At 43.1% G+C, this 144179-nt stretch overlaps 1 protein-coding gene across 1 annotated transcript; it reads left to right on the forward strand.

Moving 5' to 3' along the window:
• The first annotated feature begins 27686 nt into the window (after nt 1-27686).
• TBKBP1 (TBK1 binding protein 1) lies at nt 27687-110446 on the forward strand. Its single transcript, XM_073683478.1, has 9 exons — nt 27687-28456; nt 43259-43354; nt 50214-50318; nt 53642-53792; nt 55217-55413; nt 59311-59372; nt 96074-96183; nt 98746-99374; nt 99901-110446. The coding sequence occupies exons 1-9, from the start codon at nt 28220-28222 to the stop codon at nt 100027-100029; spliced, it is 1716 nt and encodes a 571-aa protein (XP_073539579.1). The 5' UTR covers nt 27687-28219; the 3' UTR covers nt 100030-110446.
• Nucleotides 110447-144179: the final 33733 nt, after the last annotated feature.

Here is a 144179-nt window from a genome sequence, read left to right on the forward strand (position 1 = left end):
TGAAGATTCAGCGTAGGGGAGGGGGAGATTTAATGTGGGGGGGAGAGATAGTCTAATGGGGAAGATTTGAGGACACAAGTTTGGGGCGCAAGAGCAGAACAGGTGCAGACTCAGCATGGTGAATGGGGGGGGGATGTATGAGGGGGATGGGTACGAACGCAATATGGGGAGCGAAGTGGGGTAATATATGGTGGATGGGTGCGGATACAATATAAGTAGCGAGAGGAAAAATGTATGTGGACACAGTATGGGGAGCGAGGGTGATGGGATGTGTGCAGACACAGTATGGAGAGTCGGGATGTGTGAGGAGGCAGTATGGAGAGCGAGGGGATAAATATGTGAGGAGACAGTATGGTTAGCAGGGGAGATGTGAGAGGAGACAGCATGAGGAGGGAAGGGGAATAGTGTGAGGAGACAGTGTAGGGGGATAAAAGTACGAGTGGGAACAGAATAAAGACTGAATAGTGGGAGGGGTAGCATGGGGTGACGGTATAAGGGCACAGCCAGGAAGGGACAGTATGCCAAGGAGGGGGGAGTGTGATGAGGGGGCATAGTATAGAGACTGGGCCCTATAGAGGGGACACATTGTGAGAGAGCAGTGTGGAGAGCATTTACCATAAGAGGATGAGTTTGGAGTCATATTTTGTGCTGATAATATAGTGAGGGGCAATTATTTATTCAGGGACTCAGCATAGGGGCAGATATTTTTATTCGGGAGCATTATAATGACACTGATACCTTTCAGGGCATCGTGTGGGGATGTGCTGCAGAAGACCGGAGAAGATAGAAGTCTGCAGAGACGAGCTGTGGATGTGAGAAGTCATCATGGTGTCTGGACAAGAGGAAGAAAAGAAAGAGGGCGACTCCAGAGACATCGTCATCTATAAGGTACATAATGGATGTTAATGTTTTTTGTGATACTAATTCTCATATTTTTATTTGTTAGGAGCATTAAAGGTGTCCAAGTTTGTGATGAGTCTGCAATCATTCTATGTGACTGCCGACTTCTGAATTCTCACAATGCGCACTGCACGCTGTCAGGATTCTCTGGTGCCAGCGATTTGCATACATGCGATCATGAGCCGACTAGATATGCGTGGACTCACTCAATGAAAATGAAGTGAGTGAGGCCGTACACGTCTAGTCAGAATGTGGCCAGAAGTATACAAATCACATAGTTGTGCAAGGGAGAATCCTAAAAGCGTGCAGTGCATGCGCTGTGAGAATTCAGAAGCCTGAAGACACATTGAGTGACTGCAGACTTTCATCTCAAACCTGGACAAGCCCTTTAATTATAAAATGAAGCCCTGTAGCCAATCCTCACTGTCAGGATTCAGCTCTGTGTGCAGGTTCCATCAATCATCACATGGCCACTTCACTCATATGAGATTTTCATACTTACGGTCATGTGACAACGAGCTGCTCTTCCAGCTTCTCTGTTTTTCACTGAACATTGAGAGAATTAGGGACAGCAGCTCATCGGCATGTGACCAAGTGTGCAAATCACATATGTGCTGGGGAGGGGGCGCCAAACTGAATTTTTTCCCCGGATGCCGGCAAACCTAGATACACCACTGGATGGGGTCACAATTCTTTGTTGTGGGGAATGAGAGAAAAATGGGTATAGTAGCGTCATCATACTGTACGTGTGGAGGCTACTGTGGAAGAATTCACTGTGGGGGTGTCTTACTGTGTTTGGGGGCACTTTTATTTGCATCATACTTTATTAACGGTATAATTCAAGGTTTTTTATCCTTTTATTATCACATGTTTAAATTAGGCCATTGGGCAATATTCTTTTTACTGCTCTTATATAACATAGGATAAAATATTGGAATAATATAAGATCTATTAATTAAAATGTACTTTTTGTGAGAAAACCCCTTTAAGTTTGTTTCCATATGAAAAAGTTAATCGTTATATTTGATAAAGAAAAACTTTCTCAATATTAGACATTTTTTTAATAAATATCAAGGTTGGCCCATGACTTTGTTCAAGCTTTTAATTTTGGCCCCAGTGTATTTGAGTTTGACATCCTTGCTCCAGAGGCAAATTCTCAGAGATCTGTGTCTGGGACATAGATCTTAACAGCCAATTTACATATTAAAAAAAACGTGGATTTCTCTGAACTAAGATATCAAGGTATCATTTTATTCAACTTTCTATGACTATGACCTACATGCCCATATAGACTGTTTAAGGAGGGTTGATCCTACTGACAGATTCCCTTTTAAATAGAAGCTCTTTTTTGTTGGGCTACCTTGTTTGAGAAGACCTTAGCAACTGAGGATCCAATATTCTGATGATATGAGATTGGGCATCAGTTCACTACAGCAAGCAAACAGATATTTTTCCCTGTGGATTTGGGGATTGGTGGTATAATCTAAATTTACCTTCTTGCTGCCTAGTCTTTTGTTCTCCTTCTTTATTCCTTTTACGCTATCCACTTGCACATTGTGAATGGGGTCGCCGCGCGTGCACCGTGAATTGTGGCTCCTGCGCATGCTCTCAATCAGTGAAGCTGTGAGCGCAACACAGCTTCACTGCGCATGCGCAAGAGCTGCAATTCACGGCGCATGCGCGGGGAGCCCGTTCACAATGTGCAAGCGCATTACACATAACCTGCGCTTGCGCAATGAGGGACAAAAAAAAGCTGGTAAATACATTGAAACTGCGCAAGCGTGGAATAAACATTCAAATTCAATGGGCAGGGATCAGGCTGACTAAATATAGAAAGGAATACCCCTATGACTGAATGAGCAGGTAAGATTATAAGTATATAAAGTAATTTTAGAAGTCACTATAGCAGTGATTTGCATGGGAAAAGCATGTTAGTGATGCACTAATTGTGACCTGGGGACACTAAGTTATAGAAGTGACATGACGGGTTCCCTTTAAGTATGCTGACATCCCCTATATACAGTATAAGGGTCTACAAACAGTATTAGCTTACACATATTCCCCCTATATACAGTATCAGCCCCCATATAGCCTCCTAGATACAGCATGAGGCCGCACGTAGGCTCCTAGATAATAATAATTTTTATTTATATAGCGCCAACATATTCCGTAGCACTTTACAATCAAGTAGGAACATATACAGACAATATAAACAATACAATGAATCATATTTCAACAGTTACAGGAGGATTGAGGGTTCTGCTCGCAAGCTTACAATCTATATGAAAATGGGGGAGACACCATAGGGAGAACATGGTCATCAGCCAGTATCTGTCTAAGGGCAGTTAACGTGTGGTATTTGGTGCATGGAGGATGTGGTGACAGATGAATAGGTAGGGGCAGATTAAGATTAACATTTAGGAGGGAACAGGGGAGAGTTAGGTTGGTGAGTTGAGGTGATAGGCTTGTCTAAACAAATGTGTTTTTAAACCACGTTTGAAGACATGGGGGCTAGATATTAGTCGGATCGTTTGAGGCAGTGGATTCCAGAAAAGTGGTGCAGCACGAGAGAAGTCTTGGAGCCGGAGGTATGAGATTTGGATTAAGGAGGATGTCAGTCTTAGATCAGTTGCAGAACAGAGGGCACAAGGGGGGGGGGGGGGGGGGCGATAGACAGAAATGAGGGATGAGATGTAGGGTGGTGCAGAACTGTGGAGAGCTTTGTGGGTGAGAGAGATGAGTTTGTGGTGTTTTCTGTGGTGAATGGGTAACAAGTGCAATGACTGGCATGGGGAAGAGGCGTCGGTGAAGCGGGCTGATAGAAATACGACCCTGGCTGCTGCATTCAGAATGGATTGGAGAGGAGAGAGTTTGTTTAGAGGGAGACCGATTAGAAGAGAGTTGCAGTAGTCCAGAAGAGAGTAAGAGTTAAGAATAAGGGTGACAGTAAGAGTTTTTGCTGTATCAAAGGTGAGAAAAGGTCGGATTCTGTGTTTTTAAGGTGCAGGTGACACGAGCGAGCGAGTGATTGAATATGGGGAATAAAGGAAAGTTGTGTGTCAAGTATGACTCCAAGACAGCGAGCTTGCTGCTTGGGAGTTATGGTGGCACCACCCAAGGAAATTGAAAAGTCAGGTATAGGTAGGTTAGTAGAGGGAGGAAAAATAAGGAGCTCCGTTTTGGAGAGATTCAGTTTCAGATAGAGGGAGGACATGATGTTAGAGACTGTAGAAAGACAAGCACTGGTATTTTGTATGAGAGTGGGGGTGATGTCAGGTGAAGAGGTGTATAGTTGGATGTCATCAGCATAGAGATGATATTGGAAACCAAATCTGCTGATGGTTGTCCAGTAGGGGCAGTATAAAAGGAGAAGAGGAGGGGACCTAGGACTGATCCCTGTGGAACCCCAATAGTAAGGGGAAGATTAGAGGAAGAGCCGGTAAAAGATACAGTGAAGGAGCGGTCAGAGAGATAGGAGGAGAACCAAGAGAGAGAGGTGTCCTTGAGGCCTATAGAGCGGTGCATAGTGAGGAGGAGCTGGTGATCCACAGTGTCAAATGCTGCAGAGAGATCGAGGAGAAACAGCAGGGAGTAGTGACCATTAGATTTAGCTGTTAGTAGATCATTAGAAACTTTAGTGAGGGCAGTTTCAGTAGAGTGTGAGGAGCGGAAACCGGATTGTAAAGGGTCAAGAAGAGAGTTGTCTGAGAGATAGCGGATTAGATGGGAGTGGACCAGGAATTCCAGGAGTTTAGAGATGAAAGGAAGGTTAGAGACAGGTCTGTAGTTAGCAGTGCAGTTCTTGTCCAGGCATGGCTTTTTAAATAAAGGGTTGTTTGAATGAAGAGGGAAAGATAGGCTCCCCAGATACGGCAGGAGGCCGCACACAGTCAGACACGTATACACATGCAGACTTGCAGGTATACTTGTTGCAGAAATGTGCACACACACACAAACATAGATACACGCATAGACATATTTTAAACACAAAAATACATATAAACAGATATATCACACATACATAGATAACACAATATCTGCGCACACACACACACACACACACATTGGCTTTTATCCTAAGTCATGTGATAAGGCTCGTTAAAGGGTCACTATTGACTTTTAGGATTGCTACTTCCTGTAGGTGGCACTAGAGTTCTAGTCCTCTTCCTCTCTGAAGAGACAATTTACACACACACACACACACACACGTATGTATATGTGTAAATTGTCTCTTCAGAGAGGAAGAGGACTAGAACTGTATATATAGATGTGTATATGTATATATATATGTATCCAAATACACCAAAAATGCCATCTATGTTTACAAGAAAGGTGGATAGCCACCTGTATTACAGATGCCTGTCCACATGCATGCTGAAACAGCATAAACGAAGGAGAAGAACTCAGCATATAATGCAGAAAATATTTATTCAATAGTGCACAATAAAAACAGATAAGAATTCAGACAATGAGGTAGTCAGATGATAAGGTGCTAGCAGGTCAGGTAAATGTTATGATATATTTGTATAAATCCATGGATTAGCATAATTGCACATTGCCCACAATAAAAATTGAGATTATAAATAATAGGTTTAAACAGTTGAGCTAGAATAGGAGTCACAGGATTAACATATACATCATAATCCCACTGGCTGCTAAATAGACAGGGATAGGGGTGAAACAATGTTCTTAGTATAAGGCTCTATGCCAAACTCCAAACACCAAAGTCATGTTAAACCAGCGGGATAATTACCTGACAAGGAAGCACAGTTCAAACGGAGGAGAACAAAAGGTTGTAATGAGGGTGAGAAGCCCAAAGTACGTTTTGCGGCGTCCCAGGCCGCTTTATCAAGGGCAAGAAGTTCTGAGTTGCACCCTTTCATCAATTTTTCAATGTCCAGGAAGATTAGCTACAGTGCCATGGGTTGTAAACTTCTTGATTATGTTGCTCACTGTGGACAAAGGAACATCAAGATCTCTGGAGATGGTCTTGTAACCTTGAGATTGTTGATATTTTTCAACAATTTTGGTTCTCAAATCCTCAGACAGGTGTCTTCTCCTCTTTCTGTTCTCCATGCTTAGTGTTGTACACACAGACACACAGTACAAAGACTGAGTCAACTTCTCCCCTTTTTTCTGGTTTCAGCTGTGATTTTCATATTGCCCTCACCTGTTGCTTGCCATAGGTGAGTTTGAATGTTTCAAGCATGTGATGCTCAAAGTTGTTTACTCACAATTTTGGAAAAGTGCCAATAATTTTGTCTAGCCCATTTTTGGGGTTTTGTGTGAAATTATGTCCAATTTGCCTTTTTTTTTTTTTCTTTTTTTTTTTATGTGGTGTTCAAATACACACAAAGGAAATAAACTTGTGTGTAACAAAACATGTGTTCCTCATGTTTTAATTGACCTAATAGTCGCATTTGAGGGCCTTGGACTTTTTATTTTTCTTGCTGCTTTAATAATGTTTTTTTCTTTTTGGCTGCACTCTGTCGCTGACTAATTTGTTGTTTATTATGCCTTCAGGCCTTATGTTCTCATTGAATTTGCTTCTCTACGTTCTATTGTATTATGGTTCAATAAACACTTTAAAATATAAAAGGGCAGTTCCTTTTCAACAAACTTTAGCTGCTGAGCTCAGTGATTTGGCTGCAATGTGGGCGATGTGATGTCACTGTTGCAGTCAAACAAAAGATTGGGCAGCAGCATAGACAGCACTGGACCATGGGAGGGAAAGTAAAGCTCAGATTTGTTTTTCTTTTCACACAAAACTGAGTCTATGGGCTAAAGTTTGTTGAAGGGGGGATAACTCCTTTAAAGAACCACTCCTATCAAAGTTTTTACCTTATTATATTGCCAGCATCATATTGTATAGCTCTGTGTACTTACAATTGCTCATTTTGCCTTTCTACCCAGCTAATTCTTCTCTTTTCTCTGCTCTATATAGAAACAGGCAATCTCTTGTCCCTCTGTATCTATCATCCTCCTCTTCAACTCCTGATCCAGATGCTCCCTCCTCTCCCCTGCCAGGGACTTTTGAAGTGACTTATGACTCATACAGTGAAAACTGACCCCCTGTTTCTACATAGAGCTTAGAAGGATTCAGCTAGTCAGTTTGTAATCATGTGATGTCATTGACCTAATGGAAAAGAGAAGAATTAGCTGGGTATAATGGAAAAATGAGCAATTGTAAGTACACAGTGCTATATAATATAATGATTGCAATAAAAATTTTGATGGGAGTGCTTCTTTAAGCAAATAGATCTCATTGTCACCAGGTTCAGTGTCAAAGTGGAGATATTTCTTACTCTTTATTAGAAGTAAAATGTCCTGGCAGTGGATGACCTGTCTATGTGAATTGACTTGTATGTGTCCTTGAGACCAAGCCCTAATGCAGGACCTTGTGTCCTAGAACACTCAATTATGCCACAACCGGCAGAGATTCAACCTGTCAGCTGGAAAGTTTACCATCTTTTGCAAAAGGGCATTCAGAAACAATGGTAAACACCCTGGCCCTGATTCATCATTTTAGTGTCTTTTTAAGTCACTTTTTGTTTTGTAAAAAAAGCATTTCTTTTTGTCTTTAACCTTTTTGCAACTTTAGGTGCACATCGAAAACAGGCAAAAAAAAAAAGACAAAATCGAAATGGTGCAAATGCAATAATGAATCTAGCTCCTAGTCTGTTTCAGAAATTACTAAGAAGGTTTATGCTAGGATAAAGCACATTTCTAGCCTGGAGTTTACTAAAGACAATGATGAATGCAACCCTTCCATCAACACAATTTTACAGTTTCTGCAGAATTTAAAGAGTAGCAGTCTTTTAATTTTTATTTCATAAATCAATTGTACACATTAAAATACAAAACTTTCTATCCTCCCCTCTACATAGAATATTATCAGTAACCACTGCCATTTTCTGTATCCGTAACGGGAAAGTCTGTGTTAACTGAATACAGATTTTGAGAATTTTGAAAATGAATGATCAATCCTGGGGGAGAATCAAATTTCTCTGATAAAAAAACTAAGTTTTACAAAGTTTCTTATTTTCATGTGTACTATTGATTTATGACATAAAACTTAAAATGACTGTTACGCTTTAAAGAATGGATTAAGCAAATCTACATTTAGAATTTAGGTGCCAGCCATATCAGCCTTTCTAGATAGGTTTATTTTCTAAGACCGTCTTACATAAAGATCCTCAAAGCGTTTCACTAGATAGAAACTTTGTGTCTTAATACCTATAATATTGTGGGATTTGGCTTTGGTTTTAAAGAGATTATGCCTTCCACATTTGAACTCCTGGAAGTTGATTATAGGTACATGTGCATGAAAATCTCCTTTCTGTTGACGATCACTTCTATATTGATAATTTTTATCTCACTAGATGGTTCTCTTTTATTATTATCTATTCACATGTTCCCAAATGTCCCTTTATATAATGCAACCTAAGTCACTCACTTCTGGTCCTCTGCCCAGACCCTTCCTCTGGGGAAGAATCTAGTGTCCACGTTCTAGATGGCTATCACTGCCTAAAGATCTAAAGATCAGTTTGTATAGTAGTGAGACACTCGGGTATCCTGAGCTTCTTTCTGGAGAAAAAAAACAGGGTCTCAAGGCTAATAAAATCCACCACTGTAAAGTGGATTAAGAAGACCTTCAGAGTTTAGGATGAGTTCCCTGGTTCTGAACCTCCCGAGTTTGCAACGCCTTGGCATGTTATCAATGAGGTTATTAATAGTTGTCTGAGCTGTCAGCTCGCTTTCCAATTGACGTCCCAGATAATGCTTGTTGGGAGACAAGTCTGGAGACGCAGCAGGCAGGGCCGGCGTTAGCACTGGGCAAGTGCCGGGGCCCTGAGCAGGCGGGGGGCCCACTCGCCGTCAGGCACCCCGCCGCGCTATGAGACCCATGAGCGGAGGAGAGCGGTGTCGGCGCCCGCTCCCCTCCCGCTTTCTCCCGCTTTCTCAGGGCCCTGGCAGCCGGCGAAGCAATACCTCTCCCCATGCCTCCGCACCAGCTCCGGTCTCTTCCGCGTCCTCTGACTGCGACGTTTCAGGTCAGAGGGCGCGGTGACGTCTTTACACCGCGCTCTCTCCTGAGCCGTCACAGGCAGCGCAGAGTGGGAAGACGCCGGCGACGCTGGAGTCCGGAGCAGCAGGTGAGGAGTGAGGTGAGTATTTGATTTTTTTTTTTAATGTATGAAGGCATGGGGCAGTATAAAGAGAAGGGGGGGGGGTGTGACATCCTGCATGGGGCATTATAAGGGAGGGGGGGTGTGACATCCTACATGGAGCATTATAAGGGAGGGGGGGTGTGACATCCTGCATGGGGCATTATAAGGGAGGGGGGTGTGACATCCTGCATGGAGCATTATAAGGGGGGGGGGGTGTGACATCCTGCATGGGGCATTATAAGGGAGGGGGGGTGTGTGACATCCTGCATGGGGCATTATAAGGGAGGGGGGGTGTGACATCCTGCATGGGGCATTATAAGGGAGGGGGGTGTGACATCCTGCATGGGGCATTATAAGGGAGGGGGGGTGTGACATCCTGCATGGGGCATTATAAGGGAGGGGGGGTGTGACATCCTGCATGGGGCATTATAAGGGAGGGGGGGTGTGACATCCTGCATGGGGCATTATAAGGGAGGGGGGGTGTGACATCCTGCATGGGGCATTATAAGGGAGGGGGGGTGTGACATCCTGCATGGAGCATTATAAGGGAGGGGGGGTGTGACATCCTGCATGGAGCATTATAAGGGAGGGGGGGTGTGACATCCTGCATGGAGCATTTATAAGGGAGGGGGGGTGTGACATCCTGCATGGAGCATTATAAGGGAGGGGGGGTGTGACATCCTGCATGGAGCATTATAAGGGAGGGGGGGGTGACATCCTGCATGGGGCATTATAAGGGAGGGGGGGTGTGACATCCTGCCTGGGGCATTATAAGGGAGAGGGTGTGTGTGACATCCTGCATGGGGAATGATAAGGGAGGGGGTTGTGACATCCTGCATGGGGCATTATAAGGGAGGGGGGGGGGGGAGTGTGACATCCTGCATGGGGCATTATAAGGGAGGGGGGGGGGGGGAGTGTGACATCCTGCATGGGGCATTATAAGGGGGAGTGACATCCTGCATGGGGCATTAAAAGGGGGGGAGTGACATCCTGCATGGGGCATTAAAAGGGGGGGAGTGACATCCTGCATGGGGCATTAAATTAAAAGGGGGGGAGTGACATACTGCATGGGGCATTAAAAGGGGGGGGGAGTGACATCCTGCATGGGGCATTAAAATGGGGGGGGGGGGGAGTGACATCCTGCATGGGGCATTAAAATGGGGGGGGGGGAGTGACATCCTGCATGGGGCATTAAAATGGGGGGGGGGAGTGACATCCTGCATGGGGCATTAAAATGGGGGGGGGGAGTGACATCCTGCATGGGGCATTAAAATGGGGGGGGGGGGAGTGACATCCTGCATGGGGCATTAAAATGGGGGGGGGGGGAGTGACATCCTGCATGGGGCATTAAAATGGGGGGGGGGGGAGTGACATCCTGCATGGGGCATTAAAATGGGGGGGGAGTGACATCCTGCATGGGGCATTAAAATGGGGGGGGGGGAGTGACATCCTGCATGGGGCATTAAAATGGGGGGGGGGGAGTGACATCCTGCATGGGGCATTAAAATGGGGGGGGGGAGTGACATCCTGCATGGGGCATTAAAATGGGGGGGGGGGGGAGTGACATCCTGCATGGGGCATTAAAATGGGGGGGGGGAGTGACATCCTGCATGGGGCATTAAAATGGGGGGGGGGGGGAGTGACATCCTGCATGGGGCATTAAAATGGGGGGGGGGGGAGTGACATCCTGCATGGGGCATTAAAATGGGGGGGGGGAGTGACATCCTGCATGGGGCATTAAAATGGGGGGGGGGGAGTGACATCCTGCATGGGGCATTAAAATGGGGGGGGGGGAGTGACATCCTGCATGGGGCATTAAAATGGGGGGGGGAGTGACATCCTGCATGGGGCATTAAAATGGGGGGGGGGAGTGACATCCTGCATGGGGCATTAAAATGGGGGGGGGGGAGTGACATCCAGCATGGGGCATTAAAATGGGGGGGGGGAGTGACATCCAGCATGGGGCATTAAAATGGGGGGGGGGGGAGTGACATCCTGCATGGGGCATTAAAATGGGGGGGGGGGGGGAGTGACATCCTGCATGGGGCATTATATGGAGGGACCAGCCTGCATGGGGTATTATGTGGGGGAAACAGCCTGCATGGAGCATTATGTGGGGGCACAGCCTGCATGGAGCGTTTTATGGGGGCCAGTATTCTGTATGGAGCGTTATATGGGGCCCATAATACTGTAAGGAGGACTATACTGTCCGGTCTGCACTGTGTGCTGCGAGGAGTCGCCGGTTTCTGAGCTATTGTGGAATTTACAATAGATATCGGTCATGTAATGTAAGAAGCGAAATCTTTGGCATTGTATTATATATAATATATATATTTCTCTGCAGTATGTGTGCATCATGAATCGTGGTATGTGTTAAAGGGGCCCCCTGAGACTCTTTCGCCCAGGGCCCACAAAAACCTGGAGCCGGCCCGGGCAGCAGGCCATGGTAGCACGTTTAGGCCACGTTCACTGATCATATTTTGGAGAAATGGCGGTACCACTGGTTCCATGACCAAATCAATGTAACGCCGAGCTGTTAGTGCACCTGCAATGAAGTGATCCAGCTACTGTACATTAAGCCACCACACACTATAATCCTGGGTAGGACCAGTCTGACATTCCCTTGTAAAAGGCCTCTTCATGGTGTTGCCTATGTGGTCTCTAAACCAATCTCCAGCTATCATTCAGTGTGGCAGAGCATTCCTCAGACAACCATTAATAACCTAATTTATAACCTGTTAAGCCGTGTAAGTGTGTGTATTTCTGTGCACGTTGCGCTCATACTTGATACTGAATAAATCAAAATGTTTTGAAACTTTTGTTTCCATTTTTACATCATTTGCAGATCATTAACATGTCTAATGATCCAGTTATTTCCATAATTCCACCACTTTTCCTTCTTGGAGTTGGAATTTCAATGTTGAGTAGAGTACTATATGTTGGACTCTTGAATTTCAGAAGTGATGATCTTTGGGAGGTGTTTTATGAATTCTGTCCACCAGGAGGACTGTCTCTATGGTTTACTTTTTGTTAAATAGACATTATTGTGCTGCTGGTAGGATGTAAAATTATTTTCCCTTAATCCTAACAGCAGCACAAGCGTCCTGTCCTTGTTAGTTCTCCTTTATAATAACTAGTAGGGTCAGGGCTAGGTCAGCCATTATAGTGAATGGGGTGGTGGGTTTACATATTTAAAAATGTAAATACATTTGTTATCTCTCCTACCAGTCCACAGGAGCAGAAAACCCCTTTAATCATTGTTAAAGATCATCACTATTAGAGATGATGGAATCTGCAGAGATTCAAATTTGCGAAGTTATGCAAATTTATCAGGTAAATTTGATATGCATCAAAGTTATTCGATGTGAATTGAATGTCCCTTATTATTCTTTGGAGGTATCAACAGAAGAAAAAAATAATACCTATCTCATCATTCACCTTTACTGCAGCTCGTTGTCTGATCTTCTGCACCTCTTTTTGTTTTCTCCCATGCATAGTGCATCCTTTTCGGCCTGCTTCCCATTGGACCTTGGTTTCCGGCGAGACAAGGCCTGTGATATCACTATGTGCCATTGCGGCGCACATCGTGATGTTACCATGTGTGCTCCAGGCCTAGTCAGTGCCTCTGGGGACTCATGTCGTGACATTATGACGAGCAGCACGATGGCACGCTGCCTAGAGGCGTCAAACACTTAGTTGAACCAGAAGATATGACCCAGAGTGAAGCAGGCTGAAGAAGATGCATGTCACGAAAAGAAAAGGAGCAAAGGACTGTATGGAGGGGGTGGCGGTGGCTGGTTGTTTTTTAAATTGTAGGTTTTTAGTGAAGATTTTGAATACATGGCAAGAACAATAGAGGTGAGTATCCAGCAACAGGTCTGAGAGAGCGTAATTAAAAAACAATTTATTTTTATTATGAATTCATTAAAAGGCAAAAAAAAAAAAATAAAAATAAAAATTGGGACTGTATCCTGTTACTCCAGTAGATCTGACGCGTTCCGAACTAGGTAGTTCTTATTCATAGCCTGTTACAAGTAAATGCCTTAAATAGTTAAAAAAAAAAAAAAGGGGGGGGGGAATTACATACCAAGCTTGGAGGGAAAAAAAGGGGAGAGAGATGGAAAGAAAGAAGAAAATGCAAAATATTCAATAAACCCTAGTGTATATACATGAGGTCTAATTTAATATTCATACTCTTTGGTATTTTAGAGTCTAGCTTAAAAAGCAAGAACAGTATACAACAAATTGTAGTAGTACAAACAATTAAGTGGGAACTAAAATGGAGGAACAGTCAAGGAAGCTGTCACATGATTAGGTAGGGTAAGAGGAAGTGGGGGGGATGAAACCCGAGGGGGAGACCAGATAAATCTCTTAAATAAGAATGTCTCATGGGGAGTCGCGGGTAGTGGAGATGTCAACAGGGGTATGGTTGGTATATTCCAGGATGACCAAATTTTCTCAAATCTATGTGCCAGATATTTCATTTGATTTACCCCTTCTCTCCTTTGCAAGTAAACTATACATACATCATATTTTCTTCGCTCTCCCTTTATTAGTATTCCTGAGAACACGGGCAGCAGGATACTAGAACTCTTGTTACACTTCTATTGATTTTAAACAAAGCAATGACAGCAAAAATGATTTATGGAGCAGTACAGTGGCTCAGTTGTTAAATCTGTTGCCTTGCAGCACTGAGTAATGGTGTCTAAGCTAAACAGGGCAACATGTGTATAGACTTTTCCTGGTCTCCCCATTTTCTTATCATGTCAGTTTCATCTCACATTCCAAAAGTACACACAAGTCAAAGGGAACGTGTCATCAGAAAATGACCTGTTGTTTATATCTGATTTTTATGTTACATTTTTTCGACTATTTATTTATTCTTTTTATTTTCCATATCTACTATATAATCGGCTTATCCCGTCTGTCTGTCCGTCCAGGAAATCCCGCATTGCTGATTGGTCCGGCCGCGGCCAATCAGTCAGTCAGCAGGGCTGACTCCGCCCATGTGGTCATGTGACTCACTAACTGCCCATGACGTACTGAGCATGTTTTGTCAGTCACAGTGTGTGATGTACTTCTGTCACGTTTAATGAATACTTTCTGTCACAGTGCGACATAGTTCAGTCACGTTTACTAAACACGGTCAGTCAGAGTGTGACGTACTTCTGTCACATTTACTGAACATATTCTGTCAGTCACAGTGTGACGTACTTCTGTCACGTTTACTGAACACGTTCTGTCAGTCAGTGCGACGTACTTCTGTCACGTTTACTGAACACGTTCTGTCAGTCAGTGCGACGTACTTCTGTCACGTTTACTGAACACGTTCTGTCAGTCAGTGCGACGTACTTCTGTCACGTTTACTGAACACGTTCTGTCAGTCAGTGCGACGTACTTCTGTCACGTTTACTGAACACGTTCTGTCAGTCAGAGTGTGACGTACTTCTGTCACATTTACTGAACATATTCTGTCAGTCACAGTGTGACGTACTTCTGTCACATTTACTGAACACGTTCTGTCAGTCAGTGCGCCGTACTTCTGTCACGTTTACTGAACACGTTCTGTCAGTCACAGTGTGACGTACTTCTGTCACGTTTACTGAACACGTTCTGTCAGTCACAGTGTGACGTACTTCTGTCACGTTTACTGAACACGTTCTGTCAGTCACAGTGTGACGTACTTCTGTCACATTTACTGAACACGTTCTGCCAGTCACAGCGCGCTGAACAGATACTTCTTTACTGCACGTTATCACGATTTACGCTTCCTGTCTTCCAATGGGTCGTAAGCGAAAATACGCCACTAAGGATGACCGAAAAGCAGCAAGGAAACGACAACGTCGAGAGCAACAGACACCACAACAAACTGCTGCCACACAAGCCCAGAATGCGGAATCTCAAAGAAAACGTCGGTAACAGGAGACACCACAACACACTGCCGTACAAAACCAGGATGAGGGGGCCGTACAAGCCAAGATAAGGGGGCCATACAAACCAGGATTAGGGGAATGACGGAGCCTTACAAACCACAATTAGGGGATGAGGGAGCCATACATACCAGGATATGGAAATTTAACAGTAGCTGCTGCATTTCCCACCCTAGGCTTATACTCATGTCAATAAATTTTCCCAGTTTTTTGTTGTAAAATTAGGGGTCTCGGCTTATACTCGGGTCACCGCGCACAGGCAGCATGTGACCCCCGGCTGCAGCTGGCTCTTGCTTCCGCTTATGTCACGACTATTTGCGGCTGCAGCCAAGGGGTCTCCTGTTTCATGGTGAGTGATGGGCTGTGGGCGGGGTTATCCCCATCCCGTCACACCCGGCATCCACCGCACGCGCATTCATTGACAGAGCGCGCGGTGGATGCTGGGTGTGACACAATGGGGGATAATCCCGCCCACAGCCCGTCATTCACCGTTGTACGCGGAACAGGAGACCCCTGGCTACAGCCGCAAATAGTCGTGATGTAAGCGGAAGCAAGAGCCGGCTGCAGCCGGGGGAATTACATGCTGGCTGTGGGTGGTCAGCGATGTTGTCACAAGCTGTATTGACAACATGACGTAATTACAAAATTCATTAGGGGCCCGGGGTGGATACATTGGGGGTTAATTTAAAGTAGTGCACAACCCATTTAAACACTGCTTCGCTGATTAGTCGTGCCCGGTCGACCACATACATATTCTAGAATACCTGATGCGTTAGAATTGGGCCACCATCTAGTCACAATTTAAAAGTGTTAGTCCCACAATGACAATACTTTTTTACAAAGGACAATATCTGCATGACCATTATTATTATACACTACAAGCCCAACATACATTTTCTTTCTTGTACCTGTATTTTTTCATCCCCTTCTGGGCAGTCCATTTTCTTATGTGCTTAACTACATTTCCCAGCAGCACCCTTCTTCTTCTCAGTGCCTAAGTCCCCTACCTCTGCTCTCCTGTGCGCTTCCAGATAAGATAGATAGATTTCTACATGAGGAATTATTATTTATATGGATGAGGTGACAACTGATAATTTTTAATCCAGTCACCGTGACGCACTATGTGATCCTGCACTGCTATACATTATAACTGCAATCAGACATAGTGGGACTAAGTGAAAAAAAAAGTAGTAAACATATATTTTTTAAAAATAAAAAACTGTCCCACTAGTTAACCCCTTTAGTGAACACCATAAAAAAAAAGAAATAAAAAAACGAAGCAAAAAACGGTGCTTTATCAGCATACCGCCGAACACTAAGTGGAATAAAATGCAATCAAAAAGATGAATGTAAATAAAAATGGTATTGCTGAAAATTTCATCTTGTCCCGCAAAAAACAGTTCTCAGAATAAAGTGATGCAAAAAAAATTCTACTTTCTATCAAATAGTTTTTATTTGTGTAACAGCGCCAAAACATAAAGATATAAATGTAGTATTGCTGTAAAAGTACTGACCCAAAGAATAAAGCTGCCTTGTAAATTTTACCACACTCGGATCGGCATAAAAAAACAAAAAAAAAAAACAATTCCTGAATTGTTGGTTTTTGTTTATTCTACCTCCCAAAAATCGGAACAGAAAGCGATCAAAAAATGTCACGTGCCCAAAAATGGTACCAATAAAAACGTCAACTTGTCACGCAACAACAAGCCCTTACATGACTCTGTTGGCCAAAATATGAAAAAATTATAGCTCTCAAAATATGGCGATGCAAAAACTAGTCTTTGGGGAAAAAAAAAGCGTTTTTTAGTGTGTGACAGCAGCCAAACATAAAAATCCCGATTATAAATCTGGTACCGCTGTAATCGCACCGACCCGAAGAATAAAGTCGTCTAATCACTTACACCGCACGAGGAACAGCGTAAAAAATAAATAAAACCAATTCTTCATCGGCTGCTGATTTGTTCATTTTGCCTCACAAAGATCTAAGGCTCGGCTCACATCTATCTTGCTCTTTGCGCTGAGTGCTTACACTGGGGTTTCCGTGTAAATCTCTGAAATACGTGATTCAGATGGAAACCCCAGCGGAAGATTCCCTGTAATGAGGCAGATGGAGGCACCGTGGACGCCATCTGGCCTGTGATCCCACGGTGTCCATCTTTTTATTAGGCGTGCATAAAAGTGCCGTCAGCCACAGTTTTGTGAACCTCTGAAAAAAAGGACACCGCTAAACAGAGGCCAGATGGAGTCCAGAGTAACTCTGCTACTTCATTGTAGTGAATGGATCCCTCGGGATAGGGTTAGGGTTGTGTTAGGATTAGGGTTGTGTTACGGTTGTGTTAAGGTTGGGGTTAGGGTTGTGTTCGGGTTAGGGTAAAGAAAAAAAATGATAACAATATGGCGACTAGCGTTGAGCGCAAGTGCTCGCTATTTGAGTTTGCATCAGGTGCTCGAGTATGCACCGAGTATCGCGGGTGCTCGAGTGACATGCTCAAGTCCCCGCTCTGCATGTTTTGCGGCTCTTATACAGCCATAAAAACCACGCGGAGATTGCCTGCCATACACGAGCAATCCCGGCATGTTTTTTTTTTGAGTGTCTAACAACTGTGAAACATACGGGGCGGGAACTCGAGCACCCGCGATACTTGGAGTACCCGATGCAAATTCAAGTAGCGAACACATGCGCTCAAGACTCATGACAACATATTCAATATGATGACCAAATTCTGTGTCGTACTTCTGAGTTCAAAATGTTGATAAAATCCTTGAGGGTGTAGTTTCCAAAATGAGGTCACTTGTGGGGGGTTTCTATTGTTTAGGCGCATCAGGGGCTCTCCAAATGCCTATTTTGCGTTCAAAAAGTCACACAGTGCTCTTTCCCTTCTGAACCCTGCGGTGCTCCAAAACAGTGTTTTTGACCCACATATGGGGTATCGGCGTACTCTGACAAATTGTACAACAATTTTTGGGGTTAATTTTCTCCTCTTAGCCTTGTGAAAATAAAATATTTGGGGCTAAAAGATCATTTTTGTGGAAAAAGTTAGATTTTTTTTAATTTTCACGGCTCTGTTATAAACTTCTGTGAAGCACCTGGATGTTCAAGGTGCTCACCATACATCTAGGTAAGTTCCCTGAAGGGTCTAGTTTCCAAAATGGTGTCACTTGTGGGGGGTTTCCACTGTTTAGGCACATCAGGGGCTCCACAAACGCAACATGGCGTCCACTAATTATTCAAGCAAATTTTACATTCAAAAAGTCAAATGGCGCTCCTTCCTTTCCGAGCCCTGCCGTGTGCCCAAACAGAGGTTTTCCCCCACATATAGGGTATCAGTATGCCCAGGAGAAATTGCACAACAAACTTTGGGGTCCATTTTTGCCTGTTACCCTTGCAAAAATAAAAAAAAATTGCGTCTAAAGTAACATTTTTGTGAAAAAAAGTAAAATGTTCATTGTTTTCTACCACATTCCAAAACTTTCTGTGAAGCACCTGAAGGGTTAATAAACTTCTTGAATGTGGTTTTGAGCACCTTGAGGGGTGCAGTTTTTAGAATGGTGTCACTTTTGGGAATTTTCTGTCATAAAGGCCCCTCAAAGTCACTTCAAATGTGATGTCATCCCTAAAAAAATGGTTTTGTAAATTTTGTTGGTAAAATAAGAAATCGCTAGTCAACTTTTAACCCTTATAACTTCCTAACAAAGAAAAAATTTTGGTTCCAAAATTGTGCTGATATAAAGTCGACATGTGGGAAATGTTATTTATTAACTATTTTGTGTGACATATCTCTGATTTAAGGGCATGAAAATTCAAAGTTTGAAAATTGTGAAATAAATAAATTTTACCACTATCATGAAGTACAATATGTCACGAAAAAACAATCTCAGAATCAGGGGGATCCGCTAAAGCGTTCCAGAGTAATTACCTCATAAAGTGACAGTGGTCAGAATTGTAAAAATTGGCCTGGTCATTAACGTGCAAACAACCTTTGGGGGTACAGGGGTTAATGAGCAGTGTAAAAACTACAATTTTTTTCTGTTGTTTTTTTTTAGAAAGTGATATATGAAAAATGAAAAACCAACATCTAAAAATAAAAACATTGCATATAAAATAAATCTACATAAAAAGGAGGGCGACACGCAAATACATTACTTGACTTCATCCAGTATTCTAGTCCAGAGCTGCATTAACTATTCTATAGGCTTCAGCAGTGAAATCTCCAAGCATTCTCTGCCAGCTCATGGCCTGCACAGAACTTGCTCAAATGATTTGCTCTCCAGGAAGTCTAGTCCTCACATCAGACACTATAGGAAGAATGACTTCCAGGTAGGACTCAACTAATCTGTGAGTTACTTAGAGCCTGGTAGACTGGTTCCAATCAGTGGCGTACAATGGCAGCAGTCCACACCAATGCTATGGGGCCTGTGAGCCAGGGGGTCTGGTGTCAGCGTTTGCATCGGGCCTCCCCTCCGCCTGTAAGCACCGGCACCGCCAGTCTGGCATGCACACAGAATGATGGTTGTGGAAGCTGACACTTCCTCCACCATCATCATCATTGCGCGAGCTGATCACTGAGGGGAGCTCGGCTGTCAGCGCAAGCGATGATGATGGAGGAGCGAGCGTCAGCAGACGCTTCCATTCCCATCATCCTTCCTCGGCGTCTGATGTGTCAGAGCAGCGGGCGCGTTGACGTCATTACTGGGCGTACGCTGCTCTGAGATGTGCGGTGCTTCTCAACACAGGCTCAGGAGACCGGAGCATCGGGTGGACCCAGGAGAGGTGAGTACTGTATTTATTTATTTAAATCAGTGACTGGTGACCATAATAGAGGATGGGGGAGCATTATATTGTATGCAGGACCATGGGAGGGAGCATTATACTGTATACAGGACCATGGGGTGAGCATTATACTGTTCACAGGACCATGGGGTGAGCATTATACTGTATACAGGACCATGAGGGGAGCATTAAACTGTATACAGGACCATGGGGAGTGCATTATACTATATACAGGACCAAGGAGGGAGCATTATACTGTATAAAGGACCAAGGGGGAGCATTATACTGTATACAGGACCATGGGGGGAGCATTATACTGTATACAGGACCATGGGGAGTGCATTATACAATATACAGGACCAAGGAGGGAGCATTATACTATATAAAGGACCAAGGGGGAGCATTGTACTGTATGCAGGACCATGGGGGGAGCATTGTACTGTATACAGAACCATGGGAGGTGTATTTTACTGTATACAGAACCATGGGGGGAGCATTATACTGTATACAGGACCATGGGGGGAGCATTAAACTATATACAGGACCATGGGAGGGAGCATTATACTGTATACAGGACCATGGGGAGTGCATTATACTATATACAGGACCAAGGAGGGAGCATTATACTGTATAAAGGACCAAGAAGGGAGCATTATACTGTATACAGGACCATGGGAGGGAGCATTATACTGTATACAGGACCATGGGGAGTGCATTATACTATATACAGGACCAAGGAGGGAGCATTATACTGTATAAAGGACTAAGGGGGGGAGCATTATACTGTATACAGGACCATGGGGGGAGCATTATACTGTATACAAGACCATGGGGGAGCACTGTACTGTATGCAGGACCATGGGGGGGAGCATTATACTGTATGCAGGACCATGGGAGTGTATTATACTGTATACAGAACCATGGGAGGTGCATTATACTGTATACAGGACCATGGGGGGGGGGAGCATTATACTGCATACAGGACCATGGGGGGGGGGGCACATTATATTGTATGGAAGACCATGGAGGGGTGATTTATACTGTATGCAAGCAATTATACAGTGTGAAGGTTTGTGTGGGGTCCATCATACTGTCTGGAGGGCTATTTTGTGCTACTATACAGTGTGGGGCTATTATACCGCATGGAGGGCTGTGTGTTGGGGTCAGCATACTTTGCCTTGGGAGTTGAGGTGGGGTACAGTATGGTCACTATACTGTGCATGTGGAGGAATTCACCATGGGGATATCATACTGTGTTTGGGGGGCAATTTGGTTGGCATCATACCTTATGGGGGCAATGAAAGAGGAATCTAGGACTTCAGTGGGAGGAAAATTACTAAGTAAAGGCTGGAAAGTTGTGAGATCTGCTCTTCTGTGACCTCGACATTTTTTTTTTTTTTCGGGGGGAGGGGGCACTTAGAACTTTTGTTATGGGGCACCATGATATCTATGTACACCCCTGGTTCCAATAATAACCAAGTGCATTGTAATGTCAGAACAATACAAACATTAGTCAACTTTTTACATAGTTCACATGTGTCAATATCTTTTATTTTCCCAAATTGTGTTTGATTGTGTGTCTTAAGTGCATGCCCTGTACAATATAGATCATGTGGGTGTAACACAACTTTCTAAACATATCAGTATACAAGTGTATCTCAAATTACATTATTAATTCATTCTGGGACGATCATGGTTTGCTGAAAATATTGTTGAGAGTTTAAAAAGATTTCTTTTTGCAGTAAAGTTGTGTAAAAACAAACTCACCTTTCCTGGGTCCAGTGTTGTGTCTCTAGGTGTCAGGGTGTAAAAGCAACGAGCCGCTGAACTCACCGGCTGCAGCACTGTCGACGTGACATCAGCGCTGCACACAACAACAGAAACCAGGAGCAGCAGTGGAGACTCAGTGCTGGACCTGGGGAGGGTGAGTTAAAAACTGTTTTTTGTTGTTTTTTTTTTTCATATCAAACTGCAGCAGGGGACACAACATTCCTGAAAGTCAAAAACTTAGTAGTTGGTTCCAAAATTGTAAAATGTCATCCTAAAGCAGAAAACTATGTAGATTAAAAATAGACAAGCAGATAAGTAATGCTGATAAAGCAGGTTCTTACATTTTACAGAGAGAGCTTTTGTGGTCCTGTATAGCGCACACCGTGCACCATAATAACTAAAACTGAGCTCTCATCACCTGGTTTATAAAGGAGCAACTCCTCATCACACAGATAGCAGTGCACAACATGTAGTAACGTGCTGTACTGTAGAGAGGCGCTACTAGATAGCCAATCAGTGCATGCCCTGCAGTAATACAGGTGTGATACAATTCTCAATATCGCTCCGATTTTCAGCCCCGAGAGTTGTCTGAGTGAAATCCGTTTTTTTATTGCATATGTAATGTGAGTGAAATAGTATGCGATTTTTTTCCTCACATGCATGGCGTATGCAATGCATTTTTAACATGATCTTTTACATACTGTAAATACTGTATATGAAATTATTCTATTTATCCAAAAAATTAAAGCAATCTTATATAAAGATCTAGATATAAAGGTGATAGAATGATTGATAGATATCCTGTAGATATATAATATACTGTAATAACGTTTTTCTGTGTGTGTCTTTTTATTTTTAAACACTGTGTTTAGTAATGGGGGGTGTCTGATAGACCCCTCTCCACTACTAACCCCAGGGCTTGATAGCAGCTGTGATTTTTGAAAAATCACAGCTGTGATCAACCCCAACTACCATTACCCCGATTGCCACTGCACCAGGGCAATTGGGAAGAGCTGGGCCAAGCGCCAAAATTGGTGCATCTCATGTGACGTGCCACTTTTGGGGCGACTGCAGGCTAGAATTTTTAGGCTGGGAAGAGCCCAATTACTAGGGACCTTCCCAGCCTGATAATATAGGCGCATAGCTGTCTGCTTTACGTTGGAAAGTTATCAAAAATAGGGGGGTCCCACATTGTTTTTTTTTTTTTTAATTATTTATTTAGTAGGTTAAATAAGGCTAAACAATCTTCATTGACACATGAAAGGCACTAAAGCGTGCTAGTTTATTATATTAGAGGACTTGTGACATTAAATATCTACAGGACATCTATCTATCCTATGTATCAGGGGCGGACACAGACTGTAGTGGGCCCCTGTGCAAGAAATTTTTGGGGGCCCCCCCCTGCGCTTCATAAGGCAACAAAGTTATGTAAACATAACCCCCCCATGTGCAGCTCTCATCCCCCCCATGTGCAGCTCACCCCCCCGATGCATCTCTCACCCCCCCGTGCATCTCTCACCCCCCCCGTGCATCTCTCATCCCCCCCGTGCATCTCTCACCCCCCCATGTGCATCTCTCACCCCCCCATGTGCATCTCTCACCCCCCCATGTGCATCTCTCATCCCCCCCATGTGCATCTCTCATCCCCCCCATGTGCATCTCTCATCCCCCCCATGTGCATCTCTCATCCCCCCCATGTGCATCTCTCATCCCCCCCATGTGCATCTCTCATCCCCCCCATGTGCATCTCTCATCCCCCCCATGTGCATCTCTCACCCCCCCCATGTGCATCTCTCATCCCCCCCATGTGCATCTCTCATCCCCCCCACTCCTAGTTAATTAATTGTATTTAAGAAAAATAAAACTTGTTATACTTACCCCCATGCGATCCCTGCAGAATCCTGGCGCTCGTCCACGTCGCTGCCACCAGGCTCTCCTGACGTTCGGCCATGTGACGGTGCCACATACATAGCCAACAGCTTTTGTTTTGGCCAAAAGATTTTTAAAGCCGCCACCACGATAAGGTAGACTCTTCTGGCCGGGCCCTACTCTAACCTATTAAAATTTTCTTAAAATATCCAATACTCTTTTTAGATATATTTTTATTTAGTTTTCTTTAAGGGAATGTGTCATATACATTTTTTTTTAAAATGACCAATAATACCACATACAGGGAATACCGCCACACCATCACCAGACCACATATTACCACAACATAGTGACCGAATAATACCACACAGAAGGGAGAAAAACTGCCACACCATGACCAGACCACATATTACCACCACATTACTAATATTACCACCACATTACTAATATTACCATAAGTGTCATTATACACGGGAGCTCTATACATGGTATGTATAATGTAAGTGTCCAGGTAATCTAGTGATCACCAGTGACATTATACACAGGAGCTCTGTATATAGTGTCAGTGTACAGGTAATACAGTGATCACCAGTGACATTATACACAGGAGCTCTGTATATAGTGTACAGGTAATACAGGGATCACCAGTGACATTATACACAGGAGCTCTGTATATAGTGTACAGGTAATACAGGGATCACCAGTGACATTATACACAGGAGCTCTGTATATATTGTCAGTGTACAGGTAATACAGTGATCACCAGTGACATTATACACAGGAGCTCTGTATATAGTGTCAGTGTACAGGTAATACAGTGATCACCAGTGACATTATACACAGGAGCTCTGTATATAGTGTACAGGTAATACAGGGATCACCAGTGACATTATACACAGGAGCTCTGTATATAGTGTACAGGTAATACAGGGATCACCAGTGACATTATACACAGGAGCTCTGTATATATTGTCAGTGTACAGGTAATACAGTGATCACCAGTGACATTATACACAGGAGCTCTGTATATAGTGTCAGTGTACAGGTAATACAGTGATCACCAGTGACATTATACACAGGAGCTCTGTATATAGTGTACAGGTAATAGTAATCACCAGTGACATTATACACAGGAGCCCGGTACATAGTATATAGTGTAAGTGTACATGTAATGCACTGACTCACTGGTGACGTCTCTAGGTGAAGTCCTTCAGCTACGCTTTTCTCCTCCATCCAGCACAGACCGCCATCACGTCTTCCAGCCAGGACTCGTCTCTGCATAAAATAACACAGTTATCTAGAGCACATTCCCCAACTTCTACATTACGCAGCTGAATACAGAAGTGCATCCACCATCAATATATGGTTAGTTATTATGCAACCTACCATTCCAAATATAAATTGTAATCCACCACGGTGCCCCCATTAACTGTAAATAGGCACTTAATATATAATTTAATTAGAACCTCTACTCTATACTTCCTGCTCCCCGCATTCATTATTTACATGCACCCCCTGCCCCAATTCATTATATCAAGTCCGTGCTCTCCCCACCCCATCGTCATTTATCATTTACTCTCCCCCACCCCACATTCATTATGTGCAGCTCATTATCCCCCTACTCCTAATTCCCCCATGTGCAGCTCATTTTCTCCCAATTCCCCCATGTGCAGCTCTCACCCCCCCATGAGCAGCTCTCACCACCCCCCCATGTGCACATCTCTCATCCCCCTCCCCCACATGTGCCCCTCTCTCATCCCCCTCCCCCACATGTGCCCCTCTCTCATCCCCCCCATGTGCAGCTCTCACCACCCCCCATGTGCCCCTCTCTCATCCCCCTCCCCCACATGTGCCCCTCTCTCATCCCCCTCCCCCACATGTGCCCCTCTCTCATCCCCCACATGTGCCCCTCTCTCATCCCCCTCCCCCACATGTGCCCCTCTCTCATCCCCCTCCCCCACATGTGCCCCTCTCTCATCCCCCTCCCCCACATGTGCCCCTCTCTCATCCCCCCCATGTGCATCTCTCATCCCCCCCACATGTGCACCTCTCTCATCCCCCCACATGTGCACCTCTCTCATCCCGCCCATGTGCATCTCTTATCTCCCCCCCATGTGCATCTCTTATCCCCCTCCCCCATGTGCATCTCTTATCCCCCTCCCCCATGTGCATCTCTTATCTCCCCCCCCATGTGCATCTCTTATCTCCCCCCCCATGTGCATCTCTTATCTCCCCCCCATGTGCATCTCTTATCCCCCACCACATGTGCACCTCTCTCATCCCCCCCACCCCATGTGCATCTTTTATCATCTCCCCCCCCACGTGCACCTCTCTCATCCCCCTCCCCCCACATGTGCCCCTCTCTCATCCCCCCATGTGCATCTCTCAACCCCCCCACATGTACACCTCTCTCATCCCCCCATGTGCATCTCTTATCTCCCCCCCATGTGCATCTCTTATCCCCCTCCCCCATGTGCATCTCTTATCTCCCCCCCATGTGCATCTCTTATCCCCCCCCCCACGTGCACCTCTCTCATCCCCCTCCCCCCACGTGCACCTCTCTCATCCCCCTCCCCCCACATGTGCACCTCTCTCATCCCCCCCACCCCATGTGCATCTTTTATCATCTCCCCCCCCCCATGTGCATCTCTTATCACACACACACACACACACACACACACACACACACACACACACACACACACACACACACACACCTCCCATTCCCCCCACTCCTAGTAAATTGTATTTTGAAAAAAACAAAACTTGTTATACTTACCCACATGCGATCCCTGCAGAATCCTGGCGCTCGTCCAAATCGCTGACACCAGGTTCTCCTGACTTCCGGCCATGTGACGGCGCCGTCACATGACCGGAAATCAGGGGAATCATGAAGGCGCTGCCGCAGGAGCGCAGCGCAGCGCTGAGATGTCCCGGACCCGGCGCTTAGCATGGGGCCGGGGGCCCCATGAGGAGAGAGACTCACAAGAGGGGGCCCCCAACGGGGCTCCAAGGGGGCCCCTACCGGCTGGGCCCCACACTGGAGTCAGGGCAGACATGCCCTGATGGCGGCCCTGCTGGAGGCAGGAGGGGCCCCCTCTCCCTCGGGGCCCCCGTTCAATGAACCGGCTGCACGGGCGGTAGTTCCGCCCCTGCTATGTATTCTATATATCTATTCTATTTGATTCTGACGGTTCGGGCTGTGAATTTCTTGTACTTGGTTGATGAAATGTAGGGTTTCCTTTGAGATGTCTGCGTAAAAATTGGGAGGCACACACACATATGGGCCGTGTGCCATCTGATTTTTTTTCTTGCACCCATTGACTTGCATTGGCGAGTGCGATCCGCTTCTCGCATCCAGTCGCAGCATGCTACGATTTTTTTCTCAGTCCGATTAGAGCCGAGGAAACACTCGCAGATGAGCACTGCCTCATTTACTAACATTGGTCAGAGAGCAATGTGATGTTTTCTCGCACTGCACTCGTCCGATTTATATGCTCGTGTGAGCGAACCCTTACATGAACGCTGGACAGGAACCTACCTGCAGGCATCTCCTGCTCCTCTTCTGATTAGCCGGCCTGACACGACACACACACGACATTGCATCAGGCTAGCTAATCACAAGAAGAGCAGGAGATGCCGGCAGGTAGGAGTCGGTTCGCAGGACTCTCATCCAGCTGTCATGGAATTCTGACATGGCTCCTGCAAATGTATTCACTTATCTCTAATTAAATTCAGTTTCATGGACAGGAAAGGCCATTGTATGTTGAAAATCATGTAACCCGAAGCCATTTTAACCTCTCTATAGACATGCCCTGTAGTTTATATTAGACATTGTAACTATACAGTACACTGGGTTGCACTAAAATCACGTCCCATACATTATCTTTTGCATTTACATTAATAAATACGTGAAGCCCAGGGGCGGCCAAACCAGTGCTGCAATCCATGCAGCCATACAGGGGCCCAAGAGCTAAGGGGCCCACTTCCACTTCCAAAGCAGCACATGAAGGGGCACATTATGATGAGCTATTGGACTGCAGAGGGCCCATATTCTGTTCTTGCACAGGAGCCCTCTTCTGTCTGGTGAATCTCTAGAAATATGCTGTGCAGTGCTATGTATCTGCTTTGGTGGCACTGATCGATGCTGAACGTGCACAGACGTAGCACTAGCTGGGGTGCAGCATCTCTGTACAGGCAGCTGTGGGATGCAAGGAGGCACTTTGTCTTTCAGGATCCCTGAGCCTGTGATTCAGAGGAACTGATGTCATTGTGTCACGGGGTATGCAGACTGAATGGAGAGGAAAAGAGGTGGTCTCTGGGAAGAGGAGGAGGGAGCATGGTGATACAGCAGGACAATACCAGCCAGACCTTATCATAACAAGCGAGGTAGACCAGCAAGGCGAGACAGGACCGCTTCCTGGGTGCTGATGAGAGTGGAGAATGTATGCTATGCAGCCTATGGGACATCATCGGCTCTCCATCCTTCCTTGTCTGTATTCCAGACTACATCAGGCCCCCAGCTTTTCCATGTGCAATAAGGCACCATAGAGGAGTTGACCCCTTGGCTATTTGGCTGCCAAGCTCAAGCTTTGTAGAGTCCATTGTGCTGCCCAATGCACGCACAGAAGTTGCCGTGAGGACTCTCTATCTGCTGTGCCCAAGAGCCTGGACGGCGGCGTCCATAACTTCCTGCGACAGTGGACGCCCTGTGTGTGTGGGACACGTCCAGAGTAACACTGCCGTCCTCACAGGGCGCCGAGGGCAGAGGGATCCACGCCACTTGGCTTCTCCCACTGCACCTGGACATGGACTCAGTGTTCGGTGATGACATCAGCATCATTGCCCAGGAGACATTGGCGCAAGAGGATGAGGAGGAGGAGGATGACTGGGTGGACAGTCCCAACACTGACCAGTCAGGGGACATGTGCTCCGCTTCACATTTTGCTTTGATAACTGCATATGGTGACATCAAGGAGCGGCTTAGTGCCCTGGAGAGAGAGAATGCAACACTGCGCAGGAAGCTCAAAGTCTATGAGATCCAGGTGGGCACATACAGCTTTCCACTTTCTGCTGCCATGTCGTAGAGGGTAAAAAAGGCACCAGGTTTGTTCAGGAAGGTAAAAAGCTCATCCAAAAATTCACAGGGTAAACCTAGTGTAGAGGTCATGAGAATAATCCGTATTGATATAGTGCTGACATATTCCGCAGCACCTTACAATTCATGCACATGATGGTTTAATAGCTCATGCAAAGAAAGCTCATACTATAGTACATACACGACAGATTTATACGTGGAAGAACCATGGAATAAGACAAATATGAGTGAGAGACACTAAGTTCTTCTATCAATTAAGGAACGTGCAACGTATCAGAGACGTAGCCTAGATGACAAGTCACAGAATATAACTTTCTTGTGTGCATCATTCATCCTACATGGCTCCTTATCTCTTATATATAAATATCACATCCTATTACATATCTATTTATCTAGTGGCCTTGTGTGTATCACTAATACATGTGTAAGCCTTCATCTTCTAAGTGTTTGGGATACATCACATTTATAACATGATTCATCCCGTCTCCATGTTGTATAACATACAAATATACAAGGAAATTGTAGGTAAGGTTAAATAATAGATGTATTATGTTACATACTGACGGAAAAGATGCAAAAAATAAAGTTACTTTTTGAGAAAAAAATCACCAGGGGCCAACCCCAATGATTTATCATCATCTTACTATCTTTCTTATGTGTCTAATGTGTTACATGATCCTGAGGCACACATAAAACATCAGTTGACATGTAATGTTGTATGCCAGGGATTCGCAATCACCAGATATAATAATAATAATCTTTTTTTTTTATATATTGCTAACATATTCTGCAGCGCTTTACATACATTATTGTTGCTGTCCCCATTGGGGCTCACAATCTAGATTCCCTATCAGTATGTCTTTGGAGTGTGGGAGGAAACCAGAGAACCCAGAGGAAACCCACACAAACATGGGAAGAACATACAAACTCCTTGCAGATGTTGTCCTTGGTGGGATTTGAGCCCAGGACCCCAGTGCTGCAAGGCTGCAGTGCTAACCACTGCGCCACTGTGCCGCCGTATATATTTTTACATGACTGTATTATCACATAGCTGATAAATAATGAGGGTGATGTCATATATCAATGATGTCCACAAGCCACTTAGAAGATGTGGGGTAATGTAGCCTGTAAATTATAGACCACACTTTCCATTATGGGGCAATGGCTAATACATTAGAGACAGGTACAAGACAACATACAAGTTCAGAGCAAAATCTTCTTGTTATGTTGATAGAGAGGAAGTAAGAAAGTGAGGATATTGAGCATGTAACTTTCTTGTATTTATTACATTGTCATCGGTAATGTATTACATGATCGCCCACGACTTCTGATATATGGCGAGAAATATCTTTCACTGATGTACACAAGATACTGTAAAGTACAATGTAATATATTATGATGCTTGCAGGAGCAGACACAGACAGAAGAGGGCCCCTGTGCATTCCAATTATTCATGAAAGTGTCCAATTTCACCTGCTTTGGAGCTGGAAGTGGCCCCCCTTTCCACTTGGGCCCCTGTGCGGCTGCGCTGGTTGCACCAATGGCATATGGGCCACTGGACTCTTTTACATGGGCTTATAATTAGCCCCTGTAAACACTGCAACGATCTGCATCTTTTAGCAGCCTAACCAAGCCTATCATTGTTGTCAGGACATCTCCCCATGTAAAGCCTCGGTCAATGATTTTTCTTGTACGCAAAAAAATAATCATTAAAAAACAGACTGATTTTCATCTTTTTTTATCTGATTTTCATCAGTGTGTCCATGTTTATCATTTATTCATTATGCTTTGCTTATATAGCACTATCATATTCTGCAGCACTTTACAGATGTTATTATCACTGTCCCCATTGGGACTCACAATCTACATTCCCTATCAGTATGTCTTTGGAGTGTGGGAGGAAACCAGAGTAAACCCAGGGAGAACATATAAACTCCTTGCAAATGTTGTCCTTGGTGGGATTTGAACCCAGGATTCCAGCAGTGCAAAGCAACAGTGCTAACCACTGAGCCACCGTGCTGCCGTGCTGCCCATCATTAGGGTAAACCATAAGTGACTCATCATTAATTTTCTCATATGCTACAAAAAAAATACATTACAAAGCTTCTCCTATTTATTATAATGTTTAAAACGGACAGCACACCTATGCCATCCCATAAACTGGTATGGGTAATTTTGATCCATGACTCAGATCAAAAAAGGACATGTGAGCTGCCACGTTGACTATAATACGTGTTCTATTCATGGAAAACACAGAGAGAACATGTATGTGCAAAATGGTTGTGTGAATTAGGCCTAAACAGGATGTGCTGATGACAATGCGCAAACTGTCTGGGGACCAAATGATTGTTCTAATGATCGCCAGTTCCCCAACAGGTTGCATTAGCCTGTGTAAAAATGACTTAGAACAACCCCAAATCTGATTGTTATGCAGTCGATCGGCGCCCATTAAGGGAAGAAATCTGCCCATGTAAAAGGACCCTTAGACATGAGCACATAAACCCGTTCAAACAACCTAACGTAACTGTCAGGTGCCAGCTGTGTTACAAAGCAGGCATCTGCCTGTAATAGCAGCAAGCGGAGCTAGCTCTGATCACTTCTGTTTAACCATTTACATGTCTCTGTCAATCACTGACAGTGGCATTTAAATTGCCTAGCCATCAGCACACCCGTGATGTGATCACAAAATACTGATGTGTTATGATGGCAGCCAGGCACCTCCTGCTGCTATGTTGTTCCTCCTATGAAACCCATCAATTTAACTATATAATGCAATATTCAAGTATCAGCGATCAAATTATTGAAGGTTCAAGTCTCCTAGGGGACAAAAAAAAGAGTTTAAATCAGCTCCCTTTTCCCAGTTTAAAAATACAGAAATAAAAAACGAAAAAAAAGCATACGGTATTTAGTATCCTCGAGTCTGTAATCGTCCGATCTATCAAAATAAAATATTATATTACAAGATTATTACAAGATATGTTAAACATGGAAAAAAAAAAAATGGAAACCCCAGGAGTTGCGTTTTGGTGTCACTGTACCTCCTCCAAAAATGCAATAAATAAAAATCACTGTCTTATTTACCCTAAAATGAAATCAATAAAAACATCAGTCCAAAGCTAAAAAACCCCAGAGAAATAAAACCTCTATATATGTATATGTGTGTGTACAGTGCCTACAAGTAGTATTCAACCCCCTGCAGATTTAGCTGGTTTGATAACATGCAAATAAGTTAGAGCCTTCAAACTGCAAACGAGAGTAGGTTTTATGAACAGAAGCATAAATCTTACAAACCAAAAAGTTATGTTGCTCAGTTGAATTTTATTAAATTTTAAACATAAAAGTGTGGGTCAATTATTATACAGCCCCTATGTTTAATATTTTGTGGAATAACCCTTGTTTGCAATTACAGCTAATAATCGTCTTTTATAAGACCTGATCAGGCCGGCACAGGTCTGTGGAGTTATCTTGGCCCACTCCTCCATGCAGATCTTCTCCAAGTTATCTAGGTTCTTTGGGTGTCTCATGTGGACTTTATTCTTGAGCTCCTTCCACAAGTTTTCAATTGGGTTAAGGTCAGGAGACTGACTAGGCCACTCCAACACCTTGACTTTTTCCCTCTTGAACCAGGCCTTGGTTTTCTTGGCTGTGTGCTTTGGGTCGTTGTCTTGTTGGAAGATGAAATTACGACCCATCTTAAGATCCTTGATGGAGGAGCGGAGGTTCTTGGCCAAAATCTCCAGGTAGGCCGTGCTATCCATCTTCCCATGGATGCGGACCAGATGGCCAGGCCCCTTGGCTGAGAAACAGCCCCACAGCATGATGCTGCCACCACCATGCTTGACTGTAGGGATGGTATTCTTGGGGTCGTATGCAGTGCCATCCAGTCTCCAAACGTCACGTGTGTGGTTGGCACCAAAGATCTCGATCTTGGTCTCATCAGACCATAGAACCTTGAACCAGTCGGTCTCAGAGTCCTCCAAGTGATCATGAGCAAACTGTAGACGAGCCTTGACATGACGCTTTGAAAGTAAAGGTACCATACAGGCTCGTCTGGAACGGAGACCATTGCGGTGGAGTACGTTACTTATGGTATTGACTGAAACCAATGTCCCCACTGCCATGAGATCTTCCTGGAGCTCCTTCCTTGTTGTCCTTGGGTTAGCCTTGACTCTTCGGACAAGCCTGGCCTCGGCACGGGAGGACAATTTCAAAGGCTGTCCAGGCCGTGGAAGGCTAACAGTAGTTCCATAAGCCTTCCACTTACGGATGATGCTCCCAACAGTGGAGACAGGTAGGCCCAACTCCTTGGAAAGGGTTTTGTACCCCTTGCCAGCCTTGTGACCCTCCACGATCTTGTCTCTGATGGCCTTGGAATGCTCCTTTGTCTTTCCCATGTTGACCATGTCTGAGTGCTGTTCACAAGTTTGGAGAGGGTCTTAAATAGTCAGAAAAGGCTGGCAAAAGAGATCTTTAATCCACACATGTGAAGCTCATTATTCTTGGTGCCTGAACTACTTCTTAACACTTTAGGGGGACCAAACAGAATTCTTGTGGTTTGAGGGGTTGAATAATAAATGACACTCTGAATTAACTTTTAACGTTTTTAAAAAAAAAAAAAAAAAAATAAATAAAATTTGCTGCAGTGCATTTCCCACTTCCAGGCTGATCTACAGTACAAATGTCACAATGCCAAGTTAATTCCGCATGTGTCAACCAGCTAAATCTGCAGGGGGTTGAATACTACTTGTAGGCACTGTATATGTATGTATGTATATTTGTAACACTAGGAATTTGGTGTCACGGCCATTGTGCGTACCTGAATACTCATATTGTCAAATCATTTTTATTGCACAATGAATGCATAAAAACAAAAACACAATGGCAGAGTTGAGAGGTTTTTTTTTTCTCAGTTTCAACCCACATGAAATTTCAATCACATTTTCAGAACATTATATGGTAAAATCAATAATGTCATTTAATACTAGAACTTTTCCCACAAACAAAACAAGAGCTCATGTCAACTGAAAAATTCAAAAGTTAAGGCTCCAGGAAGAAGGGGAAGAAAAAATAAATGTGCAAAAACAAAAAATTGGCCTGTCATGCAGGGTTTTCTTTATGTTTCAATTGACGGCACTGTGTGAGGGTTTTTTTTTTTATATATATTTAACCATTAAAATTGAGAACAATTCATAATCTTGACTTTCAAGCCTTCATTTTTTGAAGGTCTCAATTGCATATGTTGCGTTAAAAACAGCAGTACGAAGGTCACTTCAGTTCAATCCATAAATTCATTACATACCAGCGGAGATGTCAATTTAAATTTTTTCTCCAGACTAGTAAACCTGCTGCCATATAGTCCAACCCCGCCCCCACCACTGATTGGAAGCTTTCTGCCTATGCACATTGTACTCAGAAAGCTGCCAATCAGTGATGTGGGCAGGGTTATACAGAGCTCAGCATTTGGAGAACTGCTAGATCTACAGCAGAGAAAACAGCATTTAATGGGAATCTGTCAACAGATTTTTGCTATTTAATTTGAGAGTAACATAATATAGGGCACAAGAGCGTGATTACAAAGATGTGTCATTCATTAGGCTGTGTGTTGTTGTTTCAATACAATTGGTATTTTATCAGCAGACTAATGCTACAGGACTACATATCACGTGCCAGGCAGTCAGGCTAATCAGTGTAACCCAGCTACCACCATTGATTAGCAGCTTGCTGACAATTCACAGTGTACAAAGGAAGCTGTCAGTCAAGGGTGTGAGTGGGGTTATACACAGCCCAAAAGTCTTAGGTCTGCTACATGTACAGTCATGGCCAAAAGTATTGAGAATGAGACAAATAGTAATTTTTCCAAAGTTTACTGCTTCATTTTTTGTAATGGCAATTTGCATATACTCCTGAATGTCAAAGAGTGATCAGCTTAACAGCAATTACTGTACTTGCAAAGTCAATATTTGCCCAGAAAATGAACTTTAACCCCCAAAACACATTTCAACATCATTGCAGTCCTGCCTTAAAAGGAGCAGCTAACATCGTTTTAGTGATTGATCCATTAACACAGGTGTGGGTGTTGATGAGGACAGGGCTGGCGATCAATCAGTCATGATTAAGTAAGAATGACATCACTGGACACTTTAAAAGGAGGCTGGTTCTTGGTATCATTGTTTCTCTTCAGTTAACCATGGTTATCTCTAAAGAAACACGTGCAGCCATCATTGCACTGCACAAAAATGGCCTAACAGGGAAGAGTATCGCAGCTACAAAGATTGCACCTCAGTCAACAATCTATCGCATCATCAAGAACTTCAAGGAGAGAGCTTCCATTGTTGTCAAAAAGGCTTCAGGGCGCCCAAGAAAGACCAGCAAGCGCCAGGACCGTATCTTAAAACTGTTTCAGCTGCGGGATCGGACTACCAGCAGTGCCGAGCTTGCTCAGGAATGGCAGCAGGCTGGTGTGAGTGCTTCTGCACGCACTGTGAGGCGGAGACTCTTTGAGCAAGGGCTGGTTTCAAGGAGGGCAGCAAAGAAGCCACTTCTCTCCAGAAAAAACATCAGGGACCGACTGATATTCTGCAAAAGGTACAGGGAGTGGACTGCTGAGGACTGGGGCAAAGTCATTTTCTCTGATGAATCCCCTTTTCGATTGTTTGGGACATCTGGAAAACAGCTTATTCGGAGAAGAAGAGTTGAGCGCTACTACCAATCTTGTCTCATGCCAACTGTAAAGCATCCTGAAACCATTCATGTGTGGGGTTGCTTCTCAGCCAAGGGAATCGGCTCACTCACAGTCTTGCCTAAAAACACAGCCATGAATAAAGAATGGTACCAGAATGTCCTCCAAGAGCAACTTCTCCCAACCGTCCAAGAGCAGTTTGGCGCCCAAAAATGCCTTTTCCAGCATGATGGAGCACCTTGCCATAAAGCAAAGGTGATAACTAAATGGCTCATGGAACAAAACATAGAGATTTTGGGTCCATGGCCTGGAAACTCCCCAGATCTTAATCCCATTGAGAACTTGTGGACAATCATCAAGAGACGGGTGGACAAACAAAAACCAACAAATTCTGGCAAAATGCAAGCATTGATTATGCAAGAATGGACTGCTATCAGTCAGGATTTGGTCCAAAAGTTGATTGAGAGCATGCCAGGGAGAATTACAGAGGTCTTGAAGAAGAAGGGGCAACACTGCAAATATTGACTTGCTGCATTAACTCATTCTAACTGTCAATATAACCTATTGGTACTCATAATATGATTGCAATTATATTTCTGTATGTGATATAAACATCAGACAAACACTAATAAAAACCAGAGGCCAGCAGATCATGTGAAAATATAATTTTGGTGTCATTCTCAAAACTTTTGGCCATGACTGTACATGACGCAAACAAGGATTCTTTCAATGCTATACCAAGAAGTCCAGTAAGTGATACATATCGGAAACAGGCTTTCTGCCCTAAATTATGCTGTTCTCAGATTATATAGCCAAAACCAGCTGACAGATTCCCGATAAATGTTTTATATGCTGCAGGGCTAGCAGTTCTCCAAATGCTGAGCTCTGTATAACTCCACCCACACCACTGATTGGCAGATTTTGAGCAACCAGAAAAGTAAGTGGTACATCGCAGGAATCAGGTTCTCTGCCCTTACATCATGCTGCTTTCAGATGGGGTAGTAAAAACCTGGTGGTAGATTTCCTTTAAGACATGCATATGGTGCACAGCAGGAGCAGTGGCACTCATTAATATTTATAGTGTCATAGAAACATATAGAATTACATACTTTCAAGAAACAATATGCTACCCTGTAATAGTGTCACCGTTATATCTAATCCATAAAAATACATTGAAATTACAATTTTCATTTATCCCTTTTGGGGTAAGTTTCTCCAACCTCTGCATCCAAAAAACCTCCCTTTGCAGGAGTTGCCTTGTGTTAACCCCTTCTCTGCCATCATAATACACTTTTTCCACTATTTGTCAGCACAAATTGCTCACACCCTGTTTTTTTCTCTAAAAAATGTCACCCTACACCAGTTTCCCTATATTTCTTCTATTGTTGATCCATTACAACTTTCTGCTTCACGGGAGGACTAAGATAGCAGTTACGGGGGTCTTCAGCAGGCCCCTGGCTATCATGGTAATTCATTGGTGCTCCCTGCGATTGATTGTGTTGCAGGGCGTCATTACAATGACTGCCATTGTCTGTGATTGACAGCAGCATTTATATGGCTGAACTGCAGCGATTGGAGTAAGCTCTGGTTCCTGCAGCTACAATCAGATGCTGGCTATTTAACACAACCTCCATCCGCCTGGTATGAAGCTGGCTCAGATCATCACACTTTCCTTGGCAACCTATAATGAATGAAAATGTACATCATGGGTCATTAAGTAGTTAAACTGCTCTGTGATTAGGAGCTAAGGATAACAAAGACAGTTTGAGGGTTTTTTTGGCCAATTTTGATAAATCTGCCCACTTTTTTTTTTTTTTACTTTAGAAACCATACTATTGTCCATATGCTGTGTATTTTATCACAGCTCAGCCCTTTGAAGGGGGTTAGGGTGCTTTCTGCAACATCACCATTCATCTGTCTGAAAGTTGCAGAAACCTGTGTCTATACAAATGCAGAACTAACCCTGTTCAGATGAACTGAACTGATTTTCAGTCTTAGAAATTTCTGCAATAAAATCTGCCTGTTGTGAGCCCAACCAAAGTATAACTCCGCAATTGTTTTCAGGGGGAAATGCTTTCTTCATGCTGTTTATAGAGCCGTGGATTTCTCCTCCGCAAATTTGAAATAAGTGACATGTAAATTGCAGAAGCTGTTGTGTAAAACCCATGAGGCAGCGATGGCAAATTAACCCATGAACAAGAGTGGCACTATTTCTGAAGGGCAGCAACCATGTGTTTTTTTAAGTCTTATACAGATAATTAAAGACATTTTTAAGAATTTGCTAATCCAGTAAGAAACAAATAGTGACCCCCAGCTTTCACTATTATATAGAACAATAGTGATGCTGTAGAGAGGGTCATAAAACAATCTACAATGGAGAAAGGAACTATATACAGCATTTAATAGTCAGGGTTGTGATTATTAATGTCTATATACAAAATTAAAGGTGTTGTCCATCACTTGGACAACCCCGTCTCTATCCTCATGTTTCCCTCTTGTAAAATAATAACACTTAGGCCACGTGCACACTATCAGTATTTGGTGAGTTTTTTACCTCAGTATTTATAAGGTAAAACCAGGAGTCGGTAAAAAATGCAGAAGTGGTGACGTGTTTCTATTATACTTTTCCTCTGCTCACTTCCTGATTTGGGCTTCAAATATTGAGGTAAAAAACTCACCAAATACTCAGTGTGTACACGTGGCCTTATACTCAGCTCCGATGGTGGTACAGCGGCACTCGCTCTGCCGGGGATCGCGTAACGTTGTTATGTCATGTGATCCCTGTGGCCAATCAGCACTGGCTTCACTCTCCCCTCCTTCGGATGTATCACATACATCCAGAGGAAATGAGAAAACAGCAGCTATGACTTCCTCCGGATGTAAGTGATTTGTCCAAAAGCAGAGAGAGTTAAACGGTCGCTATGTTACGTGATCCCCGGGAGAGCCAATGCTGACACCACTAGAACAGTGCCAGCACCAGAAGTGGGTATAATTGTTATTATTTCACAAGGGAGAAACATGAGTATTGAGAAGGGGTAGCCCGAGTTTTGGACAACCCCTTTAAGGCTCTGATATACATTAGATTAAAGTTGGCTGAACCTGCTAATATCCAATGTGTACAATGGTCTCCCAAATCTCCCCCCAACAGATGATGCCATAGGAATAAGGATCAGGAAGTTTTAACGCCCAACCCTTTTGATTTTCAGGAGACTTATCGGTCTTTACTCATTTATGGACAGCTCTGGTAAGCGGTAGTTGGGAAGGAGGCAGAGTTGTATTCACTAGTAGGCTCTGAGCCTGCCGGTGTCCTAAAAGATTTATTACCAGGAGTACTACAAATCCATGGAGGTTGTGTGTGTTCAACATTGGTGGCACAAGCAATTAGAAGCAAAGATCAGGAGCATTGGTCTGTTCTGCTGATGTATAACTCTGCTCTTGAAGGTCATTGTAATTCTGCTGGTAATATATGAGCACCAAGCAAGGTTGATGTGTCCTAATAGCTGTTGAAAATCAAAAGATTAGCAAATGCCAGTTTTTCACCTCAAGTCTTCTTTATAATAACAATAAAGGTATTTTCAGGGACAATAATAATGATGACCTGCAAGCAGACCCCCATTGATTAACATAATAAAGGGCAGATGATGAATGGCGTTCAGCTACCACTGATCAAACATTGATGGCTTATGTGAAGAAGAGGCAAGCATTCCATAGTCCTCTAAAAAATAATTTTAATATATATTTTTTTCATTTGCAAGTAGAAAAGTTTTTGGCTCCTAATTTTTTTTTTTTCAAAGTAAGAGCCACAAGTTGCAAGGTAAATTCAATATATACACTCCTAAACATTGAAATTGCAACATCAAGAAGGAAAAGTCATGGAATTATGGAAACTACAGGATCGATAGACATTTTCTCCAAAGTGTCCCAGGAGCTGTTTTTCAACACGACAACACCAGGCAGCATGTTGCTTGTGCTACTGTGAGCAGCATGCGAGCCTAAACGTGCTACCATGATCTACAGTGTCTCCGGATTTGTCGCCCATTAAGCTCGTCTGGGATGTCATCGGTTGGCAATCACAAAGAGAGCTGCCAGCAGTGGATCTTTATGATTTGCTCAAGTTCATTCAGCGTAGCAGAACATTCCTCAGACAACCATTAATAACCTCACTGATGGCATGCCAAGGCGACTAAGTGCGGGGATTTCTGCGCATGGCGATCATACTCAATACCAAATAAATCGAGTTGTTTTGTAAAATTTTGTTTCCATTTTTTCATAATTTTCAAATCATTAACATGTCTATCCATCCTGTGATTTCCATAATTCCATGAAAAATATAACTAATGAACTACATAGAAAAAGCTAAAAACCACACTAACAAATAAAGGGAATTATCCCAGCTATACATTATCGGATATAACTGGTTAGTAAAAATAGATATATTAGATGCACCCTGCTTGTCCCTATATGTGGCACTACTTGACCATGGAGGTTGGCACCATAAAGATGATCGCGAATGGCACCCCTGTCACTGTCTTCTGTCCCTGGGATGCCGTAGAAAGCCATAGGTTTAAATGCACTAGTATTACAGTACAGATAATATACCTCTGAACAGAACATAACCAAAATCAAAAAACACCAAGTACCAGTTGAAAAAAATATTTTACCTACTGTCCATATACATAGAAAAATTGTTGCTGTATATTATAAATGTATATACCACATATGATCACGCTAAATACCACACAGTATCAAACTCCTTCATAAAACCAATATGTGTCTGTCATATACGGTACTTATTGGTCCACATACTGCGCCTCAACACATTTTTCCCTCCGGATAGTTGTTCATCAAGAGACTCATGGAATGAAGGGTATTCTCTTGAATAATGGATGCCAAGCTGATAGTGTGCACATTTATGCTAATTTCCGATATAAAAAGTACCCATCTTGAAGATGTCAAACATTCCTGAGTGCTAGAGGACTAACCCAATAGAAATTGTTATTCTTACTATCAGTAGAGTGCATGCATCCGATGCATTGACCTCACAGAGCACATGTGTATCCCGTCTTGTCACTAGAGGTCACGGTGAAGTATACACTCGGCCCGGCATGCGCACTGGTGATCAATACAGACGCTGAAGATCTAAGCCACCGTGTCAGACATCAGGCACATGTGCATACAGTAGACTAAAAATAGCCTACATAGATACTAGAAGACAATGTGCATTGTATATTTTTGTTATTCTTAGGCTGGGGTCACACGATTGTATGTTCGCTCTGCGAGAGAATCGGATCGATTACGTTAATGACACTCGGCTCAAACTCTGTTCTGAGTAAGACCAGCTTAGTGTCATCCGATTCTCTCACACGAGAAAATAGGAACACAGGTGTGGAGAAGATGGAGAACAAAATTTCTCCATCTTCTCCATGGTCTGAGTCTGAAATCGGACTGCACTCTGATGTTTTACACACACCCATAGACTTGTATGGGTACGTTTCATCCGATTAGTGGAGCCACATGCATTTTTCATGCTTGTATGGTGGAAGCAAAGCTGAACTTTGGGATCTTGAAAATGCACAAAAAATGCAACAAATTGCAGCAAGAAAAGCAGCAAAAAAGCAGCAAAGTCTGCATTTTGTCCGCAGCTTTTTTACTGCCAAGAGATCAGGTTTGATACAAAAGCAGCAAAAAAAAAACAGGAATGCCTTAAGTGAAAAAAAGATCAACTTTTCCCTATAGACCCAAAGAGTTAATGATCTTAATGTATACATATCAGTTCATCATTTACCATTAGTTAGCTAAATGAGAATCATAAGCCAAAATATTTTTGGGGGATTTTGTGCATATGTATACATACAAACTATACGACTAAGGGAAATTAAGAAAAATCGAACATAACCCGGAGTTTCAATTCATACATGAAAAAAGCGAGGTGGCACACCGATGTAATAAAATCTTCTTTTATTCCATTTCCATTAAAAATGCAGGGAAGCGGCGCCTTTTGTGGACGACGGCCGTTTCGCGTGTCTATCACACTTCTACGGGTCCAGGCAAACCCGGAGTTTGTTTTGTTAACAGAATATACTCTGGTTTCGTCCCACACTCCAAAGACATACTGATAGGGAATTTAGTTTGTGAGCCCCAATGGGGACAGTGATTGTGTAAATTGCTGTGGGATCTATCTATCTATATATATCTATATATATCTATATGTGGAATAGTACTATATAAGTTAAATATATAGAGAATTGTATAATTTAAGGTTTTGCAGGAATATAAATTGATTGCTTACTCTAGGATTACTGGGATTTGCTAGTTAATACGAATATTGCAAATTCCTTATGTGAAATTCCTCCATTTCCTGCTCTCCTCCCTTGGATTTCCTCTATGTCATAGGAATTCAGTAAAGGAAAAAGAACAAATTGTTAACGTCTTGGTAATTGTTCTATAATGTATATACTTCCAAGCCTATGTGTATGGAGATCACATACAACTACTGGGGTACATATCATATATCATTTTGTAGATTATAAAAAAAATATTAAATTGTTGGTTTGCTGTAATTTTATTTATTATTAGTATTTGGACACGGTCACCCAGAGTTTTTTTTTCACATGGACATTTCTGGTTGAAAAATCCATGTAAGTAAATAAGCTTCCAAAAAATCCTAATTTTTTGGTGTGTGGTCAAATTTGATGCATTTTTTTAAGCAGAAGCACTTCAAAAAAAATTTCCATGCTGAGAAACACATGGGAAAGAAAACATCACTATGTACTCTATAGACATGTTCCCCCACTGGAATCAATACGATGCTTATTCAAAGAGTATTTGCTGCTGTTTTTTCATGTACATTTTGGAGCAACATTCACAACAGCAAACTCCATGTGAACATACCCTTTATATTCATAAGATCACATATACTGTATTTTCTTTAGCATGTGCTGCATGAAAAGTATGAAATTGTTTAAGAGCATTTTCTTGTAAGTGTTATCCCCCTGGTTGTCATTTCCCATCAGGTTGTTATACCATTTACCTAATCATTTTACATGGGGTGTATGAATGAAAATCAATCTAGCTGCCATTATGCTACCACATGGGATGTCACCCAGCTTTCCTAGTCCTATAAGCCATATCTGCAGCACTACATCCCATTTCTCTCAGGTTAAAAATGTGTCTAATTTTTTTGACTACTCAACAATGAGTGGAGTCACTGGAGTACGGCAGCCACTCATTCTACCCCACTGCAGATGACTGACATACGTACAATGCCATTAGCCACTTTAAAGGAATCTGTCATTAGGATCAACCCTCCTAAGCTGTCTATATGACCATGTAGGTCATAAAAAGCAGAATAACATGATACCTTGATATCTGTGATCCAATTTTTTATTCCAGAGAAATCCACATTTCTGTTAATATGTAAATAAATTGTTAGGATGAGCCGGACATACATCTTTCTGAGACTCTGCCTTCAGAGCTTATTTTTAATTAAATGAAGTGTGAGACATGTAATGACTGACAGTCTGCTCTCCTGATCTTTATGTCTCACCCTTTCATTTAAAATAATCTCTGGAGGTAGATTCTCAGGGAGATCTGTGTCCGGCCCATAGATATTAACAGCTCATTTACATATTAAGAAAAACTGGATTTCTCTGGAATAAGCCATCGGATAGCAGATATCAAGGTATCATGTTATTCAGCATCCTATGACCTACATGCCCATATAGACGGCTTAGGAGGGTTGATCCTACTCTCAGATTCCCTTTAACTGGCTATGTGATAATTCAGCAGAGGGGATGGGTATCTTATGTCCATATCTGGGAAAAAAAATTCACGGATAATGTTGACCATCACATTATGATCTATTATCCTGTCAGGGAATATTAGGTGCTAGAAGAAACCGATATAAGTGTTTTGTAGAATAGTTATATCTGAATTACACTGAACATATAGGAAATTTATTTGAGAATGTGATATTTTAGAACAGTCAACGTGACTTTTGTCGCAGACCCTCTTCATGACTAATATGCCGTACCCTGTGTTAAGTGTTAACTCCCTCGTTCTTACTCTTAGTATCCAATTATCACTGAATTTGGGGATGAACAGAACTTTTCACCCTATGATACTAAAGAAGAATCTCTGCTTCGCAACGATGTCTCCCAACATGAGGTGAGTGGGGAAAATTCTTCAGCTTCGCTTGGCACAGCTCCCACCTTTCTTCATAGCTATGTATATGTATATATATCTCCGCTGGCACTGCTACCCCGATGACTCATGTGTATATAAAATCTCATTCCACCCCCTCTCTCCTTTCTAGAGTAACTACTTATAGTAATAATGACACACTGCGTAAATGGCAGCATACTCCCACCTCTTTCACACTCTCCTAGGGGTGATTCTCAAGAGGAAAACAGAACAATATGGCAGTGACATATTACACAATAATGCATTTTGAGTCCTAAAAACAATATAGTAAGGTAACAAACAATAGGAGGTATGTACATTGGAATGAATATGAATATAATATATGAGCCGTGGCGGTTCCTTTGTAAACCAAAAGATATATTGTTATTTAACCATTTCAGGTGTTACTGGTTACAAAAAATATATATATATTTCTGTAGTGGTTATGTGAGGACATGTCTTATGTATCAGATTTACTTTGGATTGGTCACTTTGACAATCCAGATCCTGGCATCTCCACAATATACAGACCAAACAACACCTGTGTGAAAAAAATAGTCTTATATGGTCAATACACACAGAAAATGTCCAGTTTGCCTTGGAAAAAAAACTATTTTTGTTAAAGAACTAAAATATAAAAAGTTCTGCTACAATACTTTTCCATAACCATGTTTTACAGTGCCTAACAATGCTATCATATAGTGCCAAATAATAGTACCATACAGAACCCACATAATAGTGCCATACCCTACCAATAACTGTGCTACTTGGAGCTCTAACGTTACAGCACAATGGGTACAAGGATGGGTTGTAGAAGGGCAATTGCACCAACAGGTTGCTAACCAAACCTTTCTATCTCTCCCAGTGCCATAAGCAGATTTTTGTAACAATTATTGTAAATGGAAAGCCTTTTATTCTGATTTTATCAACATTAGACCATTAAAAGGGTCGTATAGGAATTTAAAAACATGGCTAGTTTCTTCCATGGATGCCAACAGCTAAATTTCAATGTGTGCAGAATTATTAGGCAAGTGAGTATTTTGTCCATATCATTTAATTTATGCAGATTTTCCAACTCCAAGCTGTATAAACTTGAATGCTTATTGGATGATTGGTGATGTGTAGTTTTGTAATGAGGAGGGTGCGGCCTAAGGATACAACACCCTTTATCAAGGCGTGCAGAATTATTAGGCAGCTTGTTTTCCTCAGGCAAAATGGGTCAAAAAAGGGATTTAACTGATTCTGACAAATCAAAAATTGTTACAAGTTTTACAGAGGGACACAGCACTCTTGAGATTGCTAAAATATTGGAGTGTGATCAACGAACCATCAAAAGTTTTGTTGCAAATACTCAACAGGGTCCCAAAAACAACATGTTGAGAAAAAAAGATGCACATTAACTGCAAAAGATTTGATAAGAATCAATGTGAAGTGACCAGGAAGCCATTATCCTCCAGCGCTGCCATATTCCAGAACTTCAACCTCCCTGGAGGGCCCAAATGTAATAATAATAATAATAATATTTTGTATTTCTATAGCACAGGACCATACTATTCTGATAACTAGCAGGGTGGTCAGTGGACACTCTTTATGAAGCATGCACATGTCCTGCCCTGATGGCCTATGAGGAGAAACTCGTCGGGAGGCACGCAGGGCTGTTGTAGGGTCAGTTCAGCTGTGGACTGCCCTTGTAAGGGCATGAGTTTGGGGCATGTAGGGTTATGATACCTACCCATAGGGCCTTATAGGACTAACTATTCCCAGTGCTACCCCCTTAGGCCTGAGGAGGATCTTGTCTGGCGTTTGTTTGGGATGAGGAGGAATTTTTTATCTACTCTGTGGATCTGAAATCTGGATAAGAGATTTACAATTTTATTTCCTCTTTAGCAAACAGTTTGACATTTTCCTATTTATCTTGTATGCATTATATGTGACCACTCTCACTTTCTAGGCATGTGTATTAAGTTTTTCTTGCAAGTCTATTTCGTGTTTACAGATACACTGTCCACCACTGTGGTGGTATATTCATTTAAATCTATATTCATGAGAGACGGAGGTGTTCTCATTTTTATACTACTATAGTAGTTTTTACATAAGTACAGGTTATGTATTATCTCTCTCACTTTGCTATTATATATTATTTCTATAGCACCAACATATTCTGCAGCACTTTACATTACTGAGTGGACCTGTACAGACAATAAAGACATAACAGAAACACATAACTCAACAGAAACTAAGAGGCGTGAGGGCCCTGCTTGCAAGCTTACAGTCACAAGGTGTTCAGTGCCAATGTAAGGAAAGCTGAAACCCGACCACCTCTGAACAAAATACATAATTTGAAAAGTCAAGACTGGGCCAAGAAATATCTAAAGACAGATTTTTCAAAGATTTATGGACTGATGGAATGAGAGAGACTCTTGGTGGACCAAATGGCTGGGTTGCCAACCATCCGTAAATTAATGAACAGTCCGCAAAAAACAGGTGCTTTTTCCTGCCGTCCATAGTGTCCAGTAGAAAAAAACACCATCCGTGATTCTTATTTCCCCCCGAAGTTTGCACATGCGCAGTGTAAACTACTTGTCGCCGGCCCGACAGCGTAGTGAGTCAGAGGAAGGAGCGCAGGACTTGAGGAGGAGGCAACAAAGAGTTTGCAAATCAGCAAATCAGTTCGGCTGTTCATTCCCTTGCTTACCACTCCGCACTGCCCTGCATCCTCCATACCTCATAGACCGACTCTATTCCATATGTGCAGCTGCTCCTCCGGCTCTCTGCATTGCAATGCTTCAGCATCGTTCCAGTCCCTCAACTCGCTCCTGATACCAATGATAAAAATAAGGCAACAGTAGACACTTACCAATACAAAGAAGATGGCACTGTGTATAATTAATATGATGTTATGTGTATATATACTGTATAGTGCGGGAAGTCCATATACTATACAGTATATACATACCATCACACTGTATAGTATATAATTATACACTGCTATATACATAGTTTTATGCAGCTCCATCCAGGAAAGCTGTGTATATAATGTGGATTACAATGGAGCTCGGTATGACTATATAGTGTGGTGCTATGTATATACTACATAGTCTAGACTTTGAACTCTACTGTGGACCCCAGGGATCAGCTCCACACTGTATAGTATATAGTTATACACAGCTCCAATGGAGTTCATACAATATAGTATATACTATATACAAAGTGCTTAACTATATAGTCAAACACAACACACAATATAGCATATACCATAATTATACATAGCTCCACACTGTATACTTTCTACACAGCGCCACACTATACATACACCTAGATTATATAATATATACACTCCATCAAAATGTATATAGTGTGGTACATCGGCTCACTCAGCTGCACACGGAGGTAGACACAGGAACACTGTTGCTTTAAATTTCTCAGTGGTTTATTAAAAGCACAGCATAAACCACTGTAAAATCCATCAAAACAAACAGGCCTTTCTTGGTATAACAGGTAAACAAAAGAAAGTGTATATCACAGTCCATATACCTGTGGGGATCCGCCTACTCAGGGTTAGCAAAACACTGGTTTAGTTCAGCACAAACTCAAGCACCTCTTTGGAGCTAGCCTCTCCAGACACCCTGAACACTGAATGCCTCAGCAGGCCATCTATTTAAATCCTAGACCACACCCTGGGGTGGAGATATGGAGAACAACCTCCCACCCGGTCTATGGTTGTTCTCAAAAACCCAGCCCTTAGGGTATGTGCCATAGCGGGTTTGAAACTGTGTGTTTATTCAGCATCAAACCCGCAGCGTCCAGATGTTACAGTATAGTGGATGGGATTTCTAGAAATCCCATGTCCACTATGCGTGCATCTGAGGCTGCGGATCACCAGCGGAAACTGATATGTGGCACGTCTTTCAGGAACGCAGCATGTCAATTTCTCTTGCGGGCCCACATGTGGACTTTCCCCATAGACTTGCATCAATGAGAAAAGTCCGCATGCGAAAAAAAAAAAAAAAGGTTGCTCATTTGCATTATGATGGCGGAAGTGGTGCGGCTATTCTGCAGCGTCAGGGCCGCAGCTGCTCCTGATCGTGGACACATACCCTAAAAATGGCTGCTTAACCCTTCACAACACTTAGTGTGCTGGAGCAAATCTTCTGGGTTTCAAATCACTGAAGCTAATAGCCTCAGTGAAACATATCTCCCTCCCCTCCAGCATTTTGCCAGCGACTTTGGAGTGGTGTATAACTATACAGTGTGGTGTTGTACATATTAAACACATTATAGAGTGTGGAGACTAGTTAAGGTGTGTTTACTATAGTGCTGTGTATATAGTTTAGTATGCTGAAGTGTGTGTGTGTGTGTGTGTGTGTGTGTGTGTGTGTGTGTGTGTGTGTGTATATATATATATATATATATATATATATATATATATATATATATATATATATACAGTACAGACTAAAAGTTTGGACACACCTTCTCATTTAAAGATTTTTCTGTATTTTCATGACTATGAAAATTGTACATTCACACTGAAGGCATCAAAACTATGAATTAACACATGTGGATTTATATACTTAACAAAAAAGTGTGAAACAACTGAAAATATGTCTTATATTCTAGGTTCTTCAAAGTAGCCACCTTTTGCTTTGATGACTGCTTTGCACACTCTTGGCATTCTCTTGATGAGCTTCAAGAGGTAGTCACCGGAAATAGTCTTCCAACAATCTTGAAGGAGTTCCCAGAGACGCTTAGCACTTGTTGGCCCTTTTGCCTTCACTCTGAGGTCCAGCTCACCCCAAACCATCTCGATTGGGTTCAGGTCTGGTGACTATCAGTAATGGCCACAGACCTTCAATTCGACTCAGACACCAGAAAGGTGGATATGGGATACTGGTATGGCCTGGTATTATTAAAGATGAGCTAGTTGGACCTTTTCGGGGTGAAGATGGTCTCAAAATCAACTCCCAAATCTACTGCCAGTTTTTAGAAGACATTTTTTTTCCAGCAGTGGTAAAGGGAAAAGTCTGCATCTTTTAAGACAATTATGATTTTTATGCAGGACAATGTTCCATTGCAGCATCACAGTCTCCACTGCTTGGCTGCCAGTAAAGGCTTAGAGAAGAAAGTATAATAACATGACTCCTTCCTCACCTGACCTAAATCCTATTGAGAACTTATGGGCTCTACTTAAATGAGATATTTACAATGAAGGCAAAAAGTCCACCTCTCTGAACAGTGTCTGGGGGCTGTGGTTGGTGCTGCCCAAAAAGTTGATTGTCATCAGACTAAGAAACCCACAGACTCCATGGATGGAAGGCTTATGACTATTGGTGAAAAGAAGAATGGCTATATTGGTCACTGATATTTAAAAAAAAAATGTCAGAAATGTATTTTTTGTACATTGATTTATTTAGTTATTATTATTCTCACTTTAACAGGTGAAAATAAAAAAATTGATATGATAAAATTCACGTTTTTCATTTAGTTGCATAATAATTTTGCAAACTAATAGTTGCCCAATAATTCTGTACACATAGATATTCTCCTAAGAAAGACTAAACCTCACTTTTACTTTTTTTTAAATATTCGGGTTTATTATCCTTTTGGATTGACCGACAGCACTGTAGTTGTTTAATAATAAAATTAATCATCCAAAATACAAATTGCCTAATAATTCTGCACACAGTGTACTTGCCATCAATTCCGATTGTGTCAAAACAATCCCGTCACTCGGGCCAAAGAAAGGGCGAGACTCATGCAAGCCCCACTCTAAAGTGGCCGTTTTCAGGAGTTGTGTGTGCTATTGCAGCTTAACCATATTGAAGTGGATAGGGCTAGACAGTAAGGCTATGTGCCCACGATGCAGAAATGCTCCGGATTTTTTCCTGAGCGTTTCTGCATCTCCTTGGCAGAAAAAAACGCATGCGGATTGTACATGCGTTTTTCCTGCCAGGGACAAGCGGATGTGAAGCGTTCTTCACATGCATTTCCGCATGCGGGTTGACAAGCGCTTTCCAAGCAATTTTAGCATCACTTGGAAAGTGCTTGTCAACTTGGTCACACTATATAAATCCATGCAAACGGCATGGATTTATATAGTGTGACCCCAAAGAATGGTAAAAAATACAAAAATAAATCTATACTTACCTTCTGATGGCCCCCGGTGTCTTTATCCGATGCGTCTCGGCTTGCCGGCAGCTCACAGTACACTGAAGGACCTGCCGTCACATGACTAAATGACGTCAGCGCAGGTCCTTCAGTCCACCATGAGCTGCCGGCAAGCGAAGACAAGCACACTGGGGGCCATCAGAAGGTAAATATAATATTTATTTTTTATTTTATTCTTTTTTTTACATGTTCTATGGTACCTGGGTCCGGAGGAGAGTCCATCCGCATATGTACCATATGTACCATCCGCACATTGAAACGCATGGAATGTGCATGTACAGATGCAGTGATGTGTAATCCATGCGTTCCAATGCAAGTCAATGGCGGCGAAAACGCAGCACTTCCGCAAAATGATTGGTAGTGCTGCGTTTTTTTCCGCAATGATAATCCGCAGCGGAAATTTCCGCAGCATGTGCACAGCACATGCGGATTATCATTGGGGAACATGGCAGGCCTTCTACCAAGCGTTTTTAAGCATTTCTGCATCGTTATTGCCGCTGCGGAAACGCTTAAAAATTGCATCGTGGGCTCACAGCCTTATACTGCACACTGCGCTAGCATAGTTACATTTTTCTCACCCTGGAAATCCCTTGACTCAGTAGCACGTGAACAGTGGAATGACATTTAGGGTCTGGATTGTTAGTATGCCAATAATTTGCTGCATTTTTTCCTGCAGGTTCAAAATAGTCAAGAAAAAGAAGAGCAGCTGGGAGAGATGGTGCGTGCATGTGAAAAGATGTGCGCAGAGAGGAGTGAGCTGCACGAGGAGTTAAGTGAAATGGTGAGTGCAAGGCACAGGAAGGAAATGTGTGCAGGGGTATGGAAGCATGGACAGTGTAATAGTACAGGACTGCATAAATGTCCATCAGAGTGTGTTTCTAAATTGTGATTAGCACTTGGGCTTTTTTCTCTATAATTTGGATATAAATCTAGCTGTATTATTTCATTTCCTGTAGAGACAGGTAAAATGTACTGTACTGTCTTCCTATAAATGTCAGGGTTGCTCTGTTTACTCGGGAAAATGATTTTTGAAGTTGTTCATTGCACTGCAGTCAATCTTCTGAAAGGTGATTTCTAATTTCATAGGTTTAGCAAATAACACAAGTGATGTAACGTACCGTAGAGCAACACAACCAATGTCGGCTTCTGACAATCGAATCAGAAAAATGAAAGAGCAGTTCATTGTGGCTGACAATACAGCCGTATCTGCTCGCAGAGTTCTCTTCTAGGCTCTTTGACCTTTTGAGGATGAACAAATGCACTGCAGATAGTTGTAGTAGTGGGTGCTAAACACCATGCCGCCCACCCAACCACAGATTGAGGGGGCTGAAGTTGGTTTACAGTCAGGTTGGTGGTGTGATATGAGGGAGTATCTGCATCTCCATGATCTCAGAAGATTAGTGACATCTAGAGCTTCATGAACTTGGAATGGTGCTAATTGGCTAAAGCTACAAAATCTAGCTGACGGCCGAATGTTCGATCATTGGACAGCTATCCCTCGCGAGCCAGTGAGGAATATGGCTGCTCAGCTTGGTTGGGCGTTCATGGTTTTTCAAAGAGAAAGAGGAAAAAGCCCTGGAAACCACCCATAAACATCAGATAGTCGGCTGGTGCCACTAAAATTGGTGTGTTCATCCTTCATTTATTGTGTGTCTTATGAGAAAAAGTGACATTCCCTCATAATATGCCACCTACCTGACAGAGATGGTGCCATTGTGCCACTTCTGGATCTGTAGTTCTGAATGCTTGTTTAGCAGATACATTTATTACCAACTGGTTAATTTTTCGCTAAGAAGAAATGACCGAGGGGGTCTTTAAGCCCTTATACACATTAGATTGCTGATAAAGATGCTAGGATCCACCACCATTAATCTAAATTAAATGAGCAAACCAAACGCCTAACTGGAATATAAGAACTAGAAGCCCTATACGGGTATGAAATGGTGGAGTATAAAAATACGGTTTAATAATATTGTTCTGCTAAGAAAATTAAGTTGACAACCAGGGAGATAGTTTTATTACCAGGACCCGGGCACTGAGTGAGAAGAATGACGAGGTTATAAGTAAGCGAGATGCTGCACACTTGTGTAGAGCGAGGAAAAGGTAATTGTGGGGATGGCGTATGGGGAAATGATGGATACACAAGAAAGCAGCGAGATAGGAAGTGTGTGGGAGGGGAATGAAGAGAGAATGAGATGGGAGATTATAGTAGGTGTTTAAGAGCAAGGCAATAGCTTGTCTGTAAAACAAGAAATGCCGAGTGTGGGAGAGGGGCGCAGAGGTGATCCACTCACTGACAGATCCTAAACAGAATATTGCCCCACCGGAAGCAATGCTATAAAGATTGTGTGGAAAACAACATTATAAATAGCAGCTTAGCTAACATGACACACTTACAAAAGTAATATTGATATTCAGTGAGGAATAAAAAAGTCTCTGTGGATACAAACAATCCTTGGTGGGTAAAAATAAACATGTGGATTTGTATATAAAACAAAACCATACCTAATATCCACAGATACACAGTTCAGAGTTCCATGTACTTCCACCCCGCCCACTAAGCCTAGGAACATGGCATATTCCCAAGTGGCTGGGAATATATTATTCTAGGATGTAGGCATGGGCTATCTAAGTGAAAAAAAAACATATTCATGTATAGAAGCTACGTACACTATAACATGCTATATGATCTACAGCACAATATTACGTCATTGACAGTTGGGCAGCGCTGGGGTCCTGGGTTCAAATCCCACCAAGGGCAACACCTGGAAGGAGTTTGTATGTTCTCCCCGTGTTTGCGTGGGTTTCCTCCGGGTTCTCCAGTTTCCTTCCACACTCCATAGTCATACTGAGAGGGAATTTGTATTGTGAGCCCCAATGGGGACAGTGATGATAATGTGTGTAGAGTCTTGTGGAATATGATGGTGCTATACATGAAAATATAATAAATATTAATATATATGTATTTAGTCCTCTCGGCTCATTTAAGCTTCCTCTAGAACAGTATCCTACATCAACCTATTTGCAATTTTTCCCATTTTAGACATTTCTGAAATATCTACATCATGTACTATAATTGTCTTAAAGATATGAGTCCCATCCCGGAGCTATCTCCAGAACATGGTTCCTTGAAATTCTGTCCCAACTGGTAAAATGGCCACACATTGCCAGAGTGGAATACCCTTTTAAGAGGGTTATCCACTGTCCTATTAGATGGGGAAATGAGTGGTTCTCTTACTTGATTTTAGTGCACCCTCTATTGCTACACGGTGTTACAGCAGGGGAAGTGTGGGCTTGCTCAAAGTTGGACTCCTGATAACCAGTTCATTGTTTGGGGCAATTCATTTATTTTTTCTTTTATAATGTTGTGTCCTACAATAAAATACATCTGCTTAGTTGGTATGGGTAACATGATGGTTTTCCTCTGCACCGGTTTTCATAAATATCTTGTATATTTTCTTGATAACTGAGTAGAAAAATTTAGAAAAAATCTGACAAATAAGAAAAATGTGGTAGGAATGAACCAGTCTGTGCATCTGAGCCAAGAGGTAGCAGATGGTGATGGCATTTTGTAGTGGTGTTAAAAGCAAAAGAGATGGCAGAGTAAAGAGCAAAGTTTTGCTAGAGGATTCCAATTTCTATATAACATATGACAACATGTTCATACACTATGTGCAGACATACACTGCAAATGCCATATATTTCTAGGACACATTATAAGTAGAGCCTGTAAGTATACCCCTCCGTAGTTTAGTCAGTAAGTCTGAGTAGATATGAGCCTCATGTGCTGTAGGTGTTGGTTGATATATTACCAGCATGGTGGCTCAGTGGTTAGCACTGCAGCCTTGCAGCACTGGGGTCCTGGGGTCAAATCCCACCAAGGACAACACCTGCAAGGAGTTTGTATGTTCTCCCTGTGTTTGCTTGGGTTTCCTCCCACACTCCAAAGACATACTCATAGGGAATGTAGATTGTGAGCCCCTATGGGGACAGTGCCAATAATGTCTGTAAATTGTCTGAATTGTAAAGCGCTGTGGAATATGTTGGCGCCATATAAATAAAAAGATTATTATTATATTATACATGTGCACCTATGTATTACAGAAGGGCCTTGTTCTGAGCCACGTTGCCCACATCCAGTCTCTGGAGCAGCAGTTACAGATGTGTGCCGAGCCGCACCCTTTCCCAGGCTCTGCTCTCTCGGACCCTGATATGCAGTATCTGTCTTTGCACCATGGACCAGATATCCCACATGGTGAGTCAGTAGCATGTAAACAAGGACAGGTGCCCAAAGGTGAGACCTTTTTCCTGGTGTCCCCTTTCTTTGCTAACTTTTTTTGGTAACATTCATGAATAAAAAAAAAAATAATTAAATCAACTTCCCATTCCTAACATTAAAAATCTGGCATTCTTCCTTCTGTGGCATTTCTTATATCTTGATCTGAGATAGTGTAAGGGAATGGCTTCACTAAGCACCCTACACTGTTCTAACATGGTCTGTTACTGGTTATGGGTCATGGTAAATGGTTATGTATGGTCCATCAAATTACTGAGATTTGCTTATAACATTTTGGATTTAAAGGGTTAACTGTCAATCAAACAGGTCATAAAAAAAATAGTTAGGGTCCAAGTTCAGGATTGCCCACTGGTGCCAAGAATGAGGGGCACCAAATCCACATTCTCAAAAAGAACACTATGAGAATGTGCCATCCCTTTCCATAGAGATGAATGGGAGTATCAGAAACAAATAAGTGTTGTCCCATAGGTTAAAGGGAATCTGTCAGCAGGTTTTAGCTATGTAGTCTGAGGACAGTTTGAGGTAGGAGTTAAAACAGTGAATTCAATGATGTGTCATTTATCAGAATGGGTGTTTACATACAATGAAGGTTTCATTACTAGGACATTATCATTGATGGGACTAGTTGCCTCATGCCAAGTCATCCGACCACACCCCCTTGTGTGATAAGCAGCTCACTTTCAATAAACAATATACATAGTGAGCCTGGTGTGGGTGGGGACAGCTTTCTCAGCTCTGCTTCATTCTACATCTAAGAACTCTGATTGTATCACAACTGCTGCACCCAGTAATCTAAGTGATACATCATTGGAATCAGGGTCTCTTTTCCTACATTATGCTGCTCTCAGATGAGGTAGCAAAAAACTGGTGACAGATTCCCTTTAAGCCATTAATTTTCTTGAATAGCAGTGTTTTCACCCTGAAGTATCATACTACCTTCTTCATACTTTGTGAAACCATAGCAGCTCACCCTGACTTTACTGTCTTGACATCTTCTTGAGTTCCTCTTAAGTTGTGACAACTTTTCTTGAAAACACAATGTAGAAAATTGTATTGTGATATTATGGCATCACAGCTTTAATTCCCTCATTGTAATGATGTAATGATGCCTTCTGATCATGAGATATTTACTTCACTTATCTTCAGACTTTTTAAAAATGAAGTCGGATCCTCTCACTCTTCTAATATAATTAAACCTTATGTCACTTGCAATATCTCAATATTTCCTTCTTAGCATTTGATCAACATCTTGTGCACTTTTCACAACCATTGCAATTTTCTTGCCTTTTTTGTGTGTAACCTTGTTATAATATCTTCTTACTGTCCTAAAACAGATAAAACCAAAAGCTGTCATTGTAACCAATATGTTCTTCTTTGCCAAGTCTTAGAACATCCTATGAGCTGGCAGGCTCCCCGCAGCTTAGATTTACAGCGCGATATGGCGGCACAGAGGAGAGACGCTGAGCTAGAAGAGGCCAAAAGAGACCTGCAAAATGCTCAGCGCAGGGAGAAGCAACTGAAGGAAGATATATTGCGTCTTGAAGAGGAGCTCAAACAACTTCAGGAGACCCGGGAGCAGGTAAGGAGGATAAAGGCTCTGCCTAAATTTTTTTACAAAATTTGGTTAATGCAGCCATCTTATCTAATCTCTGCCCTAAACCAAATTTAATCAAACTGAAAATAAGAGAAATCTGAGTCAGACTTGTTGCTATGGATCTGTTGTCTGGCATCCCCATTTAAAAGACTATGGTTGTCAGGTACAGCATCCCTAAAAAAACAGCCCAATATGACGCCAGGCTAACAGCAGAGAAGGAGGAAAGATGCTTGCCTGGAGTCATGCTAAACATTCCCACATACCAGGCTCCATTCAAATTTTTCAACATATTTAGGCAGGGAACTTCTTTTAAGTTACAAATGTGTACCATGAAGAGGGTGACATGAAAAGTATGAGCTTTGCCAACTGCGTGAAGCCTCAGGATCATCTGAGAAGACTCTGGGAGAAACAATCCAGGTGCATGTTGCTATAACCGTAGAAAAAAAAGACTTGGACACCACACATCCATAACTTACACATTGATCAGTTGCAGCTAAGCAAAAATTTACAAAATTGAACATTAAGGGATGATTCATTAAAGTTTTTCCACCAAAATACTGGCGTAAAATGCTTTGAAAGGTCATAAATTTTTTGTACACTGCGAAGTTGCTCATAAACTTGCAACTTTTGGCATTTTCTTGCCCTTTTGAAACAGCTTTGATAAAAATGGGAGGAGCTAGGGCATGTCGTGGCTACACTCAAACATCAAATTTATAAAAGTGGCCATGTGTTTTAATCCAGAAATTATACTCCAGTCTCTGATTGGAGAAACATTTCTGCAAGGTGCACACCACAGACACGATGCGCTGAATTCATCAAGTGGCGTGCGCCTCTTAATGAATCCACCACATCGAACTCCAAAGAACCCTTCTTTAAGACTAGCATGCGCAATGCCAGTCTTAATGAATCAGCCCTTAGGTTCTTGGCTAGGGGTCCTTTCCATTTTTGTTCTCAGCTTTTTGGCTGAGACCAGATGGAAAACAATGTTTTTTAGATCTATTCATCTGGGGTTCTGTGGCGGACACTGTGCTGTGTATCTGGGATGGTGTGGCTTGGAGCCCTGCGGGCTTTACCTTGTAGCATTGGTGCTGTGGGGTCCCTGGGTCACTCTCCCTTCTGATGCAGTATCGCTTCTGTGGCGGTCGCCTCATACTTCTTGTGCGGTATTGCTTCTGCCGCAACTTTAAGGTCAGGGACCCTTTAAGAGGTTCGCTGTGACGGGGCAGTGGGCTGCATACATTCTGATCACAATATTAACTAAGTATCTCATGATCAATTTGTAAATCTTACTTAGCTGCAATAGATTAATGTATAGTATTTGGCTGTACACTCCAAGCCTTTTTTTCTAAAGTTACGCTACAATCCAGGTGCATCGTGCCTTCGTTTTACAATATTATAATTAGAACAAAATATCTAATAAAAGACTGTGTGAAATGTGCAAGTTTGCACAAAAAAAAATCCAAAATGAGCATCATGCACAGAAGAAACAATATGACAGAGAATAGAGGTGTCTGCCAATAGATATAGTTATTCTTATGGATAGCCCCAGGGCTGTACAACCTGTAGTCACATAGGATTCATCACCTTTTCTTACTGAAGCGGGCAATGGGCACTGGCAGTTCGTGTTACAGCACAAGGCTGTGACACTGGCACTAATCACTTTGGCACCCAAAAATGTTCCAGTTTATAGGGAAAGGTAGAAACATTGGATATGTAGCATTATTCCATAGTTTATCTAGAAATTATATTGTAAGGTATATGGCACACGGTAATAGGCAAGAGGCTTCAATAGAAGGCACTGTATATGCACCATCAAACCAAAAGGCCTCATTAATATTGGAGAAAAGTCAGCAGATTGTGCTAATTTCATACCATCCTACCAAGTAATATGTATGGGGACCTCCAGATTCTGCCCTGATAGATGACATCGCACAGGAAATAGCCACCATCTGAGGTGTCTGAAAGCAGCCTTCTTCACTCTCCCTATTGGAAACATATGCATGCTTGGCCAAACCGAGCATGCATAGGTATGGTGAAGTCAGGATCAACAGCTGTCAGCGGAAAGATGTTTAGCCAACAGCTATCTAAAGTGCATGGGCACAATAAAGGGATTGTCCAGGATATTTATATTAATGGCCTATCCCAGCACCCCCGCTGATCAGTTGTTCACAATGCCAACCGCAGCTGGATGTACAGTATTGCGGAGCTTCATCAACGATATAGTGGTCACGGTCTGGTAATGCACATCCGCCCCCTATTGATTGAAGGGGCGGATGTGCAGTACCTGGTCATGGACACTACACAGTTAACAGAGCTGTGCAGCTCCGCACCTCAGTACATCCGGCCGCCGACAGCAACGGAACAACTGATCGGCGGGGGTTCTGGGCGTCGCACACCCACCATTCAGGTATTGATGATTTATCCTAAGGATAGGCCAACAGTATAAAAGTCCTGGACAACATCTTTAAGTCAAGTCGTGGATAGACAAATGAATAGACGGACAAATAAATATGTAAAATATTAAAGTACAACATTTGTAATCAATCTTAATCTGGTGAAAAAGTGCTCATTATTAGGTTATGCCTAAAATAAATGTTTATTCCAACTGCTCTCTGACCAGATTCCCTATTAGGAGAACCCATGACAAATGGTGCATATCTATATCTACTTTGGAAAATCCCAACTTGTTAGGATGCTCCCCTGACAGTAAGCGATAAACTGATCCCAAAGTGACCTTCTCCTTGGAATCTCCTTGGAATCTTAGAGATCAGCTGTAATCTATGGACAGATCTGGCAGTAAGGAGTCATTTATCATTTTCAGTACAATAGATTTTTGCTTTAAAAAGTTCTGGGGTTATTTCATGTTTGCTCACTAATTTGACCCTTTTATTTCACTTTTTCCGTAACTCACAGAACTTAAAAAAAATGTTAGTTTAAGGGGGATTGGGTCATGTGTGGTCTGACAAATTTACTATTATTCACAATACAAATTGGTGTAAATTCTAGCAAAATTTTATTGCTGTTAGGTCAGTCTTATTTTCTGGCACACACACATTAAGAGACGTATTTAATTTATTAAGGGATGTTCACCTTGTAAAAAAAATGCTGGTCTTAATACATTTCCCACTTAGTCTTTTATTTCCATGCAGCTCCACCACAGGAGAAATTAGACATTACACCATGCCCAATCAATTCAATTGGTTCTCTATGCAAGACAACACAGGATAGGTCATCCAGAGCGAGAGACACTTTTTTAATCTGACCACGACATGCCTCTCTAGACCTGAGGACATCCCCGCCAATTATCCTATCAACTCAGATTCCCTTCCCATGCTGCCCCATATATCCTGTATGGCATGTGGTGCTTAAAGGGTTTGTCCTCTTTCAACAAACTTTTGCCCGTATGCTCAGGTATTTTTTTTAAAAAGAACAAACAAACTGAGCTTAACACAATTACAGTCAATTTCTGAATTCAGTTCTTCTCTTGCTGTAGACAGTACAAGCCGCTGAGTTCCTTAAGGCCAAAAGTAGCCGGATCCTTAAGGTGTTGAATAGCTTATCATTAAATACGGATTATGATTACTTATGTCACCAGTCTTGAATAAAAATATTCTGCTTGTATCAGGACCCATAAACATAGACACCACATATCACATCAATAGGAAGGAAAGATTCAGTCACTTGGCAGCACCAACCTACTGCAAGACTCCACAGTCACCACACATAGGGCGGAAAGCATTATGTTCAGGCCATTCCCACAGGCAACACATGCTACATAAAGAAGTGTATATGCCAGATTAAGTGATATTTTATTATGACCTGTCCTACGATGTTACATAATAAAGCAGCTTAAGAAATTTTTATATGCCTCTGTGACTATAGGAACTGGCTACTAGACACACCCAGCGGGAGATGGCGTGGTTGAAAGAGGTTGGAGATGACCAGTAAGTCCCTGTTATATCAAAACTGCTCAATGTTGTGACAATACACGGATATTATTGGATATTATGTTCGTTTGTATTGCTAGAATAAAAAAAAACATTGCCTTGACATGAAGGTAATTTACTCAGCAGGGTGCGGTCTTGCATCAATGTAATCCGTACTTCCCACCTGCCCTGGATACAGCAGGATAGTCCAGATATTAGGGAGGTGCCCCGGAGGTGGGGAATATGTCCCGACTTCAACAGAATCTGTTTCCTCAGGACGCAAATGCAGTTTAACATAATGGCGGAGTAAGGAACCATCAGATCCCTGTATTTTCAGGTCATGTGACTGGACAGCAGAGACCATCTCAGTCAGTTAAGCAGGCATGCAGGCTAGTGGGATGCTTGTGTTGGTGCAATATATTTTCTGGGGTGGGGGCTGTGGATGGCATCATAGTTTGGCGGGGCTTGTTGGGGGCATCAAAGTGTGTTGGAGGGCTGTGGGAGGGGTAACTGTGGGAGCAATATACTGTATTGTGGGACTGTTGGGGGCATCATACTGTGTGGGGGGATTGTGGGGCATTATACTGTGTGAGAGGATTGTGGGGGCATTATATTGGGTGGAGGGGCTGTGGGTGCATAAACTATGTGTGGGTGTTGTTGGGGCATAATAATTTGTGTGTGTGCTGTGAAGGCAGTATACAATCTATGGGGGTCCATATGGGGGGCTGTGAGAGGCATTATACTGTGTGCCTGCTGGTGCAAAAGGGGCATTTTACTGTGTGGGGGTGTGGTGGGTGCATTATTCTGTGTGGGGTCCAGTGGGAGCATTATACTGTGTGGAGGACTGTGAGGGCACCATACTGTGTGCAGGGAAACTGTAGGGGCATCATAGTATGGAGGTGACTGCGGGGGAATCATAATGTGGCTAGGGCAGTAAGCATCATAAATGTGTGTGTTAATATATGGGGGACAATAATCATACTGTATGGTGGACTGTGGGGGGGCATCATACTGTGTATGGTGGGAAAGGAGTATTGTACAATGTGAGAACACTGATGGGCTTTACTAGGAGCATTATTTCTGTATGGGCATATCTATAATATAACGCTGCAAGCGTCCCTCTGTCTGAAGCCTCTATAGACTGCGCATGCGCGACGCACAGTCTGGCTCCAGACAGAAGCACGCATCCAGCCGTTACAGGTAAGAGGAGTGTATGGCGCCGGAGACACTGAACGCATACCGCGATCTCCGGCGCTATACTTACCTTACCGGGAGGAGCGTTGCCGCGGCGCCTCTCTTCGCCGGAGACCGGGGCAGGAGTGAGGCGTTGGATCGGCGCATGAGCATAGTGCTATCCGGCGCCATTTTACTGAAGACACATTTGCACTTCTCCCACGGCCTCCGGCAGAACAGGACGCAGCAGCGCTGGAGCACAGGGAAGAAAGGTGAGTATAAGTGTTTATTTTTTTGTATGTGTGTACAGCATGAAAGGGATGAGAGGGCCACACATACCAGGATTGGTGGGTGAGGGGGCCACACATACCAGGATTGGAGGTTGAGGGGGCCACACATACCAGGATTGGGAAGAGGGGGCCACACATACCAGGATTGGGGGAATGAGGGGTACAGCACATACCAGGATTGTGGGGTGAGGGCACCATGCATACCAGGAATGGGGGGTGAGGGGACTATGCATACAAGGATTGTGGGGTGAGAAGATCATGCATACCAGGATGAGGGGTACTACACATACCAGGATTGGGGGGTGAGGGGACCATGCATACCAGGATTGCGGGGTGAGGGGACCATGCTTACCAGGATTGGGGGGTGAGAGGACCTTGCATACCAGGATTGGTGGGTGAGGGGACCATGCATACCAGGATTGTGGGGTGAGGAGATTATGCATACCAGGATGAGGGGTACCACACATACCAGGATTGGGGGGTGAGGGGACCATGCATACCAGGATTGCGGGGTGAGGGGACGATGCATACCAGGATTGGGGGGTGAGGGGACCTTGCATACCAGGACTGGGGGGGTGAGGGGTACCACACATACCAGGATTGGGGGGTGAGGGGACCATGCATACCAGGATGAGGGGTACAACAAATACCATTATTGGGGGGTGAGGGGTGCCATGCATACCAGAATAGGGATGAGGGGTACCATACATACCAGGATAGAAATGCGGGGTACCATGCATACCAGGATGAAGGTTGGGGTGCCATGCATACCAGGATGAGGGGTACCATGAATACCAGAATAGGTATGAGGGGTACCATGCATACCAGGATAAGGATGAAGGGTGCCATGCATACTAGGATGAGGGATTGGGTGCCATGCATACCAGGTTTCTGGGATGAGGAGGCCATACATACCAGAATTGGGATGAGGGATGCCATCCATACCAGGATTGGGGATGAGGGATGCCATCCATACCAGGATTGGGGGTGAGGGGTGCCATGCATACCAGGATTGGGGGTGAGGGGTGCCATGCATACGAGGATTGGGGGTGAGGGGTGCCATGCATACCAGGATAGGGATGAGGAGTGCCATGCATACCAGGATGGGGATGAGGGGTGCTATGCATACCAGGATAGGATGGTGGGGGCAGCACAAATACCAGGAGGGGGGCAGCACATACCAGCATGGGAGACCATATACCAATAACAATGCTCGCCACCCGGGCGTAGAACGGGTTCAATAGCTAGTATAGTATAAAGGACTAGGTGAGGTTAGGGAAGTGGCTTAGGATAAATTCAAAATAGAATGCCATGCAGTATATGTCCCTTTTTCCAAACTTTCAAAGTTGGGAGATATGGTAATGCTGAATAAAAGTGTCAGTAGACAAGAGTGAACTACTGGGAACTGTCATTGGTTTCCAACACGTCGGGCCAGTACGTGACTTGTTGCTCCTCTTGAATCAGGACCATACCAACAGACCAGAGAACACTGCACTGAAGCCACTGAGAAACTCTTTATTTACAAGTGATATACTGTTACTATTAAAACATTCAAAAATTAAGATATTTTTGTCCTGTGGCTTTCACCAACTTTAATACGACCCTCCCGTGAGTAAGATTTAGGGTAAGCAAGTGGCAAGTGGGAGAATGTGGTAAACTGCATTCAAAATTAATACTTACAGTTGGTTGCAACATTTTGTCAGAAGAGGGTGCTCTAGGCTCAAGTCTTATGTTGTTTGCTTTCATTGTGTGTACATGATTGTATTATACTCTGTATACTTATTTCATGATTATCTAAAGAATGTTATTGAGTTATATCAATTATCAGAAGAACTCATCAGCTAATCGGGATACTGTGAAAAGTATAAAAATAATTGTCTATAGTAGCTTAACTTTTTTCTTTTATGTGAACTATGATAAACATTTAGTATCACCCTGTGAGCATGCCTGTGAAAAGTACATTTAACCCATCGACAATTTAGATGTTTATATGCCTAATCATGCGTGGGATAGGTCCACAGTAGCATTTAGGGTTCCATTTTTCTTTTCCGTTATAGAACTTGCTGCAATAGAGGAGTCCAGTGCACCACTCTGTTGTCCATACACACTTGGTGCAACACTCCACAAGGTTGTAGCAATACAGAGAAATCCAAGGACCAGGGCACTAGATGTCCTCCTTTGGTAACTTTATTAGTACAGAAAAATCATAATATTTCGGCAACACAGAGGTTTTATCAAGCCATAAAAAAGAGAGAACTTGCTGCACTATTTTGGGGTCCGTTTATTTCGTAAGGAGGCCTTCATTTAAAAAAAAAGTGGCATGCTGGACTTTTTGTTCCAATAAAAATTTGAATTTGTGATGGAGCTTCCTTATCGAGTGAAAACCTAAGACTAATTGTAGTAGGTACCCTAAAATATCACAGAAACTAGATTTTTTTAGAAACGTGGCACAACCCTACAGTGTAGTCCTTAACCGCAATTGGGGACCTCAGCAGCAGCTCCCAATATGTAGGCAGCCTGCCGTACTGTGCTACGGCACGTCTCTGAGAGGCTATCTCCTGCAAGACCTGCCTGCCCCTCTCTACGTCACTCATTAGGATGCACCAGTTATTGTGCAAGGAACTAATGTGCAATATGCCTGTCGCATCATCTCTATCCTACAACTAAGAGAATTGTCTTAGATTCAATGGGGCAATCAAAGTTCAAGGGGACTGTCTTCAACTTGACCAGCCATGATTTCTTGGAGGTTTAAACAGGAGGGTAGTCATATACTAATTTCCTAAAATACAAATCCATTCTTTCCATTGATCAAAAACTCAGAAATCTATCCTTAGCCCGGAAGTCATTCTCTTGCTTTCTGGTGTGCCTCATTAGGTTGGGCATACTTTTGTTAGATCCCATTCAACAAGTTCCTGTGTTTGCACACACAAGCAGATATATATACTACAGAAGTGTGCAAATGTTTTCGGCAAGTGTGAAAAAAATGCAAAGTAAGAATGCCTTCAGAAATAGAAGTTTTAATAGTTTTTTTTTATCAATTAACAAAATGCTAAGAGAATGAGCAAATGAGAAATCAAAATCAAGTAAATATTTGGTGTGATCACCCTTTGCCTTCAAAACATCAATTCTTCTAGGTACACTTGCACACAGTTTTTCTAGGAACTCTGCAGGGAGGTTGTTCCAAACATCTTGGAGAATTAACCATAGATCTTCTGTGGATGTAGGCTTGCGCAGATCTTTCTGTCTCTTAATGTAATACCAGACAGACTCCATAATATTGAGATCGGGTTTCTGTGGGGCCATATCATCTTTTCCAGGATTCCTTGATCTTATTTACACTGAAGATAGTTTTTACTAACATTGGCTGGGCTTGTTTTCCTGTTGCAAAATAAATTTGTTGCAAATCAAATGAATTTCTGATGGTATTGCATGATGGATAAGTATCTGCCTATATTTCTCAGCATTGAGAATACCATTAATGCTGATCAAATCCCCAACTCCCACTGGTTGCTGACAGTTCTGATTAGCTAATAGCACTGCGGGACATCTTCCGATTTTAAAGGATAGTAAGTATGATGTGTCTTTCATATGTTGCATTAAAAACATTAGAGGTTATGTTAGAGCGCTGCCAGTAGAATTACTGAGGATGCGGTAATTAAAAATAAATACCTTTTAGTTTAGGGTTTTAAAACATCACAAACCCGTTTTCATTTTTCGGTAATATCACCTGATGAAGCTTCAGTCCGGAGCCAAAAACCAGTTTGTGATTTTCGAAAACTGTCAAATAAAAGGTACCGTATTTTTCGGACTTTAAGATGCACTTTTTTCCTCAAAACTTTTGGAGGAAAGTGGGGGGTGCGTCTTATAGTCCGGATAATACATTGCGGATGGTGAGGTGGGGGGGGGGGGTGAGCGGTGGCGGAGGAACGGGGCACAGGCAGTAGCCGGCTTCTGAAGCTTGGCGATCCTGTGTGCCCACTACTAAATAGAATGAATATTCACTCCTGTCCACACCCATGGGAGTGGAGAGAAGTGAATATTCACTTTCTTTAATAGCACACCCTGTCAGTCGCAGCCGCCGGCTCCTGAAGCTGCTCAGCGATCCTGTGTGCCTGCTATTAGAGAGTATGAATATTCACTCCTCCCCACTCCCATGGGCATGAAGAGAAGTGAATATTCATTCTCTTTAGTAGCGGGCACACATGATCGCCGATCAGCAGCAGGAAGCCGCGGCTCTAGCTGACACTGTACACTATTAAAGAAAGTGAATATTCACTCCTCTCCAAGCTGGGACTATGAGTATCCCTGCAGCTCACCTCAGCGTCTGAGGGCGCATGGCAGTGACGGCAGCAGAACAGGACGCAGCGCTGGAGCAGAGAGAAGGAAGGTGAGTAGAATTGTTTATTTTTTTTCATGTGTGCAGTGATGGGGGACCATGCATACCAGGATTGGGGATGGGGGAGCCATGCATATCAGGATTAGGGGTGAGGGAGCCATGCATACCAGGATTGGGAATGAGGGGGCCATGCATACTAGGATTGGGGATGAGGGGTCATGTATACCAGGATGGGGGTGAGGGGGCCATGCATACCAGGATTGGGGATGAGGGGGCCATGCATACCAGGATGGGATGGGGGGCCATTCTTACTAGGATGGGGATGAAGGGCCTTGGATACCAGGATGGGGATGGAGGGCAATGCATACCAGGATGGGGATATGGGGTGCCATGCATACCAGGATAGGGATGGGGGGCTATGCATACCAGGATAGGGATGGGGGCCATGTACACCAAGATGGGGGACCATTCTTACCAGGATGGGGGCCATGCTTACCAGGATGTGGATGGGGGGCAATGCTTACCAGGATGGGGATTAGGGGACCATGCATACCAGGATTAGGATGGGGGCAATATACCAGGATGACCTAATTCTACTGGCAGCACACCAACATAGCCTTTAATGTTTTTATCTCTTCCGGTTCAACTCCAAGTGCTATACCCCGCACCATTGGACTTAACAGCCATTTCAGTGTCACGATCCCCACCAAATCTGTTGCACTAAGTTTTCTTGGCTGACCACTGCACCTATGATTCTTAACTTTGGCCATTTCTTGGTGTTTCTTCAAGAAGGCTTGAAAAGCACATCTTTAAGCCCAGTCTGCTTTCAAATCTTACCTATGAGAGACCTTGCTGATGCAGTATAACTACCTACTTGTTGCAGTGCTCAATATTGACATTGTTTATGACCTGTGACATGAAACTGTTTTCCTTAACCTCGCCTTTGTAGCAGTTTGCTTGTCCTTCACCCAGTTTCAAGCATCCAACACAGCAATTTCTGTTTCAGTTAATGACTGTGTTCCAACCAGCATATGTAAATGATGATCATTGTCACCTTTTTGGTATAATTGGTTATTCGTAAACCTGAATATAATCCTACAAATCTCTGATTTTGGACAAGTGTACCTAGAAGAATTGTTGCTATTCTGAAGGCAAAGGGTGGTCACACCAATATTGATTAGATTTAAATTTATCTTTTGTTCATTCAATTTTAATTTTGTTAATTGTTAAAATAAACTAACACTTCTATTTTTGGAAGCATAGAGTTGTCGTAAATGGTACATTCCCTAAATGGGATATAGTCAGCAGTGGGGAGCCGCAGGGATCTGTGCTAGGACCGATTCTTTTTAACCTTTTTATTAATGACCTTGGGGATGGGATTGAGAGTAAAGTGTCAGTCTTTGCTGACGACACCAAACTATGTAGGATATTAAAATATGATCTTGACATTACAATATTGCAGAACGATCTGGATAAGATGATTGAATGGGCAAACACTTGGCAGATGAGGTTCAATGTAGATAAATGTAGAGTAATGCACCTAGGACGGAGTAATCCTATTGCTACATATACATTAAATGGGAGTATACTCAGGACAACAGAACAGGAGAAGGACTTGGGTATTCTGGTTACAAGTAAGCTGAGCAGCAGTACTCAATGTCAAGCAGCAGCTGCAAAAGCAAACAAAATTTTAGGATGTATAAAAAGAGAAATAAAATCCCGCAACGTACTGTTGCCCCTTTATAAATCACCGGTGAGGCCACATCTAGAATATGGGATCCAGTTTTGGGCTCCACATTTTAAAAAGGATATTCCGAAGTTAGAGCCAGTTCCAAGGCGGGCAACTAGATTATTACAAGGGATGGAAGGCCTCATATGATGAGAGGTTGAAAAGTTGGTCTTGTTTAGCTTAGAAAAACGACGCCTCAGAGGGGATCTTATTTATATGTATAAATATATGTATGGTCAGTACAGAGGACTAGCACATGACTCATTCCTTCCAAAGACCATACTAAGGACCAGGGGGCACTCATTACAGGTGGAAGAAAGGCGATTCCGGCACCTAAACAGGAAAGGGTTCTTTATAGTTAGAGCAGTCAGAATATGGAATACCAGACCACAAGAGGTAGTGATGGCAGACTCTATAACAGCTTTCAAAAAAGGGCTGGATGATTTCCTCAATACATATAACATTGTGGGTTACAGTTAAATTAGACAAAATATTACACCTATAGTAGTACATTTAGTACGATAATAGTAATTACATAACTAGTATCATAATAAGGTTTGATCCAGGGTTCTAGGACTGATCGCCTTTTCTCGGGGTCAAGAAGGAATTTTTCCCCGTGACGCAAAATTGGCTGAAGGTGTCCTGGGGATTTTGCCTGGATCAACAAATTTAGGCATAGGGATTTTACTAATACCATTATTAGAATAACAAGAGTAATGCAAAATAAAAAACTAATTAAAAAATTATAAATGGGTTAATTTTTTGTAAAAGAGCAGAAATAATAAAAATGGTGATAATAATACATTGGTGAGGCCTAGTCTCAGTTAGTTAGTAAGTTAGTGTAATGGCAGTTTAGGGAGTACAATTGGGGGAGGAAAGTTGAACTTGATGAACCTAGGTCTTTATTCAACCTACGTTACTATGTTACTTTGTAGCTTTATCCCACACCTGCCCAAACCTTTTGCAAAATATTGTATATATGTATATATAATTAGACTTTTAAGGTTCAAAGAAAGGTGCTTGAGCGGCACATAATCATTTCCATTGACAGTTTGAGTGGGATTTATTTCCACCTTTCACATAATGCCCCCAGGTGTTGACTCAGAGACCCCCTCCAATGAATCATATCCACTGTGCGTCCTTTGGTGTTATTTTCCAATAATAATTCTAAGAAAAAAAGCCCCGTAAAGTTATGTGAAGCCTTAGAAAGTTATTCCACATCTCTAATAGAGATATAGCGGTCAAATGGTTAACAGACCTTTTGACATCATATAAGGAAGTGGTGTACAAACAATTCTTTAACCTAACTACAGAAAAATAAGCCAAAGTCTATCTGCTTAGTCTGATCGATATAGTCAGGCTATGTATTATCTAGAATAAGATCTGTATATTCACTATTAGCACTAAAATCAATGTAAATGTACATGGGATTGCCATTATTCTCGCTTTAAGTTTCTTTTTCTTGAATGGCATTTATCAATCCAGGATTGATACTTAATGTGCAATTGCTGAAGGTCCCACTGCAGTTCTTAACCTTCCTTCTTGCTGTTTTCCAATTGAATAGAGAAGGATAGTCACACATCTGGGCTCTGTTTCCATTAATTTGAATGGTGCAGCATACTGCAGATCAGGTTCTATTCAAATGAATAGGAGATGATCTTCAGTTCTCAGCAGCGGCTGCCACATATTGCTGTTCAGCTCCGCCTGCTGCCAGAACTAATAACAGCTGATCATTGGGGGTGCTCGGTGTCAGTCCCACACAAATCCGATATTCGTGACCTATCCTAGGAATAGGTCTACAATATTATGCCAGGACAACCCTTTTAATATTATGTATATAGTATTAATACTATATGATTATATATAGAATATGTGTGTGTATATATACAGTGCCTTGAAATAGTATTCATACCATGTACTTTTCCACATTTTTTCACATTACACCAACAATCTTAAATTCATTTTATTGTGATGTTATGTGATATGCTAACACAAAGTAGCAAGTATTTGTGAAGTGTAAAGGAAATGATAAATGGTTTTCTAATCATTTTAAAAATATAATTGTCAAATGCACTATACTTTTTCAAGGCACTGTACAGTACTAATACTATATGTGTACATATAGAATATGTGTGTCCATATATGTATATATATATATATATATATATATACACATATATATATATATTTTGTGACAATGCCACTGGTAAGGTGATAGAGGGAAGATATGTTTCATGGAGGCTATTAGCTTCCATGAATTGAAACCATGAAGTTTGCTCCAGCATGTCATTTGCTGAGAGGGTTAAACCTCCATTTTAAAAGGGAGTGGTTTTTGTGAATGACCATTGTGAAGTGTGGGGGGTCATTCATCATATCTCCACCTCAGGGTGTGGTCTGGGGTTTAAATACTCGGCCTGCTGAGGAATTCAGTGTCCTGTGAGTCTGGAGAGAGTAACTCCAGACATCTTTGTGTTGAGCTGACCTGAACCATGTGGCGTTGCTAAACTCTGAGCAGGTGGATCCCTCCTACCACAGGGACTGTGCTTTGTGTTGCCATTTTGTTTTGGTTCTCCTGTCAAGTCAGCAATCTTCCCCATGATTGTGGAGCCTACTGAAACAGACTAAGGGACCTTTTTAAACGCTTAGGAAGCCCTTGCAGGTGTTTTTGATTAATTATTCTAATTTACTGAGATGATGAGTTTTGTGTTTTCATTAGCTGTAAGCCATAATCAACATTAACAGAAATAAATACTTGAAATAGCTCACTCTGTTTGTAATGACTATATAATATATGAGTTTCACTTTTTGTATTGAAGAACTGAAATAAGTTAACTTTTTGGTGATATTCTAATTTTGTGAGAAGCACCTGTAATAAATATATATATATATATATATATATTAAATATAGTAATTAATATATATATGAACACACATACGCCTGTACAGCAGAATTTCTGACCTATTTAGGTTACATTTACTTTACATTTTAAACTTTTTGAACAAATCAAAAAGCACAAATGCAAACAAGATGTTTTTAGTAATTTCCTGCTACTGTTTATATCTCATTTTAATAGCACAGTTAGATAAATTCAGGAGGTGTTAAAATAGGTGTGATAATGAGCTTGTGACTGATACTTTTTAGCAGAGGACTAAGTGAACTGGCACAGCAGAAGGCACAGCTCAGGACCAAAGTATGACCCACATGTTGTGTAAGTATATTGTGGATTGAGGGAAGGGTAATACCAGGGTATATGGCATTTTTCCTTCCACAGAATGGTTGCTTCATTGCCCCTTTCTAGTTTATATGATTATTTGTTTAATTCTCCTTGTTCGTGGTTGCTATTGTATTCGGGCCTAATGAAAGGGGAGCTCTTCACACAGGGTATCACCACCCGAAAGTAAGAGATGCACCCAACCCGACTCGGATCTTTCCTCTTCAGGGGCCTTATAGCATTTTATGCTGGGATGAGACTAAAGGCCACCATACACATTAGATAACTGTTGCCAAACTCTCATTCAGCCTATAACTATATTTCCTGTCTCTAGTATACACATAAATGGTCGGCCATTCATGTGTTCGCTATGGTGAGAGAGGAAATGCTGCTGTCAGACCCACTGGGCAGCGACTTATCTGCCTGCAGAACAAAAAGATTGGGTCATTACATTTAAACTGCTTGATTTTTACCCCCCTAAACATTATCTTTCAGGGAAGAGTTGGAAGGCCCCCATAAACAATGGCGGGTTATCCACTCCTGACAAACATCGGCGAGTTCATACAACTTTTCTCTAATGTGTATAGGGATCTTCAGTCACAACAGATACACTTTGCTGGACATATGGATGCTGTTTATTAATTTAATGTTAGGAATAGTTAGGGGACTTATTTGTTTTGGTGATTGTGGTAAGTGGTTGCGAGGCTGTAAGGCCACAGTCAGGAACACTGAGGTGAAGCACTTCAGCAGAAACATGGCCACTCACACGTATACACAGGAAAAAAAATTGTTAGAGATATAGTGACGAATCTATAGGTTCGTCTCTTGTTTTTAGTCCATGTGTACGTGTATATACTGTATGTTTATATATATATATGTTTATATTGATTCTAACAAATCCTGATGGAACCCCATGTGATATCCATTAGGGTTTATGCCGTGATCCTTTACATGCTCTTGTCACAAAATATACAGTTATATATTATTAACACATTAATTCAACCGCCATATTAGAGCTGTCAAAACCAGTATATATAGCATGATATGCATTATTCAAATTAGTGTATACTGTATATAGCCTAAAGATGTCAAATATATTTTTACCTATATAACCTAAAATATATTCTCTATTTGAGCTGCTTCATTAGACTATGTGAAAAATTTGTAGTTTGAACAAGCAATTGCACTTGTCTCACCTTTATTATTCATTCAGTTATTTTCTCTACTCTTTCTTACTTTTGCTTTCATTTTACATTTTCTTGAAGTTTTCAGTAATTGCAGAGTTTTGTAATAATAGTGAAAACACTAAAACACTAAAATACAAAAAAAAAAGACAATGAATGCAGGAAGAAACCAAATGTGGGTAACTTTACTAATATGGAGAACTGCACACATGACTAATTGTTGAGGTTTTTTTTTAGTCATATTTCCTTTAAGCTAATACGTTACCATTTGATGACAGAAAACACAGAAAATAAATGCAGGTTCACCTGTTCGCCCAACCATATTGCTTTGTGGATAACTCCCCAAACTTTACTCAGAAGACGAAGGCAGTATAAAAATGATGTACATAATTTACACTACTTTGGTATTGTCGGGAAATTAGGTCCTAGTAGGAGGCATTGTACCTTTCTGGGGTTTTTTAATACATTTATTTTTTCTTTAACTTTTTAGAAACATTTCAACAGAAACACTGACATTTTTGGAATTGTAAAGTATTTGACTAAGCACTGTTAGGTTTACTATTCTGTCTTTGACTCCAAGAGCCTTATCCATATTGGCGCTTGGGAGCAACTCTTTCTTCCATTAATGCTTCCACTTTTTTCTGTCAGTACCCCTTCTGTCTCGAGAATTAATTTAAAAAAAAAAATGGACAAGGAATAAAGCAAGAAATAAGAACACATTCATGAGCATAATTATAGCTATTATGGTGCCCAAAAGCTAAGGGTGCTCACTCAGATGCAGAAAGGTTGTTACATTTGTTAGCAATATGCAAGATAGTAGATTTCTGGATATCTAACACTTATAAGACTAGGGTCACACCAGTGTATATTCTCTCATTTAATGCTAATCACACTCGGGTCAGACTATGATCACAGTTTGATTAGAGTATGATCATAGTGCGATCTAAATATCTTGGATGCTCGGATTAGGAGAAGATGGAGAAATTTTCTTTTTTTCCCAAAAACACTCATTGAGGATTGTTGCTAAAAAGTTAAAGTATGCTGCATCTTGGAAAACTTTTGTCAAACTTCTTGTCATCTTTTTTTTAGTGGGGATCCATTTCTGAATTCTAGTTTTGCCTCTAGATACTAATGTGTCATGGTCATGTTGAGGTGGGTGGCTACAAGCAATTCATTGGTGGACACATGAGTGAATAAGTAAGCCGGTATGATTAAAGGGAATCTGTCACCAGGTTTTTGCCATCCCATCTAAGGGCAGTGTAATGTAGGGGCAGAAACTATGATTTCAGCGGTGTGTCACTTACTGAGCTGCATGCTGTCATGTTGATAAAATCACTGTTTTCTCTGCTGTAGTCTAGCAGAACTCCGAATGCCAAGATCTGTATAACCCCGCCCTCCCACAACAATGATTGGTAGCTTTCTGACTTTCCACAGTGTACACAGGAAGCTGCCAGTCAGTGATGGGGCGGGGCTAAACGGAGCTCATGAATATGCTTGACTACCTGGCAGCAGGGTTACTAGTCCTCTAATGATGACCTCCGGCTAATTTTATCTAAACTACAGCAAGCAGTCTAGTAACTGACACATCCCTGGAATCAGGGTCTCTATCTCTTCATTATGCTGCTCTCAGATTAGGTATCAAAGCCTTGTGACAGATTCCCTTTAATTCTCTGCTTGTAGATTCCTAAAAATTCCTGCTGAACCACAAAGCAGACAACATACAGTATTTATGCCAATTCGCTTTCTATCCTTCGATTTTGATTGCACTGCGCTAGCTTTATATATATATATATATATATATATATATATATATATATATATACACACACACATATATATACACAAGTGCTTCTCAGTAAATTAGAATATCATCAAAAAGTTAAAGAGGTATTCCCATCTCCAAGATCCTATCCCAATATGTGGTAGGTGTAATTAAAATATTAGCAAATACCACCAATTACAAATGTAGTATAGTTACCCCATGTGTAGGGTATTACAGTAGATTATATCCATGGTTATGACCACACATATAGTGACAGTTAAATAAAAACAGCTCTTAGTGGTCGTAACCATGGATACCTAAGGTCCTGCAATGCCTGCACATGAGGTAAACTACATAGCGAATCTGAAGAACTATACTACATTTCTAATTGGAGATATTTGCCAATATTATTATTATTACACCTACTACATATTTGGGATATGATCTTGGATATAGGAATACCCCTTTAATTTATTTCAGTTCTTCAATAGAAAAAGTGAAACTCATATATTATATAGAGTCATTACAAACAGAGTGATCTATTTCAAGTGTTTATTCCTGTTAATGTTGATGATTATGGCTTACAGCCAATGAAAACACAAAAGTCAGTATCTCAGTAAATTAGAATACTTTATTACAACAGCTTGAAATATGTTTTTAAAATTTCCAAATGAAATGCAAAATTTATTTTCATCTGAAAACAGCACCTTAGACCACTGAGCAACAGTCCAGGTCTTTTTGAAATATGCGTTTCACTTTTTGTATTGAAGAACTGAAATAAATTAACTTTTTGATGATATTTTAATTTAGTGAGAAGCACTTTTATATCACACACACAATTAGACCACTGTTTGAGTATATTTATGTTGTTGGCTAGAATCTAGATTTTTTTTCTCTAGGAGGAACAATATGTATGTTAGGTCTCATTTAGACGTCCGTGATTTTTTATGTTTGCAAAAAACGGTCTGAGTGTCTTCAGTGTTTTGGATCCAAGTTTCCTCAGTGTTTGATCAGTGTTACAGCTTTTACCATTAATGTTTCATCAATGATTTTCACAGATGAAAAATATAAATAACTTGCAAAGCTTCTATCTATTACAATGTTGATCACGGACAGGACAGAGATTATACACTGATGCCATCCATGTGCTGTCCATGATTTTCAGGGACCCAAAGACTTGTACGGGTAATTTTGATCTGTGATGATGATTTTTTTATGGACACAAGTATGGCCCATGGTCTGAAAAAAAAACACGGAAATGTGAATAGCATCATAGACTTTACTAGGTACGTGTTCTATCCGTGAACATCACAGATTCACTGACGTCTGAATGAACCCTTACATATTGCTATAAAATTTGTATCTAGTGTGTTATTTATGCTCATATTTGGCAGAATTTAAGGGAAGCCATGAGAGTGTTCATGACTGCCAAAAACTGTGATAGGAAATTTGCCAGCTGGAATGAATTGTGTACTACCAGGGCATGAATAATGTCATCCTAACAGATAGGAATCATTTAATTTCGAAATTTGTGCACATTTAAATAATACTGGAGGGATTTTGTTACTTCTCTGCTATGAGCAATCGCATTAGGAAATGCTTAGGACGCAGACGCTGTTTGGTTATTGCAAAATATGTCACTGTTTAGTGCGTGGAAACATATTGTAAATGGTCAGTGTGAATGCTCCCAGCAGATGTTAATTATGGGGCTGTAGGACTTCTACCTTGTATCCCTCATGTGGGGAATAGTATTGGGTGATTGATTGCATCAATTATGACACGAAATTTAGGTTATTTGAAATTGTCTTCAAATAATCATCTGTTTCTGTAACATTACTGTGGCCTATGGCAGCCTATGGCAGGGGTTGTAGTTTTGTAGTGTTTAGAGACCACTGGTCTTTTGTAACATTTAATAAACTGTCTATCAAATTGTAAATGAAAGTATCTTATACAATATAGAAGTTCTCAACATCAGCGACAGGGGTGACAGCACAGCAACGCTACCCATATCTATCGCTTTTATTAATTTCTACATTGTGCAATCCCTATGTCTGAAGAAGGTCTGAACTGTCTGGCTGAAACGTCACTGCGAGTCTTTTTTGGACTGCTTTCAAATAAATAATTCGTTCCATTTTTATCATTTAAGCCATGTTCACACATTCAGTATTTGGTCAGTATTTTACCTCAGTATTTGTAAGCCAAAACCAGGAGTGGGTGATAAATACAGAAATGGTGATGTGTTTCTATTATACTTTTACTCTGATTGTTCCACTCCTGGTTTTGGCTTACAAATACTGATGTAAAATACTGACAAATATTTTTACCTCAGGATTTATAAGCCAAAACCAAGAGTGGAACAATTAGAGGAAAAGTATAACAGAAACACATCACCACTTCTGTATTTATCACCCACTCCTGGTTTTGGCTTACAAATACTGAGGTAAAATACTGACCAAATACTGAACATGGCCTAAGGGTATGTGCACACCATCCGTACTGTCAGCACTTTGAACACAGCATACTTTATTCTGCGCAGATGAATCAATGAACACATGCGGATTCATCGCATTCAATACATTGTAGTGATCTAATTTCTCTTGCGGAGACTAGCGACTCCGCAAGAGAAACTGACATGCTGCTTTCTGGAAAGACGCGCTGCAGGTCCGTATCCGCAGGTGCACGGAGACGCATAGTGGGCATTGGATTTCTTGAAATCCCATCTACTTTGCTTGCAATGTAGAACGCTGCAGTTTGCACGCAGCGCAAGTGCGATGTGTCCAATCCGCAGCATATACTGACCGTGTGCACATACCCTTAGAGTGCCTGCCGAGTACTTCTATATTGTGTTGGAAACAGAGTGGAATCCTTCTCGTGCACCCAGCAAATGAGCGTACTGCAGAGCCATTGAAACTATATTATAAGCAAATCTTGGAATAAGGCCCAAAGCTTTAAGGTAGGGTATGCTCATACCCGACAAAATAGTTGCAGAAATTTCAGAGACTGTCTCATTTATCTTAAATACAGAATTTTTTCAGAAATTTATGCAAATACTGCAGATACAAACTCAGATTGAATCAAATTATTTTTAGTCTGTGAAAATGTACATATATATATATATATATATATACCTATTCAATGAAATCAGTCTTCTGATAATTAATGCAAAATAAGATAATGTATTTATGTTCTTTGGGTTGGACAATAGGCTTAATTTAGTAGACTATTCCCTTGGCAACTATAAAGGGCTGCCAACAGGAATTTCAGGGCCCCATACTGGCAAAATTTTCAGGCCCCCTTGAGACTCTATCCAGGTTTCACCCCAGCCCCACCTCCACCCCTCGAACCTTCCACAGTCCCAGTAACCACTCTTGGAAAAACTTCTCTTCTGCACCACGTCCTCACCAATCACACATTAACAGTTCCAATCAAACACCATATCACATACATAGTCATCAGCTTTTGCCACCATGACAAGGAGACTCTTTTTGCTGGGCCCTACTCTACTCTGACCTATTAAACATTGTTAAAATATCCAATACTCTTTCTAGGTATATTTCTATTTTTCTTTAATTTTTAAAATGACCGATAATACCACATACAAGGGACAAATGCCATGGCCAGACCTCATATTACCACCACATAGTGACCAAATATTACCACATACAAGGAACAGATACCGCCACACCATGACCAGATCACATATTAGCACCACAGTCGCTGAAAACTACAATACTGATCATTAATAAAAAAAAAAAAAAAACACAATACTAATATTACCATAAGTGCCATTACACATAGGAGCTCTGTACATAGTATACAGTGTATAGTGTCAGTGTACAGTTAATACATTCATCACCAGTGACTTTATTCACAGAAGCTCTGTATATAGTGTATAATGTACAGGTAATACAGGGATCACCACTGACATTATACACAGGAGTTCTGTATATAGTGTACAGGTCATAGTGATCACCAGTGACATTACACACAGGAGCTCTGTATATACTATATAGTGTATCGTGTATCGTGTACAGGTAATACAGTGACATTATACACAGGAGCTCTGCAAACAGTGTATAGTATACAGGTAATAGTGATCATCAATGACATTATACAAAGGAGCCCAGTATATAGTGTACAGGTAATACAGTAATCATCAGTGACATACACAGGAGCTTTATATATAGTGTCAGTGTACATACAGGGATCACCAGTGACATTATACACAGGAGCTCTATATATATTGTTATTGTGCAGGTAATACAAGGATCACCAGTGACATTACACAGGAGCTCTGTATATACTATATAGTGTATAGTGTACAGGTAACACACTGACTCACCAGTGACATCTCTAGTTGAGGTCCTTCATCTTTGCACAGACTGCCATAATTTCTTCCAGCTAGGACTTGTCTGCAGAAAATAACATAGTTATCTAGAGCACCGCTTCTAGAGCACATTCCCCAACTTCTACACTACACCAGATGAAGAAAAAAAAGGGCCATGGTGTCTCCCTGCACAGTAAGAGGACTCTCCCATTGAAAACAGTATTTTCAAAAAAACATCACAGCAGTAATAATATCCCTTAACTAGCCCCTACAGTAATAATATCCCCCATTCTGGCCCCCTTGCGTCTCATTCCTAGCCCCTTGTGTCTCATTACTGGTCCTATATGTTCTCCCATCCTGACCCTATATGTTCTCTCATCCTACCCCCATGTGTCTCCAACCTGCCCCATATGATCTCCCATCCTGCCCCATTTGACATCTCCATTGTACCCCATCTGATGTCTCCATCCTGCCCCATCTTTCTCCATCCTGTCCCATCGGTCTCCATCCTGGTATTGTGTCGCCCTGCAAAGTAACAGGAGCCTCCCATTGAAAAGTGTATCTTGAAAAAAAAATACATCACAGCAGTAATAATATCCCTTAATTAGCCCCTACAGTAATAATATCCCCAATGATGGCCTACTTGGGTCTCAATCCTAGCCCCTTGTGTCTCATTCCAGGTCCTATATGTTCTCCCATCCTGACCCCATATGTTCTCCCATCCTGCTCCCTTGTCTCCATTCTGTCCCATATGTTCTCCCATCCTGCCCCCATGTGTCTCCAACCTTATCCATATGATCTCCCATCCCACCCCATCGTCTCCCCTATCCATTTGAGCCACGGACTCGCCAGCGCATGACAGTGATTTCATACACCGGCGATGTGCACACCAATGTCAGCTGCTGGCCTGTGATTGGCTGGCGGCTTTTAACCACTGCAAGGCAGTAAATTTTAACTGAGCATGTGTCCAAGGATGCACGTTCAGTTACTGAACCAGCAGGATCCAGCCCCTGGGGCCCAGTGAGCAGGGCTTGGTGAGCAGTAATGATGAGCGATCATGCTCGTTACTCGAGATTTACGAGCATGCTTGGGTGTTATGTTCGAGCCGGGTGCATGATTTGCGACTGTTTGACAGCTTTAATACATGTGAGGAATGCCTGTTTCATGCACACAGCTCAACTCAAATGTAACACCCAAGCATGCTGAAGATACTCGGTGAGCACCCAAGCATGCTCTCCGAAAGGGTTAACAGAACATACTCGCTCATCACTAGTGAGCAGAGGCGGGCCGTTCCGGGAGCCCCTTAGCTCACCGGGCCCCATACGCCAGAAAGGGCAGTAATGCTCTGATGGCGGCCCTGCATCTATAGAAAACTGACAAATCTTCACTAGCCATTCAAGTTTAAAGGGTCTTTAAAAGGGTCAATGTTAAAATGTAAGAAAAATATGAAGTGTGGTCAGTCTGTCTTACTTTTTTACTCTGTCAGTAAGATTAGCTATAAATACCTGTTTTCTGTCTCATTCATTAGAAAGATTTTTTTCTTATAGTTAGAGATATATAAAGCAATAAAAATAGGTCTCAGCATCAGCAACAAAATTATTATTTCTGTCATGTTCAAAAAAGCATGTAGCCAATTCATCTTATCATACAGAGAGATCTATGTGCTTATACAGTGAGATAGTCATCTCAACCACAGCACTGAGCTGAAGACCACACAGGGAGACGGATATCTGTAGGACAATTATAGAGGCTGTGGCACTGGCTAGTATAGTTCGAAATGAGTCATTTATTTCAATTATGTCGTTTTGTAAAAATATATACTACATCTCTTATTATATTTTATAAGAATGTTTAAAATACATTAACATTAATTAGAAAAATAAAACAGCCCCCTCTTGCTTATACAGCACAATGCATTTCGGGAATCAAAATATTGATGGGCTATCATTGGACTGGAGGGGGCCTGGCAATTAGCTCCTGTGCTGAATAACTGTTTGAGGGGCCGCAGCACTCCTGTATGTGCTGCAGCCTCTTCAATGTTTACAATGCTTCGTCTACCAGCATGTCAATTGCTTAGTAGCGCTGAAGCACTGTCCTATTCACTTCAAAGGGATGAAGAAGCCGCTTCACACAGCTGATTAGCAGATGTGCTGAGAGTTAAACCTGTGGATCAGCTGTTATAATTATTATATTATTATAAAACCCAAGAAAAAAAGCAAAATGAGCATATACCATATAGTAAATAAATACATAAATAGTAACAGTACATGTAAATTACATAGGGTATTTGGTTAACACTATTTGGATCAAAAAAGAGTAAAAGCCATCCCACCATGACAAGGTGAACCCAGTCAGGACGATCCTATCCTGTCTCTAAAACCTTACTTTGTGTCAGCCAACCTAAATCTAATAAGACAGGATAGGACCGTCCCGATGGGTACACCTTGTTGCGGTGGGGTGGCTTTTACGCTTTTTGATCAAAATAGTGTTAACCAAGTGCACTGTTATATGTACTATTACTGTTTACTTATTCACTTATGCTCATTTTGCTTTTTTGGGGGGGTTTTGTCTGTGGAATGGCCACAGTGTGAACTTGCTCTTACACATTGCACGTATACCAACTTAAGCTCTGGTTCATTTCTTTGGTTTTGCAGTCGATATTATCATCCCTGAAATACCCATTTAAGTAAAGTGCTCTTTGAATGCAACCTGTTACCTTTACTCAGATGTATAATGGCACTAGTGGTTGGTAAGTTGTGGGGGCTTAATGAACCTGGAGGTGTCTATAAAAAGCAAAATGTGATCATATAGAAATTCTACATCTACAGCTGAAACCAGAAGTTTACATACACAATATAAAAATACACATATGCATGTATTTCTCAGCTGACATGAAATCAGAATAAACCTTTCCCATTTTAGGTCAATTAGGATTAACATAATTTATAATATTTGCCAAATGCCAGAATAATGAGAGAGAGAATGTTTTAAGGCATTTTATTACTTACTGCAAAGTCAAAAGTTTACATACACTAAGATTACTATGCCTATAAGCGGAAAACGCTTCTGTGCCTACCTCAACCGCAGCCGAGTGAGTACCAAACCCTACAATTCGTGCTAGAAGCACGGGCACGAATCCCAAGGGGCAGTGTGACTGCTACAGAAAACCATTTATGGGTGAAGGCTGCCAGCATGGGACGTCCGGCAGCATGGAGGAGCTGATAAAACAACTGGTGCAGGCTAACCTCCAGCAGCATCAAGAGAAGCAGCAGCAGGTGCAGCAGCAGATGCAGCAAGTGCAGCACAAGCAGCAGATGGAGCTCCTGGCCGAGGTGATTCGTTGCTGGGCAACCGCCCCACCCCCAACTCCAGGTGATGACTCTCATGTGAGGAAAAGGGTAGGAAGAGCATTACAAAAGATGACCCCGGGTGATGACGTTGAGGCGTTCCTGACTGTCTTTGAGAGGGTGGCAGAGAGGGAGAAATTACCTCCGGAGCAGTGGGCGGAGGTTTTGGTGCCATATTTAACAGGCGAGCCGCAGAAAACCTATTATAACTTGGCCGTGCAGGACGTAAAAGAGTACGCCAAATTAAAACGGAAATCTTAGCGCGCTTAGGAGTGACTGTGACTGTCAGGGCGCAACTGGTGCACCACTGGGCCTATCGCAGTGACAAACCTCCCCGGTCCCAAATGTTCGACCTCCTACACCTGGTCCAAAAGTGGTTGCAACCTAAATCTTCCTCCCCAGCGCAGATGGTGGAGAGAGTCGTCATGGACAGGTTCATATTTTCCCTGCCGAGGTGGGTGCAAGCCTGGGTGGCCCAGGGAGATCCCCGTAATGCCAGTGACCTGGTAGGGTTGGTGGAAAGATACCAGGCGGTAGAGAGTTCCTTGGGGATGCCAGGGGTTGTAGCGTCTCCATACTCGGGTTCCCAAAAGGGGGGAACTAGAGCCACGTCTGGAGGGCGTCCTAGTGCCCAGGAGAGATCTGAGTTGCTGCGAAAGGTCCCGCCCAATAGCATAGTGTGTTGGAGATGTCACACCCCAAGTCATATAGCCGCCTGTTGCCCCATGACCAACGAGCCAATTGACTGCAGCACAGGACGGCGCAGGTGAGGGTCCGCAGGGATGCCTCGTGTCAGTGAATGGAGTGCAAGTGACTGGTCTGTTAGGGGAGTTTGGTAACCCTAGTAAGGGCCACAATTCCTCATCGGTTGGCACCGGGGAAAAAGGTCGGCGTCCGTTGTATCCATGGGGACGCTACGGACTACCCTGTGGCCCGAGTGGTTATAGACACAAGCTGTGGCGCCGAGTCCCATGAGGTGGGCGCAGTCAAGGACCTGTTGCACCCTGTTATAATACGGCGGGACTTTGCCTTGTTTTGGGACTTGTGGGAAAAAGGGAGGAGGCCAGGTTGTCCGGACAACAACCAGGTCGCTCCTAAAGAAACCTCATTGCAGGCTGCCGCCGCCAGGTTTCCTGTTTGTGTGCTTGTTGGGGATGAGGATGAGGATGAGGCAGCATCCCCGGAGGCAAACATTCCTGAGCTGGAGGTGTCCGGGGGAAACTTTGGAACCACCCAGCTCAGAGATTTGACTCTAAAAGGGGCGTTTGATAATGTCACTGTTCTGAATGGTATTGCTCAAGAGCTGGGGGCTGACACCCGATATCCGCAATTTGCTGTAAATGGGGAGTTACTATATTGAGTGACCAAGCTCAGAGGGGAGGTAATCGAGCAGTTACTAGTGCTAGACACAGGGTGTTAGACATGACCCATACACATGTGTTGGGTGGTCATCTGGGTAGAGAAAACACAGGAAAGAATCCTCCAGAGGTTTTATTGGCCCGGTTGTCACCGAGAAATTGTACATTTTTGTAGGTCATGTCCCACCAGCCAACTGACCTCCCCGGTGGCCCACTTCCGTAGCCCCTTAGTGCCGTTGCCAATCATTGAGGTGCCATTTGATTGCATAGCCATGGATTTAGTGGGACCCTTGGTGAAATCCAGCAGAGGACATCAGTATATCTTGGTGGTACTGGACTATGCTACATGGTATCCGGAGGCCGTGTCACTATGTAACTCCTCTGCCAAATGTATAGCTCGGGAGTTAGTCCACATCTTCTCTAGAACGGGGTTGCCTAAGGAGATCCTAACGGACCAAGGGGGACCCCATTTATGTCAAGGGTGAAGAGGGAGATGTGCAAAACCCTGCAAATCACACAACTCAGGACCTCAGTCTACCACCCCCAGACAGATGACTTAGTGGAGGGGTTTAATAAAACCTTGAAAGCCATGTTAAAGAAGGTCGTAGAGAAAGACGACCGGGACTGGGACTGTCTACTGCCTTACCTTCTGTTCTCCATTAGAGAAGTCTCACAGGCCTCTACTGGATTCTCCCCGTTTGAGCTGTTCTATGGCCGACACCTCCGTGGACTCCTGGACATAGTAAAGGAGACCTGGGAGGCGGAGTCTACACCCTACAGGAGTGTAATCAAACATGTGACTGAAACCGACATGAAGGATGTCAAATTGGCAGTCGCTGTCACTTGCCCAGAAGCAACAATGCCTTGAGTTGCTGCAGCGTAACAGGGACCTGTTCTCTGATCTACCGGGCTGTACTCAGGTCATAGAGCATAAGGTTATTACGGAGCCTCATGTCCGAGTGAATATGAAGCCATATCGGATTCCCGAAGCCCGCCGAGAGGTAATCTCGAAGGAGGTGAAGCGCATGTTGAATCTGGGGGTCATCGAAGAGTCCAAGAGTGGCTGGTCCAGTCCCATAGTCTTAGTGCCAAAACCAGATGGAGAATGGCGCTTCTGCAATGACTATAGGAAACTGAATGAGGTTTGATTCGTACCCAATGCCCAGGGTAGATGAACTAATTGAAAGGCTAGGGCCAGCCACGTACATTACCACCCTTGACCTCACAAAAGGGTATTGGCAGATTCCTATGTCCCAAGAGGTCAAGAAGATGACGGCCTTTTCAACGCCAGATGGGTGTTTCCAATACACCAGGATCCTGTTTGGGTTGCAAGGAGCACCAGCTACCTTCCAGAGAGCCATGGACCGGATCCTAGCTCCCCACAGCAAGTATGCAGCGGCCTACCTGGATGATATTGTGATCTACAGCCAGGATTGGGGTAGCCATCTGAGCAAAGTCCATGCGATATTCGATGCTCTACAGAAAGCGGGGTTTTCCATCAACCCGAAGAAATGTGCCATGGGCATGGGGGAGGCCAGATATTTGGGCTATGTCGTAGGTAGATGATAAAGCCCCAAATAAATAAAATTGATGCGATCCGCGGTTGGCCACAACCTCTCTCAAAAAAGCAGGTCAGAGCGTTCCTGGACATCGTGGGCTACTACCGCTGGTTCATCCCTAGTTTCACCATGATAGCCGCCCCTTTGGCAGACCTCCTTAAAGGGACAAAATCGGCTATGGCTAAGTGGTCTCCAGAAGTTGAGACGGCTTTCTAGGAACTAAAGCAGGCTCTGTGTAAACAGCCAGTGCTGGTGGCACTGGATTTCTCAAAGGAGACGTGTCAGATGTCGGACTGGGTGCAGTCCTATCACAAGAGGTGAACGGCTAAGAACACCCTATAATGTATTTAAGCCGGAAGCTGACGTCTTGTTAGAGAAATTACTCCATAGTGGACAAGTGAGCACTGGACACCCTAAGATACTACCTCTTAGGCAGGAAGTTCTGGCTGGTATCAGACTATGCCCCACTAAGGTGGATGATCGAGATGAAGGGGAACAATGCTCGAGTGACCAGGTAGTTCTTAGCTCTTCAGGAGTTCAGCTTCCATGTAGAGCATAGGCCTGGGAAACTGCATGGCAATGCAGACGCATTGTCGAGGGTCCACTGTTTGTTAGCGGGAGGTGCCAAGCCCCCCGGTTTTGGGCAGAGGGGGCGTATGTAAGATCGCCACCGGACATGTCCTTGAGGGGAGATATGTTTCGCTGAGGTTGGTAGCTTCAATGATGTAAAACTGGGAAAGCATGCTCCAGCACACGTAGTGCTGAGAGGGTTAATTGGGCTTATCAGGGCCGGTTTTTACGAGCAGTCATAAGAGACGGGAGGGATTAGCTGCTCACATATCCCCACTCCAGGGCGTGTATATAAAATGGAGACAGAGTGTCTCGTTTGGGGGCTGTGTCTGGAGATGTGTGGATCTCCAGAGTGTTGGTCTGTGTTAGGACCTAAGGACTGGACACTAACCTGAGCGGGCGAACCCGCAAAGTTTTATCGACATTTTCCTTTGTGTTTTCACTTTGTGCCGGAAAAGGCTGTTTCTTTTTGTTTTGCTTCCTGAGCGGTTTATGCTGTTTAATAAACCAGCCTGGATTTTCCTGAAAACGCTTCTGTGCCTACTTCAACCGCAGCCGAGTGAGTACCAAACCCTACAGTGTTCTTAGATGCAACTTTGCACTTGTTTACGTAAATTCAAGAATATAATATAAAATGACTGTAAAGAATGAAGCCCAATCTCACATTCATGACATTATAGATTAGCGTTGTGCTTTGCCTTCTAACTGCGCAGGTGCCATAGTGTTCGAGTTTCCTGTTATTGTTGTCTATTTCTGGTAATTCCTGGTTAACACATAGGACATGTAAATTCAAGTTCATGTAAATGTGCCATGCCCAGAATGAAACTTGCCCTGGTATGAAATGCCAATTAACTTAGTTTAACATAGTTTTAAGCAATATTAAGTAGTTTTCAGAGCATTAGGAACACCTCTGAAGCTCCAATAGCTGCTAGCTATGACCCTATGTCCTGTAACCATCATTGCCCACCACGATTACAATGTCATTATTGGCTTCTGTCATTAGAAAATTTGTGGATTTTTTTTTTTTTTTATGTTCGAGGATTTGCCATTTATATGAAGCCCACTTAGGTATCTATAGGTGACAGTTATCACCATATGCATCATCACAGGTATCCATTACATGGATATATCATGAACTTTTCACAGCTTTTCACAACGTATGAATTAAACAGATTCCATCATTCCCTATAGGTCACAGATGCTTGTGACGGATATCTAACATTGGCATGTGTCACCCAAAGGTTTAACATCATCGGTTTAATGGATATATAATCAATAGCTCTTGAAAAGCTCATGATGTGCCAATTATATGTTTACAGGTGAGAGATACCATTGTTAGGCAGCCTTCAAAGCCTACTGTATACATTGGAAGCTTTTTCTGGTGTATACTTCAGCGGAATAGTAGCTATGAGGCTTCTGAATCCTACTGCTTCATTGTCAGTAGTAGCATTTCTCTGCTACATCAATAAAGCATATATATTATTAGAAATACATGAAATATATATACACTGCTCAAAAAAATAAAGGGAACACTTAAACAACAGAATATAACTCCAAGTAAATCAAACTTCTGTGAAATCAAACTGTCCACTTAGGAAGCAACACTGATTGACAATCAATTTCACATGCTGTTGTGCAAATGGAATAAACAATAGATGGAAATTATTGGCAATTATCAAGACACCCTCAATAAAGGAGTGGTTCTGCAGGTGGGAACCACAGACCACATCTCAGTACAAATGCTTTCTGCCTGATGTTTTGGTCACTTTTGAATGTTGGTTGTGCTTTCACACTCGTGGTAGCATGAGACGGACTCTACAACCCACAGAAGTTGCTCAGGTAGTGCAGCTCAACCAGGATGGCACATCAATGCGAGCTGTGGCAAGAAGGTTTTCTGTGTCTGTCAGAGTAGTGTCCAGAGGCTGGAGGCGCTACCAGAAGACAGGCCAGTAGACCAGGAGATGTGGAGGGGGCCATAGGAGGGCAACAACCCAGCAGTAGGACCGCTACCTCTGCCTTTGTGCAAGGAGGAGCACTGCCAGAGCCCTGCAAAATGACCTCCAGCAGGCCACAAATGTGCATGTGTCTGCACAAACGGTTAGAAACCGACTCCATGAGGGTGGTATGAGGGCCTGACGTCCACAAATGGGGGTTGTGCTCACAGCCCAACACCGTGCAGGACGCTTTGCATTTGCCACAGAACACCAGGACTGGCAAAGTCTCCACTGGCGCCCTGTGCTCTTCACAGAGGAAAGCAGGTTCACACTGAGCACATGTGACAGACGTGACAGAGTCTGGAGAAGCCGCGGAGAGCGATCTGCTGCCTGCAACATCCTTCAGCATGACCAATTTGGCAGTGGGTCAGTAGTGGTGTGGAGTGGCATTTCTTTGGAGGGCCGCACAGCTCTCCATGTGCTCGCCAGAGGTAGCCTGACTGCCATTAGGTACCGAGGTGAGATCCTCAGACCCCTTGTGAGACCATATGCTGGTGCGGTTGGCCCTGGGTTCCTCCTAATGCAGGACAATGCCAGACCTCATGTGGCTGGAGTGTGTCAGCAGTCCCTGCAAGATGAAGGCATTTAAGCTATGGACTGGCCCTCCCGTACCCCAGACCTTAATCCGATTGAGCACATCTGGGACATCATGTCTCGCTCCATCCACCAACGTCATGTTGCACCACAGACTGTCTAGGAGTTGGCGGATGCTTTAGTCCAGGTCTGGGAGGAGATCCCACATGAGACCATCCGCAACCTCATCAGGAGCATGCCCAGGCATTGTAGGGAGGTCATACAGGCACGTGGAGGCCACACACAATACTGAGCCTCATTTTGACTTGTTTTAAGGACATTACATCAAAGTTGGATCAGCCTGTCGTGTGTTTTTACACTTTAATTTTGGGGGTGACTCCAAATCCTGGCCTCCATCAATGGAAATCAAATAAATTTGATTTCTATTGATGATTTTTGTGTGATTTTGTTGTCAGCACATTCAACTTTGTACAGAGCAAAGTATTCAATGAGAATATTTCATTCATTCAGATCTAGGATGTGTTATTTGAGTGTTCCCTTTATTTTTTGAGCAGTGTATATTTACTAGTAGGTAGAAGACAAAAAAATATAAAACCTGAAGATTGTGAGCATGTATTTAGGAATTCAAATTTATATATAAGTGTATAGGTCCTGTCCTTTCTGCAAGCCACAGATCAAAGATCAGATTGCAGATATAAATACAACCACTTGTAGAAAGAGCGGGCCATTTCACACCCCGGGTACAGGATGTGTTCTGCAAATTTTTTTTTACTTCTCTATTCGTTTTCTTGATGTATTCTTTGTATAAATGGAATGAAACTGTGTCTGGGGATGATATATTTTGTAGTATCGTATTCCCACAATATTGTTCTTAAAGGGCTGTTTGAAGTTAATATAATAACCATTGCTCATGACATATATTCCACTATAACCGTAAATTAAACTTTCTAATATTTTTTTCTTCAAGAATTATCTTTTCCCCTCACAACCTCCCTCCACTTCTCAAACACCAAGGTCCCTTTTTCAGTTGTCCAAATTTCTAATAAGTGTCATGTTATCCTCCAATAGAACACATACCTATTATAGTCTATGTGGCTGTTCAGATATCAGATGTCTGGTTTTCTTGTGGACCAAGTGACTTTAAAAAAAAAAAAAGAAAGAAAAATGGAGACATGTCCAATTTTTATCCATGCAAGTCTATGGGTCAGTGGAAAACTCGGGCTGCAAACTGATGGCATCCTAGTTGCATTTTAGTGCTTGTTTGTCATTCACCAAGAAGCTTGAGAAACTTTAATCAGTTTTCTTTGCATACTACAACCCCTGGCAAAAATTATGGAATCACCGGGCTCGGAGGATGTTTATTCAGTTGTTTAATGTTGTTGAAAAAAAGCAGATCACAGACATGGCACAAAACTAAAGTCATTTCAAATGGTAACTTTATGGCTTTAAGAAACACTAAAAGAAATCAAGAAAAAAAATGTGGTACTCAGTAAGGGTAATTTTTTTCAGACCAAGCAGAGGGAAAAAATTATGGAATCACTCAATTCTGAGGAAAAAATTATGGAATCACCTTGTAAATTTTCATTTCCAAAACTAACACCTGCATCAAATTAGATCTGCTCATTAGTCTGCATCTAAAAAGAAGTGATCACACCTTGGAGAGCTGTTGCACCAAGTGGACTGACATGAATCATGGCTCCAACATGAGAGATGTCAATTAAAACAAAGGAGAGGATTATCAAACTCTTAAAAGAAGGTAAATCATCACACAATGTTGCAAAAGATGTTGGCTGTTCACAGTCAGCTGTGTCTAAAATCTGGACCAAATCCAAACAACATGGGAAGGTTGTTAAAGGCAAACATACTGGTAGACCAAGGAAGACATCAAAGCATCAAGACCGGAAACTTAAAGCAATATGTCTCCAAAACAGGAAATGCACAACAAAACAAATGAGGAATGAATGGGAGGAAACTGGAGTCAATGTCTGTGACTGAACTGTAAGAAACCACCTAAAGGAAATGGGATTTACATACAAAAAAGCTAAACAAAAGCCATCATTAACACCTAAACAGAAAAAAACAAGGTTGCAATGGGCTAAGGAAAAGCATTCGTGGACTGTGGATGACTGGATGAAAATCATATTCAGTGATGAATCGCGAATATGCATTGGGCAAGGTGATGACGCTGGAACTTTTGCTTGGTGCCGTTCCAATGAGATTTATAAAGATGACTGCATAAAGAGAACATGCAAATTTCCACAGTCATTGATGATATGGGGCTGCATGTCAGGTAAAGGCACTGGGGCGATGGCTGTCATTACATCTTCAATAAATGCCCAAGTTTACATTGATATTTTGGACAGTTTTCTTATCCCATCAATTGAAAGGATGTTTGTGGATGATGACATCATTTTTCAAGATGATAATGCATCCTGCCATAGAGCAAAAATGGTGAAAACATTCCTTGAAAGAAGACACATAAGGTCAATGTCATGGTCTGCAAATAGTCCAGAACTCAATCCAATTGAAAATCTTTGGTGGAAGTTGAAGATAATGGTCCATGACAAGGCTCCAACCTGCAAAGCTGATCTGGCAACAGCAATCAGAGAAAGTTGGAGCCAGATTGATGAAGAGTACTGTGTGTCACTCATTAAGTCCATGCCTCAGAGACTGCAAGCTGTTACTAAAGCCAGAGGTGGTGCAACAAAATACTAGTGATGTATTGGAGTGTTCTTTTGTGTGTTTGTTTTTCATGATTCCATATTTTTTTCCTCAGAATTGAGTGATTCCATAATTTTTTCCCTCTGCTTGGTTTGGAAAAAATTACCCTTACTGAGTACCACTTTTTTTTCTTGATTTCTTTTAGTGTTTCTTAAAGCCATAAAGTTGCCATTTGAAATGACTTTAGTTTTGTGCCATGTCTGTGATCTGCTTTTTTTCAACAACATTAAACAACTGAATGAACATCTTCCGAGGCCTGTGATTCCAGCATTTTTGCCAGGCGTTGTAGAAAGGCTTCCAGCCTCGCTCATTACACTTGCTTTGAGCGAGGTCGTAATATGAATGGGACTATGCATATATATATACTTGCAGTCACATGACCATCGCTCCCGGCGCCAGCCCTGGAGAATCCTCACAGCGCACAGTAAGTGCGGGATGTGAAGATTTACGAGCATACAGTCACATAGAGTGACTGCACACTTGTAGGCTAAGACCAGACAGCCCCTTTAACTAAAGGCACACAAAGTTTGGTTACTGACAAACCTGTTCTATTCAAGAAAGATTAGGAAGTGTAAACCATGCATTGAGGCAAACAACTTTTAGAAGCCTGAAAAAGATGTACTATAGAGATGCCAAAGCTGGAAAAGGCTGCAAAAACATTGATGAAGACCTGGTTGTACATCAATACACAAACAAATTGCCTATAAATACAGAAACTCAGGACTGTTGCTTCTCTTCCCAGAAGCAGGCTTCATGTTAAAGTATAACTGTTATTTTCAAAAATCTCAATTTGCAGGTAAAATCTGATCTGTATTCAGTGAAGACAGATTTTTTAATTACTGAGAATATTATCAGTAGCAACTGTCATCTATACTGCATGGAGGGAGAGGAGGAGGCAGGAGCTAGAAGCAGAGCTTCTGAATACTACCCCATCCTGTCTACAGAATCTTACCAATAGTAACTGTCATCTATCTCAGTAATGTAAAAATCTGTCTGCTCTGAATACAGATTTTACTCATGAAATGAGAATTTTGAGAATGAAAGATCAGTCCTGGTAGAGAAAGAAGCAGATTTCTGTGATCAGATATATTACAAAGTTTCTTATTTTCACTGCTACTATCGATTTATGAAATAAAAATTAAAACGAAGGTTACTGTTTACTATAACTTCAAAAGCACAATGGCAATACTGAAAGAGGCGAGAGAGAACCCAAAGGTAACAGGAAAATTTCTAATGAAGACTCAACAAACTGAAAACCCCCTTCTATTCATGTGTATAAACACTGAACAAGAATTGTGTTCTTGGAAGGACACCATGATGGAAGCCCATCATTGTGGCATATGTCAAGACCACCTGGATGTTCCACAATGTTTCTGGGAAAATATCCTATGGACAGATGAGACAAAATTAAACTCTTTAGTAGAACCCTATTTTTGGATTGGAATGAAAACTTCACACCAAAACTTAATCCCACATCAGACTTCTGACATTAACTCTACCTAGATGCCATGGTATGACTTAATGAGGGCTGTGTATGCAAAATGTCTCAAAAGTACTGATGTACTGAAAAACATTTGCATGGAGGAATGGTTTAAAATTCCTCCTCAAACTCGTGCAAATCTTATTTGCAGCTAACATGAAATTATTGGAGATGGTATATACAGATGATTAATTTCAAGGTTCACTTACTTTTACCCCCTGCAGAGTGAACTGTTTTTGTGTTGTTGTTGTTCTTCTTCTTATATTAGTTATATTGTGTTTGTTTATAATTGGGACTGAGAAAACAATCAGACCACATTTTATTATTAATCAATGCAGAAACACAGGTAATTCCAGCACTTTGGTTTTTGGTTCTTTTGGGACTAGAGGTGTTTTCATTTTTATCCAAAATGCAGCATTTGTGGGTATGATATATATTTTTTAGCTCTATTTTCATGGTCTTCCCTGTAGAACTTGAAAACCACCAAAAAAATGCTTGGTTTAAAGAAGTGGTCCACTACATAGTATAATGCGCCCATCGATTTAAACCTTTTAAATAAGTATTTTTGTAAATACCTTATGTTGCCATATGTGCCTGTGAGCGGCGCTATCGCTGCTCACTCAGTCCCGATCACGTGACCCCGGCTGCAGCCGCCGCTGACATCAGCTGATGTCACTTCAACTTCCGGACCCCCTTGCATCACCCAGGCGTTGACCCAGTCACACGCACTCCCCCTGATTGAGTGGTCTGTGGGCGGTGTTTCATAAGGCTAAAAAATGCTGACAAATTAGGCTACGTTCCCACAATGAGTTTTTATGTAAGTTTTTGTTGTTGCATTTCTGCACCTGTTAGTTGCCTAAGGTTAATTACCCTTTTTATGTCTTTTTTTGGTGTGTTTCTTTTACTGGTGCTCTTATTGTGTTTTTGATGCTGCTGTTTTTGTTTCTTTTTGGTATGTCATGTTTTAAATAAAGCTGGTGTTACAGAAAGTGGGCACACTAGGTGAGTGAATCCTCGAAGTCCAAGGTCTGAGTGGGTACACGGGCTATGGGTGTTGGTGCAGCAGGCGAATTTTGCACGCGGGAAACAGTTACTGAAGACAAACTAAAAGTTTTAAGGGGGTTCTGGAAGCTGCAAGGGGTCAGGAGATGTCCAGGTGGACACATAGAGGCAAATTGAAAGTCACTGACAGGTAGCAGGGCTACTGGAAACCGCAGACAAAAGGGTGAGGTCCTGGTCACCACAGACTTGTAGCAAGGTTACTGGGAGCCGCAGAGAAACAAGTGAGGTACTCCACTGACAGGTAGCAAGGTTACTGGAAGCCGCAAACAATCAGGTGAAGTCCTGAAGACTGCTGACATGTAGCTAGTTTACTGGAAACCACAGACAAACAGGTAAAGTCATGAATACCACTGACAGGCAGTAAGGTTACTGGAAGCCACGGACAAACAGGTAAAGTCATGAATACCACTGACAGGCAGTAAGGTTACTGGAAGCCACAGACAAACAGGTGAAGTCCTGAAGACCACTGCCATGTAGTAAGTTTACTGGAAACAAAAGGCAAACAGGTGAAGTCCTCCACTAACTGGTAGCGGGGTTTTTGGAAACTGAAGAAGGACAGATGAAGTCTTGAAGACCACTGACAGGTAGCAAGTTACTGGTAATCGCAGGCAAACAGATGAAGTCCTCTACTCACAGGTAGCAAGGTTACTGGAAACCGCAGACGAACAAGTAAAATCCTGAAGACCATGCCAGGTAGCAAGGTTACTGAAAACCACAAACAAACAGATAAAGTCCTCCACTGACAGATAGTAAGGTTCCTGGAAACCGCAGACAAACAGTTAAAGTCCTTCACTGACAGGTAGCATGGTTACTGTAAGCCACAGACAAACAGGTAAAGTCCTGAAGACCAATGATAGGTAGCAAGGTTATTGGAAGTTGCAGACAAGTAAGTCATGGACGGGAAATCACAGACAGCCAGGAGACGTCCTTATGGTTGTGGACTAAAACAGTGCACAGACAACTAAAATAATTACTAACAAGTCTTAATACAATACCAAGACATAGGTGTGTGTCTTGCAATGCGTTACATAAGAGCACGCCGGGCTACTTGCAATGCCCGACGTGGAACGCAAGAAAATCTAACGGACCAGTGCAAGTGTGTAACCGCTGCTTTGTTTTTGATACTTCAGAAAAGAAATATTTAATATATCTGAGGAGATTGCTATATCGTGAACGTATATTCCCTCTAAAACAATAAACTTTTATTTCATTGATTAAAAAATACACCAAAAATTCCAATGTATTAAAATATTATGTTGTCTTAATAGAAGACAATACAACTCCCAGAGTAATATGATGGCCTTAAATAGCCCTGACACGCCACTATTTAAATTTGTTTTTGATACTTCCTGGTTTTTGGCTTTGACAAAACTTCATTGATACAGTCATGTGCAGATTACAGGTTTTTTTTTACCTGCAGATTTTTCAGCAATTCTATGGGGGAAATCTGCATATAAAACTCAGCATAATCGCAAGAGAAATGGACAATTTGTGGATTTCAGTTTACACAGTGTTAAAAAATATACAGTGGGCAAGAGATTTCTATAAATCCCATCAACTTTTATGAAACTGTAAGATGCTGCATTTTTTTGTGTAGAGAATATATGCAGCAAAACTCACCCAAAACTTATTTAACCTTAGTGTGTGTGATTGAGTCCTTATGAATCTGCAGATGCAAAAGCTGCATAGTTGATGACTTCAGATACTGCCTGTGCGCCTAAATACATTTCCAACTGATATTTTTTTATTCTCTCCCTTCCGACTTACACAAGTAGTGGCGCATAAACTCATAGGTGCTATTAAATTGCTCACAAACTGGACCAGCAAAGTGGCAGGTTTGATGGATATCTGTATTTCTGTATTTGAAGCCCTCAGGGAGGTGGCCTAGTTTGGTACCTAATGACCAATTAATTTTTATCTCTGCATTTCAAAAGCAATTATTTTAAACTTTTATTTTCTGAGAATAAAGCCATATGAGGGTTTGTTTTCTTGCGGAGTGAGTTGTACAGTTTTTAATGGCACCGTTTTGGGTTGCTTATAATGTATTGCATAACTTTTTTAATTTTTTTGCTGCTGATGACAGGAAAAATAACCCTCAATTTTGCTATTGTTCTTATAATTATGCCTTCTATATGATGGTATAAATTATACCATAACTTTGTTCTGAGGGTGGATAGTATTACAAAATGGTGCGGCAGGTCCGATGTCTGATTGCCACTCCATACATTCTCTATGAGGCTGCTGAAAAAGCCAAGCGCCGAGCTCAGCAGCCCCATAAGGAATGAATGGTGCGCAGTTTGAGTATGTGAATAGCTGTTCTAATCTAACGTAAAGTTCCTTGTTCTGCCAATCAGTGCAGGTCCCAGTGGTCAGACCCCCACCGTTCAACAAGTTATCAACTATCCTGTGGATAGGGGATAGCTTGTTTTCACCAAACAACCCCTTTGACGTTGCACTTAGGAAGCATATAGCATAAAAAAACTATGTACATAAAGGTGTATGAGTGAAATCAACTCTCTTGTATGCCTTTTGAACTCCAAATATTTAAGTATGTTTCGAGATCTCGGGAAATCAATACAACACAATCTTTGCATCGTGCACTAAGCAGGATTTCTGGTTTATTAATGTACAGTTCAAGTTTAAATAGCGTCATAAACAAAAAAACCTTCCCAACTAAAGATGTGACCAATAGGAATTTAGAGATGTGAACAGAAATGAGAAACTTCTCCTACCTGTAGTGTTAGCTATTGATCACCATGTAATAACAGTTATGAGACAAGATGTATAAACAGAGACAATATGGAATATGTTCTCTAACAGGTATATACCCTTAACTCTTTTAATATACTGTAGATATTGTAAAGCAAATGGGTTAATATGGCTTCAAACATAGATCGTAGCTTTAGATAATCCTATGACTACCACCAAATTACATGAAATAAACTACAAAGATTTTTATCAAAATATATATAAACTTTATTGATAGACAATTAATTAACACAATTACAAAAGGAAAGACCATTAAAAAAAACAAAACACAAAACCTAGATAAAAGAAAAATGGGCGGAGTGGTCAGAATAATAAATCACATGAAAATACACTGGAAATCAGGCAGTATAACAAAGTAGAATAACCAGCAAAAATGAATAAATAAAACCAGGGACTGGTTATATCATTATTTATTGTGCTGTTATATAAACTTCATGTTTCTGTAATCTGTGATTACTACACTCTTATGCCACGGCCCCATTATCAGTATTTGGTCAGTATTCGGTCAGTATTTTTTCTCAGGAGTGGGGGGCCAAAACCAGGTGAGGAGCAATCCGAGCAAAGGTATAATAGAAGCAAGTCACCAATTCTGCATTTATCACCCACTCCTGGTTTTGACTCCCACTCCTGAGAAAAAATACTGACCAAATACTGATAGTGGGGCCATGGCCTTACTTTGGCATACTGCCTGATTTCCAGTGTATTTTCATGCTAATTATTATTCTGACCATACTGCCCATTTTCCTTTTATCTGAGTTTTACAGGCTTTTTATTAATGTTCTTTTCTTTTGTAGTTATGTTAATTAATAGTCTATCAATAAAGTTTAGATATATTTTGATAAAAATCTTTGTACTTTATTTCATATAATTTGATGGTAGTTAATCATAGAATGTTAGAGTTGGATGGGACCTCCAGGGTCATTGTGTCCAACTCCCTGCTCAATGCAGTATTCACTAAACCATCTCAGACAGATGTCTGTCCAGCCTCTGAAGACTTCCATTGAAGGAGAACTCACCACCTCTCGTGGCAGCCTGTTCCACTCATTGATCACCATAGTTAGATCATCATAGTTATAGGATTATGTATTTCTTTCTTGGTACCCCCAAAATTTCATTGTATTAAATTAGGCTATTTTGAATATGGGTCTAATTTTCCTGTTTTGGCTATTAATCTTTGCTTTAGAGTATTAAAAATATGCACAATTTGTCCATTATTGTATAATACCCTACATGGAAAAGTCAGTTTGTCTTATACAAGGTGTTTTGCTGAGTTTGAATGTTGTTACAGTGTAAATGTTATCTATAATTGCAGGGTGAATTTGGCTTTGGCGTATACTGAACTGACAGAGGAGCTTTACCGTCTACGTGACCTTACTGCCCTGCAAAGCCGCATTCTCCGGTCATTGCTAGAGGAACAAACAGGTAGGAAGCGACCAATGTTTCATAAAGTCTCATATAACCACATCTATATGGCAACTATAGATTTGAATTTTTGTCAACATTTAAAGAGCCAATTCATCAGTAATTTCGGTGCCCTGGTATATCTACAATGAAGTATAGAAAAAAAATGTTTTTATATACCTTCCTGCTACTATGAGCAGGAATGTACAATTTATAAGGCAAAAATTGGTGAAAAGTCTTCCTTAAATCAATGAGTTATCCGTGTAATGCACCAACACAGTGGGTCCTCCTAGGAGGAACATAGAACAGAAGGTAGTTGTAGTGCAAAGAGCATCACTCTGACAAACAGATGAGAGTCTTGAGCATTAGATTAAAATGAAAATTTTTCAGACAAAACTTTTGGGTGATATACTGTATATCCCAGGTCTTTCTTTGCTCAATGGATCAATGGGAAACACAGCCAGCAAATACTATAATATGGAATTGGAATTAGTGTAAAAACTGTTACAATTGTTAGTTCAGGTGCAAATAAACTAAGATGGCTGAGAGGGGGCGTCCATATTGAGTTTGGGGTAACAGAAGAATAAGAAAGAATAGGCAGCTCGTAGCCTGTCAGGAATCATAATTTGTTGTGATCAAATGGCCATATAATGTATATAGTTGTTTGGAAGATACCTGGGAAGGAATTTTAACATGCCTGACCCTGTGTTCTTAAAGGAGATAAGAATGCTATTTGATGTACAGTACAAACCAAAAGTTTGGACACACCTTCTCATTTAAAGATTTTTCTGTATTTTCATGACTTTGAAAATTGTACATTCACATTGAAGGCATCAAAACTATGAATTAACACATGTGGAGTTATATACTTAACAAAAAAGTGTGAAACAACTGAAAATATGACTTATATTCTAGGTTCTTCAAAGTAGCCACCTTTTGCTTTGATGACTGCTTTGCACACTCTTGGCATTCTCTTGATGAGCTTCAAGAGGTAGTCACCGGAAATGGTTTTCACTTCACAGGTGTGCCCTGTCAGGTTTAATAAGTGGGATTTCTTGCCTTATAAATGGGGTTGTGACCATCAGTTGTGTTGTGCAGAAGTCTGGTGGATACACAGCTGATAGTCCTGCTTAATAGACTGTTAGAATTTGTATTATGGCAAGAAAAAAGCAGCTAAGTAAAGAAAAACGAGTGGCCATCATTACTTTAAGAAATTAAGGTCAGTCAGTCCGAAAAATTGGGCAAACTTTGAAAGTGTCCCCAAGTGCAGTTGCAGAAACCATCAAGCGCTACAAAGAAACTGGCTCACATGAGGACCGCCCCAGGAAAGGAAGACCAAGAGTCACCTCTGCTTCTGAGGATAAGTTTATCCGAGTCACCAGCTTCAGAAATTGCAGGTTAACAGCAGCTCAGATTAGAAACCAGGTCAATGCCACACAGAGTTCTAGCAGCAGACACATCTCTACAACAACTGTTAAGAGGAGACTTTGTGCAGCAGGCCTTCATGGTTAAATAGCTGCTAGGAAACCACTGCTAAGGACAGGCAACAAGCAGAAGAGACTTGTTTGGGCTAAAGAACACAAAGAATGGACATTAGACCAGTGTAAATCTGTGCTTTGGTCTGATGAGTCCAAATTTGAGATCTTTGGTTCCAACCACCGTGTCTTTGTGCGACGCAGAAAAGGTGAACAGATGGACTCTACATGCCTGGTTCCCACCTTGAAGCATGGAGGAGGAGGTGTGATGGTGTGGGGGTGCTTTGCTGGTGACACTGTTGGGGATTTATTCAAAATTGAAGGCATACTGAACCAGCATGGCTACCACAGCATCTTGCAGTGACATGCTATTCCATCCGGTTTGCGTTTAGTTGGACCATCATTTATTTTTCAACAGGACAATGACCCCAAACACACCTCCAGGCTGTGTAAGGGCTATTTGACCAAGAAGGAGAGTGATAGGGTGCTACGCCAGATGACCTGGCCTCCACAGTCACCAGATCTGAACCCAATCGAGATGGTTTGGAGTGAGCTGGACCGCAGAGTGAAGGCAAAAGGGCCAACAAGTGCTAAGCATCCCTGGGAACTCCTTCAAGATTGTTGAAAGACCATTTCCGGTGACTACCTCTTGAAGCTCATCAAGAGAATGCCAAGAGTGTGCAAAGCAGTCATCAAAGCAAAAGGTGGCTACTTTGAAGAACCTAGAATATAAGACATATTTTCAGTTGTTTCACACTTTTTTGTTAAGTACATAATTCCACATGTGTTAATTCATAGTTTTGATGCCTTCAGTGTGAATGTACAATTTTCATAGTAATGAAAATACAGAAAAAAATTTAAATGAGAAGGTGTGTCCAAACTTTTGGTCTGTACTGTAGATGCTTATCCCGTTCCACCATTGAGAATATATGCATGTTCAACTGAACCAACTGTATATAGAGAGGCTGGGAACAATTGCTGTTGACTGAACTAGCATTTGACTGACAAATATTGGAGGTGTATGGCCAAATTTAGCTTCCAATGTGTCTAATATGATTTATATAACTGTTTCCAAATATATTGGTTACACCAAGTATCTTATTTTTAGGACAAAGACACTCTCCTCCACATCGGCACTCTCCTTGTCAACTCCACCACTCTCCTTCTTCTCTACGCCACTCTCCTTCCTCTCAACGACGCTCCCCAGTTCCACAATGTCCATCTCCCATTTTGCAGAGAAGATCTCCAGCCCCACAGTCTCCAGTACACCAACGTCGATCCCCAATACCACCCTCTTCACCCTCACGTAGATCACCTGTACCCTCAGCATGCCCATCACCTGTGGGCACAGATATTTCATATCCTAAGCCCTCAGTGCACCAAGCAAAGGCATCATTCCAAGCCCGTCGTAGCTATTCTGAGATCAGTGAGCCTGCAATGTATCCACGAAAACCCCGCTCCCTATGGATGCCAATTGGAACTGCAACCCTGCCCAAGCAGTTGTCCTACAATGAGGGGTATGTCGGCAGCCCATCTACTGTCCCTTGCTTCCAAGAACCCCCACAGCAATCTTCAGATGAGGATGAATGGAGTCCCCCATCCCCACCTAGTCCAGAGCCTGGAGCAGTACGCTGTGCTTCCTTTTGTGCTGGGTTTCCCATTCCTGATGCAGCAAGTAGACGAATGTCGGCATCATACTCCAGAGCGGAACATGCACAGTCCTGGCCTTCCATCAATGTGAGTGTGCAGGTGGGGAATAATATTTGGGCTTCAGAAAGTGTCACAAGCCACAATTTTGAGACGTGCATAAGTTTAGAGCAGGTACCACTTCCCTTCCTGCAATTCTCTAGGCTGGTGGTAATATGAGCAGGAGAGTAAACCTAAATTTTCCACTATTCTGATGCATGATCGAAGCATTGGTAAAATGATGACATATTAGCAGAATATGCCATCACTTCCTGCTTAGATCCAACCTCTGGATCCCCCATGAGTCCTAAAAATGATAGGACTGATGCTCAAGTAAGTGGGCCAACTACAGTTTCCATCTCCCATGCGGCTCTAGACACTGTTGTGCAGGGAAAAGCAGTCAAGGGGTTCTGAATCAGAAATAAGCCACCGCTTTTAGAAATAGGACAACCACTTTAAATATAGCCAGGTAGAAATGTATTATGCTTGAAACATTGCATCTGGGCATTGCTAATATTTGTTGAACAATGTGCACATTTACCTTCTTGTCTTTGTGTCTGCTTTTACCTTTTTGCAGTTACTAATGGAGACAGTGGACTCTGAAGTAAGAAGCTGCCCTCTTTGTCAGCTGGCCTTCCCAGTTGGATACCCTGATGATGTTCTAATAAAACATATTGACTCCCATCTTGAGAACAGCAAGATCTAACAGATCACTACATTTTGGGCCCCAAAATGGCAAGTTATGGGAACCAAAGCAAATGCAAACACTAATGGCCAGGATAATAACCCCAGTTCTTATTCTACAGCTTCAAGAACATAGTACGTTGTGTAATGATACTGAGTATCTATAGAATGGTTGCACAATCCAGTATATGACTGATTTTTAATGCACCAAGTTACACAGTGAAAATCAACGATAATTCATTGACTAACACAGTTGTGTAACTAATGCAGGTCTTTGCACAGTATAATATTCATGAGTATTGAGTCACCTAAAGTGTACGTTCCCATGTTGGAGTGTTGAAAGCAGCCTAAACCACACTCACGTTTTGTGGGTTGCATTTTCAAATAGAATGGCTATAGGATTTTGACAATATTATTGCTGTTCTACATGCAAAACTGCCAGACCAATAACAATCATATATGACTAGCAAAATCATGCTACCTATTAACACTGTTTAAATCCCTTCCCAGATTATGTGGGCATGGTTTTGGCTACACGCGGTGACCCAACGTGGGACGGCACACTTAATAAACACTGTAAAGTAATAGTAGTTACATATGCACACTGAAAAAAACCACATTGCACAGAGTCTCCAGTTCATGTAGAACCAACAGTCTCAGCATGCCTCGCCTCCGGCTGCAATGCCTAGCTCTGACTTTTTCTTCTACAACTCAATTCATAGTGAACTAGACAAAATAAAAGGAATCATTTAAATAGATCCCATAACATCTTACTAAACAAAGGAGTAGATATAATTTTTTTTTTTAATATCAGCTACTTTTGTTAAACGGTCTGCAGATCAGTCGGGGTCCAGATCCTGAGACCCCCATGGATTACTCAAAGGCCAAGTTCACACGACCATATTTTTGGTCTAACGGCTGTCCATAAAAAAACGGACAGCACTCAGATGAATATTATTCAATGGGGCAGTGCAGCTGAGTGATTTTTTTCATGGACCGGATCTGCTCATGAAATCAATCGCAGCAGGCACTGGTTTCTTCCGTGTGTTGGATAAGACTCGCCCATTCAAGTCTATGAATCAGATTCTATACACAGCAACCATTTAGCAGCTGATTTGTATGGGTACATTGCAATTTTTTAAGATGGGAAACTGTATTTTGTCTTGTACATTTTTAATAACTGCTGATGTATAAAAACGGATGCAATACGAACTGTATACGGATGACAAATAAGAAAAAAATCGTTTCAGTTTCCTGGATGAATTTCAAATGATTATACGCTTGTGTGAACTTAGCCAAAAACTGCTCTGAAGTGCATTGCTAAGAAGTAAGAAATGCTGAGCACATGCACAGAGCCATGAACGAGCTCATAGACTTTCTCTTTAGCCCATCACCATTCTGTGCACACATTCATGCAGGAGCCCAACACTTGTTGCTGCTGAGAAGCAAGCTTCAGAGCAGTTTTTTGAGCAATTGGTAGGGATCTAAGAACCTGGAAACCCCAAAAATCCACAGGGCCTGTAATAAAGGGAGAAGATATTCAAAAAAAAAAAAAAAAAAAGTACTCTTTAAAGAATCAAGTCTAGTAAAAACTAAACAGTGAATCTGAAATGCAGTACATGCTACCTATATAGACAAGGGAGGACTTTGGTTGATGTCTGGGAAAGCTCCCAGTTCACAAACTAAGGACCTTTTGTATCATTGGTTCTTAAAATATTTTATACATTTATCTGTGATAAATGTTAATTCATTGGGACTAGTGATGAGCGAGTATGTTCTGTTAACCCTTTTGGCGAGCATGCTCAGGTGCTCGCTGAGTACTTTCAGGTGTTATGTTTTAGTCCCGCTGTGTGCATGATTTGCAACTGTTTGACAGGTTTAATACATGTGAAGAATGCCTAAGAAATCATGCACACAGCGCGACTAAACATAACACCCGAACACGCTGAAGATACTCGGAAAACACCCGAGCATGCTCGTAAATCTCGAGTAACGAGCATGCTCGCTCATCACTAATTTGGACCCCAACCTATTAAGGGTATGTGCCCACGTAGCGTTTTACAAGCATTTATGCTGCGGAATTTCCGCAGCATAAACGCATGGGAAACGCTTGGTAATCCGCCCCCATGGTCCCCAATGACAAGCCGCAATGTCAATGCCCATGCTGCGGATTTTTCCACAGCATTTATGCTGCGCTCAAAAATCCGCAGCATGTCCATTAATTTTGCAGACTTGCAGCGTAATCGCCGCCATTGACTTGCATTGAAACGCATAATATCCGTGTCAGTACATTTGTACACATGGATATTATGCGTTTCTATGTGCGGATGGTACCCAAGTCTGGAGGAGGAGACTCTCATCCAGACCTGGGTACCATAGAAACTGTAAAAAAAAGAATTTAAAATAAAAAATAAAGTTTATACTCACCTTCCGATGTCCTCCCGGTGTTTTGTCTGCTCCGTCCGGTGTCTTGCACTGCTCGCGCTGTTGTGAAGGACCTGCCATGACGTCACTGAGTCATGTGACCCATCACATGGCTCAATGACGTCACCGCAGGTCCTTCACACCACCGCGAGCAGTGCAAAACACTGGACGGAGCGGACAAAACACCGGGAGGACAACGGAAGGTGAGTATAAACTTTATTTTTTACCATTCTTATTCTTTTTTTTAACTAACTTGGTCACACTACTATAAATCCATGCCGGTTGCATGGATTTATATAGTGTGAACAAGTTGTCAAGCCCTTTTCCAAGTGATACTAAAAGCGCTTGATAACCCGCATGCAGAAATGCATGCAAAGACGCTTCACAAACGCTTCTACCTGGCGGGAAAAACGCATGTAAAATCCGCATGCGTTTTTCCTGCCAGGGAGAAGCGGAAAAAATATGCAGCATTTCTGCATCGTGGGCACATAGCCTAATAGAACAGGAAGCTCGAGCAGTGAGGAGTCTGAAGAAAGTGTTGGCTGAACGTGTGAGCTGACAGAACAGCCGAGTATAGGTGATCAATGTATGCTCATCTAAATGAGTAATATTTTTATGTTATTCCCTTTTGTGCCAAAACTATCAGTTCACATTAATAAAAATGGTTTCCAGCAGTAAATAAATTCATCACCGATTTCTAGGGAAATTCTACTTTGCAATTTTATTGCAGTCTTGCTATGGTTCTGCTATCCCATACAATGATTGACCAGATCAGATCTGCTTTAAAGGGAACCTGTCAGAAGGATTTTAGACCCTACACCAATGTCATTTATGGAAAACATCTGAAATATTGATTATTTCTATACCTTTGTATTATAAGTTTGTTTCTATAGGAAAATGTTTATGATAATGAGCTCGCATTGCAGGTGACTTGGTCCTGCACTTACAGCTCTCCAGCCTCTCTCCCTCATTCTCCTCCAGCCATCAGCCCCCTGTTAGTAACTGACAGGTCATTCTTCTTTGTGACCTGCTACCCAGCCCCAGATCTCGTGGAAGCGTTGTCATTCTGGAGCATGTACAGTAATGTTATGATGATGTTGTGAGAGCTGGACTATCGATCCGTGTAGGTGCCACCCTTGGGAAGGACGGCGCCTGCACGAGATCTCAGGTGGGGGATCAAGTCACAGAGAAGAGTGACTTGTTGTCAATCACTGGCAGGAGGCCATTGTTAAGAAGAGAGAGAGAGGCCAGAGAGCTGTAAGTGCAGCTCAAGCCTCCTGCACTTACAAGATCAATTGCATAAACATTCACCAATGGATTTCTAGAAAACAGAGAAATGGACTTATAATACAACTATACAGACATATAATCTACATTTCAGATGCTTTACAGAGATGATGGTAGTTTAGGGTCTAAATACCTGCTGACAAGTTCCCTTTAAGGTCACCGTTATTGCAGTAGGTGACTTTTTAAATATAAAATGCAGTATAGTGTCAGACTGAAGAAGAAGGATCCCTGCTAGATATTAGAACATAACCCCTCTTCACCTCTACCAACACTTCCTGACCTGACTTGTAGAAAGAGGGGTGGTGCTGTGTAATGCCTCTGCACATCAGCAATTCTTCCTTTTCCAGGTGATACTGCTGATTCAAAGAGACTTTAAAGCAAAACTTCTTCATCTACATAAAGCTGTGCTGCATGGTGACTTTGGCTGCAACACTGGTTGCATGGCCATAGATCGCTTTATGCCTCATTGCAGCACAGTGCAAGTGACTTTGGGACACATTGCAACCCATGAGGCAGAGATGTATGTAGGTGTTCTGGCACCCAGGGCAAGAATTCAGTTTGCCCCACCCCCCCAAGCACATGTGCGATTTGCACACTTAGTCACATGCCGATAAGCTGCTCTCCCTAAGCTCATTGTCACGTGACCCTAAGTATGTAAATCGCATATGAATGAAGTGGCCATGTGATGACTGCTGAAACCTGCAAGTAGAGCTGAATCCTGACAGTGAGTATATTACACGCTGTTAGGATTGGCATGCTACAGGGCTTTATTTTATAATTAAAGGGCTTGTCCAGGTTTTAGATGAAAGTCTGCAGTCACTCGAGGTGACTGGAGGCTTCTGAATTCTCACAGCGCATGCACTGCACGCTTTTAGGATTCTCTCTTGCACAAGTATGTGATTTGTATACTTCTAGCCACATTCCGACTAGACGTGTCCGGCCTCGCTCACTTCATTTTCATTGAGTGAGCCCACGCATGTCTAGTTGGCACGTGACTGCATGCATGCAAATCGCCGGCACCAGAGAATCCTGACAGCGTGCAGTGCGCATTGTGAGAATTCAGAAGTCTACAGTCACATAGAATGACTGCAGACTCATCACACACTTGGACAACCCCTTTAATGCTCCTAACATAAATAAAAATATGAGAATTAGTATCACAAAAAAACATTTACATCCAGGTACCTTTTTAGATGAACGACTCCAGAGACAACGTCTCTTTCTTTTCATCTTCATCTTGTCCAGACGCCATGATGAGTTTTCTCATCCACAGCTCGTCACTGCAGACTTCCATCTTCTCCGGTCTTCTGCAGCACATCCCCACATGATGCCCTTAAAGATATCAGTGTCATTATAATGCTCCTGACTAAAAATATCTGTCCTACACTGTGCCCCTAAATAAATAATTGCTACTCACTATTTTCCCTGCACAAAATATGACCCACACACTGTCCCTCTTATGGTACATGCTCTCCACACTGTCCTCTCATTACCATACTGGGCCTCCTCTTCACACTATCCTCTCACACTTTGTCCCCCCTATAGGGCCCAGTCTCTATACTGTGCCCCCTCATCACACTCCCCCTCCTTGGTTTACTGTCGCCTCCTGGCTGTGCCCTTACACTGTCCCCCCATGCTACCTTCCCACACTACAGTAATCAGTCTCTATTCTGTGTCCACTCACACTTTTCTACCACCATACTGTCTCCTCACACTATTCCCCTCAATAGTCTCCTCACGCTGTCTCCTCACAAATCTCCCTGACTCCCCATACTGTGTCTGTACCCATCCTTCATACTGTGTTTGCACCCATACTCATCATACTATGTCTGCACCCATTTCTCTCAATCACCATACTGTGAATGCACCCTTCCCCCAATACTGTTTCCTTAAACATGCCCCCCATCTACCCACTTGCCCTCAAACTGTGGCTTCAAATCGCTCCCACTCTCCATATTGTGTCTGCACCTGTTCCTCCCATACTTCCCAAACTTGCTTCCTCAAATCTTCCCCCAGGTTACACTAAATCCCCCCCCCACAGAATTAATATTCCCCCACAGAATTATTATTCCCCCACAGAATAAATATCCCCTCCCCACAGAATAGATATCCCCCCACAGAATAGATATCCCCCCACAGAATAGATATTCCCACCCCCACAGAATAGATATTCCCACCCCCACAGCATAGATATTCTCCCCCCCACAGAATAGATATTCCCCCCACAGCATAGATATTCCCCCCACAGCATAGATATTACTCCCCGCAGAATAAATATTCCCTCCCACAGAATAGATATCCCCCCACAGAATAGATATTCTCCCCCACAGAATAGATATTCCCCCACACAGAATAGATATACCTTCCCCCTACAGAATAGATATCCCCCCCCAACAGAATAAATATTCCCCCTACAGTATAACAGAATAGATATCCCCCCCCACAGAATAGATATTCCCTCACACAGAATAGATATTCCACCCACAGAATAAATATTCCCCCTACAGAATAACAGAATAGATATTCTCCCCCACAAAATAGATAATCGCACCCACTGAATAGATATTCCCACCCACAGAATAGATATTCCCCCCCCCACAGAATAGATATTCCCCTATCCCCCATTTAATCTTTGGTGTATTCAGCTCCAACGTGGAGCACTTACCACCGATGTTCTTCACGCATCTCTGGGCGCCGGAAAGTGATGTCAGCAGTGTGATCACATGACAGAATGCAGCCGCCGGGAAAACAACTCGGACCGCCACATTAGACGGCCCAACGGCGCCCACCTGCCAGCAGCGCCTGGGGCACATGCCCCGGCTGCCCCCCCATAAGTACGCCTCTGCCATGAAGTACCGTGACTAGCACAAGCAAGACACAAAAATTAAAGCCAGGTGGATTTTTTGTGACTTCCTTTTCACTCTACCCAGTGGGTCGCAATGCGATCCCATTCACTTACACTATGTGATGAGTTGAATTTTAGTTATTAGCTTGGTGATCTTGGTGGGCAGATAGTTTGGGAAATACAGCATTCTTAAAAGGAATCTGTCAGCAGGGTTTTGCTATATAATCTGAAAGCAACATAATTTAGGAATGGAGACCCTGATCAGAGATATGTGTCACTTACTGAGCTGTGTGTGTGTTTGCCTGTGTTTGTTTGCTCTGTGATCTGAGTTGTATTCTGATCTCTGCTGCTGACCTTGGATTTACCTTTGACCATCCGTTTGACATATCCCTTTGTCTTAATCCATTACCTTCCTGATACTCTGACCTTAGACTGTTAACTGACTACTCTTTTGTCTTTTCCCTTAATTTACACAAGCCATTTTCTTATTGACCCCGGACCTCTTGACTATCCTGCCTCACAGCAAGTCCGTGAGTACTGACTAGCGTCACATTGAATCGTAATTAGCGTCACATACAACCAATGTCTTATCAGCAGGAGATTATCAACACAAGACAACTGGCCTCGTGCCTTGTAGTCCCACCACACCCGCAGCACCGATTAGCAGCTCTCTGTCACTATACAATGTACACAGAAAGCTGTGGTGTGGACAGGGTTATACACAGCTCAACAAATGAGTTCTGCTAAATCTGAAGCAGAGAAAACTGTGACTCTACCATAATTGTTGCTCCCAGTAAACTAAGTGACACAGCGCTGGAATCGGGGTCTCTGTCCCTACCTTATGCTGCTGTCAGATTACATAGCAAAACCTGCCGACAGATTCCTTTTAAAATGATGCAGGATTGATTACATGATTAGGATTATTCTGTAAGTAGTTTCTTATCGTTTCACGTAATGCACCTTGTATGAGGGGTAAAGTGAACCCTTATATTTGTACATCAGTCCCTGATGAACGATAATGATGATGTGAAATTACCCTACTCTTCCCTGTATACTTGTATAGGACATAACCGGGGGGATCCTATGGCTTACTATGGGAGCACTAGCCAGAAGCTATGTGAATTAAGGACCCATATAGTCCATGAAGGTGGATACATACATAAAGTGAAAGAGATAGTATAACAAATAAACTTTATTTGGTGTCTAATGAAAAGCTATACCATTTTGAAATGGACTTTTTGTAATAGTTGCTCACAATTCTCAAAATCTGTGCTTGCTTCCAATCAATAATCTCTATTAGATAAATAAAACCTGTCCTATAAGTAATGATTACATAGGTGCACAATTCATTTATGACACAACTATTGGTGGACTTTCCACAGCAAAAAATGCTGCAGAAATTCTGTTGATTTTATCCTTGCATTTCAAAGGATTTTTTTAATTCTCATCTATTTTCCTGGTATTGAAATATGCAGTGTATTTTTTACATGCAGATTTGCTGCGGAAAAACTGCTATGTATTAGTCCTGTGTGGAGGTGCCGTAAATATAACGAGCAGAGCACCTATATATCTATCACATGACAGATTTTATGTGAATTACATCAAATAGGGATCTTAAAGGGATATTCTCATGCCAATTGCTTTAGTTAGAAAAAGCAAGTCAGTTGCAAACTTGCTTATTCCCATGTTGTCTATCTGCTGTCATTCTTCTGCTGTGAGAGCTTTAATCTTGCATAGTGATAATTTTTTTTAGAAGGAGCTCGGGCACCAGGCTCTGGCCGAGTGTGCACGGTAGTTACATTTCAGGAGAGGCATGAACTCCCAAGATCCCAGCAACTGTTCTCCAGTCCTTCACTTTCTATCCAGTAGTTAGCTGCTCACCTCCCTTCCGCTCTTTCTCTGCTTCTAACAGGGCTCTTTAAAGTCCTGTAGAATCACAATCTCTCGCCCTCAGCATAGTTAGTTTCCAGAGCAGTTCTTCTAATCATGGATCTCATTGTCCTGAGTTGTGTGCTTGTTCAAATGCTCTATTATCTCTATATGCAAATATAGTGATAAGAGTGTAAACTCAGAACAAACACTGATATATCTTTACAATACATACAACCAGGAAGTTAAGAGACTGCAGAGCTCTGAGTTACTCAAGAGACAACTTGAGAATAACCCTTTTAAGTCAGAGAGCACTTTGGAAACGTGTATAACCTTTGCTGAAACCAGAATACCATTTTAGTTGTGTACATGTAAAAGCAATTAAGTAGAATATCCTTTTAATCCTTATTGCATGTTTGGTGACATCAGACATGATACTGAATACATATCGGAGTGTTTGTGGCAATTACGTGCCATTTGTATGTTTGATATGAACTGATTTCCAAGGGACTATAAAACGTAGTAAAATTCAACAGATTAAAAAATATGATATAATGGGCTATTTTCTATGATTATACATTTACACATTATTCTGTGATTAATATAATACTGTAATATATATTTTTCCATTGGTGATCTCTGTGCAGGGATATGTATAAATGAAAAAAAAAAGCAATCAATCATTCACTTTCACTTTGCACTTTGTTAGTACATCACTCTTCTATGGTTCTGTCCCTATGAACATCTTGAAATGTTATTATGTGAAATAAGTATGCATGAGAAAACGTATTAATTCATTAGTAACTATTGACGTCACTGGTCACTTTTTTAGGTAAACAGTAGAGGCAGCCATTTTTTGGGTCCAATCAAGTAACATTTATGCTGCCACCTTAAAAAGGAGAAAATCCTGTGCCCAATCTCTTTTCTAACGTAACTGCCAGGATGGAAATATATCCTAAATTTGTGTGCATGGCATAATCTCTTACACCTAAACATGAACATGGATACATAATGGAGTCTCATCACCTATAGGTGTTGCTGCTGTGGCCTCTTTAATTAAGACTTTGTGAAGAAATTAATAATTAACTATAACGAACATGGATTTTAAAGGACTACTATAATGGACTAACAGCTCTCTGCACCTCTCAACCCTCTCACTGCCAGATCGGCCTGCAGTGCATTGCCAAGAGATATCTCCATCGCATGCAGAAATGTGTCTCTGGCTAGGCCCTGGCATGCAGGGAGTTAAAATGAAGAAAAAAAAAAAAAAGCTTCCTGATGGGAGTTACCTCTCCCTGACGTGTTATACCTCAACCCTTAACTTTATGTGTAATGTATGCATATACATGCCTATATGAACATATATGTGTGTATATACACTGAGCCTGCACAACAAGGTCTGTATTTCTGGCTCTGATGGTCTCATGTCTTCCCTCCATGTCTGGTCCAGTAACACTGTGAGCTGGAGTGGTCTGCAGATAGCTTTTCTTTGTGATGTGCTGCAGTGGAATGCCCTGCTCATTCGTGTACTGTAATCCTTATAGTGACAAAATACTTCAGTTCCGTAAATGCACAGTACATACAGCACTGTGATGCCAGGGTGGCATACCATGCAGGATTGGTCAGTGTGGCGTATTGCATGTCGCTCTGTGGTCCTCAGAGTGGTACGCTGTTCTGCATTCTTCAGTATGACATACTGCTCTGCAGTTTATATTGTGGCCTAATGCTCTGCAGTCCTCAGTGTAGTATGATGTTCTGCGTTGTTCAGTATGACATACTGTTCTGCATTGCTCATTGTCACATAATGCTCAGTGGTGCTTGGTGACATGTTGCTCTGCAGTTTTTAATGTGTACAGCATAAAATACAGCTCGGCAGTGCTCAATGGGCAGCATACTGCTCTGCACTGCTCCTTGAAGAATATCTGTTACTCTGCAGACCGCTCAGCTGCTCTCACAGTTCTTTGCCTATTCCTGTCCTGTGTAAATGAATAAAAAGTGTTTTTTTTTATATATATATTACATTGTCAGTCTGCTGTTATTTCAGTGCTAATTTGCATACTTTGTCTGCTAGGAACATTGCCTGGTCTGTAAGACTCCATATACAAGCAAGCAGTCTCCACCAGTAGAAACAGTGACAGGGCCATTGGTATGTACTGTATACATACACAGAGTGGAAACATCTTGGTGGACACGTGTTGGCCCTGAAGGTAGCCTAGACCCTCCTCATGGGAGCCATGGGTCACACTGTTTGAAAGTCCAAGGTGCAAAGTGACTCTGAGATGCTGAAATTCACTGGTTTTGGAACCCCACTGAGTATTGATGAAGGCACATTTGCACACACTTCACTTTTTCACAATTCGAGCACATTTACTTCTGTGTTTGGGCCTTCTGACTTAGTAATATGAGGAATTTTTATAACTCAGGTTGGAAGTCTGACCCGTATTCATGTTCACATCCTTTTTTAGTTAGCCTATTTTTTGTCACTGTGTGTTCTTTTCATGATGGTTGTCACTAAGACTTTTCTGGATGCAGTGCACTTATAGGATATCCGTCTTGAGGTCCATGGGGGTATGTGTGGACGACAGGTTCCTCATCCTTCTGCAGTCTCTTGTTCACCTTTTCCGACAGGTGGACAGACTTCTGTCTTTTCAAACACTGGAGTGGCAGCCCAGGTAGAAGTTAGCAGCATGGCGGTCTCTCCCTAAGTTTCAGCACACGGAGGCCACCTATTTGACCTTTGCTGTTGCTCCCTGGTCTAGAGAGATGGGGAAGGGTTTGTTGAAACCATTATTCTTTTGGATAAGGCTTGCAACAGACTGCCAGACTGCATCCTGAGCACTTTCCTGCGTGTCATAATTCACTTTTTATGCACATGAGTGAAGAAAGTCACAATCTTAGGTTTTCAATAAAATAAAGGAAAAATAAATAATAGATTGGTGCTTTCCTCCTTAAAGTAATGAACACAAAATGTCTGTCTGCTGATACAGGAGTGTTCAAAATTTTTTTGAGGATTTAGCATTCCTGTGAATCATTAAGAGGGTCAACCAACTTCTGGCACCTGTCAACTGTTATTCCAGCCCAGGATGCTTCGACTACATCTCACAATTTTTTGGCATTTGTTAGCTTTGCCTCAGAAACGGCATTTTTGATGTCACCCCACAAGTGTTCTATCAGAATAAGGTCCGGGGATTGGGCTGGCCACTCCATAACCTCAATTTTGTTGGACTGGAACCAAGATTTTGCTCGTTTACTTGTCGTTGTCTTGTTAAAACACCCATTTCAAGGTCATATCCTTTTTAGCGTAAGGCAATATGACCTCTTCAAGTATTTTAATATATGTAAACTGGTCCATGATCCCTGGTATGCGGTAAATAAGTCCGGCACCATAGTAAGACAAACATACTCATATCATGATGCTTGCACCACCATGCTTCACTGTCTTCAGAGTGTACTGTGGCTTGAATGCAGAGTTTGGGGGTCATCTAATGAACTGTCTGCAGCCCTTGGGCCGAAAAAGAGCAATTTTACTTTCATCAGTCCACAAAATGTTTCTCCATTTCTCTTTAGGCCAGTTGATGTGTTCTTTGGCAAATTGTATTCGCTTCAGAACATGTCTTTTTTTTAACAGTGGGACTTTGGGGGGCTTCTTGCTAAGAGTTTAGCTTCACGCAGGCATCTTCTAACTGTCACAGTACTCACAGGTAACTTGAGACTGTCTTTGATCATCCTGGAGCTGATCATTGGCTGAGCCTTTGCCATTCTGGCTATTCTTCGATCCATTCGAATGGTAGTCTTCTGTTTTCTTCCATGTCTCTCTGGTTTTGCTTTCCATTTTAACCCCTTTCTGGCCCAGGGCATACTAATAGGTATCTGTGCCCTGGGCCTTATGGGCCAGATACGTATTAGTACACCCTGGCGATTTCGCCCGCACACAACAGCTGACACCCGGAGCTATGTGCTGGGAGCGGTCCCGCACCACTCCCTGCACATTAACCTCCGAAATGTGATCGAAATCGATCGCAGCATTCCGCGATACTTACCTTCTCTGCCGGAGTCCCGCGGCGTCGGAGTCCGGTCCCGGATGTTGTCATGGTGACCCGATGTCGTCATGACAACATCCGGGTCACCAGGAGGCAGGAAGTTACTTTGGTCATGTGCAGTGCAGGTCCAAAGTAACTTCTCCCTGTGCAGCGCTGACAGGCTGCATAGCACAGGGATGGTGCTGTAAAGTGAAAAAAAAAAAAAAATTGGAAAAATATAAAAAAAAAAATGAAAAAAAAATAAAAAAAAAAAAATATATTGTACCCATAAATAAATAATCATATGGAAAAAAAATAATAAACCAATAAAAGTACACAGATTTGGTATCACCGCATCCAGAACGACCTGACCTATAAAACTGTCCTGCTAGTTAACCCCTTTAGTGAATACGGTATAAAAAAATAACAAAAAAAAACGAAACCTAAAACGATGCTTTATCATCATACCACCAAACAAAAAATTGAATAAAAAGACGAATGTAAATAAAAATGGTACCGCTGAAAACGTCATCTTGTCCCGCAAAAAACAAGCCGCCATACAGCTCCAACAGCCGAAAAATAAAAAAGTTATAGCTCTCAGAATAAAGCGATGCAAAAACAATTATTTTTTCTATAAAATAGTTTTTATTGTGTAAAAGCTCCAAAACATAAAAAAAACAATATAAATGTGGTACCACTGTAAACGTACTGACCCGAAGAATAAAGCTGCCTTATCAATTCTACCACACGCAGAACGGCTTAAAAAAAAACCCAAAAAAACATTTCCTGAATTGTTGGTTTTTGTTTATTCTGCCTTCCAAAAATCAGAATAGAAAGCGATCAAAAAATGTCACGTGCCCGAAAATCATACCAATGAAAACGTAATCTTGTCCCGCAAAAAACAAGCCATCACATGACTCTGTAGGCCGAAAAAAGGAAAAATTAGCTCTCAAAATATGGCGATGCAAAAACTAGTCTTTGCAAAAAAGAGGTTTTTTTTAGTGTGTGACAGCTGTCAATCATAAAAACCCAATATGAATCTACAGGGTGGGCCATTTATATGGATACACCTCTTAAGCCCCGCGGGTGGTTTGCACGTTAATGACCGGGCCAATTTTTACAATTCTGACCACTGTCACTTTATGAGGTAATTACTCTGGAACGCTTCAACGGATCCCCCTGATTCTGAGATTGTTTTTTCGTGACATATTGTACTTCATGATTGTGGAAAAATTTCTTCGATATCACTTGCGTTTATTTGTGAAAAAAATGGAAATTTGGCGAAAATTTTGAAAATTTTGCAATTTTCAAAATTTGAATTTTTAAGCTAACAAATTGAGCCGACAATTTGTTAGCGGATATCATGTTACATTTGGAGAGTCCCTGTGTGCCCAAACATTGGAGCTCCCCCACAAGTGACCCCATTTTGGAAACTAGACCCCCCAAGGCACCTATCTAGATTCATAGTGAGCACTTGGAACCCCAGGTGCTTCACAAATTGATTCATAAAAATGAAAAAGTGTTTTTTTTTTCACTTTTTCATTTTTACGAATCAATTTGTGAAGCACCTGGGGGTTCCAAGTGCTCACTATGCATCTAGATAGGTGCCTTGGGGGGTCTAGTTTCCAAAATGGGGTCACTTGTGGGGGAGCTCCAATGTTTGGGCACACAGGGGCTCTCCAAACGCAACATGGCGTCCGCTAACAATTTGAGCCGATTTTCCATTCAATTTGTTAGCGGACACCATGTCGCGTTTGGAGAGCCCGTGATATGCCTAAACAGTGGAGCTCCCCCACAAGTGTCCCCATTTTGGAAACTATACCCCTCAAGGATTTTATTAAGGTGTATAGTGAACATTTTGAACCCAGAGGTACGGCACAGAATTTGTTTACATTAGGTCATCATATTGAATAAGTTGTCATTATTCTTGAGCGCAAGTGCTCGCTACTTGAGTTTGCATCGGGTACTCAGGTATGCACCATGTACAGCGTGTGCTCGAGTGACATGCTCGAGTCCCTGCTCCGCATGTTTCACGGTTATTAGACACCCAAAAAAAAACATGCGGGGATCGCTCGTGCATGGCAGGCAATCCCCGTAAAGTTTTTTGGCCGCGAAGCATATGGGGCAGAGACTCGAGCATGTCACTCAAATACCCACGATACTCAATGCATACCAGAGCACCCGATGCAAACTCAAGTAGCGAGCACTTGCTCTCAACACTAGTCGCCATATCGTCATCTTTTTTTCTTACTTTTGAAAAAAATCCCAACCCCAGCCCTAACCCTAGCACAACCCTAGCCCTAGCACAACCCTAGCCCTAGCACAACCCTAGCCCCAGCACAACCCTAGCCCCAGCACAACCCTAGCCCCAACCCCAGCCCTAACCCTAGCCCAATCCTAACACAAGAGTTTATTTTTGACGCCGTTCCTTGTGCGGTATAAGTGATTAGACGACTTTATTCTTCGGGTCGGCGTGATTACAGCAATGCCAGAATCATATGGGGTTTTTATGACTGACAGCTGTCACACACTAAAAGATGCATTTTTTTTAAAATCTAGTTTTTGCATCGCCATATTTTGAGAGCTATAATTTTTCCAGATTTTGGCAGTCATGTGACGGCTCGTTTTTTGCGGGATGACTTGACGTTGTTATTGGTGCCATTTTCAGGCACGTGACATTTTTTGATCGCTTTCTATTCCGATTTTTGGGAGGCAGAATAAACAAAAACCAACAATTCAGGAATTGTTTTTTTTTTTTATTATTATTCTGTTCCGCGTGTGGTAAAATTGATGAGGTAGCTTTATTCTTCGGGTCACTACGTTTACAGCGGTACCACATTTGTATCATTTTTCTATGTTTTGGCGCTTATACACAATAAAAGTTATTTTATAGAAAAAAATATTTTTTAGCATCGCTTTATTCTGAGAGCTATAACCTTTTTATTTTTCGGCTGATGGAGCTGTATGGCAGCTTGTTTTTTGCGGGACGAGATGACGTTTTCAGCGGTATCATTTTTATTTATATGCGTCTTTTTGATCGCGTGTTATTCCACTTTTTGTTTGGCGGTATGGTGATAAAGCATTGTTTTTTGCTTCGTTTTTTTTTTTTTTTTTTTACCGTGTTCACTGAAGGGGTTAACTAGTGGGACAGTTTTATAGGTCAGGTTGTTCCGGACGCGGCGATACCAAATATGTGTACTTTTATTGTTTTTTTTTTGTTTGTTTTTTTATAATAATATTTATTGATGGGTACATTATATTTTTATTTTTGGTGTATTATTTTTTTTTATTTTTTTATAATATTTTTGCACATTTTTTTTTTTTTTTCCACTTTCACACAGTTTATACACTTTATTACTTTGTCCCACTCTGGGACTTTCACTTTTTTTTTTCTGATCGCCTGCATGGCACAGGAATGAAGCACCATCCCTATGCCATGAAGGCTGTCAGAAGTGCACAGTGTGAAGATTGCTTGGAGATGCACTGCGCATGCCCAAGCAATCTTCCTGCTCTCTGGTGACCCGGATGTTGTCATGACGACATCGGGTCGTCATGGCAACACCCGGGAAGCCTTTGCAGACTGCGCTGGAAGCCGGAAGAGGAGGTGAGTATCGCCGATCATGTCCCCTTGCCCCCGCAATGCCGCGATCGACTTCGATCGCAGCATCGCGGGGGTTAATGTGCTGGGAGCGGTGCAGGACCGCTCCCTGCACATAGTACCGGGTGTCAGCTGTGACAATCAGCTGACACCCGGCGGCGATCGCGCCCGCACAGCCTGTGTGCGCGCGCGATCGCCATGACGTACTAATACGGGTCTGGCTCTTAAGTCCCAGGGCACAGACGCGTATTAGTACGTCAGATGTTATTAAGGGGTTAAATAAAGGGCCACCTGATTCACACATGTTTCTTCACAGAATGATTGACCTCACTAATTGAACTCCACACTGCTATTATTTTGAACACACCCCCCTTTCAAATAATTATTCACATATACAGACTGAAAAACATGCAGATCATGAATGCGGAGTCTGTTGGTTTTCTTAGAATCTACTGCACCAACTGGTAAATTGTTTGATATGTGGTAATATAATTTATACCTAAAACAATGATTAATCTTGTTAGTCATATTGGACTGCTATTGACGCGCCCCCTGGGCCATGTTTGGGGAATACCCGGAGCCGGATCCGTTGGGGGTGGTAGTCCTCGTGGCGGTGACCCGGTCCGTGCCCAGGGTGTCAAACTAAGTGGCGGAATTTAGTGGAAGTTGTTATAATGTTCGACTACGCCACCCGTTGAATGCGGTTACGGAACCGCCGCTGCAGGGCAGACCGCTGAGGCCGGTGGTACGGTTGTGCAGCGTGGATAGTATAACCCCCAACGGGAGGGGTATGGCCTCAGGGCAGCGGACGTGGATGATGGGGATAGTAGAATTGCATGCAGGCACCAGGAACCACTCAGAGACGGTGCGGTGTAGTTCAGGGTCTTTACTGGTGACAAAGATAGACCCTCCCGGGAGTACTGGCTAGCGATCGGGGCCTGGTCAGTCCGTGAGCAGATAGGATCTCCCCTGGCCAGGCGGAGTTGTAGGCCTCCCCACTAATTGTACTCTTCCTGGCTACCTTGCTAGAAGCGGGTAAAAGTAGCCCACGTCCCTGAGTGTACCGTGTGGTGCTCACCCGTATGGCCGGTGACTCGGGGCCTTCTGGTAGCCTCCGCTCCACGACAGCGGTGCTGGTCCCTTGCGTGTGACCGTGCCTTCGGGTTTCTTGGCCAGAGGACCTGAAATCCCCTGCCGGTCGGTTTCTGCTGCTGGGTATGGAACAGTCCCCACAGCCTCGGACTCCGTGTCCGGTGAGATCTCTTCAGCCAAGGCGAGCTATCTAGCTTCCAGCCTCTGGCACTCACTCCTGCTCCTACAGAGCTCCTGTTGTCACTTTCCCTGCAACTGCTCCACTCCAGACCAGACTGTGTCTCTGTCTCTGTCTGTGTTCTTTTCTAACCCCACCTCAGCCCCAGTTTATATAGGGGAAGTTCTTCCCCTCCCAGGACTGGGCAGGAGGTGTGGCATGCTTAGGATTCCTGACCAGGAGACCTCCCACCTGCTCACAGACGTAATATTGCTATTACTGTGGTAACCAGACCCCTGGGGTTCCACATTCCCCCCTAGTAAAATTTAGTACTCCGGGACTAAACATATTTTTTTTTTTTTTGAAAACATAACAGGGTATAAACAGGAACAATACAATAAGGAAAAACATGTTAAAGTGGTCACGGCGTGTCCGCAACCGGGTGCAATTTTTGAAACAAAAAGGGTGTCCATTTCACCAAAGAACAGGGAGCCGTAACCAGGTAGGGGTCTGTCCTGCCCCGAGTCTTTAACAGTCTATAGTCCGTTCCTGGGTTACGCTCCAAACATATATACAACAGAGTTCCGGTTAATCCACAAAAACACCTATAAAATAACTGGAAAAACATAATTATTTACAAGCAACAGTAAACAGGTAAATATTAATAAAACAGTCTAAACACTTTAGATCCTCCAACGTACGGGCAACTGGCCTCTAGTGGCCCTAGTAGACCTACGGAGCTTACTGACCGGTCCTGAGCTACAGGGTGTAGGAGCTGTTAAAGGTAAGCTGGGCAGCTGTCTACGGACTCTTTGGCTCACTAGGGGCACGGCAGGCTCACTATAAGCAGAGGGTCGATTCTCCTGGTCTGCTTGTGTGGGGTCTTCTGCCTCCTGGACCGGCTGCTCTTCCAGCTCTACCTGTTTTTCCGTAGGCACTTGGGATGCTGGCTGGAGGAAGGTGAGGACGGGTACCACAACAGCGCCATTTACCTGTGTCCAAGACCGAGGGAAGTCTCCGAGTACAGTACTGACCATCTCTTCCCTTTCCTCTGCGGGTCGAGGGTTTTCGTGATCTTCTTCAGGGTTTCGCAGCTGCTCGGGACACTTCTTCAGGTGATCTCGGGAGACAATGGCTGTGGTTTCTCCTCCATCCTTACTGATTGTGCAGACTTTCGGGTTTTCATGGCTTGATGGCAGTACGGTGTACGGGTCCTTCTCCCACTGGTCGTCCAACTTGTGGAGCCGTCTTTTCCTCTTCAAGACCTGCTCTCCAGGTACCAGGGGAACAGCGGGAGCATGCTGGTTGTAAGTCTTCTCCTGTCTTTCTCTTGCTTGACAGAGACTTCGCTCAACGCTCTCCTGTACCTTCCGGTACTGCTGCTGCCTCTCTGTGTCCCAGTCTGCTTCTGGTGAAGTGTCCTCGGGTGTCAGGACTCCCATATCCAGATCAACAGGCAGCTTACCAGGTCTTGCTCTCATTAGGTAAGCCGGGGTACAGTTGGTAGAACCTACAGGGATGTGGTTGTATAGGTCCACCAGATCAGGCAGTTTCTCAGGCCACAGACTGCGTTCTTCCAGGGGCAATGTTTTCAGAAGGTCTATCACCACCTGGTTCATCTTCTCGCAGAGTCCATTGGTTTGCGGATGATAGGGTGTTGTTCTTATCTTCCGGCAGCCATACAGAGTGCAGAACTCCTGGAAGACTTTCGCTTCAAAGGCAGGTCCTTGGTCCGTCAGCACCTGCTCTGGGTATCCGTGTGGACGGCAGAAGTGCTGCTGGAAGGCTCTAGCTGCTGTTTGAGCCGTTAAGTCCTTGACGGGGACTACAACCAAGAACCGGGAGTAGTGATCCACGATGGTTAACGCATAGACGTAGCCACTTCTGCTGGGGGTCAGTTTTACATGGTCCAAGGCTACCAGTTCCAACGGCTGCCTGGTGACGATGGACTGCAGGGGAGTCTTCTGGCTGGCACGGTCCTTCCTTCTTAGGTTGCATGGGCCACAGTCTCTGCACCACCTCTCGATGGTTCCTCTCATGCCTACCCAGTGGAACCGCCCGCGCAGCAGGAACTCCAGCTTCTTCCATCCGAAGTGCCCAGCTCCGTCGTGGTATGCCTCCAGTACCATTGCCGCGTCTCTTCTTGGCACCACTACTTGCCAGACCAGTTCATGCGTCCGGGAGTTAACCATTCTGCGGCATAACTTCCCCTTGTAAAGGAACAGTCGACTCTTCTCAGCCCACAGTTGCTTGGTCTCCTCCGGAGCGTCTGGGTCAAGGCGGGCATCTGGCTGAGTCAGCATCTCCTTCACCAGTCGGACGGCGGGGTCACTGTCTTGCGTTTCTGCCCAGTTGTAATGAGGTAAGGGGTTGAACGTAGCGGATTGCTTACCCCTTACACGGTGGGAATACTGGGTAGTCCCATGACGGTGAAACGCGGGGAGTTCAACTTCTTCCAGTTCCCCTGGATCTTCCCCTACGTCCGGTAGGTTTGGCATTCTGGACAAGGCATCCGCGTTGGTATTGGAGCGTCCTGCCCGGTATTTGATCGTGAACTCATAGTTGGACAGGCGGGCCATCCATCTCTGCTCCAGGGCACCGAGTCTTGCAGTGTCCAGGTGTGTCAACGGGTTGTTATCCGTGTACACGGTGAACCGGGAAGAGGCGAGGTAGTGCTTAAAGCGTTCGGTGACTGCCCACACCACTGCCAGGAACTCTAGCTTGAATGAGCTGTAATTCTCAGGGTTTCTTTCGGTGGGTCGCAGTTTTCGGCTGGCGTAAGCAATTACCCGTTCTCTCCCCTGCTGGATCTGGGACAGTACGGCTCCCAGCCCGATGTCACTTGCGTCGGTGTAGAGGATAAAGGGCTGGCTGTAATCAGGGTACGCCAGGATTTCATCCCCCGTGAGGGCCATCTTCAGCTGGCGGAAGGACTCTTCTTCCAGCTTCTCCCATCTGAAGGGCGGCTTCTGGTTCTTGGCCTTCCTGGACTGGCCTATCAGGAGGTCCTGCATAGGAACTGCCTTTTTGGTGAAACCGGGAATGAATCTTCGGTAGTAGCCTACCAACCCGAGGAACTGCCGCACTTCCTTTACGCTGGAGGGTCTTGGCCATTCCTTAATCGCGGTGATCTTATCAGGGTCGGGGGCCACTCCGTCAGCACTCACCACGTGTCCCAGGTACTGCACTTTTGGTTTTAGCAGGTGACACTTCGACGGTTTCACCTTCAGACCGTAGTTTGCCAGGGCTTCAAACACCTCCGCCAGGTGTTTCAGGTGGTCCTCGTAGGTTTTGGAATAAACTATAACATCGTCCAGGTACAGCAGGACCGTCTCAAAGTTCCGGTGTCCCAGACAGCATTCCATCAATCGTTGGAAGGTTCCTGGTGCGTTGCAGAGTCCAAACGGCATGCAGGTAAACTCGCTAAGTCCCATCGGGGTGGTGAATGCGGTCTTCTCCCGGTCCGCCTCTGCTACAGGAACCTGCCAGTACCCGCTAGTGAGATCCAAAGTGGAGAAGAAGTTAGCAGATTTTAAAGCAGCCAAAGACTCCTCTATCCTTGGTAAGGGGTACGCATCCTTGTGTGTGATACGGTTGATTTTCCGGTAATCTACACACATTCTCATAGTGTTGTCTTTCTTTTTAACCAAGACTAGTGGAGCTGCCCAGGGGCTACAGCTATCCCTGATTACCCCAGCCTCCTTCATGTCTCTAAGCATCCCCTTGGCGTGTTGGTAGTGTGCAGGGGGTACGGGTCGGTATCTCTCCTTTATGGGAGGATGGTCTCCCGTGGGGATGTGGTGTTCTACCCCCTTTACTCGCCCGAAGTCTAGCGGGTGTTTACTAAACACTCTCTCGTACTCTCGAACCACCCGATAGACTCCCTGTTTCTGGTGTGAGGGAGTGGAGTCAGTACCCAAATGCAGTTGCTGACACCAGTCCTCCATTTGTTGCTTAGAGCCGTTACCTTCCTCTGGATGAGATGGAGGCAAGGGTTCCACGGACTGTACAGAATTTTGGTTGATGGTATACAATTTGGCTAGCGTAGCATACCGGGGCAGGTACACTTCCCTCTTCCCGATATTTATTATGCGAACGGGCACCCTCCCATGGCGTACATCAACCACCCCCCGTGCTGTCAAAATGGTGGGCCTACTGTCTGAGTAGACGGGTTCTACCATTGCTTGGTAGTCTCTACCTCTGAGACCAATAGCTGCCCGGCACCAAATCATCATTTCACTTTTCGGGGGCATGGCAATAGGGAAAGGGTCACACATTCTCACGCTACCAATCTCACCACCGGAGAGTTCCACCTGTTGCCGTCGCATCAGTGCCTGGATCTCTTTTTGGAGCACTCGCTGCTGGCCGGAGCTGGCGTTCTTGGCAACCTGCTGTAAAATGAGAATCACCTCTGCAAGACAATTTTCAATCACATTAGTTCCTAGAGTTATCTTTGGGTGACTCTCGCGCTTGTCAATGTCCACAATGATCAGTCCCTGTGCTGCCAGTTCGACTTTACCGATTTTAATGGTCATCTCTTTAAATCCGATCTGTGGCACGGGCTGACCATTGCTGGCGATGATACTCAAGTCGTCGTCTGGGTAGCGGGTTATATCCGAGTCATTCCAGTACTGCTTGAAGAGCACGTACGGGATGGTGGTGACCTGTGACCCGGTGTCAAGTAGGGCACTCATAGGAATGCCATCCAGTACCACAGGCAAGACTGGACGTCCTCCCACGTATTTGTCACGCCAGTTCGATGGGCCTGGTGATCTTATTCCTAGGGGTTGGCCCTCTACCCCAGGTTGTGCCAGTTTTAAAGGACAGTACCTTGCCATATGTCCGGGTTGATTGCAGCGGCGGCAGATGGGTTGTCCGTCCTCGTTGTATCGGTCGCTGGGTCTTCCTCTGGCCGGTGGGGTCCTCCTTGTTCGGCGCCACGGGATATCCTCCGGTCCGGATGCCAGCTGGATCTTCTCTGGAGTAGAAACCTGTAAAGACTGCACAGTTCGGGTTAGCGCGGCAACGCTCTTAGTCAGCTCTTGGACCTGATGGTGCAGGTCTGTAGCCGGGTCACTGTTTAAAGCCTGCGCATCAGCTCCCACAGGCCCTGCCGACAAGGGCGCCGTCTCCTGGTGGTAAGTGGTAGCAGGGCGTTTGTGGGTCACAGCGCCACCTGGTGCCGGTTCTCGGAGCACCCGGATGGCTCTGTCCTTGAACTGTGCAAAGTCCAGATGAGGGTCCTGTAAGGCCATGGCCCGCAACTGGGTTCGGTGGGCATTACAATGTAGACCCTCTATAAATTGTTCAGTCAACAGTTTGTCTTCGTTTCCCACGCCGTCAGGGTCGGCCTGCTTAATGGCTCTCAGGGCCTCTTGTAGGTTTAGTGCATAGTCCCTTATATTCTCATGTGCTCGCTGCTTGCACCCGTAGAATCTAAGCTTGATCTCGGCTGAGGTACGGGTATCAAAGGTGTCCTTCAGCCGGGCTAGTATCTCTGCGACAGTCCTCCTCCTCCCAAGTGGCCAGGACTTTACCTCCCTTTGGGCTGCCCCTGTTAATTGAGCCACCAGGATGCTCACTTTTTGCTCTTCTGTGAGGGAGTACACCTGGAAGAGGCTATCCAGCCTTTCTCTGAAGTCATTTAGGGTATGTGACTCCCCTGAGTACTGGGGTAGCCAGGCTGCCCCCGGGATGTAGGGCATGGTGAAAGGCATGACCGCAGCAGCGGTGGTGCTGGCGGTGGCTGTGGCAGTGAAGCTCTCCTCCGTATTCGACATCCTCCTCCCCCCTAGTGGACCGTGGCCTACCTTGCGATGATCCTCTTCCGTAGGCCGCGGCTCCGCAGTGGATCGTCAAGGTTGAGGACCTTCCGTCGCGCTCCTGTGACGTCAGCGTCTGCTGGGTTCCTTCCAGGACCTTACGCAACGTCCGGACGTGAGGCGGGGCTTCAGTTCTCGCGCGCTTTCGGAGTCCACGCCCCTCTTCTTCCCGCGCGGCGTCCTCGAGATGGCGTCCAACGGCGGGAAAACTCCACGGATGGCGGGAAGAAGGCAAAAGATGGTGTCGGATGGCGGAAAACTCCACGGATGGCGGGAAGAAGGCAAAAGATGGCGTCGGAGGGCGGGAATCTTCACCACAGGTAAGTTTAACAGTCTTTTTCAGGCACGCAGTACCCGGTGGTTGCGGGCACGAGATCCTGCCGACTACGCCAAAAGTTGACGCGCCCCCTGGGCCATGTTTGGGGAATACCCGGAGCCGGATCCGTTGGGGGTGGTAGTCCTCGTGGCGGTGACCCGGTCCATGCCCAGGGTGTCAAACTAAGTGGCGGAATTTAGTGGAAGTTGTTATAATGTTCGACTACGCCACCCGTTGAATGCGGTTACGGAACCGCCGCTGCAGGGCAGACCGCTGAGGCCGGTGGTACGGTTGTGCAGCGTGGATAGTATAACCCCCAACGGGAGGGGTATGGCCTCAGGGCAGCGGACGTGGATGATGGGGATAGTAGAATTGCATGCAGGCACCAGGAACCACTCAGAGACGGTGCGGTGTAGTTCAGGGTCATTACTGGTGACAAAGATAGACCCTCCCGGGAGTACTGGCTAGCGATCGGGGCCTGGTCAGTCCGTGAGCAGATAGGATCTCCCCTGGCCAGGCGGAGTTGTAGGCCTCCCCACTAATTGTACTCTTCCTGGCTACCTTGCTAGAAGCGGGTAAAAGTAGCCCACGTCCCTGAGTGTACCGTGTGGTGCTCACCCGTATGGCCGGTGACTCGGGGCCTTCTGGTAGCCTCCGCTCCACGACAGCGGTGCTGGTCCCTTGCGTGTGACCGTGCCTTCGGGTTTCTTGGCCAGAGGACCTGAAATCCCCTGCCGGTCGGTTTCTGCTGCTGGGTATGGAACAGTCCCCACAGCCTCGGACTCCGTGTCCGGTGAGATCTCTTCAGCCAAGGCGAGCTATCTAGCTTCCAGCCTCTGGCACTCACTCCTGCTCCTACAGAGCTCCTGTTGTCACTTTCCCTGCAACTGCTCCACTCCAGACCAGACTGTGTCTCTGTCTCTGTCTGTGTTCTTTTCTAACCCCACCTCAGCCCCAGTTTATATAGGGGAAGTTCTTCCCCTCCCAGGACTGGGCAGGAGGTGTGGCATGCTTAGGATTCCTGACCAGGAGACCTCCCACCTGCTCACAGACGTAATATTGCTATTACTGTGGTAACCAGACCCCTGGGGTTCCACACTATTATTTTGAACACTACTGTATGTATACATGACAATGTTAGTGAGCAGGCCCAATTCTTCACCTGTCCTATTTGAGCACAACTGTCCCTGGGCAATATCTCCACTCTGTGTAACCCCCATGGGGTATATCAAGGAGGGTAGGGTGCTAAAAACCAAAGTAGATTAAAAAGGTTGTCTCATTCTATAGTGTACTGCTCATTACTTAGGTTACCGTCCACTGCTACAGTTTATCAGAGGTCACTGGTTTCCTAGGCAAAGAATGCTTGCTCTTTACTTTAGAGCTTGCAAGCGCAGCTTTGAAGCTGGTCGGACCACTGTATCTGGCCTGTTTCAATGCTCCTGTGCTCTTCCAATGCTGCAGAGGCAAACCTGTCTCTGCTTGCAGCTTGGGAGAGTGCTCAGTGTGGGCCAGCTGTGCGACCATGTTGCTGGTCTAAATTGTCAATCGAAAATGCACCACCCTGCAAGCAGAAAGCCTGCAGTGTAGTGGTGCGCTCCTGATAAAAGAACATTGGACAATTTCTAATGCTTACTTGCCTTATGTTCTCCATCTACTGGCTTCAGAATGGGATGGGCAGATTAGTGACTAGAAAATGCAAAATTTCCTAGAACTCAGATGAACAGAAATGAAGTTACAAAGCTGGAGGGTTGGGGGTTAATAGTTAATTTCCTAAGTATCATGAATGGGGTGTGAGTGGGTGTTATGTGGTCTGTATATGTAGAAATGATGGTGGGAGGGAAGAGTTGTAAATGCAATGGTGTGGTACAAATGCAGGGGGATTGAACAGGAGAAACGTGGTGTGTGGTTTGCACTGCTTCCTCACATTCTGTGTCATAGATTAAATGTTTAGAATACATGCTTTCTTATGTTGACCATGTGTGCAGAATTCGGGGCTCAAAAGGGTGCAAATCAACAGTGCTGCAAAGGCGTAACTTAAAGCCCCAAGATCCTAAAGCTGTAGGGCAAATATAACTTTGTTCCATATGGAATAAATGGCGCTATAATAATAAATAATAATAATAAATAATATGTTAGGCTAGAGTTACATTCGTCCATTAAGTTCTATAGGACTGTTTGAAACTTTGTGCTGTACATATGCCCCAGTTGTAAGCAACTGTATTGCTATAAAGTTGCACAAACACCGACTATTGAGTTCCATTGCGAAAAGCCTATAAACACAGCCTAAAAGTGCATAATAATATAGAATAGAAAAAGGCTCACAGAACATCTGTATGGATGCCATTTAAAAGTGATAAGAATCATATTTAATAAGTTTTTTTGTTTAATGTTATGAATAATATACTTTTAGGGGTAACGATCATTAAGTATTGACTTATTTCATAAACTCAAAGGGGTGTGACCACATGTAGGCGATTGGCATACATACAGCCACATTCCAACTAGACTGTGTCTGACCTCGCTTAATCCACTTGCATTGAGCGAGGCCGTGCCCATTGAGTCCGCACGTGACCACATGTATGAAAATCACATACTTGCGGTCAGGCGCCTGCCACTCCCGGTGCTGGCACCGTAAAATCCTCACAGCATGTAGTGTATGAGATGTGAGGATTCACAAGTCTGCAGCCACACAGAGTGTGACTTGTACCCTAAGGCCAGACAACCTCTTTAAAGAGTAACCTTCAGTTTATTTTTTTTTCATAAATCCCAAAATTCAAAAACCACACTGGCGCTTCACTGATAAGAGGGGGGTGGGGTGATGGAAAAGCTGCAGGTAGAACGAGGGCCCTGTGTGTAAACAAGCCCACAAAGAAGAGTAAAATACAAAAGTCTTATTTGGCCGTGACATCACGTTGCCCTTCCCCCTACCAGCTTTGCGGTCACGTAACAGCACTTCCGGCCGGAACGCGTCGTGTTTGTATCTTCTCCGCAGAGCTGTAAGGTGACTTACCCACGGGATGACGCTCCCTATTGCCAGCCCCAGGTGCCGACTTGTGCAGGCACACTCTGCACCGATCAAAAACACAGGACTCACTAATTCAGCAGGCAGTTGTTGGTTGCATCATCGTGCCACTTGCCTTGCAGTTTGATTGGAGCAACACACCTTCTCCCAAGTAAGTGCTTTTGTTTCAAGTGCACTCCTAGTCATTGTGGGCCTTCCCAAGGGAGTTTATTGTTTCGCCTACTCCGCACCCCCAGAATTAATAAGCACCTCACAACATTGTAGGCATTCATGTCCATGTATTTTTGCTTTTTAACATGAAGGAGGGCCACGTATTCCTGTCCTAGTTGTACACATTTTCTTGTCCTGCTTATGTCTGTATGTACAGTGCACTTGAAGTTCAGCCTTTAACCCTTTGTGTATCGCGGTAGCTTATTTTGACTTTAGTTTTATTCATAAATCAATAGTACATGTGAAAATAAAAAAAACTTTGCAATATATCTTATCAGATAAATCTGCTTCTTTCTCATCCACGACTGATCATTCTTTCTCAAAATTCTCAATTCATGGGTAAAATCTGTATTCAGTGAAAACTGATTTTTCTCTAATCCCCTCCACGACAGCACCACAGGAGGTTGCCTCCGCATCCTAATTAGGGACAGGAAACACCATGAGGTTTAAATAGCCCCACCTTCCCTCCATCCTCAGTATTTTTCCTGTCCCTACAGATGAAGAGGCTTCCTGGTGTGCTGTGGCCAACAAACAGTCACTCCTCACTTTTTCTTACCTGTCAGTAGCTGGGCAGCCAGGGGTCAATTGCTCGGCCTTCCTCCCTGTATGCTGCTCCCGTTAGTGCTGGAGCGGGACCACACCATTCTCCTGCGCCCCGGGGCAATGCTGGATGGTGATGGGCAGGGGTCCTCCTGGCAATCCTCAGCCCTACTTCCATCTTCTCCTCCTTCCCCGCTGTCTCCAGCGTGCTGCGTGCGCTCAGGAAATGACGCAAACCACTGGACTCAGGGTGCACGATGTCACTTATGGTTGCGTTCCACGGTGGAACGCTTAGCAATTTGGCGGGAAATTTTAATTTGAGATTGCCAAAGCTACATCCAGGCGCCAATCATGGCAGGAACTTGCTGATGGAGGATATGTCTCATCCCATTGGATGGGAGCGCACTGAGTCACAGTCTTTGGAATATATTTGACCGTGACTGAAGACACCGTTAGGTAGGACTAAGGTTCTAATAATGGAGAGGATGTCATCCCTTAGAGCTCCTTCTGCAGAACCCGGCGCGAACCCAGGACCAGTAAGTATTGCTGGTATGGGTAGGCCCCCGGGAGGCCCCTCTTTGGTGCAGTATCTGACCTCATGGCATCTCCCCTTTTCTTTTTAGGGGACAAAGATCCTGCACCAAAGGCTAAAGATAAGACTACAAATCACAAATGTGCCATTTGTCATAAAAATTCCCATCCGCCCATAAAAAGCCGTTATGCCAGTGGTGCACAGAAAAGATTGATAAAGAGGAGCAACCTTCCCTTATTTAAGAAGTAAGAGGAATGGTGTGTCAGGAGATTCAATCTTCCCTAGCTAGCTTCCTTTTTTCAATCTTTTACTGGGGCTCCATCAGGAGCAAAAAAGAGGAAATATGACCCAAGGGATAGTTCAGATTCTGACGCAGAGGTATCTCTCCTTGAGTAATGGTTAGAAAAATTGCAGTTCAGATCAGAATGATAAAATTTATTTTTCTTCACAAGACATGGAAGAGCTCGTATTGGCAGTAAGGGATACAATGGGAGGAGAAGAAGAAAAAAATGACCCGAACAATCCAGGATGAAATGTTTGGAGTATTAAGATCAAAAGGGAAGATGGTGTTTCCCATTCATGATAATGTACAAAGTTTAATTCTGGATGAGTGGGAGTTCCCAGAAAGATGACTAAACATTTCGGGAGAATTGAAAAATAGATTCCTGTTAGATGAAGACATAGCCAAATGCTGGATGGAGATTCCTAAAGTGGATATCCAGGTGGCTAGTGGAGCAAAGAAAACTACATTAATGTTTGAGACTCTTCCCAGCACAATGATACGCTAGACCGAAAGATGGCTAGCCTGTTGAGGAAGTCTTGGGAGACATCGGCGGCCTCACTGAAAAAAAATGTTGTATCCACCTGTATTACAACGGCCGTGTTCCGTTGGTTACAACAACTGGAAGATCATATCAGTGGTTGGCACCCCTAGAGATGACCTGCTAGCCTCATTGCTTCTCCTTCAGAAGGCGACAGGATTCCTAGATGATGCTTCAGCAGAATTTGCTCGGATAGTGGCAAGAGCAGATACTACAAGGAAAGCCCTCTTGTTAAAAATGTGAAGCGGAGATATTATATCTAAATCAAAATTGTGCTCTATCCCTTTAAGAGGAGAGTATGTATTTGGTCCAGCTCTGGATGATCTATTAGAAAAAGCGTCTGATAAGAAGAAGTCGCTTCCTGAACCAAAAAGACTCAGACCCCGCAATACTGAGGGAAAAGTAAATCAGGTCACTAGAGTTATCCCAAAGGTGGAAGAGGAAAAAAATATTTTTCAGAACCAATGTCAAGACAGACAATGATCCCAAACAAGCAGGAGGCAGAATTTCGGGGTTCCCCTCTGTGGCAGAAGATATCTTCAAATCAGAAAATTCTGGAATCAGTCAGAGTGGGAACAAAAATCGAGTTCTCCTCCTTACCCATACAAAAGCTGGAAGTAACATCCCTATCATCTTCGAAGTTACAGAAGCTCCTAATCTCAGGGCTCCAAGACCTGCAGGCATCGGGAGTAATATCTTCAGTTCCAGATGCGGAACAGGGCAAGGGCCATTATTCCCGCCTATTTCTCATAAAAAAAACAAAGGAGGTCTACAGAATCAATATAAATCTAAAGCACCTGAATCTATAAGATCCACGGTCCCATCAATAGGCAGAGACTTTGTCATGGCAACTATCAACCTACAAGATGCTTACTATCATGTGCCCATACATCCGGATTATCGGGAGATTACTGAAATTTGCAGTCATTCTAAATCAAGAAGTTCTTAATTTTCAGTTCAATATCCTTCCGTTCAGGATTTCTTCAGCTCCTTGAATATTCACGAAAATCATGGCAAAGGTGGTAGCGTTCGTCAGGAAGCAAGATATTTTCATTATCCCTTATCTGGACGATTTTCTAATTATTGCTCCCTCTGTTCCATGTCTCAGAGATCATCTCCAGTCAACTCTTCAGATTCTAACATCCTTAGGTTGCATTGTAAATCAAGAAAAATCAGACCTGACTCCTTCCACCGAGAAAGTCTTTTTAGGGATCCTCCTAAAATTCCCAAGATCAAATCTCTTCTCTTCCGGTACCCAAACAACTGCATATTAGATCAAAGTTCAAATCCTAAGAAACCAAAAGACGGTGTCTATAAGATTTATTATGTCAGTCATGGGGTTTATGACATCATATATGCAAGCAGTTCCCTGGGCTCAGGCTCATATAAGAGTCCTACTGAACTTTATTCTTTCTCGTTGGGACAGAGATCCAGGTTCACTAGGCAGAAGAATCCACTTACCTTTAATATGTGAAAGCATCACTTCGCTGGTGGCTCAACCCAGAAATTCTGGCGAAAGAAATATCCTGGGTTCAGAATCCCCTTTCATTAATAACAACAGATGCCAGCAAGAGGGGTTGGAGAGCGACTGAAAGACATGGACGGACAGTCCTCAAGCTACAGAGAATTAAGTGGTGTGGAATAAGCCCTCAGATCAGCAAAACCTTTACTATAATGAACCCATGTCAGAATCTATTTCGACAATATGACTACAGTGGCTCACCTACGACATCAAGGGAGCACAAAGTACAAGAACTTGTGGAAAGTCTCTGCAAGAATTTTTTGTCGGGCAGAACATCACCTCCTGTCCTTTTTGGCCCTTCACCTAAAAGGATCTGACAATATTCAGGCAGACTTGTTAAGCAGATCAGATAGAAATCCAGGAAAATGGAACCTCAATACAAACATTTTTCAAATACTAACCATGAAATGGGGTCATCCAGACATAGTCCTATTTGCAAGTCAGCAGAGCACAAAAGTAGATCTTTACTTCTCCCTAAATCCAAACGATGCTCCATCAAGGGTAGATGCATTTGACCACCCTTGGAAGTTCAGGCTGGCCTATGCATTTCCTCCAATTCCCTTGCTACCAACAACATTGCAAAAAATCAGAACAGAGAAAGTCAAAAGTATTCTGATAGCACCTCTGTGGCCAAAGATGAGCTGGTTTGGAGCATTGGACATTCTGAAAGCCGAGGATCCTCTTATCCTTCCTCCAGACCACGACCTTATACATCAAGGTCTGATATATCATCCGGCCCCCCAGAGTCTATGCCTAGCAGCCTGGCTTTTGAAGCCTCAATTCTGAAAGCTAGAGGTCTCTCAGATATTGTCATACATACCCTGCAAAAAAGCAGGAAACAGATCACGAATGCTACCTAATGTAAGACATGGAAAACCTTCACCTCATAGTGTGGATCTACTCCCCTTGATCCATTTCATCAGGATATAGCCAGGATATTGGACTTTTTGCAGGAGGGTCTGTCAAAAGAGTTAAATCCTAGTACCCTAAAAGTCCAGGTGTCAGCATTGAGTTCCCTTTTTGACCAGAACTTGGCAAATCACTGATGGATACAAAGATTTATGACAGCAGCTTCTAGTATACACCCGAGGAAATCTAATGTAATTCGATCTTGGCACCCGAATGTTGTACTAAAGGATCTGACTATTCTACCTTTTGAACCAATGGCCCAAATTCAGATGAATAAATTATCCTGGAAAGCGAATATCCTGGTTTCCTGGTAGCCATAGCAACAGCGAGGAGAGTCGGTGAGATCCAGGCCCTATCCATTAGGGAACCGTATCTGAGGATCTTGAAAGACCGGGTAGGCCATCCTTCCTGCCATAAGTGACAACTAATTTCCATTTGTCTCAAGAAATAATCCTTCCTTTTGTCAAAACCCAACAGGCAATACAGAAACGGAATTTAATTCATTAGATGTTCGGAGAACTATCCTCTACTATCTGGAGCAAACAGAGTTTTGGAGGAAGGATCAGAACCTTTTTGTCCAGTACTGTGAACCAAATAAAAGGAAAGAATCCTCTAAAAGTTCCCTGGCAAATTGGATTAAGAAAGCGATCATAGAATCATATATAAGCCAAGACCTGTCTCCTTCTGAATCGCTGAGAGCTAATTCCAGAGCTGTGTCCGTCTCCTGGGCCGAAAGGGCTAGTGCATCTATCGAGAAGATCTCCAGAGCCGCCATCTAGTCCTCACTCCATACCTCTACTAAGCACTATAGATTAGATTTAATCTCTATAAAATATTTAGCCTTATTCTTTGGTATTTTTCCTGTGGCGCTATCGTGGAGGGGATTAGAGAAAATAAAATTAGACTTACCGGTAACTCGGTTTCTAAGAACCCTTCACGACAGCACGGGTATCCCCCCCACTTGTTCTGTTTATACGATTATTTGATTCCTCAGCGTTAAATTTTTTTGAGCATTCATACTGTGTTTTCCTTTAGAAAAACATTGAGGATGGAGGGAAGGGTGGGCTATTTAGTAACATAGTTTTTAAAGTTGAAGGAAGACTAAGTCCATCTAGTTCAACCCATAGCCTAACATGTTGATCCAGAGGAAGGCAAAAAAAAACTATGTGGCAAACACTAAGCTCCACATTGGGGAAAAAAATTCCTTCCTGACTCCATACGACAATCAGACTAGTTCCCTGGATCAACGCCCTATCAAGGAATCTAGTATATATAACCTGTAATATTATACTTTTCAAGAAAGGCATCCAGTCCCTTCTTAAATGTTAGTAGTGAATCACTCATTACAACATCATGCGTCAGAGAGTTCCATAGTCTCACTGCTCTTACAGTAAAGAATCCGCGTCTGTAATTATGATTAAACCTTCTTTCCTCCAGACGTAGAAGATGCCCCCTTGTCCCTGTCTCTGGCCTTAGAGTAAAAAGATCAGTAGACAGGTCTTTGTACTGTCCCCTCATATACTTGTACATAGAAATAAGATCAACCCTAAGCCTTCGTTTTTCCACAGTAAATAACCCCAAGTGTAATAACCTGTCTGGGTACTGCAGACCCCCCAGTCCTCTAATAACCTTGGTCGCTCTTCTCTGCACCCTCTCTAGTTCAGCTATGTCTTTCTTATACACCGGAGACCAGAACTGTACACAGTATTCTAAGTGTGGTCGCACTAGTGACTTGTATAGAGGTAAAATTATGTTCTCCTCATGAGCATCTATGCCTCTTTTAATGCATCCCATTATTTTATTTGCCTTAGCAGCAGCTGCCTGACACTGGCCACTAAACGTGAGCTTGTCGTCCACCAATACACCCAGGTCTTTTTCAGTTACAGTTTTGCCCAATGTTTTACAATTAAGCATATAATTATACATTTTATTTCCTCTGCCCAAGTGCATTACCTTACATTTATCCCCATTAAAGCTCATTTGCCATTTATCAGCCCAAGCTTCTAGTTTACATAGATCCTCCTGTAATATAAAATTGTCCTCCTCTGTATTGATTACCCTGCAGAGTTTAGTGTCATCTGCAAATATTGAAATATTACTCTGTATGCCCTCTACAAGGTCATTAATAAATATGTTAAAAAGAAGGGGGCCCAATACTGACCCCTGTGGTACCGCACTGTTAACTGAGACCCAGTCTGAGTGTTTTCCATTAATAACCACCCTTTGTTTCCTATCACTGAGCCAATTCTTAACCCACATACGTATATTTTCCCCTATCCCCATTGTTCTCATTTTATGTATCAACCTTTTGTGTGGAACCGTATCAAAAGCTTTTGAAAAGTCCATATACACAACATCCACTGCATTTCCTTGGTCCAGTCCGGAACTAGCCTCCTCATAAAAGCTGATCAGATTATTTTGACAGGAACGGTCCCTCGTAAACCCATGTTGATATTGGGTCATGAGGTTATTCTTCTTCAGATACTCTGGTATAGCATCTCTTAGGAAACCCTCCAGGATTTTACCCACAATAGAGATTAAGCTTACTGGCCTATAATTACCAAGTTCAGTTTTTGTCCCCTTTTTGAATATTGGCACCACATTTGCTATACGCCAGTCCTGTGGTACAGACCCTGTTATTATAGAATCTTTAAAGATTAAAAATAATGGTCTATCTATGACGTTACTTAATTCCTGCAGTACTCGCGGGTGTATCCCATCCGGGCCCGGGGATTTGTCAACTTTAGTGATTAATTCCTGCAGTACTCGCGGGTGTATCCCATCCGGGCCCGGGGATTTGTCAACTTTAGTGATTTTTAGACACTGCCGTACTTCCTGTTGGGTTAAGCAAGTGACATTTAATGGAGAATTTTTGTTATCACTAATCATGTTTTCTGTCATGCGATTTTCTTGTGTAAATACGGTTGAAAAAAAATCATTTAGCATATTGGCTTTTTCCTCATCCTCATCCACCATTTCACCCAGACTATTTTTAAGGGGGCCAACACTATAATTTTTTAGTTTTTTTCACTACTTATGTAGTTAAAGAATAATTTGGGATTATTTTTACTTTCTCTGGCAATGAGTCTCTCTGCCTCAATCCTTGCTGCCTTGATTTGGTTTTTACAGAATTTATTTAATTTTCTATATTTATTTAATGCCTCATCACTACCTACTTGCTTTAGTTCTCTAAATGCTTTCTTTTTGTCACTTATTGCGCCCCTTACAGCTCTATTTAGCCATAGTGGTTTCCTCATATTTCTAGCATGTTTATTCCCATAGGGTATATATTGTGTACAGGTCCTATTCAGGATGCTAATAAATGTCTCCCATTTGCTTTGTGTAGCTTTATGTCTCAGGATATTGTCCCAGTTTATTGCACTAAGATCATCTCTCAACCGTTGGAAATTTGCCTTCCTGAAGTTTAACCTCTTGGTATTTCCTGTCCCTAATTAGGATGGGGAGGCAACCTCCTGTGTGCTGCCGTAGAGGGTTCTTAGAAATTGTATTATTGGTAAGTCTAATTCTATTTTCCTATTACTTAAATAGATGACAGTTGGTGCTTATAAAGTTCTATGAAGAACTGCTACTGTTGTATCAGAACTTGCAGCAGAATGTCTGTGTCTACCTCCTCCTCAATAGTGTGGCAAAAGAACCAACTGTTATCTCCTATCTCAGTAATGGGAAAGTCTGTCTTTACCGAATACAGATTTCACTCATGAATTGAAAGTGAATGATCAGTGCAGAAGGACTGATAAGATATATGAACTGTCCTCCCACCTCTCCTCCTGCTCCCTCTTCGACCGCCTGCAATCTGGCTTCCGACCACATCACTCGACTGAAACTGCCCTGACCAAAGTCACCAACGACCTACTAAATGCCAAATCCAAGCGACACTACTCCATCCTCCTCCTTCTGGACCTGTCATCTGCCTTTGACACAGTGGACCATTCCCTCTTACTCCAGATTCCCTCATCTCTTGGCATCACGGACTTGGCTCTATCTTGGATCTCCTCATACTTAACAGACAGGACATTCAGCGTCTCCCACTCACGCACCACCTCCTCATCTCGCCCCCTATCTGTCGGTGTCCCCCAAGGTTCAGTTTTAGGACCTCTGCTCTTCTCCATCTACACCTTTGGGACAACTCATAGAGTCTCACGGTTTTCAGTATCACCTCTATGCTGACGACACACAGATCTACCTCTCTGGACCCGATATCTTCTCCCTACTAACCAAAATCCCACAATGTCTGTCAGCCATCTCATCCTTCTTCTCTGACAGATTTCTGAAACTCAACATGGATAAAACAGAGTTCATCATCTTTCCACCCTCTCATTCACATCCCCCATCTGACCTAGCCATCAACGTCAATGGCTGTTCACTCTCCCCAGTCCCACAAGCTCGCTGCCTTGGAGTAACCCTGGACTCTGATCTCTCCTTCAAGCCACATATCCAAGCCCTTTCCACTTCCTGCCGACTCCAACTCAAAAACATCTCCCGGATCCGTGCATTCCTCAGCAAAGACTCTGCAAAAACACTAGTGCATGCCCTCATCATATCCCGCCTCGACTACTGCAACCTCCTGTTCCGTGGCCTCCCTTCCAACACTCTTGCGCCTCTCCAATCTATCCTAAACTCTGCTGCTCGACTAATCCACCTGTCCCCCCGCTATTCCCCGGCCTCTCCTCTCTGTCAATCTCTTCACTGGCTCCCCATTGCCCAGAGAATCCTGTTCAAAACTCTAACCATGGCATACACAGCCATCCATAACCTGTCTCCCCCATACATCTGTGACCTAGTCTCCCGGTACCTACCTGCACGCAACCTCCGATCCTCACAAGATCTCCTTCTCTACTCCCCTCTTATCTCCTCCCACAATCGTATACAAGATTTCTCCCGTGCATCCCCCCTACTCTGGAACTCTCTACCCCAACACATCAGACTCTCGCCGACCGTGGAAACCTTCAAAAGAAACCTGAAGACCTACCTCTTCCGACAAGTCTACAACCTGCAGTAACCACCGCTGCACGACCAGCTCTACCCTCACCTAATGTATCCTCACCCATCCCTTCTAGAATGTGAGCCCTCGCGGGCAGGGTCCTCGCTCCTCCTGTACCAGTCGCTGACTCGCTTTGTTAAGATTATGTAAATGCTTTTGTTATGCATATCCCTATGACATGTAAAGCGCCATGGAATAAATGGCGCTATAATAATAAATAATAATAATATATTATAAAATTGAATAATTTCATGTGTAATATTGCTTTATGAAATGAAAATTAAAACGATGGTTACTCTTTATATGTAATGTACTTCTACATTTAAAACCACAATTTAGATATTTGAGAGAGTGATTCTCAACCTTATTACCACAGGGGAACCCCTAAATGTTTCAGCTCTAAATGAACTTCGACTCCCATGACTGTCTTAAAGATGCTTCTTTCTTTCCATTGCTATAATTTATCTGAGATGGCAGAAATCAGTCTGCATTCCTTACTGTAAAGTGAAAAGTCTTCAGGTCACTTTGTTTTGGGGAGTCCCGATCAAGTGCTCCTGATTCAAGAGTATAAGGAGGACAGGCACAAGGAAAAAAAAATCATGATACAGTTGTGCTCAAAAGTTTACATACCCCAGCAGAATCTTTCCTTTCTTGGTCTTGTTTCAGAGAATTTGAATGTTAACAAAAAAATTTCTTCTCCACTCACGGTTATTGGTTGGGTGAAGCCATCTATTGTCAAACTACTGTGTTTTCTCTTTTTAAATCTTAATGACAACTGTAAGGTAGCGCTATTCACCACGCTGGGGGGTACTCGCTTCACCGGATCAATTAAAGCACACATGCAACGTTTTCCGGTAATATGAAGTCCAGCAGTTTATTACACATCTAAAACTGCTCATAACATAGTCCATCTCAGGGACTCGCAGGAATGTTACACATGTATCCTAGAGCCTTTTCAGTGGCAGCTATGCCCGCTTGGCTTCAAATATAGACCTCAGCAAGGTACAGCATCAATAATCACTTAAAGCGCCGATTTACCTTTGCCGGGTCTCAGCTGCTTCTATCAGCTCGGTTCTGCCACAGCTGTGGCTTTAAGGCTCCCAAGACGTAGTCTCCAGGCCACGTGCCTTCCAAGGCTACTGGTATCCCAAACACAGGGATCCAGCCTCTGCCTTCCCGGCTAATGGAGTCCCAGACACAGGGACCAGGCTTCTTGCCTCACCAGGCCTCTCTCTCTCCACCAGGATTTATATATCCTTTTGTGCACACAGGACCTGTGATGATGTCACAGTCATGAGATCAGTCATGAGATCAGTCACCTGAGGGGGAGGTAAATGGTCAGCCAGAACACACCCCCTGGACATTTTAGCAATGCAGCAAGCCGCTGCATTACATATCCCCCCCCCGTTCAAACTTGTGGGGTTGAACACATGATATACACAATCACATTATAACCCACGGTTCACACAGAGACCATGTACTTGACAACTGCGCTGTTCAGCCCATGGAACATTAGTCATCAACATTAGCCCATTCCTTAGGGACCTACCATCTGTCATTGTCACTAACTTTGTCAAGTCACATTTCCGAGTCGTAACCTTGTCAGACCTCCCCCGCTCCCAGCGGTCAATACAGCAGTGTGACTCACTTGCCCTTGTATCTAAGGTCAGGTCTGACTTAGTGCTGTCCCGTACTCTATTGGGTCGTTTGTATGGGCCTCTCAGACCTGAGTTACTGGATGTCTCACTACCTCTAAACCCACGCCCACTATCCTCAAGAAATCTTGAAAGGTCTCTAACTTCTACTGTAGCCGTCCTATTATTTGAAGGGCCCTTTTTGCATGGGCCTCTCAGACCTGAGTTACTGGAGATCTCACTATTTATAGATGGCTGCCATCTTCTGCTGCTCAGACAATGCTGTCTTGCCATTCGCAGTCTGGTGAGATTCAACTGTTCTACCTCTCGCAGGTAGGTCACTCGGTACTCCATCAGCATGCGTATATATGCAAGATTTTCTTCCATTCCGACAGTGGAGAATGACACCATGCCGTCTTCATCTGGTATCCAGTCCTGACGATCACGTGGACTGCTTACTTTCATCACACCAGACTTCTTTACCATCATTTGCATGGTTCGGCCATTTCTCCCAATGAGTTTTCTTACCAAAGCATGCGGCATGCGGATGACTTCTTGCCGCAAACTTTGAGCTTTTCTCATAAGCTCCAGTTGTCTAATGGCTTGTTCTGTCTTCAACCAGACAAACTGCTTCGTGCGAACACATCGCCTGTGCATGTCACTTAGGATAGCCACCCTCTTCACTGTGACTTCAGTTGTGGACAGGACCACCAGCTGTTTAGCTTCTGAGGTCGCGTACACCTTACAGGCTCCCACGGCCTTCTTAAACTCTTCATGCACTGACTCTCTGGTGCATTCTTCTCTCAAATCTTCGGGTATATCTATGAGACACTTGTACCGAGACATTTCTGTCTCACCAGTGGTCTCCAAATGATCATCTGGCTCAGGTTTCAGGAACAACTGACTTTCAGCTTCTTCACCCTGTATGCTTTCCCTGAGCTGACTCACAGCTATGAATTCAAGAATTCTCGTCTTGACCACTTCCATTTCATACTTATCTTCTTTTAACACTCTCTCAGCTCTCCTCAGGTCCACCTTCTCATGGTATAAAGGATTAAGCGCAACTTGTTTGCCCTTTTCTTTCTCCAAGGAGGCCTCGTTCACTGATTGGTACTTTGCCAGGCGACCTTTGAGCTCGGAAACTTCTTCCTCTAGCTCAGTTACTCGCCTCTCCGCAGCCTATCTCTGAAGCTCTTCCTGCTTCAACTGCTCCTTTAACAGTAGAGTTCTCCCAGACCTCTCTGTCTCCAATGTGCCCACTCAGCTCTCGACAGCCAGTCTCTCAAGCTTCTCTTGCTTCAAATGGGCTTGTAGCGACTCCTTGGGCTCCCTTATCTCAGCTCTTACATCCACCGAATCACCCAAGCTCGCATTATTCGAAGAGGCATTTGCTTCATACCTCTCTTCTCCGATAGACTCCTCCATCCTGCAGATTCTATCCTTAAGGCACGTCTCTGCCTTCTGGAGACCACCACAGAACATCTGCAGCTCCTTCAGCTGAGCTTCCAGTGCTGGGATCTTTCTGCGGAGATCATCATTCTCATCCCGGGTGTCCTGTAGAGTGGTCTCAATCACTTGGTGCATGTGTTCTGCATCCGCCTTATCATCCTCTAGTTTTTCCTTAACCCTGAGATCCTCATAGTCTCTCTTAATTTGTTGCAGTTCCTTACTGAGTTCACCATACTCCTTCTTGGATTCACACAGCTCCCGGTTGAACTGTTCGCGCAGTCGTTCTTGGTTTTGATCACGTCCAGAAACTTCATCCTGCAGCGCCTCTTTTAAGGCAGACAGCTCCCTATCCCTCTGGTGTAGACCCTCATCCAGCTTTTGCTTCACCTGCATCAGCTCTAATTGTACCAGGGAGAAATGATCCTTCATCTCGCACAGCTCATCTTCAAACTCAGCTTTGTCAAGCTCCAACTGAAAAACCTCCTCTTTATTTTTCTGGAACTTTTCCATCCATTTGTTGATTTCCTCGCTGCTTTCCTCCAGTTCTCGCTGCAAGTTCCTCACAACCTGATTTATTTTCTGCCGCTCAGACTCCAGGCTCAGCTGGTCCGGGGATACGTTCTCCATGTTTTTCTTTAGTTGCTGCACGTCACTCTGATACTGCTGCCTGATAGGCTCCAGCTCTTGGTCATGATTCGCCACCTCCTCTTTCACGGCTGTCGGTTCCTGATCCTTCTGTCTCAGTAGATCATCCGGCTTGTAACGAATCTGCAGAACTGCATCCAACTCTTCCACCTGATCTTCAGTGTTGTCTGATACTGTACCGGAGGTTGCTACTGGCAACGTCACCTCCTCTTCACTCCTGATCTCCTCTGCTTCTAAAGGAGGATCCACACTCAGCATAAAGGCACACAACATTGCATTTTCTTTATTTGCCCTTTCAGCAAAGGCTACAGGAGCAACTTTTTTTGTGGCCCTTGCGCCGTTGACGATGAGAGGGGGACTTTCTCACCTCGTCTAGCTCCTCCTGACTGAACTCTCTTTCTACTTTCGTAGTATCACCGTCAGCTAAGGGGTCTGTGTCACTCCCCATGGTGTTGTGGACCAACAAGTCACCTCCCACTTTGACGTCAACCCCTTCTACTGGAGCTACCCCGTTATCAACGGTCAAATTGTCATTTTTAGGCGGTACCAACCCACAACCAGTAACCAATTTTGGTTTTCTATACTCCACGCTCTTTTGAAACTCCGCCCCATTTTGAGACTCTGCCCCCTTTTGGACACCCACACCTGTAGGGGGATTTTTTTTTTAAAAAACACGCGATAGTCTTAGGACCCAGTTCACAACATCTCTTACCACCTCCCCGGGCACTCTGGGACAATACCGGCGCCCCAGGAAAACTCACAGAATGGTCCGCTGCCGCCATTCTATACGGTGCCAACAGCTCCTGCTGTTCCTGCACCATGTCCAGTTGCTGTAACTTTAACAGGTACCTTACCTGCTCAGCAGCTTCAGTCTCATCTGCTGCTCCCTTCACAGCCATCTTTATCTGCTCCTGCATTTCTTCAGAAAACTCTATTTTGCTGAAGAGCGTTTGCAGCCGGTCATCTAACCACTTCTCCATTCCGTCTGGGGATACTGCTCCATTCATAGCCATCGCGGTACACTGTTCACACTAGACACTTCACACCGCTCTCATCGGAAAATTTTCATGGCCCCACCAAGCCACAGCAAACCAGGTTTGAGTGCGATGACAATTTTCGTAACCCCGCCGAGTTACAGCCAGATGCTTTAATCTTCGTGACCCCGCCGAGCCACAGCAAGATGCTTGCATCCACAATCGTCAGCCTGTGCCGTTACCCCTAGCAACCAGGCTGCAGTTGCCCGTATTCTCCAACCACATGTAAGGTAGCACTATTCATCACGCTGGATGGGTACTCGCTTCACCGGATCAATTAAAGCACACATGCAACGTTTTCCGGTAATATGAAGTCCAGCAGTTTATTACACATCATAAACCGCTCATAATATAGTCCATCTCAGGGACTCGCAGGAATGTTACACATGTATCCTAGAGCCTTTTCAGTGGCAGCTATGCTCGCTTGGCTTCAAATACAGACCTCAGCAAGGTACAGCATCAATATTCATTTAACAAAAAATGAAAGACTAAAGAACCAAATCAATAAATAGGGTTGAAGTACATAAAATCCATATGGACCCATGTTATTGCATACAGGACTTTAAGTCAGAACGGACCATCATATAAATATACTGGGAGGTCCCTGCTGAGCTGAGAAAAAAAAAGATGGCCACTAGAGTTCATACAAATTCATAAAAATATATCTTTATTGAAAATATAAATACCACCTCAAAACAATTCATATCTATGCACAAACAGACCACATCATGGGGACACGATGCTGGAGACCAAAAATATTGAATTAAAAAATTACACCGTAAAAACCATGTGACACAGCGGCCACAATTGGTGAGCCTATGTATAATGGATGATTAAGGGTATTATAATTACATAATAAAACCTATTATAAGAAGCTTACGCTCAACCCCTTGTCGGCCTTTAGTGGGCAATTACAAGCAATACTGGATAGAGCGAGTGGAGAGGGGGTGATCACCCGTGAATTGGCATCAGCGTTGAAAGTGGTAGAACCGACCATTCCTACGATGTACTTGCTCCCGAAATTACATAAAAATATTAGCAAACCGCCTGGACGCCCGATAATATCAGGCAGGGGGAACTTTTTGGAAAATGTAAGCCGTTGGATTGATTCTAAACTTCAACCTCTTGTTGAAAGTCTTCCATCCTTCTTGAAAGATATGGGGGACCTTCTTAGAAGAGTGGATGGACTCTACCTAGAACCGGATACTATGATGGTGACAGTGGACATTGAGTCCCTGTACACCAACATTAAACATGAAGATGGCTTAAGGGCAGTAGTTTTCTTTTTAAAAGGTTCCAATTTGTCAGTGGAAATAAGGTCCCTATTGGTGGAATTGTTGGAGTTCACATTGACACATAATTTCTTTATTTTTAAGGGGTCTTTCTACCTGCATCTCCAGGGGACAGCTATGGGGGGCAGCCTTCACCCCGTCTTATGCCAACCTGTTCCTGGGGCTGTGGGAGAGAGACCTCTCCCTGTCAGATCGAGAGTTATTGATGGATTGTGTCCTCCTGTGGGCACGTTACATCAATGACATTTTCCTGATCTGGCAGGGTTCCCATCATTGTTTAGTTCAATTTATTGACAAACTCAACATCAATGACATGAATATTCATGTCACGTATCAATGTGAACCTAACAAGGCCGAATTTTTGGATGTGACTTTGAGTAGAGAGGCGGATCATAAGACAAATATCTTTAGAAAGCCCACATCCACCAACACTTTGCTGCACGCATCGTCCTCCCACCCGCAAAACATGATCCGTTCAGTCCCAGTGGGGCAATTTTTGCGCCTTAGAAGAATTTGTTCTACGAATAGCGACTTTCTAATCCAGTCTAATGATTTAAAAGAGAGGTTCTATGCACGTGGCTATAGCCATAGATCGGTTAAGAGGGCCTTCAATAGGGCCAGACATTCTACACGGGACAATCTCCTATATGGCTCTAGGGAAAATACAAATAAGGAGATAGTAAGATTTATTACAAAATATCATACCCAGGTGCTGGCAATGAGGAAGGCACTCGAGAAGGCATGGCCGGTCCTTATGACTGATCCCATTTTGACAAGATATATTTCTGATAAGCCGTCATTAACTTCTCGACGTGCCAAGAATCTCCGGGCCCACCTGGTGCGGAGTCACTATGAGGGTGAACCTCGAAAAACCTTCTTAGGTGGAGCGGGTGGTGGACGGTGTGGCTGCAGTCCATGTGGTCATTGTGTCGCCTGTCCTAACATCGACCGTTGAACGGATTTTTGTGATTCGGACGGTACAAGATTTAAGATCAATAAAGACATCACTTGTCAAACACGATATGTGATATACCATGCATCTTGTCCGTGTGAGCTTATTTACATAGGTATGACCACACGCCAATTTAAAACAAGGGTAAGAGAGCATGTGTTGGGGAGTGAGGCGGCACTTGGCCATGTGGATGCATCCACGCTTAAAACCATCCCACGCCACTTTAAGTTGTATCACAATTGTGATTCTACTGGATTGAGAATAAAAGGTATTAATAGTATTTTGGTGGGTATTCGTGGTGGCCCCTTTTCACAGAAACTGGCTCAATTGGAATCCAAATGGATTTGGGCGCTTAGAACCCTGCACCCCAAGGGGCTTAATGAGAATGTTAGTTTCGTCCCATTTTTGTAGTCTCCATACTGTATGTGATGCCCAGGTACATCTTGACCAATATTAATAATATCTGTTTTATTTATTCTTTGTGTGATTATTTGTGTTTTAATTTCATGCATATTGACTTCCCATCAGATTGGTTGCGATATCTCTGACCCACTATCGGCCTGCAATATCTATGATGACAGTACTCATTTGGACTCACCAGTTCCAATTACTTCAACAATTATTACCAAGCAATGATCTGTATGGACCCTAGAGTTTTATGGGTGGAAGAATTGTAGGAGTGATCCGAAAAGAAATAAAGAAAATAAGAGTATAATATGTAAATAATATCTATCAAAAAACATATGTAAGAATACTTAAATATGTAATATTATATTCTTGTATATGTATCCATATGTGTGTAAATATGGAAATGTTGTTATACATTGCTATGGATTGATGTGATCTTAATGATGATTTTTTGCTATTGAATGGTGGGTCCAGAATAATGCTATATTTCTTTATGGTATCTCTATGTGGTATTTCCTTTGTGCTGAGGCGATGGTGGTTATAGAGTGCCCCCTTTTTTCCTATGTCAAATCATGTGATAATTGGTACAATGTGTTATAGGTGGGTACACCTCCTCAGTGTAATCTATATACAGTACATAGATCTAAATATACAGTACTGCCATTTTATTAGTTGTGTAATATTGCAGACTTTGGTTTCTGAGTATATGACCTCTGGGACCACCCTTGATACATACCGCTGCTGCCTCGCCGGTACGCAGTTGCTCCAATT

The sequence above is a fragment of the Phyllobates terribilis genome, unplaced genomic scaffold, assembly GCF_046119375.1.
Source record: "Phyllobates terribilis strain yellow unplaced genomic scaffold, ASM4611937v1 Scaffold_5__5_contigs__length_657084704, whole genome shotgun sequence".
NCBI classification, from domain to species: Eukaryota; Metazoa; Chordata; class Amphibia; order Anura; family Dendrobatidae; genus Phyllobates; species Phyllobates terribilis.

Excerpts from the sequence above, each read along its gene's own strand:
- TBKBP1 (XM_073683478.1), top strand. The coding sequence starts at position 28,220 with ATGGACTCAGTGTTCGGTGATGACATCAGCATCATTGCCCAGGAGACA. Across the intron at positions 28,457-43,258 it reads TCAAAGTCTATGAGATCCAG|TATCCAATTATCACTGAATT; the intron begins GTGGGCACATAC and ends TCTTACTCTTAG. Across the intron at positions 53,793-55,216 it reads TGGACCAGATATCCCACATG|TCTTAGAACATCCTATGAGC; the intron begins GTGAGTCAGTAG and ends TTCTTTGCCAAG.